Consider the following 144,179-nt stretch of genomic DNA (forward strand, 5'->3'; position numbering starts at 1 on the left):
CTGAAAGTTTTCCAGTACTGATGATAATTCTATAATGTATGACTCCTATTATGCACTTTGAGAGGTTTTATGGTTCTGTGATTTATTTACTTACGGAAGTGTTGATGAGATTAATTTCTTGGCCTGTACTGATATAGCAGACAGCATAAGATCAGTGGAGGTTTGGTCACCAGCAAAGATTTTCAAAGTTTATATGTGACATTTTTCAGAAAGACGTTATTTAGTCCACAAATATACATAGAAGCAAAGTACTACATTTCTTGATTTGAGAGCAAGTATATTTATTTTATGATAACATAAGAATGTAAGACAGGTCACTTTACAGTTATTTTTTATAATAAGAACAATAGACTACAACTTAAATTAAATGAAATTCTTAGTATGAAATGATTTTTAGAAGACCATAAACCTTTTATCATATAGTCTCCTGTAAACAGTATGATACTAAAATTTTATGAATAGCTTCATCTTTCCAAAGAATAATTTGTAGAAGATACTGAGAATTGCATACATATACTTAGTACAGTACTATTTTCAAAGCATTTAAAATTTTTAAAATTGATGTAAACAATAGTCCAGTGAGATATTTTTACCTCCCATTTTATAGATGATAAAGTTCAAGAGTGATAACATGGAGAATCACCATAATTTACTACTCTTTCCCATTTTAATTGATCAGAATACTTTATTTATTTGCCGTTTAATATTATGCTACAGTTTTAGATGAATATCATTCTGATAAGCAATAAAGAGTAAAGTTTGCATAGGTAGTATTCCTTGGGAGAATGGCAGAATTATTAATAATCATTAATAATCTTAATGAGCTAATTCAGTTTTAATCTTTATTGATAGGACTGTTTTAAATATCAATTTTTCCATGTATGCAAGGTAACTTAGGTTATAATCAAAGATAAAAATAGGTTGCATTATTTCCATTATTATAATTTTCCATTAGTTCCATAAATTCTTTGCATATTTTCCATTATTTTAGATAGTAAATAATATTAAGGACATTCAACGTAAGGTAAAATAAAGCTGGGCATGTTAAATGAGAAGGTATTTTCATTTAGTCAATCACAACCTTCAAAGCAGGTGAAATTAAATTATACTATATGAAATCCTAAAACTTATGAGTCACATATATTTATATCAATATAATAAATAAGTCAGATAAAGAATGTAAAAAGTCTACCAAATGCACTGTCAATGCTAACAGCATTTTCTTGGAAATAATAATACCTTCATAAATAGGCTGATGCAGAACTATCAATTTCACATTTAATAACTTACAAAACCAAAGTAAGTATTTCCTATTTTCCTGTGCAAAGCAAGGTAATAGTTGGAGTGTGTGCAATTTATATTTAATACATCCTAGAAAAGAAGATAAATTAACCTATCTTCCACATACAGTATATAAATTAAATCCATTGTTCTATTTTTGTATAGTATCCTTTTATAAACTACACTTTTTAAATTGAACAGATTTCCAATAAATGGTATTGAGTTATTTTCTCCATGTGAAATTGAATTTTGTTGTTTTTCAAAAGAAAGTTTTTCTTTTCTTTTTAAAGACATTTTAAAATATAAATTTTATTTAAATTATTCATCATTACTGGCTGTTGGGGTCACTTTTCCATATGGTCCTTTCACAAGAAACAAAACATTAACTTCTACCTAATATATACATTAGTCTTCTAAACCATTTTACATTAGTCTTTATAATATTCATTTTGACACTACAGACATATAATAACAATATGCAATAAGTTACAGTGCCATAAGATACTAATCTTATTAGTGTTATTAACATGTACCATCTGCTGTCAGGAGCTGCACCATGTTTAAAACAATAATGGCAAAAAAAATAAAAATAAAAAATAAAACAATAATGGCAATAACAGTGACTACTGCTACAAAAACTACCACTGTTTCCACCATCAATGTACGACTTTTTTTGAGGAAAAAAATCTACATTTTAAATTTCTTTTCTGTACACATAAAAGAATACCAGATATTCTGTTGACCCTGGTAAATGAACAAAAACTTAAAACTTTATATGATTCAAACAATAATGCTAATTAAGTACTTTTAAAAGTTAAAAGTACAATGTAAACTATCATATTGTACAGTAACTTAATTTCTACTTGTGTTTCACAATTACTTCAGTGTAATTAAAAACCTGGTAAGTAATGGAGATCTATTAATGATTCTAAGTCCCCTAAGATAAATCTCAAGGAATATTCACTTTCTGAAAATAAGTTCACAGTCCAAAACCAAAGGGAATATGTTGCTGTTCATTTTTAAGTTATCTAGTTTCCAGGAGTCATACATTATTCAAAAATGAGACAAGTGTCTAATAAATTAAAAAAAATTTAAAATACATTCTTACATAGTCACTGGAAGAATCTATACACTTCTGAAGGGAATGAAAAAGTGCAGAGTTCAGTAAATCAACACAAAAGCTCAACATAACACACAACATCTGTAATTAGTAAGAAGATGCATCTTATCTGTCTTATGTTCAAGAATTCAGCTCAAGAAAAAATTATAATTAGCGTTTCACCTTTTCCTTCATTTCTATGAGTTCTGATTTCAGGCCTGCTTCCGCCCTCTGAAATGTCTGCTTCTTGCATTTTCAAGTAGATAATAATCCTTTAAACTCTGCTTTAGCAGTACCTAATTAAAAAAAATATGTAATAACATAAAAGTAACATTTATTTAGGATGAAATTCGGACCTGATGGCATTAATCAGTTAATATGATAATGACAAGAAACAGTAAGGAGCATAATAAAAACACCCAACAGGTAATACAAGAATCAGACTTATAAACTATTTCCTTTAACTTAAAAGTTGAATGTTTTACTAATTTATCTAATCCTCAGTCTTACAAAGTTCTAGAATCTATGTAGTCATTTTTAGCTATGCTTCTATATTCTACTACATAGAATCAATGATGTTAATGTGACACTATTTTAAGTTGGTTAGATACACTATCTATAGGAACATATAAATAGTACAATCCTACTGCTTTTTAAAAAAAATGTTTAGTTTAACTTTTTATAATAATGGCGATATAAGGTTCCCAGAGATTAGGAAGACCTGACTTCTATTAGCTCAATCATGACAGTTACCACCTTAGCTAAGTAAATAAGCCTACTTATCACTAAACATTTTAGACCAGCAATCCCCTTATTGAGTTCCATAAAACATTAGGCTTCAAAGCTTTGCAAAATATTGAATACTACTGTTTTCTTTTAGGGAGACAAATCAATAGTGGCATGTTAAGATCTTAGTCCTATTTAAGTAATGTATTTAATCATGTTTATTATGGTTGTTTATGTTTCTCATAGTTATTTCTAAATAGCTTTTGGTCTTTTAAGTAACATACACTGATATCCTATGCGTATGGACCTCGTTGGTAATGATGCTATAGACAATATAAACGCTTTAAGCTTGAGAAAAATAGAAAAAAACATATTTGCAAGCATGTAAATGAGCAAAACTTTCGTTTCTGAGAACTAATCAGCACTCGCAACTGATCAAAATTTTATAGTTGACTTTTTAAAGAAAAAAGAAAAAAATGAAGAAAAAAGGAAAAACAAATCTCTCATTTTGGAGATCATCAACAAGTTTAAGGTATTTCTTTGGGTTGATACAAACTGAACAAATCTCCTGTATCTTCCTCAACTATTTCATTTTCTGGTGATAGTGCAGTAAATAATAGCTAAGATGGTTTTGTCATCACATAGAATGAGGTTCAAATCCCATTTTGCAGTTGAGTAGCAAGTTATCTTGGGTAATTGACTCACCAAGTCTCTATTTTCTCTGCTGTTAAATGGGATTTCTATCTGGAAGGATTAAATGAGATACTACATGTAGAAGAACACCTAGTATAGCGCCAGGCTCCCAAAATAACTCTAAAAAAAGTTAGTTGTTATTATTGTCACAGATGTTTGGACTCATGATTCTAAAAAACAGTAAAAGATATCCCTTAGAGTCTGATGATCCTTGATTATACAAATGCAATCTGGATTCATTCTACTGTACCTGCTCAGATATAAAACTGCAGGTTAAACAAAAAATTTTTCAGCCAAGACACTCCATGAGAATTTCAGCTGGATGAGTATTCCAGTTCATTTTTAGATCACAACTTAATAGTAGCAAACTAATGCTTTGTTATAACAACTATTCTTGAATTATAGTCCAAAATGAAATCCTTAAAAGACTGACTCTGAAATTTAGTGACCTAAGATTTAAAAAGAAATTATAATTCTATTTCTTTTAGTTATTACCTAAATATTATAATAGAAAAATAAATGACCCCTTTCTTTTATTGTTACTGAGCAAATTTTGACAAATAGAGGTGTTAACATACTTATCTACTATGAAGTTCCTTCTTCAGACAGGATTTGAAAGTGGGATACTTCTGAACTGTTTTATAACCCTGTGGAACAGAGGATTAAAAGTAAAATATAAATAAAATATTATGAGGTCATAGATATGCAATAAATAAAGCAAAAATAAAAATGCATAACACCTGAGAGAGGAAGACAGTGTCAGGGGTTTATAGCATATACATAATTTATGTGTTAATTTGATCTTGCTACTCTAAAATATTTGAGGAAAAAAATGATTTTCACTTGACTTGTGCCACCAATGCAAATGCTAACAACTAACCACTAGGTGGCAGTTAAATACACAGTATCTTTATCAAGACAGTTTGGATTAAAACATTGTCTATGATGAATCTTGATTTTTTGTACATATATGTTTTCTTTTTTAAAATGTATAATACTCAGAGCTATTCTTACCAAAGAAGGAAGACTGAATATTCTAGCTGAATAGAAAACAGTTTTTTTTTTCTTTTTCTATTTGTGGCATATCAAAATAAATTAAATGTGTAAACATGCACTGATTTATGCACCATTTCACTCTTTAAAATGTATTTTTGAGATAAAAATCATTGAACTTCTTGAAATTACTTTGCAGTGTGAGATGTGAACAGGAACGAACAGTTCAACAAACAAAAAAACACTTTTTACCTGATTTTCCATATAAAAAGTACTGAAAATGCAGTGACTTAAGAACCTCATGTTGCCTAGTGGAAATCTGCATCATATAAAATGAGAAATGGTGATATTTCTTTGTATACTAAAAAGTCTTGAACAACCAGTGTTCAGACTGAAGTAATAAAAATGTTTGGCAACATCTCCCCCCCACCCCAAAGTGGGATAAATAAATTAAACTAAATGAATATGAAAACAAGTTTTTGAAATTCAAAAACTGATTTTATATTTAAAAAAGCATGACCTTTTATAACATCAAATTATTTTTGAAAGTAGGTAGGACTTTATGTTTTACTTTTCAAATATATATCATTTCATGTTTATATACTTAAATATTCATATAAAACTATGTCTGAAACTTAGATGGATTTTTTTCCCCCAGTTTTTAAAAGGAGAGTAATAGGCTTGAAATGTATAGGTTTACCCGGAATCCTCTATGGAGTCTGTCTTTCATAATTCCAATAAATTCTTTATAGCTTAATTGATCATCTTTGTCAACGTCAAAAATCTTGAAGACCGTGTTTACTAAATGTGGTGAAAGTTTGAGGCCAGTGGCTACATAGACAGCACGCTTAAATTCATCTAGATAAATGACACAGAAAAGGAGTAAACCGTTAATATTATTTTTATAATATGTGTTAGTTACTAGCAAAGTTAAAATGGAAGTTCCCCTGCCCCCCCAAAAAAACATGGATCATGATCTTATGTTAAGTAATTCTTTTCATTAATCATCCTATCTTTTAGGGAACAAAAAATTTTTGTGGTTTTGGTTAAAAGAGCCTGGTATCAACCACAGATACTTTAGAGGTTATTAAAGTGAATAAGTTCTCAAGGAACTTACAGTTCAGGTGGGAAATGAGACACCTGCCCAAATAATCACTGCACAGGACCATGCAGAAAGCAGCAACAGAGCACCATGGGTATGTGGAAATGTACAGTGAGTGTCCTGTAGTGTGGAGCGGGGGAAGCATAGAGAAGACAGCCAGCAGGGAAGCCTGCTGGTTTGTACATGAGCTGAGCCCGGAATAGACGACTTCATCTGGCAGAGATGAGAGGAAATGGCAGATGACAACATGGAAGAACAAAGGCGGGGGCGGGGCTGTGGGGATGGACAGGAGCATGATGCACGTTCAGAGCATGCGCAGGCTGGACACCCAGAGGCTGGGACGCTTTGACTTTGAGGCTCTGACTTTGAAGAACCTGTGTGTTGTTCAACAGGCAACTGGGGAACTGAAGAGTTTTCGGTGTGTCAGGAGTTGACAAATCTGTTTTTATAGGACAGCTATTCTGTGTGTTGTCCAGGAAACATGGCAGAGGAGAGTGGATAATGGCGGGGATACCACTGATTTGGCTACAGCAGTAGTTCTTTTTAAGTGGTAATAAACCTGAATTAAGGTGCTAGAAGTTGCAACAGAAAAAGAAAGGGGGGGAAAAATGCAGATCTATTCCTAGCTAGCATCTGCCAAGAATGTTTTTCATTCCACAAAGAGCAGCCTTCCATTCTGAACCAGGTAAGCAGGTACTGACTCTTTTTCTCTTTTTAAGGTTGACTCTCTTCCCTTTTTAAGGGTGATTAGTAGATTTATTGGGCTTCCCTGGTGCCTCAGATGATAATCTGCCTACAATGCAAGAGACCCGGGTTCGACCCCTGGGGTGGGAAGACCCCCTGGAGAAGGGAAAGGCTGCCCACTTCAGTATTGTTGCCTGGAGAATTCCATGGACAGAGAAGCCTGATGGACTACTCGTCCAGATTTATCATGGCAATAAAACACTGGTGTGTTAAGGCAGGGCTCTCAAAGGTTTTGGTTTTAATTTTTGAAAAAAAGGTTTTTTGACTGCACTGCATGTGAGATCCTAGTTCCCCAATCGTGGATCAAACCCATGTCCCCTGCAGTGAAAGCATGGAGCTTAACCACTGGACTGCCAGGGAAGTTCCAAGTTTGTTTTTTTTGTTTTTTTTTTTTCAGAATTCATTTAACTTTTGTCTTCTTTTTTTTTTTATTTTTCAGTGGGTTTTGTCATACATTGATATGAATCAGCCATAGAGTTACACGTATTCCCCATCCCGGTCCCCCGTCCCACCTCCCTCTCCACCCGATTCCTCTGGGTCTTCCCAGCCCACCAGGCCCGAGCACTTGACTCATGCATCCCACCTGGGCTGGTGGTCTGTTTCACCACAGATAATATACATGCTGTTCTTTCGAAACATCCCACCCTCACCTTCTCCCACAGACTTCAAAAGTCTGTTCTGTACTTCTGTGTCTCTTCTTCTGCCCTACATATAGGGCCATCGTTACCATCTTTCTAAATTCCATATATATGTGTTAGTATACTGTAATGTTCTTTATCTTTCTGGCTTACTTCACTCTGTATAATGGGCTCCAGTTTCATCCATCTCATTAGAACTGATTCAAATGAATTCTTTTTAATGGCTGAGTAATATTCCATGGTGTATATGTACCACAGCTTCCTTATCCATTCATCTGCTGATGGGCATCTAGGTTGCTTCCATGTCCTGGCTATTATAAACAGTGCTGTGATGAACATTGGGGTGCACGTGTTTCTTTCAGATCTGGTTTCCTCAGTGTGTATGCCCAGAAGTGGTATTGCTGGGTCATATGGCATTTCTATTTCCAGTTTTTTAAGAAATCTCCACACTGTTTTCCATAGTGGCTGTACTAGTTTGCATTCCCACCAACAGTGTAAGAGGGTTCCCTTTTCTCCACACCCTCTCCAGCATTTATTGCTTGTAGACTTTTGCATAGCAGCCATCCTGACTGGCGTGTAATGGTACCTCGTTGTGGTTTTGATTTGCATTTCTCTGATAATGAGTGATGTTGAGCATCTTTTCATGTGTTTGTTAGCCATCTGTATGTCTTCTTTGGAGAAATGTCTGTTTAGTTCTTTAGCCCATTTTTTGATTGGGACATTTATTTTTCTGGAATTGAGCTTCAGGAGTTGTTTGTATATTTTTGAGATTAATCCTTTGTCTGTTTCCTCATTTGCTATTATTTTCTCCCAATCTGAGGGCTATCTTTTCACCTTGCTTATAGTTTCCTTTGTTGTGCAAAAGCTTTTAATTTTCATTAGGTCCCATTTGTTTATTTTTGCTTTTATTTCCTATATTTCCTATATATGCTGTCTACAAGAGACCCACCTCAAAACCAGAGACACATACAGACTAAAAGTGAAGGGCTGGAAAAAAATATTTCACGCAAACGGAGACCAAAAGAAAGCATGAGTCGCAATACTCATATCAGATAAAATAGACTTTCAAATAAAGGATGTGAAAAGAGACAAAGAAGGACACTACATAATGATCAAAGGATCAATCCAAGAAGAAGATATAACAATTATAAATATATATGCACCCAACATAGGAGCACCGCAATATGTACGGCTAACACTAACGAGTATGAAAGAGGAAATTAATAGCAACACAATAATAGTGGGAGACTTTAATACCCCACTCACAACTATGGATAGATCAACTAAACAGAAAATCAATAAGGAAACACAAACCTTAAATGATACAATGGACCAGCTAGACCTAATTGATATCTATAGGACATTTCACCCCAAAACAATCAACTTCACCTTTTTCTCAAGTGCACATGGAACCTTCTCCAGAATAGATCACATCCTGGGCCATAAATCTGGTCTTGGAAAATTCAAAAAAATTGAAATCATTCCAGTCATCTTTTCTGACCACAGTGCAGTAAGATTAGATCTCAATTACAGGAAAAAAATTGTTAAAAATTCAAACATATGGAGGCTAAATAACACGCTTCTGAATAACCAACAAATCATAGAAGAAATCAAAAAAGAAATCAAAATATGTATAGAAATGAATGAAAATGAAAACACAACAACCCAAAACCTATGGGACACTGTAAAAGCAGTGCTAAGGGGAAGGTTCATAGCATTACAGGCTTACATCAAGAAACAAGAAAAAAGCCAAATAAATAACCTAACTCTACACCTAAAGCAATTAGAGAAGGAAGAAATGAAGAACCCCAGGGTTAGCAGAAGGAAAGAAATCTTAAAAATTAGGGCAGAAATAAATGCAAAAGAAACTAAAGAGACCATAGCAAAAATCAACAAAGTTAAAAGCTGGTTTTTTGAAAAAATAAACAAAATTGACAAACCATTAGCAAGATTCATTAAGAAACAAAGAGAGAAGAACCAAATTAACAAAATAAGAACTGAAAAGGGTGAGATCACAACAGACAACACTGAAATCCAAAGGATCATAAGAGACTACTACCAGCAGCTCTATGCCAATAAAATGGACAACTTGGATGAAATGGACAAATTCTTAGAAAAGTATAACTTTCCAAAACTGAACCAGGAAGAAATAGAAGATCTTAACAGAACCATCACAAGCAAGGAAATCGAAACTGTAATCAAAAATCTTCCAGCAAACAAAAGCCCAGGACCAGATGGCTTCACAGCTGAATTCTACCAAAAATTTAGAGAAGAGCTAACACCTATCTTACTCAAACTCTTCCAGAAAATTGCAGAAGAAGGTAAGCTTCCAAACTCATTCTATGAGGCCACCATCACCCTAATTCCAAAACCAGACAAAGATGCCACAAAAAAAGAAAACTACAGGCCAATATCACTGATGAACATAGATGCAAAAATCCTTAACAAAATTCTAGCAAACAGAATCCAACAACATATTAAAAAAATACACCATGACCAAGTGGGCTTTATCCCAGGAATGCAAGGATTCTTTAATATCCACAAATCAATCAACGTAATACACCACATTAACAAATTGGAAGATAAAAACCATATGATTATCTCAATAGATGCAGAGAAAGCCTTTGGTTTTAAAACACTAAAATGCGTTAAGAACATCGAGATCAGTCAAAGGGTGAAATATGAAAAATTTTCAGGTTTCTTTTACTCAGTGAAAAAGTGAATAAAGCTATGGAAGGGATTCATTGTGTTTTGGAGAGAGAATTGTCATGTAGGTGCTCCAGTGTGCCTTCTCCCTAGAACTTGGTAATAAAATAATGAGACTGTCCTCTGAAATTAAACTGGGGGATTAGCACTTACTAGATATGGCATACATAAAATCACTGTAAAGATATAACCAACAAGTCCTTATATGGCAAGAATATTTAAAAATGATATGACCACAAGGGAAGGGAAAATGGTCACAGAATCCTGGGAAAGGACTTGGCTTGTAAAGCCTCCCCACAGGGAATGAAGGAGCTGGCCCTGAGGGCAACAGCATTCTGAATTCTAGGGCAGCTGTAGTTTTTGGTAAATTAAGTAAAACTGTCATTTTTATATAACATTCTTAAAACTCGGTTAATTTAAGTCCATCTCTAAGAGGTGGTTTTGCTGACAAAATTCGGGTTTCTGAGCCAGCAGAGAGTACGGGTCAAGTCAGTAATATAAACAAATAATATGAATGTCAACCTGTGATGATGTGTGTGGCATGGCTGGCTGGCCCTTCTATAGGGAGACACATACCCCTCTACGTTACTGAACGGCCATGAGGTTTTTTCCTCTTTGAACCTTTACAAACATCATTAGCTTTTCCCCATAATATGCGATGAAAGGCAATAATAAGTTTAATACCAAAATTTAGAATATTTCCCTAAACTGTGCTTAGGGAAAATGAATTTCTCATTGAAGTATACACCAAACTTTCAGGCAAATGGATGATGAATGTGACAGACATATCTAGTTAATTTGCTGTCAAAGGTTGCTAAAGAATTATGGTTTGCTTTTAATTTTTGAAAGTTTATTACTTACCTTGTCCTATAGAACGACTTGCAAAATTATACATATTCAAAGCTATTGCAAAGTCTTCTAGGTTGTTCAAAAACTGGAAAAATGACCTGAATTCATCAAATGTAATGCCCTATATTGGGAAAATACATGTAAATATATTTAGCATTATCAAATTAATTAAAATAAATATCCACACTTACTAGAAATAAATACACTAAGCCTCAGCAATATATCTTCTAAGTAAATATTTCCAGGGTACTTTCTGAAACCTTCTTTCTCCAAATGGAATGTAAAATTCCACTCAGTTTTTTCCCATGGGTAATGTTGCTACTATTAGCAATGATAGGTGAAAACACTGTCATATCAGCACAGTTTTAAAAAATGCTACAATAAAAATAAACTTAAAGTCTCAATTTTATTTCAAGCCTGGATTTTTTAAGCCTTAAAAGTAAATATGATGGTTAAGAAAAAAAATTTACAAACTTTCTACATGTATTCTTTAAATATATTTTGGCATTAGGTCATTAATGCTTTTATAATGACAATGCAAAATAAAAATGTCCAAAACCCCACAGCACTGTGTTTTTACTTGTTCCTGCTATGATAAGGTGGCCAGCACAGCGGAAGGAGGTGCAATGTACATAGAGCTCGGGAGGCCCAGTACCGGACTTGGGATAGAATCATAGACAGGACTCAGTAATGTTATTTACATAAAATGAAATCAGTGCCACTGTTAAAGCTGCAGTTCAACAGGAGAGTTACTTAAAGTAAGCACAGTGTATCTCTGACAATACAGATTTGGACACGAAGAGCTGTATTTAATTAATGTGTTCTTCTTAGCAAAATGAACAAAACTGAGAGAGAAAAATAAACTGAGGAAGGAGCAGAAGGCCAAGAGCTCAGGCTTAACAAATTCTGACCTGCTGGAGCAGCAGCAGAGGGGAAAATTATTATATAAATAACATTTATATAATAGGTAAGTATGTATTAGGTTGGAAGGATAGACCTCATTGAGAAGTCATGTAGTGAGCCATGTGTATATCATACTGAGAGAAGAGCTTCAGGGACTGTCTATCTCCTTTTCTAGTCCTCATGACCTTTGGTCCTTTTCATAATATTTACCATTATCTGAAAAGATATCATTTACTATTTTTCCTTTACTTGTTTGTTGTATCTCTCCAATGAAATGTATTTCCATGAGAGAAGGATTTTGTTATCTTATCACATTATCCACAGTGGCTAGAAAAAGGCCTAGTAAACAGCAGACTGCTGTTGCTGCTGCTAAGTCACTTCAGTCGTGTTCGACTCTGTGCGACCCCATAGACGGCAGCCCACCAGGCTCCTCTGTCCACAGGATTCTCTAGGCAAGAATACTGGAGTGGGTTGCCATTTCCTTCTCCAAAACAGTAGAATAAAACCTAGTAAATACTATAAATAATAACTTAATATCTCCTAGAAAAATGAGTGGAAATGAAAAAGCATTTTAGAAATGTAAACTGCTACTGAAATACAATTAGTTGTTTTTCTTTTGGAGGGATGGAAATGACAGGAGAAAGGAAAGGTAGAAGTAAGATGTGGTAGGAACAACACTGGCTAGAGTTTTGGGTTTGAATCCTTGGCAAGTGTCTTAAGTGCCTGAGAGCTTCAGGTTTCCATTTTCTAAAAGAAAGTTGTCAATATCTGGAAGATTGCTCTAACGATTGATGAGATAATGCAGAAAAAAAAGAAAAGAAAAAATCAGTGAGAATCAGTGCTGGTTCACTTGCCATATTTTCCTTTCTCATTGTAATCATTTATTACATTTAAGATGTGCTATGCTTAGTCACTCAGTCATGTCTTGACTCTTTGTGACTCCCTGGACTGTAACCCCCCAGGCTCCTCTGTCCATGGGATTCTCCAGGCAAAAATACTGGAGTGGGTTGCCTTGCCTTCCTCCAGGGGATCTTCCTGATCCAGAGATTGAACCCAGGTCTGCACTGAAGGTGGATTCCTTACTGTCTGAGCCTCCAGGGAAGGCCAAGAAAACTGTATGTTTAAGATATCTCTATCAATTAAAAGTTTTCAGAAGCTGAATTTAACTTAAAAGGAAACTTTCTATTTTTTATTTTTTTGGCTACCCCACGTAGCTTGCAAGATCAGAGTTCCTGGACCAGGCCATGGCAGTGAAAGCACACAGTCCTAACCACTGGAATGCCAGGGAATTTACCCAAAGAAAATTTCTTATTTTGAAATAATTTTGTGTAAAAAAATAGTTACAAAGAGTTCAAATGTAAAAATGTATATGTAGAAAACAGTACAGAGAGTTCCCTACACACTTCACCTTAGAACTGAATTTTTTGAATTATGTGTTTTTATAATTTTCCACTGGATAAAAGAGAAAAAGTAGATACCTCAGGCCCTAAATAATACACCAGTAGCTTGAGAAAGTAGTACAATTTCCAATATTCATTCTTAGGGAAGTGTCTATGAATTGGGAGAAATTTAGTTCAACATGTAAAACAGATTAAAAAAAAAAACAAACCCTAAGAGATTATATAAACTAATAGTCAAAAACATCAAGTCCTTTTTTCCTCATTCCATGGGGACCTGCAGAATTGTTAGCACCGGTCACAGTGTATCCATTTTAAACAAAGTCAAACTGTTTGCAAGTTTTCCTTGGATAGATTAACTTGATCCTTCTACAAACACAAATAGAAGGCAATACATCCCAAACATCCCCTGCTTTAAGAGGTGCTTGTAACACCAGTTCTATTCGGTTGCAGTGATGCATTCAAATACCACTAGATAATGTAACTGCTCAGAACTGCTGACAAAATATGTGCTACTAAACAAACAGACAATCAGTTGTCCCAGGTTCTTAACCATTCATGCCGTCCAAACTCTTTGAAAAACCTCACTTCAACTACTGATAAAATCATTCACTCATCAATAGCTGTCTTCCAGTGACCTTTTATTAAGGGTATTAGGGAAATGAATAAAGTGTGACTGAAATGATGTCAATATAAACTATTTTATATGAGGTGATGTTTACATAGTAGCCAAAGCATATAGCTCAGCAGAATTCTCTTGAAAAATTATATTCATAATGTGAATAAAACAACTGTTGATAACATTAAAGGTAACATTTTCAACATGTCTAAGAAAAACAAGGGTAAAAATAAATTTAAAAATTAATTAAAAAAAAATAAGGATATGTACCCAGAATTTTAAATTCATCAATTTTTAAAATTTAGCAGAGCACTTAAGACATATAGGAACAAAGAGTGGAATATATTCAAAGTATGTATGAATCCACAGGGGAGCAGAACTAACAGGACAATGTATTTTACAGACCTATAGAATTACAAGCTAATAACATACTGTTAACAAAATAAAAACGAGGATCAGATACCTTTTCTTCAGGTATACTGTAACGCACATTTTCCAAAAATACTGATGTATTTTCCACATTTGTATATCGTAAAAGAATATGAGCAAAGTCTTCTTCACTGATAGTATTCATCCCATTAGAGTAGGAAAGGAATTCTATTTCTAAAACTTCTGTTTGGAGGTTATCCATGAACCTATGACAAAAAATATGTAAGCAATGAATAGGATAAGTGAAGAGTGATAGTAACAGATGGTACTTGGCCTCTGAAGATTTTTGCTTCTTACTCTGTAAAATGGGTATAACAACAATGCCTTGCAGGGTAGTGATCAGACTTAAAGGAGTTAATGTGTCCTGAGTGGTATTTACTATCGTAAACACTGTATACATGCTTATTATTACTTATTGTCACTGTGGCTTACTAAGACTAAGACCAAGGAATTGGTAATATTCTTTCTTCTGAACACATAGGAAATAATCCAGATATCTAGACTTTTTTTTTTTTTTTTTAATCATTCAGTGACTTCCTATTATATTTATCAATATGACTACTAGTACACAGGCACTGATGGAAGTGGATATTTGTTATAGAGAGTATCTTCAGCTAAAATGAAAGCAGCAAAGAGTGAGTGTCACTGCATTAGACGACTCCTTTCTCACGTTAGCATGTTAACATTTTTCAATACGAGTATAAAAATTTAGCTCACCTATAAAAATCTTCAAAGTTGAGCTCAGCTTTTCCTTTCTTCCCAAAAAAGTGTACAAGAAGTGTAGTATCTGTTACTAAGTTTGTAATGTCATCAGCACGCTTAAAAAAAAAAATTACAATTTGAAAGTTAGTTACAGCAAAACAGAATAGGAATATCCAATATCCCCCAAAGAATGTAAATATATTAACATTAGAGTAAAAAGCATAAAGATGTATCAACACATGCCATTACAGTTAACAAGAAGTTCAAAATGTGAAAGCAGAATTATAGATGAAATTGATGTTTATCTTCAAAAAGCTTAAAGCTCTGGTTATATAAGAAGTATTCAACCTCACATTGTGGTTTGAGTCTTTCAAGGCCCTTTATGTGACAATAAAGGTACTAAAGTGTTAGTTACTCAGTTGTGTCTGACTGTTTGCAACCCCATGGACTGTAGCCCACCAGACTCCTCAGTCCATGGGATTCTCCAGGGCAAGAAGACTGGAGTGGGTTGCCATGTGTTCCTCCAGAGGATCTTCTTGACCCAAGGATCGAACCCAGGTCTCCAGCATTGCAGGCAGATTCTTTACTGTCTGTCACCAGGGAAGCCCCTATGTGACACTAGATTAGTATAATTTTTGAGTAGTGCTTAAAAGGCACTACTACTTTTACCAGTAACTTTAGGTTGAGGAGGTAGACTGATGTAATGGAAAGAAGACAGGATTTGAAATCAGAAGACCTGAGCTTACTGACTTTTTTGATCATCGGCTTCCTTACCTGTAAAATGGGAAAAACCCTATCTGTGATAACCATTTTGAGGATAAAACTAGAATGTGAGTGTAAATGAAATATACAAATGTCCTTATTGGTAGTCATAAGATGTTTTGGACAAAAGCATTAAAACCTTTGGAGGGGGAGAAGATATCTCCTGTTAATTACAGACATTCTTCTGTGATTGTGCATAATCAACTCTAGTCAGTTTATTATCCAAGGAACAGCTTAACTTAGTAGGGGGAGGAAATATCAAGATATTGAGAAGCATGCCTAAATGGAGCATAAGAGTAGAGGCTCAAGCTGATCAGAAGTCTGCAAGAAGGACTGGAGTATCCATCTGCAGGCCAGAGGGATGGGATGTGGAAGGGGTCAGGATGGCTAAGAAGAGGAGCAGGGTACAGGTTTTAGAACAAGTTGCTACTTCACAAATACGCAGTAGTGTGATGAGCAAACAGGAATAATGAACTCAAGAGTCAGATTTCTGAATTTTAAATCCTGACTTTTTCCCTCATTGGTTAAGTGGCCTTGAGGAAGTTAATCTCACTGAGGATATTATTATCTTCAGGAATAACAACAGTACTTACCCTAAAGGGTTGTCGTGAGGATTAGATAACCCGTGTTAGTCGGCACTATCACTGGCATATTGTAAATGCTCAATAAATGTTAGCTATTATTATTCATTTCTGTCAAATATGTATATTCCAAGAAGTTGAAAAAGGACTAGACAAGACAGGAAATAATGTTGGAACTTAATGCAAAAAAATAATTTTACATGGTACACTCTTACTTCTTTTGTGTTATTGAAACCACATATATTATACAGATCTAACAAAATGCCTTACAATGAGAGGATATAGGAACACTAAAAGTTAGTGAACTCAGATAACATAATTACGAATGTTTTCCTCTGGTGTTGTCATGTTCCTGACCTCGAGACATAATACACTGAAATGAGATGGCTTTGTTTCACACAGCTTTTAAATAATGACCTCATTCGGCCAGTTTTTCTCATGCCCACTGAGCAGAGCAAATCTTCATTTACAGTCTTTCATCATCAAAATCTTATTAGACTTAGGTTGCACTTAACCAGATAATCCAGATCCACAGAGGCATAAATAACAGTTGGACATTAGAGAGAAAAACTAGAAAATGGAAATGGTGAAAACCTTTTCCCCTCATTCAGTGAAACACAGTACTGTTGGCAGTCATTGAAAACTATACCAGTGTCCTTGGTATCCTAACAGTGTTATATAACTTAAATCACAGGAGCACTGAGACAAAAATAGAGACTTTATCCCTTTGATTCTTGTGCTTATTGTTAAAATAAAATGAATTCAGGTGTTTTCATAACAAAGCAAAAAAAGAACCCCATGGGCCATTTACATGAAAAGCCATTATCTAACTCTGTTTTGACTAAAAATTACTTTAAATGACTTCATCAAAAATGAAATACATTAAAAAACCTGCATAAAATAAAAATATGTCAAATTATTAAAGAGCTTTAAGAAATTCTTTCAGTATATTTTTATTGTTTATTATATGATAGTTAATCTTATCAAGCTCTATTCAAGGGCTGGAGGAAACCTTCAAACTCTTGATATGTTAGTGAAGGTTTTAAATAACCTACTAAAACTTATTAGAGTTAGTAATGTTTAAAGCAAATAAGAAAAAAATCTAAATTTCATCTGTAAAGCTCAAAACAGTTTGTATAATTCCGGTACTCACAGACTGTTTTCAACAGTTGCACAATAGACATACTGTACTATGAATTTATTATATATCTATTATTTTGGTTACAAAGTGGTATAATTTTTCTGAAATTGGCATACTCAAATTTTCATTATCACAGGGTTTTACTATCATTGAAAAAATTTATGGTTAGAAACAGCTCTGAAAAAAAAAAAAAGAAACAGCTCTGAAATAAGTGTATGAGAGGCTAATCTCAAGTTTACCTACATTATATAAAGAGACCTGCTTTACTCTCAATATTTACATTTTTAAATATAAAAGAAACAAAGAAATACAAATATATATAGATCTAAGCTTTCTTTCTGAACTAATTTGAATCCTGAAATACTATTAACAATTCAATGTTACACTGGCATCAGTAATAACTGATAAGGAATTATAATGAGTTGGAATTTACAGCTAATTCTCAGTTTTCATTCCAATCCCAAAGAATGTTCAAACTACCACACAACTGCACTCATCTCATATGCTAGTAAAGTACTACTCAAAATTCTCCAAGCTAGGCTTCAGCTATATGTAAATTGTGAACTTCCAGATGTTCAAGTTGGTTTTAGAAAAGGCAGAGGAACCAGAGATCAAATTGCCAACATCTGCTGGATCATTGAAAAAGCAAGAGAGTTCCAGAAAAACATCTACTTCTGCTTTATTGACTATGCCAAAGCCTTTGACAGTGTGGATCACAATAAACTGTGGAAAATTCTGAAAGAGATGGGCATACCACACCACCTGACCTGCCTCTTGAGAAACCTATATGCAGGTCAGGAAGCAACAGTTAGAACTGGACACGGAACAATAGACTGGTTCCAAATAGGAAAAGGAGTACGTCAAGGCTGTATATTGTCACCCTGTTTTTTTAACTTATATGCAGAGTACATCATGAGAAACGCTGGGCTGGAAGAAGCAAAAGCTGGAATCAAGACTGCTGGGAGAAATATCAATAACCTCAGATATGCAGATGACACCACCCTTATGGCAGAAAGTGAAGAGGAACTAAAAAGCCTCTTGATGAAAGCGAAAGAGGAGAGTGAAAAAGTTGGCTTAAAACTCAACATTCAGAAAACTAAGATCATGGCATCTGGTCCCATCACTTCATGGGAAAGAGATGGGGAGACAGTGGAAGCAGTGTCAGACTTTATTTTGGGGGGCACCAAAATCATTGAAGATGGTGACTGCAGCCATGAAATTAAAAGATGCTTACTCTTTGGAAGGAAGTTATGATCAACCTAGATAGCATATTAAAAAGCAGAGACTTACTTTGCCAACAAAGGTCCATCTAGTCAAGGCTATGGTTTTTCCAGTAGTCATGTATGGATGTGAGAGTTGGACTGTGAAGAAAGCTGAGTGCTGAAAAATTGATGCTTTTGAACTGTGATGTTGGAGAAGACTCTTGAGAGTCCCTTGGACTGCAGGGAGATCCAACCAGTTCATCCTAAAGGAGATCAGTCCTGGGTGTCCATTGAAAGGACTGATGCTGAGGCTGAAGCTCCAATACTTTGGCCACCTCATGCGAAGAGTTTACTCATTGGAAAAGACCTGATGCTGGGAGGGATTGGGGGCAGTAGGAGAAGGGGGCGAGAGAGGATGAGATGGCTGGATAGCATCACTGACTCAATGGACATGAGTTTGAGTAAACTCCGGGAGTTGGTGATGGACAGGGAGGTCTGGTGTGCTGTGATTTATGGGGTCGCAAAGAGTGAGACATGACTGAGCAACTGAACTGATTGAACTGAATGTTAGGAAGGTAGTAACAGAGATAATCCCTCAATAATTATTTTACCTGAAAACACAAGTTTTGTTTTCTTTTCATTTTTCTTTGTACTTCCCTCCATCCAATTTATTTTCATGATGTTTTAATTAAATTAGCCGGCTTATAGCTGTGGATTGATTACAGTCAATGGTGTGCTAGTAAACTAGCTTGCAAAGGGGGGAAAAAAGTCAGATTTGTGGTGTTTGCCAATGTCTAATACACTCCTATCACAGCCACTTTGAAGGTACCAATGGGGTGTCACAGAATGCTGGGTTGGGAAGAGATGTGCTGTAAAAGCCAGCCCCAGCACATGTCTGAAAGAGCGATAAACATCTTCAAGAGAGCCTATGCGAATCTTATATATAATATCTTTGAGTATGTGTACGAGCCAACTGGTCTTCTGATATTAAACCTCCCAAGATTTAAATTAAAGCAGATTGTGTCTAACTGCAAGAATTTCTTTCTAGCAGAGTTAAATGAGATTAAAGACAGGCTGGAGGCTGAGAGGCGAACAGTCCGTGGTGGCAAGAGAGCAAGACAGAACTGCAAATTTGAAGCTGGGCATAGCTGGCTTGTAGGGGCTCTAATGTCCCCAGTTGCTCTTATTTTTAGGCACTGACTACTCTGTGCCTACATAAATGATTACAGAATTAAGCACTTCTAAAATATGTGTAAGTGGAATATCCATTAGCACTTTATGCCACCAAATAGCTAGAATTTAAAAAGGTGATTTTTAAACATTAATAATTACTAGCCATAATCATCATATTTATATATCACATACAGACTAAATATAGGGCAAATGCTTTATTCCACTTGTTTTAGGATTTTAAAATTGAGCACAAGTGGCAAAATTAGCATTTCTAAGTGTCTACCATGCTCTCGAGATGTCAGTTGAGTAACACTGTATATATGGGTAACAGAAGTCATATCTGATCCAGTTTACTTCTCTAGATATTTTTAATTGTAATTTTTAAAAACAAAACTTTAGAAAAAGAAATGAGAAGCCAACTTTAAAGACAAAAAGACAATGAAAAAATACATTTCTTGGTATTTACTGAAAAAGTCCTTTATGATAAGCCAGCCAGTCATCTCTAATAAAGTTCTTAAAAATTCTTAATAGGAAACATAGAACAGTATTCAATCTACAACACATAGCCCATCTTTTAAAATGACAAATTCCTATTAATGGGCAAAAAGAGAGTGGGGTGGTGGGAGCCGTCCGCCTGAGTGCAGCAAAACGGTACATGTCTCTATGGAATTCAAAAACAATAATGAATGATGTAATGGTCGGTCTGCTTTTCATTTTCTATGCACTGGCAATCCTAACCAATGTCAAGGAAAAATGTTCCTCCCTTCCTGGACCGGCTGCTCTTAGCACAATGCCCCCATGCCCACCCTTGGTAAGCTGCTCACTGTGAATAGTGGGAAATTGGATTGTTTAAATCTACTGTAACTCTAAAGCATTAGATATCTTTTACTAAGTTCATGTAACATTGAAGTTTATAAGGTTAAAAGAGTCAGTGAAACTATAAATAGTATTTTCAAATTTCCTGAAAGTGATCCTAAAGTAAAAAATAATATTTCCTTTTACTTAGGTTGGAAAGTCAAGTTTTCTACAACAAGCAGGTAGATTTAGACAATTAAAGGTGACCTTGCAGCCCCTGCCAGCACAGCTGACATATTCAAATATACCAATTTATATATAGAAGTTATTGCTTTCCTGGAGAAAAGGGAAAATACAAAATACATTTTTGGTTTCATCACTGTGACTCTAAAATGAAACAAGGACCAGATTTAGAAAGTGGCATGTGGTACCAGGACCTGGCTGAGGTTCGATTATACCTCTGCGAGGTCTGAGAAGAGTGCTTGGCTTGTGTTACGTCTCAGTGTATCCCAGTAGCTTCTGGAGACGAGTTCCTCAGCGTCTGTTTTAAGTACCTGTGGAAGTTTTTAAGAAGCACAACTGAAATCTAAAGAACAGTGCCAAACAATGATAATTTATACATCTAAATCTCTTCTAGCCAAACTTGGAAAGAAAACACATTAGCTTACCTTTTTTGTTTTCTGCTGCACACAACAGTATTGTATTACATCGCTGGTAAACCCAGGCCATTTTCAAAGCGGTAACGTACATAACCACTATTTCTAAGTACAATGTGGCTTTGTCAAAAAATCACCTCCTTCACTCCCCGGCCCATGCCCTTCTACTGAGACATACATCACTTCTAAGAAAGTGTGAAATAAAAATTTTATTCACACTTGTGTGAAGTAAATTCATTTGGAGGAGACTTTGGTAATTTTATAGCAACCTAGGAAAATTCTGCTTAACTTAAAAATGAATTGTTAGCTAGCATATGTTAGTGCATCAAAGAATCAAAATGACCACACCCATACGTTAGAGAAAATTTAGATTAATCCAAAACTTGTCAGAAAGAAGTAGTGAGTTTCAGGCAAACCACTCAGAGCTAACCAAGGATTTGGTAAGTGTGTCTATGGTAAATAGATCAGGTACTTTCTAGTTTAATCCCAAGGACACAGCACCAGCTTCTACCTCAGCACAGGCTAGTCTGAAGGTGATAATCAAGATGAAGAAGTGTTGTCTAATCTTCATATGAACTGTAGAACTTCAAGCTTAACTTGGGCTGTATAAACAAAAGTAATTAAATCTGGTTTCTGTCAGAATTTATCAGGGAAGATTTCACAGATTCTCAGGCTTGGTCTTCTTTGGGTTACTGTGAGAAAAAAATGCTGTATAATGAACTTAGGAGTGAGTGGTTGACGATGAGAGAATTCTCATTTCTTGTGTGTGTTAATTTTCAAAAGTCCAGTGCCCCTAATGAAATTACAAGCATCTGGGAATTATTTCAAAGACCTATATTTTAATTCACTATTATGAACTAGAAAACACTGCCTACTGCCCGTTTTAATAAACTCTTAATAAAATGTTAATAATAAGGTATCATTGAGCAGGAGTCACTTATATAACATAGATGTATTTACTACCGTAACAGGAAACATAGTAATATGGCAAGAGAGTGTGTGCATCACCCCCTTAGTAACTAAATAAGCTTTTACCAAGCAAAATTAGCTGAGTAGAGAGCTAACACAGTTCTTTTTCTTTTCCATAGATATAATAGAACTTTGATAAATGGTTACTAGATTAAATACTCTGCCAAGTTATCTAAATATTTTGACTGTGGATATATTTTTAAACTGTAACTAGAAAGTTAGTATACAATAAAGAAAAGGATTGTTAAACCAATGAAACTAGAAAATAAGGCTTACTGCACAATTGTTACGAGGATAACAGGAGATTTGTTTTGTGAAGCCAGGCCTCTCCCCTACTTTCAAACACTGGTCACCATCACTCCTCCCAGCCATCATACACAGACTTTGATGACATTAAAAATATTTACAACATATGAAAGGATAAAATTAGTTTGAAAACCTATATAGACATGGATCGCTATAGGAAAAAATGTATGTTCTGAGAAGAGAAAAGAGAGAGAGGAGGAAGAAAGGAAGGAAAAGAGGAAGAGAGAGAGAAAGGAAGAAGCTAAGTGTGAAGAATTCAGGTACTGGAACCCTAACCCCCAAGGCGATGGCATCAGGAGGAGGTGGGGCGCTTGGGAGGTGATTAGGTCATGAGGCCAGAGCCTGCAAGGATGGGATCGGTGCCCTTAGCAAAGAGGCCTGAAAGGCTTCCCTTCCCCTTCCACCACCTGAGGACACAGTGAGAAGGTGCCAGGAAGTAGGCCCTCAGCAACTACCACACTGAGGCTGCTGGCTTGCTGACCTTGGACTTCCATAGCTCTCAGGACTATGAAAAAATGATTATTCATCATAAGCCATCCACTTTATGGTATTTTTTATATTGCAGCTCAAACAAAGACAGTAGGAACGAAGGAAGGAAATAAAATGAGGGAGAATGGGAGGATAGAAAGAAGGAAGAAAAAAGGTGGTTAGAGGGAAAAAAAGACTGATTTAGGGATGGGAATATACCACTGTGGGAAGCAGAACAGTGGTGCCCTAAGGTTGTTCATGCCCAGATAGGCAAATAAACTATATATATAGTATATTTGAGAAAGGTTATACCCAGAGATAACACAAACTAGAGGAAAAAAAATCCCAAAATAGCAGCCTATAGAATTGGGCAGGAAACTGTCTTTGCTATTAGTGATATTTAAAAACACACACAGAAAAATATAAACAAAGAAAAGAAAATTACATCTTTATAATTTGCGCCAATACGACAACTGTGCTCTGAGACACCATAGTCTGAGAACTATAATTTAAAGTCACACGGTACTGCAGGTCTCTGCAGTGTATCACAGAAATATACCCCCACACAAGTCTTCCTGGAAAACACACACCCTTAACCCAGCCCTGCAAGAATCACCACAGACACATTCCAACAAATACATGCTCATAATATGAGACTGCATGCATGGTAAGTCGCTTCAGTCATATCGGACTCTGCAACACCATGGACGTGTAGCCTGCCAGGCTCCTCTGTCCATAGGATTCTCCAGGCAAGAATACTGGAGTGGGTTGCCATGCTCTTCCATGAAAGAACGTAAGTCATCACAAGTAGGAACTAACAGAAAAAAAGAAACAATAGAACCAGAGCTGCAGATTTCAGATACTGAAATGATTAAATATGGAACACAAAATAAGCTTAATAAATATAAAGAATATGAAGTTGCATGTGACAGGATTTTTGTTAGGAAAAACAGACTACTGAAAATTATTAGGGTGATCAGAAAAAGTAAAACTTCTAGAAATGAAAAATGAACCACTGAAATTTAACTGAACTGAACTATATACAGCTAGAGAGAAAATAATTAAAGGTAATATGAATAAACTATACAGAATGCAGTGTGAAAAGAAATAATGTGGCAAATTAAAGAGGAGTTGACAGACATAAAACATGAATATCTATGAAAGCTCTAGAAAGTCACAGTTGAGAAAATGGGAGAGAGGAAACATTCAGAGAGACACTGGCAGTGAACATTCAAGAAATAATGACAGCAAACAATCCTCATATTTGAGAAGCCCAATAAATTTCACAATAAATAAAAGCAGAAAGACTGTAAGAAAATTGTAGAATACCAAAGGCAAAGAGAACCTTAAAAGCACCCAGAAAGAAAACAGATTAACTACAAAAGAATAATTAGACCCAGAGCAGACTTTTCAATTTCAACAATAGAAGCCAGAAGACTAGAATGACATCACAATTTGCTGAGAACAAATGTCAATCTATAATATACCTAATAAAATTATCTTTCAAAATAATGGCATGTATACATATATCAAATCATTATACACCTGAAGCTAATATAATATTACATGCAAATTATGTGTCAATTAAAACAAACAAACAAATCCACAGGAATGGAAGAGACTGGTGGTTGCCAGAGGCAAGTGGCTGGAGGTGGGAGGGAACTGGGTGAAGGTGGTAAAAAGGTACAAACTACCAGGAATAAGATAAATAAGTCTTGGGGATGTAATTAACATACAGCCTGTAACTAGAGTTAACAATACTGTACAGTGTACTAGAAGCTGCTAAGACAATACATCTTAGTTTTCATCACAAGGAAAAAAAACTGTAACTATGTGATGGGACAGATGTCAGCTAGACTTACTGTGGTGATTATTTTGTGATAAATACATATATCAAATTATGTTATATACCATAAACTGATACCATGTTATATGTCAATTATATCTCAATAAACTGGAAAAAAAATAAGGGCAGAATAAAGAGATTTCCTGAGAGAGGGTTTTAAAAAAATTATCAGAAGATCATCACTTGAGGATACACTTTGTGAGTATAAGATTATAAGATTTAAGAAGGGGGAAATTAAAGAGGGAATTACTGAGAAAAGAATAGCAAATATATAAGTAATTTGAAACAAACATGGCTGATACATATTTTAGAAGTCTAACTTGGTGGATTAAAAAAGACAAGGGTAGATAGACGTTGTTTTAAGTACACATGTCAGGAGCAGAAAGAATGGTACTAAAGATATTTTAAACTCTATTTTTGAGAAAGAGAATAAAGATATGGTCCAATCTAAGACTTTATTATTTTAAGTATATTTACTAAAATTTCAAGAATAACTACATAAAGAAAAGAAATACAGTGAATGTCTTCTAAACTAAAAATAAATCCAGGTAATAAAAACAAAGGAGAAAAAAAACAGTATATAGAAAGGCTAAAGTAAACCCAAATAGGTTAGTCATCACAGTTAATATAAACTGAATTTCCAATTAAAAAGCCCATGTTATCCACCCAGAAAAAAGAAACTTATAAAGTACACAAGATACACTTAAAATAAGACGTATCCAAAATATAAGGAAAAAAATAGGTTGAAAATGATAAACCAAGCTTCTAGTAATGAGAAGCTAGAAAACAATGCCAATTTTCTCACTGAGAACAACTGAAAAAACTAGACAAAATATCATGTAGATGTATCTTAAAGCATCTTAAAGACAGTATCTGCCTTTTGTACTGTATTTTCAGATACAAAAGCAATGGTGGGTAAAATTTCTGAAGCCTTAGTACAATGACAGCAGTGAGACCAAAGACCAAAATCATTACATTCTTCAGACACTGTCACATTCTTCAGTTTCATATACTCACATTAAAATAAAATTCACTTAAGAATATACTTGCTAAAGAATAGAAATCATAATTTTGTTAAATTGATCTTTGAGCACACATCTTTTTAACATTCAGTGTGAAGGGAAGCAAGCATAAAGCACTTCTGCTAATGAAGTACTATGGCTGTCTGAGAAAAAACATCCAGGTTGTGATCTGTGTTGCAAGGTAAATTAGTCACTTTTTTCACGATCCTTCATTTTTACTTGAAAGAACAACTGATAAGACAAACTATGGTTATTTAGACGTTGGTATATAGCAGACATCTTTTTGGAAAATGAACCCAGTAAGCCTGTGCTTCAAGGGAAACAACTGATAGTATTTGTTGCCAAAACAATATACTGTAACAGACTGAATACAGAAGCATGTAAGAGAAACCAGCTGTCTTCTATTAAGTCAGATGTTAAAGAGATTTGAAATGACTGTAAAAATACTACTTTCCTCATTACATTTTTAAAGTTATTTTTCATAAAAACTGTTTATGATAACAAGTGAGTTTTTATTATTTTTAAATATATGAATAATTATTTTAAAATTTCTGTGTTTTAATTTCTAATATGGTAAATATAAATATATCCAAAATATGAAAAAACTTCTTTGGATTCTCAATAATCTTCAACAATGTAAAGGGGTCCTGAGACCAAAACATTTGGGCACTGTTGCTTATAGTAATAAAAATGAATGAACCAGGACCATTCATTAGATTCAATAACGTAGATGAAGCTGACAATCATGATAATGAGTCATAGAAGCAAGACACAGAACTCATATAATACGATCTCATTTAATTGAAGATCAAAAGTGGGCAAAACCAAACTATCACTTAAGATACATAAAAAGGTTGTAAAATGACAAAGCAGTGACTGACATGAAGGTCATGCTTGTGATTATCTTTTCCAGGAGAAGAAGGATTATGACTGGAGATATATGAAGGGGCTTCTTGGGGCATAGTGAAGGTAATGTTTAATTTCTTGATCTATATTATATAGTAAACTTCTATTATTTTTTGTTTCATATTTACATTCTATCAGAAGTAAATTTCCAAACTAAAATATATATTTTAAAAAAATCAAGGAAAACTTCATCATTACTAGAGGTAAAAATAGACAGTAAAAAACACAAAAAGGGAAAAGTCATATGTTAACAAAAATAAAGGTAGTATATTTGACAATTAAAATAGATTTTTAACACAAACACATTTCTAGAGATCGAGGGATAGTATTTAATCAAAGATTTAATTTGCTAAGATGATTTAAGTGATCTAAATATATTCCTATAGAGGCAATAACAAGGCTTAGAAATATATGAAATAAAACTGGAATTACAGGTAGAAAATAATAAGTCTATCATAGGAATGTGTAATTTAACACACTATTTGACCAAACAAGTGGACAAAAAATTAGTAATGATAGAGATTTAAAACCCATACTTAATATGTTTGATCATGCATATATTACATCCCTGTACCCCAAATTGGAGAATACACATTATTTTCAAACAAAGATCATTTATGAATATTGGCATTGTTTTAGTCCATAAAATGAGTTCAATGCATGTTAAAAAATTATATAATAACGGGTACATTTTTGGACTCCAATGAAATTTGGATAATAATCTTTAAAAATTTGTCAAATATAAGGCATGTCAAAGTCATGCCTTGACTTTGCATTAGTGACCTCATGTTTGCATTATTTATTCTTCTGGATGTTTTACATTTCTTTTCATTACCATAGTAAGATAATCAAGAGTTGACTATATGAGAAATATGAAAAGAATTAGGGTTGTTTGGAACAAAAAAGGCTATAATGTAACTATCTTCCAGAATAACAAAGGAGCATGTTCAATCTTACACTGTAGAAAGGGATAATCTGACAGTGTAGAGGCAAAATCTACCATAGGAATGATTAAATTTTGGAACTGGCTACTACAGACACCACAGAACCTTCATGTATAATAGTAAAATCCAGAGGTACTGCATTTTCTGAAGGAACTTATTCCTAAAGGTAGAATCTGAGGTTATAATTAGTTCCATGAACTATACTCAAATTAGATACTTTATCACTCCAGTTGATCTACAGTTCTGGAAACTAGCAGATAATTGCCAGCTAATTCATAACATTATACTATTATATTTGTATGACATATATCACTGATATTTCATATAAATGTTCAGGCTTTTTTCTAATTTAAATCAGTTTTCCTTGCTTGGTTTGATTGTTTTTCAAAATAATCATTCCTTTCTGAGCAAAAATTTCCTATTAGTTTATACAACTTGAAAAACCATGTAAACCAGTGAAGATTGGATAATAAAATGACATCATGTTACATCACTTTATATGTATTTTATATTCTTACATGGAAAAAAAGACGTTTTAAATAAAGAAATATATATATATATATAACCACAATAAAATGTAAATTACCTTCTTATTAAATAAGCAAGCATAATATAAATGAAACATGTAATTTAAATCTGCTTCTCAATATTATTCTCTTAATGTCTAAGTAACTATAATTTGTATATGTGGCTTAAACTAGAACCATATTAGTACCTATTTCCTTTTAACAATACTACTCTGAAATGTATCATTTTTAAAAAATGCTTGTCTCTTAAATGAAAATTATTTATGAGTTTAAAGGAAATATATAAATTGCCACAGTTGGAAAAATGGCTCATGCAATGACATATTAGATTAGAAAAATAAATAACAAAGTCATAATTATTATTAACATTTATTAAGCTTCACAGGGCATGTGGCATTAGAATCTCTGAGATTTCCATCTTTCAAATTCTTATATATTTTTGAAATAATTAACAGAGAAATCTTTTTAAAATTTTAAGAGAACAGTAGGCTTTATTTCATGGAAAACAGTGAATTTTGCAGAAAAATTTTAAAGTATCTTGTAAGGAATCAAAACAACTAGTCAGTCATAAGATTCCCATGGACTTGGCTTGTTTTCCAACCCATTCTAGGTCCATTCCTTGTGACTTAGCTATTTTAGGTTTATTTTATGCTGCATCAGTCTTTAGTGTATACTTGAGTCTCAAAGAGAATTAGTTTTTATAGTATGGAATTTTTATTAAATATCAATTTCAGGAGGCACACAGCTAGTCTACAGTATAGTGGAACCTTTCAGTAGGACAATACTTAGCAGGTCACTGTAAATTTGAGAGTGGTGGATTTGTATAATTCTCTCAGGTGGATTTGTATAATTTGAGGGATCTGTCTAAGTGACTTAAGGACGCCAGGGAAAATCAAATGGACTGTGCCTTTTACATTCAGAAGAGACCATGGCCTATTCTCAGTTGTGTAGCAACTGGGCTAATCCATAAGCTATGACTTTCTGGGAGAAAGAAAAGAACAAAAGCGTAGCATGAGAAGAGTACATCTGGAAGATCATTTGCAAGAACTCCCAGCTTTTTCAGGAAAAGACGAGTTTGAAGATCATAATCCTCTTTGAGAAACAACATGATACAGTGATATATTGAACATATAAAGTGCCATCTTATACAAGACTTTTGTAGAGACTAAAGGCAGTAGGCAGGCATCAAAAGTTTTAGAAAAAAAAAAATGGGGAGAAATACTGAGAACTAGCAAAAGTTTATCCATTAATATCTTTGGTTAAAATTAAGAAAAGACCGTACATCAGATGGAGAGATCTAGCTCTCAGAATACCTGTGTCCTGTAGGAGCAGAGCCTGAGAATCTGCTCCATAAACTGTACTTAACTCTTCAAACACCACTGAAAAATACAAAAGGTCAATCACTCTACCAGAGTTTTGGGTTCTTCTTCACTCACCTTCACCCTATTTTAATCTAAAGCTAAAGAGAAAAAATTGCTCTGTAAGTTTATAGTTTTCTTATAAATCCAGGAAGGAAATAAAAACTGGGGGCTTGGTTTCACATTATTATATTCAATAAATTCCTAAACAGTCTCGATAGTAGATCTGGCTTTATAAAAGAAATAGCATTGTCAAGTATAACAGGTGAGGGCTATTTACATAAAGAACATTTAAAGGGTTGTACATACACTATTAGTAGGAGAATGGTATCCATAAAGTTGAAGACGCTGACATAGAGCACAAAGGGCCAAATGAAGTGTCACATTTCAGAATGAACCCAAGTATAGCAAAAGAAAAAAAAGAAAAAGACGACAAAATAATCAATTAGGAAGGGCAAATCATTATGCTACATTCTCTATAGAGCACGCACACAGTACAAGTGGGATAAATGTTAAAGATGAGTAGCAAAGTTTTTTAAATCTCGTATAATTAAACATTAAGTGAACCTGTGCTCATTTCAACCACTTTCACTATAACTTTTTGATGGAACTATTGCTTTGAATTAAACATGGTTCTCCGAAGTACGCAGTTTTCCTGAGACATGCTTCAGCAATTCCATGTGCGATGAGGGGGCAGACCTTGATGCAGCAGCATGGCAGTGGGGATGGCATGAGACCTATGCTGGAATCCTGCTCAGCGCCTGTTAGTGCCATGGGCCCAGGCAACTTAATGAACCTCTCTGAGATGGTTTTCTCTTCTGTGCAAAGGTGTGAAGACTTACCTGAGAGAAATGCAATGAGGACTAAATGAGAGTAACATGTATAATGGAGATAGTACAGACCTTAGCACATAGTAAGTGTCCCAAGAAATATTATGCTCATTTATCTCTTCTGAAGTATAATTCATTTTGATATGTAAATATTTTAAAATTTAGTCTTGCCTAATTTTTGATTTGGGGAGGTACTATTCAGTTTAAAATATTCTACTAATTAAAAGAGAATTTCATGTTTCACAATTAGCTAATCTTTTTGAGTATTTATTATATTTCATATCCTGTTAAGTGGCTACACGGTTTAACTCATTTAACCCCCATAATCATCATATATGCTCATTACTCCTATTCTAGTACAAATGAAGAAACTGAGGCACAGAAAAATTTAAGGACCTGGTTCAAGGTCACAGAAGTAATGAATGGCAGAGCTAATAGTCAAAACTTGAAAACCTGACTCCATACAATGTCTAACATAATCTATATATTTTCACCATAAGCTAAATTTCAGTTGCTCCAAAACTCAAAAATCTCATCAGTTCAGATACACATTGTTTAAAATGTGACAGCTATTAACAATGTTACCACTAATTATTACTATTATTGTAAAACACAATAAAAAAATATTTGAAGAGAGCTGTACTGTCCTAGAGTGTTGCTTAGTTCAGAAGCTGAACTAAAGATTACTTCTGGATTGTTTTTAAGAAATAGTTCAGATAGCTAAATTCTATAAGTGAGATTCCAGGAGCATTAATTGAACTCTAAGACAAATATCTCTGGGATACCTATGGAAGTCAGTGTGTCTTTAGCAAGCATTCGTTTCCATGTAAGTAAGTGATAGAATACTTATAAGTTATTTTTATCTGTTCTTTAAAACAAGTCTCCTTCCCCATATATTTGCTAGATAATGTTTCACTGATCTACATATGTTCATATAAAATAACACAATTTAGGGTATACTGATATAATTTAGATTTCATAATTCAGATAGACTTTCCCTAAATAATCCAAGTTAATAAAGTTTTACTGTATTACTGTTATGAACTTATTTGCATTATATCATCAGTATTAAATTTACTTCACCTGGGATGCAATGAAGCTTTTGTGCTGACATGGTAGCTTTTCCCAATGTGGGTTGTCTGCTATTATTATTCCCTTTCCTCTCTCCCTTTGTTAATCACTTAGGTATTTTAGTAAAGGTTACTGATTAGAATAGGATTGTTACTTTACTGGAAGATCCATAAGTCTTTTCTGGAATTAGTATAAATAAACAAACAATTAAGTCTGTATCCACTGAAACACTATCTACTTTATCACTGAGGTATACCAAAAGATTCATTAACAGAATTCAACCTCCTAAATGATATTTTATCAACAACTTGCCTATCCAGTCAATCACTGGCAATCCATCAAAGTTAAAATAATTGTTTACTCTTTTAGTATATTATCAATAGAGAGTGTCTCTACAAGTGTCTTCTATAATTTAGTTTATCGGGGAGGTTAAAAAAATACTGATAAATATACCATAGTCAAATATTCTGAGAAATAATAAACATTCATAATCCTGATAATCTGCTTTTATTAATATAAATACATACTTTGTAAATCTACTGGGATGAAAATGACACTCATCTGCTACAGATAACCCATGTTTAAAAAAACCTAATATATATGCTTGTAACAGTGAGAAAAATAAAAAGTGTTGCAACTCTTTGAAGTTAATTATTTGAATTCCAGATAAACAAATTAAACTATTTCACAGGGCCACTAATTTGCAAATGAAACAATTATCATTTACATACTAACAAAATTCACCATGTTTCTGCTATCTAAGTACCAGAGGAAGAAATATGATACAGTGGGTAAAAGTATAGGTTTTGGAGCTGGCCAGCCATGGGTTCAAATCTTGGCTTTGCCATTTAATAGTTATGGAATTTTGGACAAGATACTAACCTTTCCAAGTGTCAGTTTTCTCATCTATAACTATAGATAATAAGGGAACTGTTTGGTAGATTAAAAGAGAAAATGTATGCAAAGCATCTAATATAATGCCTCATACTAAAGTCTTAGTACCTGTCTGTTATTTTTATTAAGTGAACCTGAGATGTTGTCAGGATGAAATATTTACTTGGGACAAGCAAAAAGAAAACTAGAAGGAAAATGGAGGGAAATGTTGCTTAACTCTACCTTCAAAATAAAATGAAACAATACTCTTCCCAGAAGAAGAATCTATAATACGTATTTCTATGAATGCAAAGAAACATATTATTTCCTTGTTTTTGCTTCAACATTCATATTATTATAGTACCACTAAATTTACTCACATGTATAATTAAATCTTTGCAATTCACCTTTAAATTTTTACATGCATAATGATCTGTATTAACCTATTATATGATATACCCTTCAAATCTCATGGATAACAACAATATGGATGAAAATGATTTAATGAATATGGTTATGGATACAGATGTTTAATATCAATACTTGATATAAATATTGATATCAAAGCATATAAATACTGAAGTTTTTCTACATAAGAACTTTAGAAAGTTTTCAAGAAACAGACAGATCCAAAGTTAAGGCTTTAATTACTATGCCTCAACATGAATAAAACAATTCTTACCTAGAAAACCCACCTGAAACCATTATAAATTATTCTTACCAGCATTGCACGCTTTTCTTCATCTCCTTTAGTTTCTCTCTTTTCATTTTTTTTCCTGAATATTTCCTGAAGCTGAAAAGAAAACCAATCAAAAATCAAACACCTGATAAGGGTTTCTGGGAACCTATCTAACACCCCATGCTAGATAAATTCTAAGAACAAAGAAAATAATGAGCTTCATTATACCAGGAACATTAAAACTAGTATGAATACATTTTCTGATACCAGTTTTTTCCCTAAGAAAAAGGAAATAGAGCCTTTGGTCCCATATAGTTTTACTTTATGATAGTATCTCCTATAGTTTAACTTTATTGCTAAGACACAAAGACATGGAGCCTGTGGCATATACATAAAACGAGATGAAGCCTACTGAGGAATCAAGGACACTGGACCAGAAGTCAGGGGTCTAGGCTTGAGCCCATCTTCTGTCATAAACCAATTTTATGGATGGGGACAGGTCCTCACTGGGCTTCAATTTGCTCATACATGAAATGAAGATGGACTGAATGACCTCTAAGGTCTCTTTCAGGTAATGGTAGGAACATGGGCTCTGCATGTCTAACCTTTTGAGCAAGTTATTCCAATCATTTAAGGCCTGTTTTCCATATGGGGAATATGAGTAATTTCTTACCTTAGGGCAATATTTTTTTTCTCTAGCTTTACTGAGATATAATTGATAGGTCTTATAAAAATAATGTTGTGCAGAGTAAACATTACAAGCAATTACTCAGTACATTGCCTGTCACACAGTAACTTCTCAAGAAATGTTAGCTACTATTACACATGGGCTTCCCAGGTAGCTCAGTGGTAAAGAACCTGCCTGCCAATGCAGGAGACCCAGGAGACATGGGTTCAATCCCTGGGTTGGGAAGATCCCCTAGAGGAGGACGTGGCAACCCATTCCAGTATTCCTGCCTGGGAAATTTCATGAACAGAGCCTGGTGGGCTACAGTTCATGGGGTCACAAAAGAGTCAGACACAGCAACTGAGCACACATACCCTATTATACATGGCATTATTTCCTGTTTAAAATCCTCTTTTACACATGGAAGCTTAATCCTATCTTTATCTCAGTTTTCTGGTGAGGTCACTATTCTTGTCTGTGTAATTTGAACAGCTATCTCAATTCTTTTACTTCGCTTAGTATGGCTAGAGCTGAAATCCAAAATGTATTCCAAGATATATAATAACAATTTAAAAATACAGTACAAACTGTAAATTATTTTATTAACACATATATTCCATACTTTATCTTAGTGAAAAAGTTTTTCTCTTTAGCAAGCATTATTAATATTCACTTTATAAACAGGCAGGAGGATCATAGATTTTACAAATCTATTTTACAAATCTACAAATAACTCTGCCCAACTCCACCTCTGCTTTTAGGAAGTCTTAGCTGTTTATGTGCATGCGTGCTAAGTCACTTCAGTCGTGTGTGACTCTGTCCGATGCTATGGACTGCAACCTGCCAGACTCCTATGTCCATTGGATTCTACAGGCAAGAATACTGGAGTGGGTTGCCATTTCCTCCTCCAGGGGATCTCCCCAACCCAGAGATTGAACCCGAGTCTCTTACATCTCCTGCACTGGCAGGCAGGTTCTTTACCACTAGCACCACCTTGGAAGCCCTTAGCCATTTACAAACAACAACAAACAATAAAACGTTAGTATGGCCACTGCAGAGTAGACCACTGCTTTAAAGGAAGAGCAACTTTTATAAGAGTGTAGAGTGGAAACAAATTGAAGTTTTACAAGAATGTTTTACCTCCCACCTCCACAAACAGACAAGAGTCCCAAAGACATCTACACAAGCGGCTTCCGAGGCACTGAGTTCCAAAAGGTAACCTTTAAGACTGTGGGGTGGAACTTAGCGGCTTCCGAGGCACTGAGTTCCAAAAGGTAACCTTTAAGACTGTGGGGTGGAACTTGGCCCTGTTGCCATAGAAAGTCTGTTGAATACTGTTTCGATTATAAGGCCCATTCTGAAAGTCCTAAAGTACAGCTGTACACTATCATGACAGAGCTCCAGTGAACTAAGTCTGCCCATCTTAGGATGTTAGCAACATCCCTCTCTCCACTGCAAGGAAACTCCCCACCTCCCCACCATCACAAGCAGCACTGCAGTGAGGGACCCTTTGTGGGTCCAGCTCCCCAGACTTGCTCAGGGGCTATACTCGGCCAAGGGCTCCGTGGAAGCCTTTTGACAGATCCCAGTAATTAGTTCCCTGCTTCCTTTTGAGCAGCTGCTAATTTGTTCTGGTGAGGATTTCCCTCTCGCCTCTTTCCTACCATGGAAAAGAACGGTTTCATAATTTCCCTTCTGTGCTCCAGCCTCTGAAGAAAACAGTAAGCTATCTAAGAGGCTTTCCAAGGGATTTGTATTAGCTTGTTACAAAGGAAAAACAGAAAATGAAATGGCTATTTATGCTATTTTCCTCTTCTCTTTTTGCTAAGCAAGTAGAGGTAAATATTGAGTTGCACATAAAGGCTAAAGGAAGACCCTGTTACTGGGAGGAGTAAACTGATGTTAATCTCTGTTTTGGAGAAAATCAGAAAAGGCATTTTGCCACAGACATAGATACAGGATACATGGGTAAAAAGAGAAAAATTCTGGAAGGAGAGGGTGGTTAAGATGAGTGAGTAGCTGATGATGCTGCCAGACCAGCACCAACATGGGACCAGGCAGTTAAGAAAGACTGGAAGACAAATACCAAGAACATGCTTATCAGCCCTTGGTCAAAGACAAGGGAAGGCAATGGGAGAATGGGCTAAGACTGGAATACAAGGCAGCAACGAATGGAAGAGAAAAAAAATAATGTAAATCTTTAAAAGAGAAGGAAGGGACGTTTCATGGCAAAGAGCTGCCTGTGGCTGGGTGGCTGATATGACAGGGTCTGGGCGTGTACAACAGCCCAGGCTTGCCTGTCACTCACTCTGTGGAAAATATACATTTCAAACCTCCAGAATATGAGTAAACAATTATAATCATCTTCATGTGTGTGTGCTCAGTCACTCAGTCATGCCTGACTCTCTTGAGACCCCATGGACTGTAACCCACCAGGTTCCTCTGTCCATGAGATTTTTCAGGCAAGAATACCACAGTGAGTTGCCATTTCCTTCTCCGGGGGGTTCTTCCCACCCAGAGATCAAACCTGTGTCTCCTGCATTGGCAGATGGATTCTTTATTACTGAGCCACCTCAGAAGCCCTATCATCATCTTTATACACTGAATAAATTTATATTTTTATAGTGTAAAAATAATTCAAAATAAAGTACATGAGTATAATACACTTCATTAAAGTAAAAGCACAATACTTTTACTCTTTTTTCAACAATGTGCTGTGCTTAGTCACTCAGTCGTGTCTGACTCTTTGCGACCCCATGGGCTGTAGCCTGCCAGGCTCCTCTGTCCATGGGGATTCTCTAGGCAAGAATACTAGAGTGGGTTGCCATGCCCTCCTGCAGGGGATCTTCCCAACCCAGGGATCAGACCCAAGTCTCTGGCATTACAGGTGGATTCTTTACTGTTTGGGCCACCAGGGAAGCCATTTTTCTACAACAATTCTACAACAATTTCTACAACAATTCTAAGTAATGCAAAAACATAAAAAATATAAGTAAGCAATATATGTATAGATAAAATGTAACCAATAATATACATACCACCAAAAACTCCTTTTTATCCACCATCTCATTGCCATCTGTGTCAAACATGTTGAAAGCTATTCTAAAACCTGCATGTGGCTCTGCCAGACAAAAACAGGAAAGTATTTGTGAAATGGAAAAATGTTTTCAAAGTTCAAAATCCACATTAGTTGTAAACAATTCATATTCTGTGCAGAAATACTTTAACCAAGAAATTAAAAGCAACATGTTACTATTAGTTAAATATAATAAAAACTATAGGTAAGTATATATACTTCTGCTTCATATATTAGCACACTTAGTAACACAGTTGATAATATACTTGAAATTTACTTGTGTGAATCTTGCTGCATATCATTGACAGTAAAATCTGATTACCTTCCTTCCAAAAATAACTATTTCTTTCTTATCCAAAGTCTGTCAGTTTGTTTGAAAGGAAAATATCATCTCAGTATATTTGAAATATTATTAATATGTCAGCTAGTTAGAGCAGAAGAAAAAAAAAATACAACACAATGGACCAGCCTAAAATCCTGGGGAAATTATAACTGAAAAAACCTACAAAGAAAAAAAAAAGTCAGGTATGAGAGATTACATACTTGGGGTTGAACTTCCAGAGGCTTCAAATACAGAAACATAAAATAAAAAGGACTTGAATAATTAATTCCTTATTTCCCCCCAATATAAGGAAAAACTGCTTTTCTGAGAAAGACTTTCATACACTATGAATTGCTGTAGTTGTATGAAACTTTAAGATTCAATACCTCTTCTCTTTTCACTTCTAAAGCAGAAAGAAGAATGCTTGGACAGAAGAAAACTTGAACACATCCTTCAAAGCGGATCTCAGTGTACATGCTTTTTTCAAAACATTTGACCTCTTTTGAGATGACTGGCAAAAAGTTTAAAAAGGGGCCTCCCACAGGTACACTTGCCACTACGTGTTTTGAAATTGTGAACCCAGCAAAAGCGAAGTACATAGACTTTCTTTCTTAACCAGTAATAGCTGTCTCTGAAAATCATGGAAATGAAAGCCTTTTATGCAAGTTCATGTTTTGCATGTATGTATTTTAGGAATCTAGACTAACTTTCATTCTTTCATTCTCACTCACTTGAGGAAGAAATAAAAAGTTACACCATCTCTGATGAACAAGTCTTAAGCTTTAAAAAGATCTTGAAGATACATACAGAAAGAAGTCCTCACAAGTACTGTCCGGAAGGGAAAACAAAGTCAAAGTAATAAAGGGGGGAACTATGGACAGCTAACATGGATTACCTAGCTCACTTCCTGTGCTCTTAGTGGTTCAGTCGTGCCCCACTCTTTTCGACCCCGTGGACTATAACCCGCCAGGCTCCTCTGCCCATGGGGATTCTCCAGGCAAGAATGCGGGAGTGGGTTGCCATGCCCTCACACAGGGGATCTTCCTGACCCAGGAATTGAACTGGGGTCTCCTGCATTGCAAGCTGACTCTTTACCCACTGAGCTACCAGGAAGTCCCAAACAACACTCATAATTACAGAAAAGTTAGGATCTTTGAGTGCTGTGACTCTTCATTTGGAATTCAGAACTCATCTTAGAAAAAAAGTTTAAATTGAAAAATTATAATTAAATAACACCCATAATGTTTTTTGGTTTGTTTTTTTTTTTTTTTTTGTGAAGAGTCACAGCACTCAAATATCCTAACTTTTCTGTAGCAAGCAAAAATCACTATATGGGATTTTTTCTAACATGCTAAAACCAATCCTGTCGAAACTCAACATGTCGTTTTCCTCACCAGTTTTGTTTTACTTGTACCTACCACTCTGCTGGTTCAGAGATTTACAGCTTCTAATTTTGCATCCAAAGTTGTTCTAGCTAACTAGATTACTTTTGAACAAGTCTCTGAGACACTCCTTGGCACCTACTCCCCTAATTTCCATGGTGGCATTCATCCTTGACCAGACTCGAACCATCAGAAAGGCTTTCCAGTCTGGAACGTCCTCAGGCAGTACTATTACTAACTGCACAATACTTAACTTTTCTTCAGTCATTTTAAATGATTTTGAGCCAGAAGAAAAAAAGTAAGGGTAAAAAAAAAGGCAGTGACTTTTGAAACACATGTGTGCGCACACGTACACACACATTTCCCAAACTTTCTGTGTGACAGAACTCCAACATAACATCATCCATCACTAAATTCAGAATAAAACAGTGGCTGTGTTATCTTCCAATCGTAGAAGTACAGGAATTTTAAGACTGGTTTCTAATGATGCAGTTTTATTGATGTTCTTTTTTCCCATAAATATCCATAAACATCTCCACAAATGTCCATAATTGGAAATCCCACTAGTCACTTTCTTGCATTCATTTGCCAGTTATTTTTTGAGAGGCTACCATGCGCCTGACACTGTTCTTGATACAGAAATGAACAAAAAAGATAAAATCTCTGCTACTGTGGACCCACACAGACAAAAACATGTAAACCAATAAATAAATACTTTCAAATAGTTTCCATGCTATGAAGAAAATACAACACTGGACAGGGAGAAAAAGGGAGAGATGGAAGAGGGAGTTATATTAAGGAGGGTGGTTAAGTAGGGCTTCCCTAAGCTTTCATGTTTCAAAGAAAACCTGAATTATTTTTATTATCTGGAGAATCTTGAGGAAGAGCATTGACGGTAGAAGGAACAGAAAGTATAAATGAGACTTCAGGGATTTAAAATGTCAGATAAATGGTTGGAGCACAGTGAACTACAGGGTGTAAGTTCCCCATTAAATGCAATGACATTTAACTGAACAATTTAGTAAACTCTTCATATATTTCAAAAGAATTGCTGTATATGAAAAGAAGAGAATAATGAAGCTGTTGGAGGATGTATGATGTGTCTCCTGATAGACTCAGTAGTTAAAAGACACATTCTTTCACATTAGTCTTGCAGAAAATGTGATTTGAATGAGTGTAGCAGAAAATTTACAAATTATTACCTGTCCTTACCTTTAGGCTCCCACATAGGTTAAACCACAAGGATTGATGTAGGATATTAAATTCTTAATTTATGAGCATTTTATTACTATACCATAAGCCGTAATCATATTTATGGTTTTGACACTTGATAGTACTATGCTTAGCATTTTCCACTGGCATTTAGATATGAATTTTGCAAGGCAGCATGGATAGAACTAAACTGATTTTCAAAGTAAGAGAATCTAAAAAAAGATTTATTTCCCAAGGTTATGCTTGAGAAAAGAAAACTGCATCCAGAAATAGATTTAAGGAGTACACTTACTTGTTAAAATACATAAAAGAAAAAGATACTCTGTGTAAGAAATCACACCTAGAAGAAAAATAGTATTAGTTATGCTATATATAAAATATTTCTTTCATATTTATCAAGTAAAATATTATTCTTATAATATCAGTAAGTAATATTACCAAAAAATTCAGACTTTAAAGATGCTAAATATTGTTTTAAATGAGACCAAACTATTAGCATAAGATCAGAGCAAAAGAAGAAATAAATTTTACTTTGTTTCATATGCCCTCTTAGAAACAAAATTCACATTAATGCTTCCAGATATACTGACACAAAAGCAAAATTAATAATGTTTATATATAGCTCTAAGTTTTAAATGTGTTGCTAGAGCTTTCAATATATGAAGCTAATTAAAGATGAGAAGGTTGAAAATGGTTAACTCTGTGAAGTGCTTAACGACTTCTTAGAAATCCTGAATAAAACATTTAGATATTCTTGCTTAGAGATTTGACTGCTGTATTGCATTCAAAAAATACAACTCTATAGTTACTACTTTTCTGCCTTTAAGTTATCATTCATTTTTCTTGACACACTTCATGCTTCTAATAAGTCTAAGAAATTTTAATTTTAATTAAATGGCTTACACTTTCTGCATATTGCATCCTGAGTTCTCTGTAATCTCATAATAAACTTTAAAAGGAGTTTGTTTAAAGTAAAGAAAAATATATATTCTGTTACTCAAATTCTTGCTTTTGAATGATAACACCCAAAACTAGAATTAATGCCTTAATTGATTTTCCAAGCAGATCCTGAGAATATTAAAATCAGGAATAAGCCAATAATACTTATCCAGATACTAGACAGTCCTCATGTTTGGTAAAACAGTATAAAAATTCTTAAATGATCAGATCGTGAACCTTAAAACTCCACTTTACCTGATGTTCTTTGAGGCTATCCTCTTTGTTACAGAACAAAGAGAAGAGGAGGCACTGTCAGGCAGTCTGTCAGAAGAGCTAGGAGGCCTGAAAGCATTCCCGTCTTTTGTTTATACTAGAATATTGTGACCTATGGACATAGTTCTGGTTGATTGCCATGAATGTTATGGGAGAAAGATTCTGGAATGGTCAATGTGTATAAAGATACAATACCTAGATTCCATAGGGATCCCTCAAAAAAAAAGAAAAAAAAAAAAGAATTGGAAGTGGGCTCTGTATCTCCACAATCCAGTCTCACTGACTGTTGTTCCAACTGATGTGGTGAATACACAAGAGATGCCGGTTAGTGAAAAGAAGTTTAATATCTGCTGTACATCTTTTACTTGGTAATCAACTCAAGAGTCCCCTCAGTAAAGGATTACTTAACAGTAGGTGTCCTGATCATGAGTACTGCAGTAGACACTTGGAAATACAGAGTTTTTGGGGTGTTTTGAGTTTTTGGTTCTTGAGGTGGTGTCATCCACAGCAGAGAAAAACAAAGTGAAAGCTCATGATAAAATTTAATAAAAATGGTCAAGGAGAAGAGAAAATACTACTAAACATGACCTGCAGATTCATAATGATTTTAATTACAAAAATGGAGAATCATTAGACTAACCTTTCAATTTGTTTTAAGGTCACCCAGAGTCAAAAATAAAATAACAGTAAATGCTAAGCATATAGTAAACTTGTGATCTTTAGAAAAACAGGATAAGAAAGATGCCAACTAGGTTTCTTTTGAAAGTCAATTTAAAAAAATTCTAAGGGAAGTTCCTTTAAAAGCACCACACTGTTTAGTTCCTATATCCTGAACATTACAGCTGCCTATTATAACTAAGTCTGTGTAAGTCATATTTTCATAAATGTTACATACCAATTAAATTTTTGTAAAACTGTCTAACATTTTCTTGCTGGGTTGTATTTTAAGCTGATAGAATTCTTTTGTAAGTTAGTCTTCAACAGTTCTAAAAAATTAGCTTTAAGATTCCTCTTCCACCTAATCTCTTTATTAAAAAACAACTCTCTACTTAACCTACCCAGTGGTTCTAAAACTTGGGTACATGGATTACCTTGATAGTCCCATCACTATGACATAGATCTGCACTGTTCTACAGGGTAGCCACTGACCACATAGGGCTGCTTAAATTTAGAAATAATTAAAAGTAAATAAAATTAAAAACTCAATTCCTCAGGTACAGTAGCCCCATTTCAGGTTCTTCATAGCCACAAGTGACTCCAGGCTATGGACACTAGGGATATGGACATTCCGGTCACTGTAGACAGTTCTATTCAATAGCATTGAATACATCATCTTCCCTGAGAAAAATATACAAATCTGCATACAATTTAAGAAAGATTCAGTTCAGTTCAGTCACTCAGTCGTGTCCGACTCTTTGCGACCCCATGAATGGCAGCACGCCAGGCCTCCCTGTCCATCACCAACTCCCGGAGTTTACTCAAACTCATGCCCATCGAGTCGGTAATGCCATCCAGCCATCTCATCGTCTGTCGTCCCCTTCTCCTCCTGCCCCCAATCCCTCCCAGTATCAGGGTCTTTTCCAATGAGTCAACTCTTCGCATGAGGTGGCCAAAGTTTTGGAGTTTCAGCTTCAGCATCAGTCCTTCCAATGAACACCCAGGGCTGATCTCCTTTAGGATGGACTGGTTGGATCTCCTTGCAGTTCAAGGGACTCTCAAGAGTCTTCTCCAACACCATAGTTCAAAACCATCAATTTTTTGGCACTCAGCTCTCCTCACAGTCCAACTCTCTCATCCATACATGACCACTGGAAAAACCATAGCCTTGACCAGATGGACCTTTGTTGGCAAAGTAATGTCTCTGCTTTTTAATATGCTATCTAGGTTGGTCATAACTTTCCTTTCAAGGAGTAAGCGGCTTTTAATTTCATGGCTGCAGTCACTACCTGCAGTGATTTTGGAGCCCCAAAAAATAAAGTCTGACACTGTTTCCACTGTCTCCCCATCTATTTCCCATGAAGTGATGGGACCGGATGATATGATCTTAGTTTTCTGAATGTTGAGCTTTAAGCCAACTTTTTCACTCTCCTCTTTCACTTTCATCAAGAGGCTTTTTAGTTCCTCTTCACTTTCTGCCATAAGGGCGGTGTCATCTGCATATCTGAGGTTATTGATATTTCTCCCAGCAATCTTGATTCCAGCTTGTGCTTCTTCCAGCCCAGCGTTTCTCATGATGTACTCTGCATATAAGTTAAATAAGCAGGGTGACAATATACAGCCTTGACGTACTCCTTTTCCTATTTGGAACCAATCTGTCGTTCCATGTCCAGTTCTAACTGTTGCTTCCTGACCTGCATACAGATTTCTCAAGAGGCAGGTCAGGTGGTCTGGTATGCCCATCTCTTTCAGAATTTTCCACAGTTTATTGCGATCCACATAGTTGAAGGCTTTGGCATAGTCAATAAAGCAGAAATAGATGTTTTTCTGGAACTCTCTTGCTTTTCCGATAATCCAGCGGATGTTGGCAGTTTGATCTCTGGTTCCTCTGCCTTTTCTAAAACCAGCTTGAACATCATGGTTCACGTATTGCTGAAGCCTGGCTTGGAGAATTTTGAGCATTCCTTTACTAGCGTGTGAGATGAGTGCAATTGTGCAGTAGTTTGAGCATTCTTTGGCATTGCCTTTCTTAGGGATTGGAATGAAAACTGACCTTTTCCAGTCCTGTGGCCACTGCTGAGTTTTTTCCAAATTTGCTGACATATTGAGTGCAGCACTTTCACAGCATCATCTTTCAGGATTTGAAATAGCTCAACTGGAATTCCATCACGTCCACTAGCTCTGTTTGTAGTGATGCTTCCTAAGGCCCATTTGACTTCATAGTTCAGGATGTCTGGCTCTAGATGAGTGATCACACCATTGTGCTTATCTGGGTCGTGAAGATCTTTTTTGTACAGTTCTTCTGTGTATTCTTGCCACCTCTTCTTAATATCTTCTGCTTCTGTTAGGTCCATACCATTTCTGTTCTTTATCAAACCCATCTTTGCCTGAAATGTTCCCTTGGTATCTGTAATTTTCTTGAAGAGATCTCTAGTTTTTCCCATTCTGTTGTTTTCCTCTATTTCTTTGCATTGATCGCTGAGGAAGGGATTCTCCTGCTGGCTATTCTTTGGAACACTGCATTCAAATGGGAATATCTTTCCTTTTCTCCTTTGTTTTTCGCTTCTCTTCTTTTCACAGCTATTTGTAAGGCCTTCTTAGACAACCATTTTGCCTTTTTGCATTTCTTTTCCATGGGGATGGTCTTGATCCCTGTCTCCTGTACAATGTCACGAACCTCCATCCATAGTTCATCAGGCTCTCTATCAGATCTAGTCCCTTAAATCTATTTCTCACTTCCACTGTATAGTCATAAGGGATTTGATTTAGGTCATACCTGAATGGTCTAGTGGTTTCCCTACTTTCTTCAGTTTAAGTCTGAATTTGGCAATAAGGAGATCATGATTTGAGCCACAGTCAGCTCCCGGTCTTGTTTTTGCTGACTGTATAGAGCTTCTCCATCTTTGGCTGCAAAGAATATAGTCAATCTGATTTCAGTGTCAACCATCTGGTGATGTTCATGTGTAGAGTCTTCTCTTGTGGTGCTGGAAGAGGGTGTTTGCTGTGACCAGTGCGTTCTCTTGGCAAAACTCTATTAGCCTTTGCCCTGCTTCATTCCGTACTCCAACGCCAAATTTGCCTGTTACTCCAGGTGTATTCTTGACTTCCTACTTTTGCATTCCAGTCCCCTGTAATGAAAAGGACATCTGTTTTGGGTGTTAGTTCTAAAAGGTCTTGTATGTCTTCATAGAACCGTTCAACTTCAGCTCCTTCAGCATTACTGATTGGGGCATAGGCCTGGATTACCGTGATACTGAATGGTTTGCCTTGGAAAAGAAGAGAGCATTCTGTCGTTTTTGAGATTGCATTCAAGACTGCATTTTGGACTCTTTTGTTGACCATGATGGCTACTCTATTTCTTCTAAGGGATTCCAGCCCACAGTAGTAGATATATGGTCATCTGAATTAAATTCACCCATTCCAGTCCATTTTAGTTCGCTGATTCCTAGATTATGACTTGCCTAAACCTATAGCTTCCAAATTTAAGCCTCCCTTTAACTAAAAAGAATTTCCTTCTTCCATCCATTGATCTTTCTTAGATTATATTTGATCCAATTTTATTTTCTCATGAGAGGTATTAAGGAAATACTTTTTACATTCACCAATTTACCCCATTCTTCTGAGCTTTGAACTTTCTTGATCCTATCATTCCACTCTAAAATTTGAATGGCAATCTTAACACAACTTCCAGAAAAAAATTTCTAAGAACTTTAGATATCATAGCCCAGACTTCACAAAGATATATAAACCCTAGTTATGAAAAGCCTACAATTAAAGAAAGGTGTCTCCTCCATCCAGAGTCCATGAGATCTAGTTATAAGCAATTTGAAGTTCTAATTCTACTTAGATAAACATATATGAATTATAACTATTCTTTTAAAGTATTTATCTTCATGTTAAATATATTATTTTCAAACCAATATTGGTTAAAAGTGATAAAAAAGAAAAAGGTAAGTTTATACAATTGCTTTATATTTTTATTTTGTATATTCTTATATTTGAATATAAAAATATGTATTTCTAAGAAACATTCCTTTCTAAGATGAAAGAGATTACATTGATCAGTTTCTACTATAAATATTTATAAAAAGTTCACTGTAAAAGAAAATTGCAGTAACAGCTATATAATTTGACTGCAAGGATATACATGAATTAACGAGTTAAGATATATATAGATGTGGGTAATACAGCAAGTTGAAACAACTGGATTTTGCTGTGAGTTTTGTCTTAAAAAAATGCTCAAATTATACAGCCAAAAGATATATCCAATAAGCTTTTCATACTGATTAAATTTAAGAAAATCTGGAAGTAAATGGAAAGAAGAAAAAATAGATATTTGGAAATCAGTATTTCTGAAAAATGCTTTCATTAGGTAAATATAATGTATACTTCTCAATATGGTTAAAAAGGTTTTTTTTAAACTGTCAAAGTTCACTTTGTTGGAAGATATGAATAATGTATCATAAATAAAGTAACATAAAAACCACCCTTAACCTCACTACCAAGAAACATTCATTATTAACATTTTGGTGGTTTTCTTTTTAGTTTTTTTCTCTCTGTACACAGACACATATATAACTGCAAAATTATTTAAGCATGAGGAAAATGTGCATGTATAAATAGTATAAACAATACAGTGTCAGTATTAAAATACATAAATACTAAAGTTAACTTACCTTTTTCTTTAAGATTTCGAAATAGCTTTGATGATCCTTTCCAAACTGGTGGTGTTTCTGATAGCATTTGATTTAATTCCTGTTACATAAAGTATCATTATACTGATTAACAGGTAAGCCACTTATTTATAAAATAGTCCAAAACTATTTAAATGCCTATGCAAAAAAAATTTTCTGCTTAGAAGACCTCAGATAATGGGTGTATTTATACTACTTTCTCTGTGGTCCATTCAACAGTAAAACCCAATATTTGACCAAAAGTGCAAAAGTAAAAATGAGTGATAAAGATGCTACATTAAATTCAATTAGAGCTACCAAAATTTTCAGATAAATGTATTAATTGGAGATATATAGGGCTTCCTAGGTGGCGCCAGTGGTAATGAATCCACCTGCCAATGCAGGAGATGTAAAAGATGCAGGTTTGATTGCTGGGTAGGGAAGTTGCCCTGGAGTAGGGAATGGCAATGCACTTCTTGCCTGGAAAATCCCATGGACAGAGGAGCCTGGCTGGCTACAGTCCATGGGGTTGCAAAGAGTTGGACACGACTGAGCACCAGCACCACCACATATACATATTATATGTGTGTATATATGATAATCTAATTAAGATAAAACAGTGAATTTAAGTTCTGGGGCCAGTTAGAAAAGGATGGTTCCATGGAAGCCATAAGAAATGGTGTACGCCTAATGCAGGTCAGATAGGATCAGCAGGTTTCACATACTGTCTTTTCTGTAGCCCATTTGGATTTAGGCAATTCTGGGGTTGATGAAGCAACTGGGCAACAGATTATACTGGGAAAGAATGAAGAGTATTTTATAGTGACTTAAAGAATGACATCAGATGAAGTGGGAAAACAGGCTATTGAGTTATTACGGTCACTGTTGCAATTTTTTCCTAATTTTAACCTAAATATTCAGTAAAGAATACACACTCCAATAGCTGATTAGTCAGTTTTGTTTTTTTTTTTAAACCAAGCAGAAGTGGGACTATTTTGGAACATTTAAACATTTGACTCATTGCTCAGATACCAAAACAATCTTGTATTTGTTGTGCTTACTTGTGTTAAGAGCAACTAAGTGAAAATTATAAATAGGTTAATTGTGAAAAATTATTAAAGGATTTGGTGAGATAACTTGAAATAATTTGAAATTAAAAAAAAAATTAGTCTGCTAAGTAACACACTGAAAAAAAACAAACAACACTAGGAAGTGCTTCTTTTCCAGATCTGATTTTTGCTACTCAAAAGTGTGGTTCCCTAAAGGCCCTGGCATCATTACCTTGCCAGACAGCTTGTTAGAAATGCACAATCTCAGATCCCATCCCAGACCTACCGAACAAGAATCTACTTTTAACAAGATCTATGAATGACTTTTATGCACACTCAAGTTTGAGAAGTACTTTAGATCAATCCTTTCCGATGTGTGTGCTAAGTCACTTCAGTCATGTCCAATTCTTTGTGACCCTGTGCACCATAGCCCATGTATATCAAAATGCTGTCCATGGGATTCTCAGGCAAGAATACGGGAGTGGGTTGCTGTGCCCTCCTCCAAGGGATCTTCCCCCCTTTCCCGACGTAGTTGTACCTTAAAAAGCCCTGTGACATTTATAAACCATCTTTTTCATTACAGAGCTGAGTTAGCAGACAAATAGGCAATCTCTGGGATGCCAAAAGCAGGAGAGGTATTTTTAGGGGATTTGCAGAGGCCCTGAAGTCCATCTGTGAGCCCTTGCTCTCACTTCCTTCATACTGTTATTCCGCATGGCAGGTGACAGATGCCACCAGAGCTGAGCACTGCTGACTAGGACAGGAGTGGCACGGAGGTCAGGATTCACAATGACTAATGATGTTTAATGTTTAAGCAACAGTCAATTCATAAAGATTTCTGTTAAAACAGGAGATTAAAAAGTATTTTGAGTACACTTTTTACACTTTCATTTATACTGTCTCTATTATATTGATATTACCTCTCTTTCTCCCTTTTAACTCTTTTCATGTATTAAACTCCATTTCTTCTACTCAGCAAAAATTTAAGACCAAAAATTCAGAGCCACCTTCTATTTGAGTTCCCTCTATGTGCGTAGCATTGGGCTAATACACACTTCGTTTAATTCTAAAAATTAATTCTCATTATGCATATATTACTGAGTCTTAAAGAAGATAAGTAACTCACTCAGGATCACACAATTAGTCAATGACTGGCCAGATCCTTACTCACTCTAAGCAGTTTATTTTTGTAATAATTTAGTTCTGTCTGGTCTAGATCATCCAACTGACACACGGATCTTTCATGTCAATTTTAGGGACTTTTAAATTTTATTAAAATTTGTATTTCCACTCAGGCTCAGACTCTCTCTCCCCACTCCCAGTGCCTATCTTAGTCTCTTAAAGGCAGTAGTATTGAAGACAGAGAATTTGATTGGCTTTTGTCCCTGGTTTCTGGGGGCTCCACATCCTTAGACCACACCAAAGTTTATGCCAAGAAGAATCAGGATGGGGGCTGACTTTCAAAAAAAACCTTGTGACTCAAGGGTTGGGGGTGTGAGCTAGCCTGACCTTTGGGGAGGGGGCAGGGGAGAAGGAACAGAGATCGAATTCATTTGTGTGGTCAGTGATTTGATCAATCACAGCTATGCAATGAAACTCCCAATAAAAACTCTGGACACCAAGCTCAGCAGAGCTTTCAGGTTTGTAATCACATGGATCTTCCCAGGATGGGGCCATACCCTGATCCCTCAGGGAGAGGGCACAGAAGCTGTGTTCACAACCCTTCTATACCTTGCTGCATGTGTCTCTCTATTTGGCTGGCCTTGATTTGTTCCCTTATAATGATAATTATAAATTGGAAATCTAAGTGTAGAATGTTTCTGAGTTCTATGAGCCTGTCTAACAAATTATTAAATTTGAGGGAAGTTGTGGGAACTATCTGAATTTGTAGCCACTTGGTCAGAAGTGTGGGTGGTCTGGGATCCCTTGAAATGCAGCTGGCATCTGAAATGAGGGCAGTCTTTTGGGGGATTGGGTCCTTAAAATCTGTGGGGTCTGATGCTAACTCTGGATGGTCAGTATCAGAATGAAATTGCAGTACTGCAAGTAGGGACTAAATAAATATTTGCTGGATTGAATTCATTTACCTAGAATTATAGATGCCTTTTAAAGGATTTATACAATTTTCCTGAGTACAATTTTTTAAAGTAAATACTTAATATATATGTTATCGGAAAATTAGGAAGTGCAAAAAATAAAAACAGATTGTGACCCAGTGATTAACCACAATTAAAATTTTTATTTAATCTCATCTTAATTTCATTCTTTATTTTTGTCATTCTTGTAAATACTGAATAATTTTCTATGTAAAGTTTTGTAACTTACTCTTTGCACTTAATGATCATATTTTCCTGCCAAACATTCTTCATTTTCATTTTAATGGGTACACAGCAGTTCTGAAATGTAACTCTTTTATATTCTTAAAAACTGTGAACCCAGAAGAGATATTGCTTATGTGAATTATATTTAATGCGTGTGGAAATAGAAATGATACTTTTCTTATTGGTCACACCCCATAGCTTGTGGAATCTTAGTTTCCTAACCAGGGATTGAACCTGTGACCTCAGCAATGAAAGTGCTGAGTCCTAACCACTTTGGTGGTTTCGACACTAAGTTATGTCCAATTCTTTGTGAGCCCATGGATTTAGCCTGCCAGGCTCATCTGTCCATTGGGTTTCCCAGGCAAGAATATCACAGTGGGTTGCCATTTCCTCCTCCAGGAAATCTTCCTGACCCAGGGATCAAACCTGGGTCTCCTGCATTGCAGGTGGGTTCTTTACCAACTGAGTCCCCAAGAAGCCCCCTAACCACTGTGCCACCAGGGAATTCCCAAGAAATGATATATTTTTAAAACGCAAAAATACATAAGCAGATATTCTATTATCTCTCAGAGTGATGATGTCATCACTCATCAGGAAGCCTCTGGGAAACTCCACTGTATCCTTGTGAGAGAATGAGAGTAACAGAACAAATAACTTCTCAGTATTATTATGAAAATAGTCTTGACTTTATGGATGCCCCCAAAAGGTCTTTGCATGTTAAGAAAAATCAGTTTATATTACTTTGCAATGTGCTGTTTTATTCAACCCTATGTTTTTCAGGCCTATTCATGTTGATAAACATAGGTCTTAAGTATTACTCATTTTAGCTCTTCTTTGTCTTTCATATGCCTACTTCACATTCTTTTATTAATCTTCTACTAATTGACATTTATATTGTTTCTAATTTTTTCAGGACTCCTGGTATAAGCATGCAAATGTTTCTCTTATAAACATATCTAGAAGTAGAGTTTTTGATATGCATAAGATATTGCCAAATTTCTCTCAAAAGAGAAAATACCAACTTACATTCTCACCTGGTTCCTCCTTTCTATCCTTGATAATTACTGGTATTGTTAGATTTCTGGAAGCTGACTACCTGATGGGTGTAAAACAGTATCATATAATTGGTTTAATTTGCATATCCCTGATTACTAGTGAGATGTGCATATCCCTGGTTACATACATTTATTGGCCTCTCTGGCTATGTCCATTCATTATTTTCTTATTGATTATCTTTCTTATATTGATTTACAGGAGTTCTATATAAGATACTTAGCCTTTTCTGCTAATAGGTTGCAAGCATATTCTCCCACATGTCATACCTCTTTTAAGATTGTTGACATTGTCTTTTGTGTGCCAAAATTTTTAATATTTAATTTAGCAAAATTTGCCAATAATCTCCTTTGAGTTTAGCTTTATGTATATTTATATATGTACATATCACAATGTAGGTATGCATCATAAATATATATACACATATATATATATACACATTTAATTGTGTGCATGAATATGTATACCAAGAACTTTAACTTACCTGTTTGGAAAGTGACTTCCATGTTTTAGCAACTATAAAAAACAAACATAAAAAAGTGGATAATAAATACTTCATGTAATGTACACAAAAATCTATAACTCATGACACTGACTTTTATATCTAAAAGGCAAAGTTTTTTTTAACCTCAAGATGTGGACCTGTGTAAGTTATATATTTTGTATTTGTCTCATGTACTATAAACTATTCATAATAAATAATATCAGTGGAGTAGAAAACATATTTTCCATAATCATCATCTCACTTTGGGGATTTCTGAATTTACAAAGTAAATTAACTTACCCCAAGTTAAATGTCCTAGGGCTAAAAACACAAATAATGATATTCATTAAATGTTGTTAGATGATGTTAGAATATAAAATAATAGAGAAATTATAATTTTAAGGTGTTACCCGTGATCTCCACTGTGTTAGTATCTCGGATTATAATTCGAAGGTTGGGTTTCTCTACAGTGAATGGGAAGGACAGGGCAAAGATAAAAAGAGATGAAGGAGAGAACAGGCGATGTTCTAGGAAGACTTGGCCTAAATTTTTCACTCTTCTCCTCTAAGAATGTTACAGTTGAATAAAATACCAGAGGTCATTTTCTCTTTCTGATTTCTCCTCACATCCCTGAAGACCTCAAACACTATAAATCTCATAGTATTAAAACAAGTGCAGTCAACAGTGCTGTTTCTTTGCTCAGATTTGAATACTGTGACTATACAATGCCTGTCCAAGAATTATCTCCAGGTTTGGATGTGATTAAGCCCTATAATACAGCTGTATTCAATTTAGTTCAGTTCAGTCGCTCAGTCGTGTCCGACTCTTTGCGACCCCATGAATTGGGGCATGCCAGGCCTCCCTGTCCATCACCAACTCCCGGAGTTTACTCAAACTCATGCCCATCGAGTCGGTGATGCCATCCAGCCATCTCATCCTCTGTCGTCCCCTTCTCCTCCTGCCCCCAATCCCTCCTAGCATCAGGGTCTTTTCAAATGAGTCAACTCTTCGCATGAGGTGGCCAAAGTATTGGAATTTCAGCTTCAGCATCAGTCCTTCCAATGAACACCCAGGACTGATCTCCTTTAGGATGGACTGGTTGGATCTTCTTGCAGTCCAAGGGACTCTCAAGAGTCTTCTCCAACACCACAGTTCAAAACCATCAATTTTTCAGCGCTCAGCTTTCTTCACACTCCAACTCTCACATCCATACATGACCACTGGAAAAACCATAGCCTTGACTAGATGGACCTTTGTTGGCAAAGTAATGTCTCTGCTTTTTAATATGCTATCTAGGTTGGTCATAACTTTCCTTCCAAGGAGTAAGCATCTTTTAATTTCAAGGCTGCAGTCACCATCTGCAGTGATTTTGGAGCCCAAAAAAATGAAGTCTGACACTGCTTCCACTGTCTCCCCATCTATTTCCCATGAAATGATGGGATCAGATGCCATGATCTTAATTTTCTGAATGTTGAGCTTAGTAAATATTAACTATTTCAGCTACAGCACAATAATGACAAGCAATAATTTTTCTCCATGGTCATGTGTGTTTTTCTATTTTCTATTTCTATTACACTAACCATTGTTAATGTAAATAATATATCAAATTCAAGATTATAAGATAGACATTTCTTGCTATGCAATTTTCTCTTTTAAGCAATGTAATAAGTCATTTTAAGATCACGAGGGAAGAACTATACTCTAAAATTTAGCAAACTGATTTCTATGAAGATAGTTTTCTTCTCTATGTAGTAACAACATCCTTTCTTTACCTGAGATAGTTAATATGGAATGCTGTAATCAAGTGATTAAAATCACAGGTCTATAAGTCTATAAGACTTCAGCATTCAACCTTAATTATAATACTTTATACATTCATTTGATAGACATCTTCCTTTATATAGTGAACATAACAATGCAAATAATTTTATTATTCTGTTGCTTTTGAAATATAGCAGTAAAAAAGGAAGAAAAATAAATGGTACAAAAGTACATGCATATGCTCTTATGCAATGTTCAGAAGGCATTTATCAAAGAGGAAGTTAGACACTCTTGAGTTTTGTAGGGTTTATGAGATTTCCAGGGTAAATTATTCACAAAAGACATATTCATTCTGCCGGATATGTCACCATGTTCAGTATTACTGACTTTTTAAAAAATAAAACTAAAGAGCCTTTAAGATTGTTCTTCAAAGGATTTTCTGATTTTCTAAATTCTTTATTTCAAATGAAGTTACTGCATATATAAGGTAAAGAGAGACTTCATTCTTTTGGATATATTTTATTCCTTAGGCTATAGGTTCATTATATTTTTAATACATTTAGGTAAGTCTGAACTTTTTAAACAATTAATTCTTTAAAATTAAAACATACTTGAAGCTACATGAAAATAATTACTTATTTTAGTTCTAGATGGAAAATTTACCTTTCAGGTTCTTTTAAGTAGGTAAAATAAGAAATTTTCTTGACTTCAAACACAAAGTTATAATCAGTGATCTGATGTATATCTCAATTAACATTTATTTGAATTACAATTATTAAGCAAATGTTTATATGGCATAGCATTTTCCTGTTGATATTGCCATAAAGTTAAGGATTTTAAAAAATAATGGTTCTGAATTCAAGTGATAATGATGATGATAACAATGACACCTAGCAAAGCTTATTAAGTGCCTACTGTATATTGGTATTACACTAAACATAACTGATATCATTCATCCTCAAAAAACCTCCCAAGACTTTTTGTTACTTTCACTTTTATAAATGAAGAAACAGAAGACTAAATAACTTACTCAGGATCTCAAAGCTCATAAAAATTGCCAAGGTCTAAATACAAGTTTGTCTAATTTTAATATGCTACTTTGATATATATATGATTTAATATTCCATCTCTGAAGCATATTTTCTTTTTTGAGGTAAATATTTCTTTTTAAAGCCCTATACTTTAAAAAAAGTTTTTGCAAATATCTTGATCTTCAGTTATCATTTTTAATTACATCTCAGAAGTACTGATTAGATATTAACTGAAGGTGACAGAGAAGGAAAAATATCGTATGATATATGACATGTCTTATACGTGGATCTTCACAGTTGATCTTCACAGTTATCATTCTTAATTACATCTCAGAAGTACTGATTGGATATTAACTGAAGTTGACAGAGAAGGAAAAATATCATATGATATATGACATGTCTTATACGTGGAATCTAAAAAGAAATGATACAAATGAACTACTTACAAAACTAAAAGAGAGTCACAGACTTAGGGAATGAACTTATGGTTGTCAATACACACTGTTGTTCTGCTTAAAATGGATAATCAACAAGGTCCTATGTATAGCACATGGAACTCTGTTCAATGTTATATGTCAGCCTGGATGGGAGGGGAGTTTGGGGGAGAATGGATACATGTCTATGTATGGCTGAGGCCCTTTACTGTCCATCCCATCACAACATTGTGAATCGGTTATACCCCAATACAAAATACAAAATTAATTAATTAATTAAATTAAAAAAATAAACTAATGTTAATTTGAGTTTCCTGCTTAAAGAAAACAACTGACAATATTTGTTGTCAATAATAACATCTGAGATTTCAAGTGAAAATTAAAATTTTGGAAAGCTTGTATACACCGTGCATCTGACAGCTTCCAACAAGCAAAGACTTTTCTGATAAGATTCTGATGGTATTAGTGAGTGTGATTTTTAAAAAATATTATACAATGAAATATGGCAACATTTGAAAGATCGGTGTATATGTACCACGGCTTTGGAATATTACTCAGCCGTTAAAAAGAATTCATTTGAATCAGTTCTAATGAGATGGATGAAACTGGAACCCATTATACAGAGTGAAGTAAGCCAGAAAGATAAAGAACATTACAGTATACTAACACATATATACGGAATTTAGATAGATGGTGGCGATAACCCTATATGCAAAACAGAAAAAGAGACACAGAAGTACAGAACAGACTTTTGAACTCTGGGGGAGAACGTGAGGGTGGGATGTTTTGAAAGAACAGCATGTATACTATCTATGGTGAAACGGACCACCAGCCCAGGTGGGATGCATGAGTCAGGTGCTCTTGCCTGGTGCACTGGGAGGACCCTGAGGAGTCGGGTGGGGAGGGAGGTGGGAGGGGGGATCGGGATGGGGAATACGTGTAACTATATGGCTGATTCATGTCAATGTATGACAAAACCCACTGAAATGTTATAAAGTGATTGGCCTCCAACTAATAAAATAATATTAAAAAAAAAAAAAAAAAAAAAGAAAGATCGGTGTAATTTAATGAACCGATATTTTCCAGCTGATAGTACAAAATTATATCAATATAAAGCAAAATGAGCCATTCAAAAATGCAGTGTAGGTCAATGGATTTTAACAAAACAGATGACAAAAATGTCAGAGTCCACATTGCAAGTAAACTTTAAGAAACTACCAGCAGCCAAGTATTGATATAATACCAAAGAAGAATATCTATGATTATTTGAAAAGGCTTTTGTAATACCCTTCCCTTTTCCTCCTTCTATATCTGTTAGGCAGATTTTGTCCATATGTCAATACTTTCTGAAAACAAACAGTGCAACAAATTGAACACAAAGGCAGATATAAGAATCCAGGTGTCTTCTATTAAGTCAGACATTAAAGTGATTTTGTAAGAAAGTACATAATGCCAAAAAGTTTGAGAACCACTGCCCTGACACATGGAAGGGTGAGAAACAATCAATCTACATTTACACTGCAGGAGCCATGACAATATTCAGAAGAGATACAGGAAGAATTCTTGTCCAAGTCTAACTGCAAAATCAGTCCTCTGAGTTTTTCTGTCCAGGTTGGATATAAGAACTGATTTGGCAGAATAAGAACCTTTATCAAGAATATTAAAAATAAGGTGGGTGTTTATTCTGATGTACTGAGAAAGAGGGAACAAATGAAAATTTCTGAAAAGAGAAAAGATACCAGTAGGGGTTTATAAGAAGTATTAGTCTGGTAACATCGTGTCTTTTGATATACAGTATCAAAACATCAAAGCATAGTATTGTTTGAAGTACCACATTACTTGGTTAGCTGTTTTGAAAAACTTACACTGCTCCACAATTTTAAAAAATAGAGATAAGAAAAAATGTTATAACATATGTTGAGATAAACTTGAGAAATATACTTACTTTTGGGCTCGTCTGTTGTAACAGCCAAAATAAAATCATACGGAGTCATGAACAACTGCCCTTCACATTCTATAGAAGCAAACAAACGAAATCGCCTTTCCCGAGATGTAGCATAGAGGTCCAGGTCTTCGACTTCCGTTCTGCCAACAGCAACCTGAAGTTAAGAAACCAAATTAAGTCTGGACTGTGTGAAGTGACACCTCCTTCTAGAAGGTACATGTCTTCAATTATGTTGATAGGGAATTAACAGAGCAAAAGAAAAAAGGTGAAAATACATAACCATAAACAAATATCCACATGAATAAAATGAATTAATGTTCAAAAGATCTTACTATGATTGTCATTCAGATTCTGAAGACTTTACGCTGGCTCTTTGAAGGACTTGTGATTTCTTTCTTTAGCTTCAGTCTTGGAGAACGTTAAATTTGAGCTAGTAGTTTCTTCAGAAGGAACACCAACACTTGCTGAATGCCTACTATGTACTCTCTATATAGGTCTACTTATTTAATTAGAACTCTTTTTACTGTAGTCTATTAATTTTCTAAAAGAAGAAAAGGAAACCCTGATAGGCTGTTCATGGCAACCATTAAGGAAACCATTTAGTGGTAGAGTTTAGATTTGTGCTGAAGTTGCTAACTCTAGATCACTATGGTAGAGTTACCACCAATGATCACTCTGAATTCTGCCCAAGGTTAAGATAAGCAGAATGAGGAGTGTGTATGGGGAGAAGGGAATCTCTTTTGTTTTCCTTAATTTTAAATCTTTCCTTGTAGATAAATAATTTCTATTATTTATTTTCTTTGGACTGTAACAAAATTTTTAATGCTTTTTTTCCTGATTCCAAAAGCAATGCATAGGTACTGTATATAATTCAGAAGACAGAATTGAAAAACTTATAGATATAATTGTTTATGGTTTTTTTGCCAAAAAATCAGGGTTATACTATACTGTCTGGTTATCTGATTCTTTTTACTAATTAATATATCATTTTTCCATGTGACTAAATAGTCTAGTAGACCATTTTTAGTAACTATGCAATATTTCATAGTAAATGTTTGTTGCCTAACTTAATTAATTAACTAATTAATTCCACATGGTTGAATATTTAGGTAATTCATAGAACTTCACTACTATAAAACAATGTTATTAATATAATGGCCAGCCTTGAAAATATTTAGGTATATCTATAAATAGTTCCTTGGGATTAATTCCTGGGAGTAAACTTGATTGGTCAAACATAGTCATTTCATACACATTATCAAGATGCTTCCAGGAAGCTTATGGCAATTTACATGGCTAATAACAATAAAAAATTATACCTTTGCACATTTCACACAAAACATTTTATATCAGAAAAAATTCTTATTTAGGATGACAAACTTAATCTCCTTATTGCCTCTTCTAAGTCATTATGCAAACTGTGTACAAACTTAAAATTATTTAAACATCCACTATTTTGAGAAGTTGTATCAAAAGAGACCATAAGAACTTTCAGTAAGAAAACTACATTTTATATTTCTAAGTTACACCTTATTAAATGAAAAGCCAGGCAAATTATTACTCTTTTTTCTACTACTCTGAAGACTAAGACTTTTTAAAACATAATGGAAATAATCAAATAAAAATTTTTAGTGCCTTTTTTAAATGGCCTGTATAACAGGTAGAATCTAGTCTCAGCCCTTAAAGAATACATGATCTACATAGGTGGACAAAATGCCAGCTGGAGGGACAAAAGGTACAAACATGGAAAAGAGTAACTCAGAGTAAAGAGAAGAAAAGCACAATAGATTGAGGTTATTAAGAAGGCTTTAAGAAGACTTCCCTAGTGGCTTAGATGGTAAAGAGTCTGCCTGCAATGCGGGAGACCAGGATTTGATCCCTGAGTTGGGAAGATCGCATGGAGAGCATAGCAACCCACTCCAGTAGTCTTGCCTGGAGAATCCCACGGACAGAGGAGCCTGGCAGGCTACAGTCTATGGGGTCGCAAGAGCAGGACACGACTGAGCAACTAAGTGCACACGGGTAAGGAGGCACTCAATCACTCAGGGTCAATAATGAGCAATAATTTTCCTGAATGCTACTCAGGGGTCCATCTATCATCTCAAGTCCCCTTCTACACCTATATCTCAGGGGCTTTCTCTTCCTCTCTGGGCAGGGAAACCAATCTTGTCTGTGACCATAGTTTACTCTCCTGTTTTCTTCTTGCTAAGCCATTTCCTTGGGCCAAGGTGGCCCCTGTCAACCATGACTCATCTCCAGTGAATTTCCTGGAGGACCACTTGATGTGGGGCACTCACTGCTTCTGCACCATAATCTGAAGTCATGCTTCGCTCTAACACCCAGAACCACAATTTTTGCCTACTTCCTGTGACCTAATATGCACTTTATGTGTGACTTCTGCCCTTACCTGCTACCATTACTGCTCACAGGGTGCCTGTTGCTTTCTCATCAAACTATCCCTCCTTAGACCTGGTCCCAGCACACCAAGCCTGCTTGACTGCTGCAGCTGGCAATTTGATCTACCTATGAACTAGTGCTGACGACTCCTCCTTTTCCTTAACTTCTACCAACAATCAATTAACAAAGCCTGTTGTTCTCCCTCTAATTTCTCACATCCACCCACTGCTGCTACCTTTGTTTAAGCAATCACTGCTGCTGCTGCTGCTAAGTCACTTCAGTCGTGTCGAACTCTGTGCGACCCCATAGACAGCAGCCCACCAGGCTCTGCTGTCCCTGGGATTCTCTAGGCAAGAACACTGAAGTGGGTTGCCATTTCCTTCTTCAACGCACAAAAGTGAAAAGTGAAAGTGAAGTCGCTCAGTCGTGTCCGACTCTTCGCGACTCCATGGACTGCAGCCTACCAGGTTCCTCCATCCATGGGATTTTCCAGGCAAGAGTGCTGGAGTGGGTGCCACTGCCTTCTACAAAGCAATCACTACTTCCCTAAAATTTTAGTCATGGCCTGTGGTTTTCGTCTCTTTTCCATCCTATGTTGAAAGAAAGAAAAAAAAACACGCAGAACTGTGGAACAATTTGTATTCTTTAAACACAAGAAACAGTTTCAGAAGAAATCTGAGTTAAAGGTTTTCATTAAAACATCACTGTATGTATGAGTTCTACCTCTTGTTGCCTTAGCAAAAGTACCTGTCATTTTTTATAATGGCACTAGGTGCCTACTGGTCTATTTATCACCTTAAAAGAAGGTGTGGGGAGGAGTCTGGGAATGGTTTGTGCCCCAGACAAATACATATATTTATAAATATATATTTACATCCCTAACAGGGCTATATCTATATATACACACATATATTTGGTATACATATATATGGCATATATATATATATATATCCTAAAGGGGGAGAATATGATTTACATATAAAAAAGATAACCAGAGCCTGAGTGCTTAAAAGGGCCTCCAGTTGTATAGGTTCCTCCATCACCTCTGCTCAATTTAGTGTGATAAATCACATGGTGTAAAGATACACATTGTTGTTCAGTCACTAAGTCGTGTCCAACTCTTTGCCACCCCATGGACTGCAGTACGACAGGGTTCCCTGTCCTTCACCATCTCCTGGCACTTGCTCCAAACTCATGTCCATTGAGTCGGTGATGCCATCCAACCATCTCATCCTCTGTCGTCCCCTTCTCCTCCTGCCCTCAATCTTTCCCAGCATCAGGATCTTTTCCAATGAGTCAGTTCTTGGCATCAGGTGGCCAAAGTATTAGAGTTTCAGCTTCAGCATCAGTCCTTCCAATGAATATTCAGAGTTGATTTCCTCTAGGATTGCCTGGTTGGATCTCCTTGCAGTCCAAGGGACTCTCAAGAGTCTTCTCCAACACCACAATTTAAAAGCAACAATTATTTGTCATTCAGCCTTCCTTATGGTCCAACTCTCACATCTGTACATGACTACTGGAAAAACCACAGCTTTGACTAGATGGACCTTCGATGGCAAAGTGATGTCTCTGCTTTTTAATACTCTGTCTAGGTTTGTCATAGCTTTTCTTCCAAAGAGCAAATGTCTTTTAATTTCATGGCTGCAGTCACCATCTGCAGTGATTTTGGAGCCCAATAAAATAAAATCTGTCACTGTTTTCACTTTTCCCCCACCTTTTTGCCGTGAAGTTGGCACTGCTCAAATGTACCACAGATTGGTAGTAAGTAAAAGACAATTTTCTCATGTGATCACAGTAAACCGGCCTGATCCTAGAGCATTCTAGTTATCATTAGCTGGTAGGACTGGGCTCATCTGGCTGGAGGATCTGATGGGACAGAGAGTAAAACAGAAAGTCAATACTTGGGTCGGTTTTTATACTGTCTGTTCATTTCCACTGACTGATTTGTCTCTTCATACTCAAATACCATAATGCTTTAATTGCTATAGCTTTTGATTATGTTTTTGACTTTAGGTAAAGCAAAGCTCCATATGACTGTCAATCTTTTAAAAATATTTTTGCTGACTGCTATGCAATTTCTTCTTCTATGTGAGCTTTGAAATTAATCTATCAGGTTCTATTTTTAAAATTCCATCGATACTTTGGGAGTACACTGAGTTCTGGTGCAATTTAGGATGACTTGACTATAACAAAAAAGAAGCAGATTCACAGATATAGGGAACAAACTAGTGGTTACCAGAGGGGAGAGAGAGGGAAGGCACAGTATAGAGGCAGTGGAGTGTGAGATACAAACTCTTGGATGTAAGATAAGTTACAAGGATGCACAATACAATACAACATAGGGAATACAGCCAATATTTTGCTATAACAGTAAATGGAGTGTAACCTTTAAAAATTGTATAAAAACTTTAAATTTTTTTTCAAAATTGCCTTTTCATTTTACAGCTGCTAGGAAATTGCATTTTACACTTTTTACGAAATTATTTCATGGGATTTGCTTAACATTCTTTTCAAGTTTGCTGAAAATGTTTAGGGAATCTTCTTTCTAGCTCTAAAAAAACATGCTATCTTTTATTTTACTGACAAATTGTAAAACATTCTACATTCGAGTTCTATAATCTCAGTGTTGTTACTTACAACAATAGAATATATACATGTGTGTATATATATATATATATATATATGCGGAAATAAAATAAGTCATAATTTAGTCATAAAAATAAATAATGATCATTTTCAGGTAACTGTGGATCCTCTAAGTCATGCCAACATAAGACAAGTAGTTTAAGAAATGGTAGAAATGATAAAAGTTACATTTTAAAATTACCTCATCTTCCCAAAAGAAATAAAAAAATACTGTGTTAATGCAATTATTTTCTCTGGAATTTGCAAGGTCAGACCTTTGCAACTAGTACCTGGATGTTACTTCTTAAGGTACTGAAACAAGGGCCTTCAGGCCACATCATTATCCTTCCTGTGAATAACAGAAAGCAAAGGTTCACTGCCAAGGCACCGGCTCATGTTACTTCAGGTCAGCAATTCGAAAATTTACTCTGTAGTAAGGTCTGGTTTTCCCAGGGAGGCAAGATTAAATGCCAGATAAAGGATTCACTACTTAACAGTTAGAGAAAATGATGCCTACAAGCTGATAATACCCTAAAGAGGTAACTTGAAACAATTATATCAATTATCCAAACACCACATAATGCATTACCTTTTAGCAGCTGAGAAAAGGAGACACGAGAACAAAGGATGGAAGAAGGAAAAATAAAAACCATTTGTACTGAGCAAAATTATTTCAATTACTCATGCTTAGTAGTTTACTTTTTAAATGTTTTATTAAATAGAATCACTACTAATTTTTTAAAGTAAACAATGATTAAAACATGCATTTGACTTCACACAGGATGCTGATCATTTGGTATGAGGCCCTACCTGATATTGGCAACTGTACCAACATTTCTATAAAACGTTAAAGAGCAAATACCATTTGAATTTAGATCTTTATTTTATATTTTCTGGGCAAGAATCTTATGAGATGTGCATGAGATTCTATTCACGTTTATTTTTATTCTAGCTAAAAGGATGTTCATGGAAGTACTACATTTGGCTTTCTCAAATGGCTTCAGGCTGATTTAAAAGCTTCTAAGAAGATAAAAGGGGTAACATTTTCTTTGCTTGTTGGGTGGTTGAAAGGTTAAACATCAAATTCTCAGTGTGGGAAAATCCCAAAGTCCTCTAAGAGAAATGTTTTGATGATTGGTAAACGTGTCCATTTGGAAATACACAGAACTGAAGATCAATCAAGAAGCACTTCCCTGGCAGAGATCACATTGGGAAAAAAAAGTAACTGACCACTTATTTTAAAGTTTCCACTTGCACTGTTACGTTAGCTTATATATTACAGGATTCTTTACAAGTTTACAAAGTACCTTCGTATATATCATCTCATTATTTGATAGGACGGTAGGTGAACGTATCTCTGGGGTGGCAGTAAATCACGGTAGTTTGATACAGACACCTCACCTCCTCCTGCTATTCTAGGGCCCTGCTCCAGCAGTGGCCTCCCCTGCCTTTCCTGCTTCACTGTTTTCCCCTCTTCCATGCCCACTGAGTGCTTCCCTTCAGCACACACACATTTCTCCCATCTTGGAAGCTTTCTGACCCACCTCTCCATCCAGTTTGTTATACTGGGTTTCCTCTGTTTCAGCAAGTTCTCCGCTTCACCACTCCGCTAAAGCTGCTTGTCAAGGTCACTGATGACCTCCATGTTGCTAAATCCAGAGGTCAATTCTCAGTCTTCATCTTACAGCGTCTGACCCAGTTGATAACTCTCTTTTCCTTGCAATAATTTTTCCTGTCCAAGTCCACCCATTCCTCATCTCCCTCCTATTACCCAGGCAGTTCCTTCTTGGTACTTTTGTTGATACTGCCCTAGGCCAGTCCTTGGACTTCCTCTCTTTGAATCTATACTCACCTCCTTAATCATCTCATCTAGCCTTTACAGATTATAAATATACTGACAAATCCAAAATTTCCATCTCCAGCTTTCTGTGATAATATAAATTCCATGAAGGCAGGAATTTTTGTCTGAGTGGTATACTTCTGCTTCCCCAGTGCCTAGAAGAGTCTCTGGCTTGGAGCAAGCTCTCAAATATTTGTTGAATAAATGAATGAATGAATATGGTTATAAAGCTTACTGTAATTGGTAAATAAGGATTCCCTTAAAAATTAACACATAATATTAAAAAACCAATAATTACCTGGTGCAAACAGTGTAGCTGACCTCAGAAAATGTGGAATGGGGAAGGTGATACAGAAAAACATGTTCAATGATGTGTCTTTTTTTGGAATGGTAAATTTTCTGATACCAATTTATATGAAATTGCAGATGTATGTATTAAAATATACAGTTTGTTTAAGTGATATGTAACCACTTGGAGACTAGAAATAGGATGTATAACTTTCAAACCACCAGAGGAAGAGAAAAGATAAAGGAAGAAAAGACCAATCTAATGCCGGGTGATAAGGGGAAAGAGAGAATAACACATACACATAATACAGCAAAAACACATGCAAACATGTCTACAATTATAATAAAAAAAAGATTGGGTTAAACTCCTCCATTAAAATGAGCAATTCTCATATTGTGTTTCTTAAAAAAACTATTAAATGTTCCTTACAAGAGTAAAACATTACCAAGAGTGTTTGAAAATACATAGAATTAAGAACCAAAAGCGGTAAATGGGACAAAGAAAGATTCACCAAGAAGGTACCACACACATGAACAAAACAGCTTAAAATTATATGGTGAAAAAACTGCTAAAAGAATGCAATCTGATCAACTCACAATCATGGCTGAGATATCAACATTTCTTTACTAGAAATGGATAGGTCAAGTGGAGAAACAAGAAAAAGGATCTGAGTAACAAAACAAAGAAGGTGCCCATTAACTTTGATTTTAGTAAACAGAGAATATATAAACTGTTTATTAGTCATCATGAAAACATCAATAAGGTAAAACTGTGAAAGTTATATAGGTTTAATGAAATATTCATACAGTAGAGCATTATACAGGAATGGAAATGAACTAGGAGTACATGTGTCAAGATGGATAAACTTCTTAAACATTAACTTAAAGGACTAATTATAAAAAGGTAGGTACTGTTTACATAAAATGTTTTAATTGCAAAATAAGTGTATACTATTCAGAGATACATCCATTTGCAATAAAACTATGAAAACTTATGGGAATGCTAATTATCTCTGTGGGGAAGAGAGGATCATGACAAGAGAAGGTACATATGCTGGTAGTTTATTCTGTAAACTGCTAGTACATACACAGCTAATATGCACTATAGTATTACTGTCTATTTAAAAGTTGGACATGTTCCATTTTAAAAAACAAATTCTTTCAAGGGTTATTCCCTGATGCATATGGGAAAATGCTAAAAGACTAAAAGGAAAAAGGCCACTTCAGAAAATTTAAGATACGCTGTTATGTAAACAATAATTGGATTAAAAAAAGAAATAAAAACTGAGACTATAAGCTTTTTGAAAATAAATGACACTTAGGAATTTACAACGAGCCCCCTGTATAATTTGGTCAATGCCATTATTGACATAAAAAAATTCATCTATGTATTTACTATAAGAATAATTAAGAATTTAAAATAAATGAACTAAGTATTTATTTACATAGAAGCTAAAAAAGAGGGTAAGAACTCAAGAAGTTAAAAAAGAAGATAAGACAAATTTGATAAAAATAGAAGGGACTAGACGATAAAGATAAAAGAAATAAACTCCCCCAATGAAACAGTAAACACAAAAAGTGGCATTTAAAAAGACGTAATAAAACACAAACCTTTATCAAGTCTGATTTTTAGAAAGAACTGAAAATGGAATAAACATTAAACTTGAATTATGACACATCCACAGTTTGGAAGAGCATCCAAATATAAGAAGAAGAGACCTATAATATATTGATCGCTCAATATAATATCAATTTAAAAGGCAAGAACAATATGTACAGTATGGTCACATTTGTGCTAAAAAGGAAATGATATGTGTTTAGTTTACAGGCCTGTGAAATACATTTTTAAAAGCACTGAGGGCAGAAAAGCATTTGTGATCTATGAAGTAGAAACAGGATTTAATAGTTTGGCATATCCTAAAAATCAGTCAATAAAAAATAAAAGTTGGCAAGGGATATTAATGTGTAATCCCCAGGAAACTATAAACAAACAAAAAATTCTCCACCTCACTAATAACTAGAGAAGTGGAAATTATAACAATCATGGTAAATCATTTTTCATACTCAAACTGGGAAAGCAGTTAAATTTGACAAAGTGAAAGGGGACACTGGAAGCCCATTATTTATTGCTGGCAAAAGTATATTTTAGTATAACCATTTTGAAGAACAACTCGATAGAATCTATTAAAATATAATAGCTATGGATCCAGCAACTTAACATTTGCATCTACAAAGAACCCTGGATATTCACTATAGCACAGTTAACAGTGAAAAAATAGAAACAATCAAAATTCCCATCAGTAGAACAATGGTTAAATAAACAATGGCACATCACTGGAGTGGTCTGTGGTCATTTAAAAAGGATTCGATTTGGTAGGCCTAGAGGTGGTTTTATGGTAAGAGCCGCAAGACACAAAGCAGAGTGAGAAAAAGCAAGTTACAGAAGAATGGGTAAAAAATAAAAAGATAAAATCAAAGAAAGCTCACTCTTAAAAGAAACATAAATCATTTATATATGACATATATTATAGATACATACACATATACACACACATACATAGACATATTCTTATAGAAAGAAAAACTGTGGAATGGTGTATTATTTTTTAAAAAGCAAACAGAACATATATTAGCTCCAAAAGAGTTAGCTTAGTCCAGCATCTAGGGAGGATTTAGTCAAGGCCACACAGGCAGGAAATAGTCTGAGACCAAAACTCAGGTGTTAGGACACCCAACTGAGTATTCTTCCACATTACACAACTTGGTACACTGAAATACAAGGGCACAGATTTTACAATCCTCCAGGCCTATGTTCTAATGCCAGTTTCAACACTTTCTAATTAGGTAAACGTGGGAAAAAGAGATTTCTAAACTTTAGCATTTTCACTGTAAAATGGACAAATTAAGACTAACTCTGCTGCCTTCCCTGGTGGCTCAGTCGGTAAAAAGTCCATCTGCAATGCAGGAGACCCAGGTTCGATCCCTGGATTGGGAAGATTCCCTGGAGAAGGAAATGGCAACCCACTCCAGTATTCTTGGTTGAAGAATCTCATGGACAGAGGAGCTTGGCGGGCTACAGTCCATGGGGTAGCAAAGAATCAGACATGACTGAGCAACTAAACAGCAAACATTAACCACAAAGTGTAAACATTACACGAAAATTAAATGACACTTCCATCTCCTCTGGTCAATAAAATCAGTTTATGAAGAGTATCCTGTTAATCAGCAGGGTCCAGAAATAGTCGTTGACACCTCAGCTCCACACATATACTTGCCATCTCGGTACCTTCCTGTCACTCTAAGTTGGGAGTTCTCTAAATACGTCCATGGTGACCAAACAATTCCAATTGCCTGACATTTCCTTGTGGCTCCCACCTGCTTCATGTGCTATGACCTTTCTCTCAATCATCCTGACTCAGCTCCAAACATCTAGATTACGCAATATGTGCATATTGCCTATGTGGTATTTATGCAATACCACATATTCTACTGATTTCTTGAGAGTGATAGCTGACCCTCAATGACAAAACCTCTGGCTATGCAGACAGCCATTGTCTTTGGGGCCTGATTACATTATCACTCTAGTTTTTCTAGATTACAGCTGAAAGAAACAAACACACCATACCATTAATAGTAGGCTATTTTTCCTTAAATAAGTCACCTTGAACTTACCTGCAGCTATAACAAAATAGCAGAGACTGGATGGCTTAGTGACAGAATTTATTTTGTCACAGTTCTGGAAGCCAGAAGTCCAAGATCAAGGTGCCAGGACAGACGTGGCATGATCTCTCTCTCTGGCTTGTAGATTGCCGAGTTCTTTCTACGTCCCCACTTGGCCCTTCTGCAGGGTGTGGGCACAGAGAGAGAGGGAAGCTCTCTGTGCCTCTGCTTACACTAATCCTATCAGATCAGGAGTCCACTCTCCTGACCTCATTTAACCTTAATTGCTCCTTTGGAGGTCCCACTTCCTAATACAGCCCTAATAGAGGGGTTATGGCTTCAGCATATGAATTTTGGGGAGATACATACCATTCAGTCCAGAACACCAACCCCAGAGCAACCCTTCTGCGTTGTCCTTTACTCAGGTATATAGTCCTTAAAAATGTTCCTTTAAAGGCCATTCCCACCAAGTTGGCAATTTACTCTCTGGAAGAACTTGAATATTTGGAGATTCAACTATGTTCCCTCTCTTTTGGATAATTTATAAACAACCAAACAAAAAACATTAAATAAAATCAGTCTCAGACTCCTCAACCTACCTGTACCCCAGTGGGGGTGAGGGTGGGGGTATCCCTGCTTGCTAGTTACAACTTGAGATTCCTGGCCCAACTAGCCTTGGCCTGTATGCATCCCAGTTGGGGGTGGGGGTGGGGGGTAGGGGGTGGGGGCAGGCATTTCCAATCCAAGATTCCCTGTCTGCCAACACTGGCCCAGTGGTACCCCAGCAGGAGGCTTCCAGGCTGCCAGTCCCAGCTTGTGGTTCTTTCTCTGCCAGCCTCGGCCCAGGAACTTGGACAAACTTTAGCAGTGAACACAGCTCTTCCAACGAGGCCTGATTCCCACCGAGGGAGGGGGCTGCTGCTGCCCTTCTAACTGTGTTCCTTCCTTGGGTACCCTCTCAGCCCAAGGGTATTCTTTATAATCCCGATTCCTTCTTAGTAGCTAATCCCCTATAAATGGTTAATATTTTTTATACTGAACCTTAACTGTTCAAGTTAGCATGTGGCTTTTGTTTCTGACTGTTGAAATTATTATTGAAAAGGATAAACAAGTTTTAAAATGATGTAGTTTGGGTAGTTTATTCCCATTACACTGGCATTCAATTTTTTGGAAGAACTTAAATGCTACCTGAATTTAACAGAAAGGAAAGCTGAAAAGGCATTATCTGGGACAAAGTTTATAAAACTACTGCCTTCATTATAAAACATTTAAAAATTAAGTTTGGAGAGGATTAAGGGATGGGAACAAAATTAAAGCAACTACTAATAATAACCCAATACAGTATTCAGTTCAGTTCAGTTGCTCAGTCATGTCCGACTCTTTGTGACCCATGGACTGCAGCATGCCAGGCTTTCCTATCCATCACCAACTCCCAAAGCCTGCTCAAACTCACGTCCATTGAATCAGTGATGCCATCCAACCATTTCATTCTCTATCATCTCCTTCCTCCTCCTGCCTTCAATCTTCCCCAGCATCAGGGTCTTTTCAAATGAGTCAGTTCTTCATATCAGGTGGCCAAAGTTTTAGAGTTTCAGCTTCAGCATCAGTCCTTCCAATGAATATTCAGGACTGATTTTCTTTAGGATGGACTAGTTGGATCTCCTTGCAGTCCAAGGGACTCTCAAGAGTCTTCTCCAACACCACAGTTCAAAAGCATCAATTCTTCGGTGCTCAGCTTTCTTTATAGTTCAACTCTCACATCCATACATGACTACTGGAAAAACCATAGCTTTGGCTAGACAGACCTTTGCGGGCAAAGTAATGTCTCTGCTTTTTAAAATGCTGTTTAGGTTGGTCACAGCTTTCCTTCCAAGGAGTAAGTGTCTTTTAATTTCATGAGTGCAGTCACCATCTGCAGTGATCTTGGAGCCCAAGAAAATAAAGTTTCTCACCGTTTCCATTTTTTCCCTATCTATTTCCCATGAAGTGATGGAACTGGATGCCATGATCTTAGTTTTCTGAATGTGGAGTTTTAAGCCAACTTTTTCACTCTCCTCTTTTGCTTTCATCAAGAGGTTCTTTAGTTCTTCTTTGCTTTCTGCCATAAGGGTGGTGTCATCTGCATATCTGAGGTTATTGATATTTCTCCTGGCAATCTTGATTCCAGCTTGTGTTTCATCCAGCCTGGCATGTTGCATGACGTACTCTGCATGTAAGTTAAACAAGCAGGGTGACAATATACAGCCTTGACGTACTCCTTTCCCAGTTTGGAACCAGTCTGTTGTTCCATGTCCAGTTCTAACTTTCTAATAAAGTATTAGAAAGAGTAAAATGATTTTGAGATTAAAAAACTATATAAGTGAAACAAACCTTACAGATTCAAATCAACCATCCCTACACCTAATCGGTACAGTATGTTTCACTGTGGTTTTATTTCCCTATTGCTAGTGATATTAAGCATCTTTTCATGTATTTATTGGCCTTTTGAATATCTTACTCTTGAATGGCCTATTCAGACCTCCTGCCCATTTTTCTATTGTGCTATTGTTTTTCTTATTAATCTGTAGATCATCACTATATATTCCGGATACTTACTTCATGGGAGTGCTATGTATCTTAAGTATCCTCTTCCATTCCAAGACTTCTTTGTATTTTCGTAGATATTTTTGTTTTAATGAAGTGAAATGAGGCAGTATTTTCCATCCGAAATTGTGTTCTTTGCCTTATTTTGAAAATCCTCCTCCCCCTAGGGTCAAAATTTCATTTTCAGATATTTTTCTCTACATATCTTAAAGTTTCTCTTATCACCTTTAAGGCTGTAATCCACCTGGGTTATTACAGCAATGGGGTAGGCATCTAATTTTACTTTTGCTTCCCACACAGAACACGTCAACTCTAATCAAGTCCTACTCTTTTGTATGTCACTGTTATCCAATATGTGAGATCCAGTTTGATTTAGCTTTCAAGATAATAATAATTATTGTTGTAATATGTAGTCAATATTTAAGATTTACTTCATCTTTACCAATTTCTTTATTTACTTTGCTTCTTAAATTTCACCCTTTTTTCATGTTCATTTCTTCGTGATAGTCACTCTTTAATAGTTCCTTCAATGATGATCAGAGATTGGTAGGCAATCTCAGACTTACAAAAAATGAATTTATCCTCATTCCTAAATGATAATTTATCTAGGTAAATATATCTAATGGTAGTTATTTTCTCTTACCTCTTTGAAAATACAGTCTAGTATCTCCTGACTTCTATCCATTATCAGAAATTAGTTTTCAGTCAGGCCAACAGCCATGCCTTTCTAGGAAACTGGTTCTATCTTCCTTTATTTTTGATTTTCAGTTTCACTATAATCTGACCATTTTTATTTATTCTGCTCAGGACTGTTTATGCTTCCTGAATCTGAGGATTAATGTTTGTGTTCCTTCTAAGAATTGTTCAGGTATTCTCTCTTAAAATACTGCCTCTCATTCTCTCTGTTCTCTAAGCCTGTAATCCCTAATTGAGGAATTTTAGACCCTTTCAGGCTATCTTCCACATCTCTAAAACACGCCTTAGTATTTGCCATGTCTTTTGTGTTGTTGTTTGTTTTTGGCTGTGATGGGTCTTGGTCACTGCACGGGCTTTTCTCTAGTTGAGACAAGTGGGGGCTAGTGTCTAGTTGTGACCTCAAAGGCTTCTAACTGTGATGGCTTCTCCTGCTGCAGAGCATGGACCCTAAGGTACTCAGGCTTCAGTAGTTGTGGCTTACAGCTGTGGAACACAGGCTCAGTAGTTGTGGCACATGGGCTTAGTTGCCCCACAGCATGTGGGATCTTCCCAGACCAGGGATCTAATCCATTTCTCCTGCATTGGCAGGTGGATTCTTTACCACTGGACCACCAGGGAAGTTCTGCCATTTCTTTAAAAGTGTGTTACATTCTGTGTAGTTCCTCAAAATTATCTTCCAGATTACTAATTGCCTCTTCAGTTATGTTTTATATGCTGCCTAATCTATCCAACCTCAAAGACCATATTTTACATTGTGAGAAGTTCTATTTGATTCTTTATTATAATCTACCATTCTTCTTCATATTGATTTTTCACTATGTCGTTAATCACTCTGAATATCCTTAACTGACAGACTCAACCAAATGATCCTATTATTAAACTGTGAGGAATAGAATCACTCAGTTTACTGAGTTTATGAGTTTATCCTCCTGGAGGCCTTCTCTGTAGAAATTACAGGTGGCCGGTGTTTGAGGCATCTCCCTCAAAGAAGCTTTGCATTTTATTCTGCCGGCTTTATCAGTTTTTGTTTTTTTTTCCAACCGGGGTAATAGAAGTGCTAACTCTAAACCCATATGAGGCAGTGTTGTTGTTGATTTGCTAAGTCATGCCCAACTCTTCTGCAACCCTGTAGCTCACCAGGCTCCTCTGTTCAGGGATTTCCCAGGCAAGAATACTGGAGTGGGTTGCCATTTCCTTCTCACAGGGATCTTCCCAACCCAGGGATAGAACCCGCATCTCCTCCATTCGCAGGCAGGTTCTTTACTGCTGAACCACCTGGGAAACCCCGTGAGGTAGTGTGAGACCATTTTTAAACACTCTCGGGAGAGACCTTTTTTCCACTTAGAGCCCACGCAGACATCCTCAGGCTTCCCTGTCACTGCCTCTCATTGTACCTGGAGGGAGGGGAGGGGTCTGGGGAATCATTCTTTCGTCATTTGTTCTGTTGCTATTGGCTCTGGCTTCAGGGAGATGGAATTTGAGCACCAACTTTCCAAGGTCTTGTCTCCTGTCCCCATGAAGGTCTTAAAATCCAAACCCCCAGGATTCCATGAATAACGACTCACTGCTCTCTCACTGAAGCCACAGCTCACACTATTCTAGCTCCTAGTTTCCTCTTTACTTCTGCCCTGGCAATTTCCTTTAGTTTCTTAAAAGGATGGAATGGTATTTAAAAGGATGTTTAAAATATTTTGATGACAGATTTTGAAGCATGCTGTATGGATAAAACCAGAAGTCTAAACCATTTATTTTATTAAGTGAACATCCCATAATTTATTTAGGAGCATTTTCTTTTCACTTAAAAGCTATTCTCCCAACACAATATATTTCACAACCGACCAAGACCAATATATACCTACTGCTCATTCTCTAGTTTTTCCTTAGAAAGAGGACTCGTGCTTAGCTGGGCCCAAGAGCACACAGAACAAGGTCATATCTCTCAGGCTTTGTTGCAGTTGGATAGGCTGTTTGATTAAGTTTTGGCTAATGTAAATAAAACTGTTTTTTGAGACTTCCTGGAAAGTCAACTTAAAGGCTGCTGACTCAGCCAGACAGGGCACAGGAGAGTAAAGGCAAGGTTATCATCTTGACTTCTTTCTCCTGACCTCAAGCCAACTGCTCCTCATGGCACTTTGCTTTTACTTATTTCAATCTATGTTATTTCCATAATCACTTTAATCCTTGAGTTTAAAGCTGTGGCACATGACAACCAGTAGTCATGTACAGATGTGAGAGCTGGACCATGAAGAAGGCTGAGTGGCCAAGAATTGATGCTTTTGAATTGTGGTGCTGGAGAAGACTCTTGAGAGTCCCTTGGACAGAAAGGAGATCAAACCAGTCAATCCTAAAGGAAATCAACTGTGAATATTCATTGGAAGGACTGATGCTAAGCTCCAATACTTTGGCCACCTGATGTGAAGAGTCAACACACTGGAAAAGACCTTGTTGCTGGGAAAGACTGAAGGCGAAAGGAGAAGAGGGTGATAGAGGATGAGATGGTTGGATGGCATCACCAATTCAACTGACATGAGTTTGGGCAGACTGTGGGAGATAGTGAAGGGCAGGGAAGCCCACCGTGCTGCAGTCCATGAGGCTGCAAAGAGTCAGACACCACTTAGTAACTGAATGACTACAACAGGGCAATCACAAGCAGCCTTGGGCAGAGATCACTGTAGAGGGAGGGCAGGAGGGAAAGAAAGGGGAGGAAGATCTGTACTTTTCCAGGCAGAAGCTAAACATTAAGCGAAGATCAAATTGCTTCTGACTAGTATGTGGTACTGTGAGTGAATCAGAAGTTACACGGAGTGACTACATCCATTTTTCTAGGTCAGGTAACTGTCCCATTTGTCCCCCAGTACCTTGTTTTTTCAAAGGAATTAAACTTCTAGGGAGTCACTGTACTCGCCTACAATTAAGAGAGCACAGCTGCAGGTACCTGATTTACATATGCATTGAAGAATGCCACTTTCTTTACAGATTCTAAGAGAATCTAAGTCCTAAATAAAACATATTACCAAAACATGGAAGAGTCGTGTTTCTAGAATTTTTCTATCAGCCGATCATCAAACAATGCACCCCCTATAACCCTAGCAACTTCTGCCCTTATAAATCTTGACATTTAGATCACTCCACTCTGGTTCACTTTTCCATATCCTCCTGGTTTTCACCATTCTGTTGAAGATCAATGTTCAACTCGATCCATGGCTTCAGCCAAGTTTCAAATTCTGAGAGATGAGGGGTGTGGGGAGAAGACACAGTGCTATTCTCTTCCAGTTTGCCAGCAGGTGGCATGAACCTTGAGAAGTTTGCCTCCTTGCCTACAGTTTTATAAAACCTTTTAAGTAACTACCATAATGACTCAGGATAAGTTCTAGATTTTAATCATTTGGTGATATATAGGTGCAATATTCTTGATAGTTAAATATTTAGTTCATGATAACACTTTTGAGTAATAAACTTTAGAATATTTGAACTGCAATCTTTTGTTGGCTTCCACGACCTTCCTGGCTTTCTTTAATCTGTCTGGGTCTCAGCTTTCTGCAGAGTTCCATTTCTCTGTTGGTGTTGTAAATTGCTGATGCTCACCAGGGCTCTCTCCTTAAGTGCTTTTCTCTTGCTCTGTGTATCCTGAATAATGTCATACATTCTTATGACTTTCAACACTTGACGACTCCCAAATCAGTATCTATAGAACAGATTTCTCTCCAGTGCTTCTGACCTATGTATTGAGCTGGAAACATCCCTTCATCTGTACAAAGATCCTTTGATCCACTGTGCAAGTTAGAAATTCATCATCCATGTACACTACCCCTAACCCGTCTTTTTGTTATTTCTCCTGAGGACCTAGTGTCAGTGACCTGCTGTACTACCCTCCCAAGTCACCCAAAACAAAAACTTGAATCTCATCCTAGACACTTCCATCTCTCTCATTCCTGAAAACCAATCAACTGCCAATCCTGTTGACCTCCTAATCTCTCTCCAATCCAGCAACTTCTAAGTGCCTCACTGTCATTTTCCTAGTAAAGCCACAACCATCTCTTGCCTAAAGAAATACCACTGTTAAAAACTGCTTGTCATGCAAATTCCTTGGTGGTCCAACAGTTAGATCCCATGCTCTCACCACTGAGGGCCTCGGTCAGAGAACTACCATCCTACAAGCCTCAAAGCACAGCAAAAATGAAACAACATAAACTGCTTGATGTGTATTTTCTTTTTAACCAAGAATGTGGAGAACCATACCCTCTAGCATTCTCTCCTAAGAGGCCATAGCATCTCACCTGGCCACCCTGTGACAAATAAATCTACCAGATTCTGAAAGCGAAAAAGTGAAGGTGTTAGTCGACTCTTTGTGACCCTATGGATTGTGTGTAGCCCATCAGGCCTCTCTGTCCAAGGAAGTCTCCAGGCAAGGTACTAGAGTGGGTTGCCATACCCTTCTCTAGCGGATCTTCCCAACAGGGATCAAACCCAGGTCTCCTGCATTGCAGGCAGATTCTTTACCATCTGAGCCACCTGGGAAGCCCAGATTCTACCAGGAAAACAAAAGAGGGGATAACCTAGTTTAGCTTCCTATACAACTAGGTTAGTCTATACAGAATTTACCTATCTTCAGTTTCCCACCTATGTGACTCCTCTCATAAAATTCTTCTGCATTTATACATCTGGCAAGTTCTTCAATATTCTGAGAAAGCAGCAGCATTACTTCAAGTATCAAAATGTGTTGCCTTAAAAAGAGGATGGAAAAGGTATTCAGCGAAAGAAACTTAAAAATACATGATCACTGGCCATTATTATAGAAATACACAAAAGAGATAAAAAATTAAAAAATATTGTTCTCTTTTCTTCTTAAGATGAACAAATCATAAAATAGGTCATGCGTTACAAATAATATACAAAATAGTAGGTTAAGGTACATTAAGCAACCTAGCAGATTTTAAAAATTCTGACCCTGAAAGAGAAAGGCAGTTTTAGAACAAAAATTTTTCCACTGATAAAAATAGTGCTTTAAGGTTAACTGTAGGGTTCTAAACAAAATCTTGTCAACATCTCTCTATAACATTAATAACATTCAAGTCCATATTTACAGAAAAATTTTGGCAAGTCAAGCTTGCACAATTAAAATAAATACAATGTCACGTGATCTTGTCTCCCAAAGCCTGGAATTTTGACCTTGGCTGAAGTCTTCCCAATTCTAACGCTATAAATAACTACTTAAGTTGAGCAAAATATGAAACTATTAATTCTCACAGAATGGGGTTGTGTCTTTTCAATGTGTATGTCCTGGGCAAATATTTAGCATGGGTTTATTTGCTCAACAAATATTTACTGTGTGCCTACTAGGACTAGAGGGCTTCCCTGCCGGCTCGGTGGTAAAGAATCCACCTGCCAATGCAGCAGACACAAGAGATGCAGGTTCAGTCCCTGAGTCAGGAAGATCCCTGTAGAAGAAATGGCAACCCACTCCAGTACTCTTGCCTGGAGAATCCCACGGACAGAGGAGCCTGGCAGGCTACAGTTCATGGGGTGGCAGAGTCGGACACGACTTAGCGGCTAAACAACAACAAACCAGGACTAACTCCATACCAGGCAATGAAGATATAAAGGTGATCAAGACCAACACTATGCTGCTCCTTAAAAGACTAAGACAGCAGAGAAGACAGTTAACAAAAAACTGCAAAAAGTCATCATCTGGGAATTTAGGATAAGCAGGGGTATTTGAACAAATCTATCAGGGAAGGCGTTCTGGAGGAAGTTCAGAGGCAGTGTCTTTAAAACAAACATCTTCAAGGTAACAGAACTGTATGTCTGTAGGTTATTGCTGTTCACTCCCATCAGTTATATTATTCTCATAACAGTTACAGGTTAATTTATATGCTAGGTTTATGTTCAATACAAAATGAAGCTTAAAAGAGGCTTTATAAATCAAAGTTTCTTAGCTATAGTACGAAACATCAAAAGGAATCACTTCTACCACTTCAGGGAAATCAAATATAAGCATAAAAAACGAAGAGGCAACACGAGTTGAAACTATTTCTGACACATGGCAGACTGAGCTCATGACTTTCAGCCCCTTCCTTCTCTAACCACATTAAGATCACAATAAATGAATCTCTCAAAAGGTGTAAACACACAAGGACTAAAAAAGCAAAAAAGGAAAGGAGACTTAAACACTCAAGAGAATTCATTAGACTTATAAAATTGAAGACCTGTAGGAGTGATAATTGACCTAGAGAAGCAGAGGCACTCCCTGGGTACCGTGGAGGAGGAGCCAAATAGAAGTTAGCTGATTTTCAGCACAGACCCGGGAAAGGATGAATGAGGCCCAGGGAACACACATCGTGGAAGCAGAGCAAGCAGTGGGGCTGAAAAGACAGAATGAGATAACAGCATGGAAGCCCATCCCTGGACACTCCCACAGCACACATGGCCTCACACGAACGTGACCCTGTGCCTGAATCCAGAAGACAACTGCTCCTCCCAACTCACCTATTCTTTACAGAAGTGCAATGACACCAGAGAAAAAGACTTTAAAAATACTGACATTTGGATGCCACCCTAATGAAAAGCTCAGATCACCAAACGAAAAGTCATGCTCATGTACAAAGAGCTTCTCAAATTCAGACAGACAACAACCACAGATAAGTAAGGAAAACCTCCAAAAAGGAAGTGAGAGCTTAGGGAAAAAAAAAAAAAATCTGGAAGAAACAACACAATGCATGGAGTAATAGACAATTTTTAAAAACCCTATAATTAATATCCTTATGATACAAAGAGAACTTTATCAGCCAAAAAACAAAACAGAATGCTGAAACACATGAATAGCAGAGAACACAAAATAGTTCTTCAAATTAAAAAGTTAGGATAGTTAGAATAAAACATTTAAAAGGCAGGTTGGAAGATAAAGTCAAAGATATCGCTCACAAAAAAAAAACAAACTAGAATTTAAGTAAGATTAGAATTTGAATTAGATTAGGATCTGTCAGAAAGTGTAACTTCAGACTGACACAGATTCCAAAAAAGAAAATAGAGAAGAAACTGTCCAAGAAATAATACAAGAAAAGTACAAAGAACTTCCAGATGTGAATTTCTTTACTGAAAGGATCTTTAAATATAAGACAATAAATGAAAAAATGCTCATATCAAAGCTCATTATCCTGAAATTTTCAAACACCAGGGATATAAAAGTTTTCAGAGGGGGTAAAAATAAAATACAAAAGGAATAAGGATAAGACACAACTTCAGTATTATTTGATTTTTAAAACAATGTACAGGAATTTTTATAAACACCAAGCAATAATAATGTAGGTAAATAAATACAGACACTAAATGAATAAACAAATGAATAAAATAAAAATGCAAATTTGCTGAATGCTCACTACATGCTAGGAGTGCCATTCTAACTCCTTTAAATATATTAACTCATTTAACTGTCACAACTCTATGAGACAGACTCTATTAACCTCATTTCACAGATGAGGAAACAGGCACTGAGTTTCAGTAATGACACAACTAGGAAGTGATAAAACCAGAGTCCCAGCTTTCTGAGTATGGGCTTTCAAAAACTGCATGACACTCTCTCAACTTTAAAAGTAAAATTGATTTTTTAGAAAGAAGAAAATACCATTTGAATCTTCAATGTTCCCAGGTAACTGTGGTTGATTAAAAGGCTTCCCTTGTGGCTCAACTGGTAAAGAACCCGCCTGCAATGTGGGAGACCTGGGTTCAATCCCTGGGTTGGGAAGATCTCCTGGAGAAGGGAAAGGCTACCCACTCCAGTATTCTGGCCTGGAGAATTCCATGGACTGTATAGTCCATGGGGTCGCAAGGCCTCGACACGACTGAGCACCTTTCACTTTCACTTGGTCAAACAGGACACAAGCTTAACATGTGTTTGTGGTGGGCAGACAGGGCGGGTGGTAGGGGTGGTGGGGTGGGGGGAGGTGGGTATTTGCTAGTATTTTAAGTATTCACTGTATAAATATACTTTGCACTATGTATTTGTGATTTGCTACTACAAGGTTCTTAATATAGATTCCCTGCTCTAGATACATCAACAATCTCCACCAAAAGAACTGATGAACATACATCAGATCACCATCACCTATTTGGGCAAAGAATAAAGGGTATATAAATTATATTAAACTTAAAGACAGAATAGTTGTCTCTTTCCCCAGTTATTGTCATCTAAGCCCTTCACACTCTCCCTGTCTTGCAAGAATTTTCCTAGATGACTTCCTAGTCATGCATGACTCTTAATACACTAATAAGACAAAAGCTTCTTGCCCCTCTTCTCACTCTTGCTTTATACTCACCTTTACCTTATATTGTCAGCTACATGATGATTACTTTATATTGTCAACTACATGATGATACCTGAACAGTTTCCTCTGAAGTTCCTCTACCAGAGTTAATCCTCTTTCAGTTTCCTACTTCCACTGTCCTATCCATCTTCTCGCTTATTGACCGTACTTAAGAGTATCTGGCTTTACTGGGGGAGGAGGGAGGGAGAGAAATATACTTCTTGAATAATTGTTGTTGTTGTTGTTGCTGTTGTTTAAATCTGGTGACATCTTCACTCGTTCTTTCTGACCTATGATAAGGACGATACACAGTTTTGGCAATTCCGCTCTTGAGACTCATAAACCTCCAAACAATAATGCAGTGGCTTTTGGGATCTCACACCACGCCTTTGATGCGCTCCTACAGCACTGAACCTCCTTGATCATGCGCTGAGGCCCAGCTCTGCCTGGGATTATATTCTCTCGAGTATGCAGCCCTTGTTTCTGCCATGACTTTCAGCCTGTCTTGCCCTTGGCTTCTGCTGTGTCGGTTTTTGTTTGTTTGTTTGTTTTATTTTGTCGTGGGTCTGGGCTTTGGTGGCTAGGTGGCGGCTGCAGCAACCTAAAGGTCCTGATGTGATGCGTCAAGACATGTGATGCACCAGATGTGTCTTCCCCACGCTGGGTGAACAGACTCGGGGCTGCCCGGCCTAGAAGGTTTCGGTCTCGCTCACAGAACGTCTCCGATCGGCGGCCCCAGAGTCACACTGCGACAACCCCCAACGTCCGGTCTCAGGCGCGCCCCGCGCGGCCGTCACCCCGTCTCTCCCGGCGCTCAGGTGTTAACTCCTGACGGTCCTCACCCCGAGAGTCACCTGCCAGCCCGCCCAGGCGCGCGCAGGCGCTCCCACGCACGTACCGTCTCCTTGGCAGCGGCGACCGGGATGGGAAGCAGCCCCCCGCCGCCGGGCGGGTCCTCGGGCTCGGCGGCCGCGCTCTCCGAGGGGAGCCAGGGACCCGGCGCCCGCGCGGAGTCGGCTCTGGGGTCCCCGTACAGCTGGTAGCACACCAGGCCGACCAGACCCCCGCCGGCCGCGGCCGCGAAGCTCAGCTCCCGCCAGCGCCGCCGCCGCCTCCAAGCCGCCTCCGCCACAGCCCCCTCGTCCTCCTCCCGGCAGGAGAAGGGCCGGCCCGGAGGGCCCGGGGCTGTCCCCGCAGGCCGCCCCCACGGCCCAGGGGCGGGATGATGAGGCGAGCACGGAGGCGGCAGCCGAGGCGGCGGCCACAGGAGCCTCCGCAGCGCAGCCATAGCGGGAGCTGCCGGCGCCTCAGCCAGGAGGGGGCGGGTGAGGGGGCGGAGGGGGGCCCGAAACCTCGCGAGAAGTCGGTGCGACGAGCTTCGCCGCTGTCCGAGAGCGACCCCTACGATTGCCGCCCCTCACTGGAGTCACCTGTCGGAGCGCCTTCGGCTGAGGAGGGTCGAGGGGGGCGTCTCTGGCTGTGGAGAAGCCTGGGGAGGACGGGGCACAACCGGCTGCTCTTCGGCCCCGCATTCCCCGCCCAACCCCGCGGTCATAAATAACTTGCGCCTGCCTCCGGAGACACCTGACTGCGCGAGAACCCAACACCGCAGGCGACAGCCGGGTCGGCAGGGCTGGGACGAGCCCTCGGTTGCCAGGGTGTCCCGACGCCCCTCCGCGGACTGGGTCCTCCGCCTCTGCTTCGCGGGGGTGGGTCTCCGTCAGCCTAGCGCCCCGCTAAGAAAGTCACATCCCCTAATGCTATCCTGATCTTCAGATATACCGTGAATAATTTGCAACTGTGTCTTCAGGTGTTGCGACAAAAATGGCACATAAAAATTTGGTTCAAGTCATAAAACTAGCAAATTAAGTCAAAGAATTTTTTTATTACGTGACAGTTTCTGATAGTTTGATGGGAGAAGACTAATTTTTTTTTTTTTTTTTTTTTTGAAGCGGGGGTACAACTGCTTTACACTGTTGTTAGTTTCGGCTGCGCGAGGAGGTCAATCAGCTATACTTAAACATATATCCCTTTTGAGCTTCCCTCCCAGCCACCCCTTCCCATCCCACCCATCTAGGTGATCAGATCACAGAGCTGAACTACCTATGCTGTCAGCAGCTTCCCACTAGCTATGTGGATGGTCTTAAGTCTTGTCACTCAAGAGTTAAGTAAGTCAGGGAGAGAAAAACAAATAGAGCATATTAACCAGTATATGTGGAGTTTAGAAAAATGGTACAGATGAACCCATTTCCAGGGCAGGCATAGAGAAGCAGAGTAGAGAACAGACACGTGGGAGGCGTGGAGAAGGGGAGAAGGATAATCTGGGAGATTAGGATTGGCATACCTGCTGTTTTTTAGTTATCCTCCATGTGTTTAAAAAACATTGCCATACCTGCAGTGACTTCATTCAATAAAACAGAGTTGTCTTGAAAGATACTTTCGGGAGGAAGCTGTTAATATAAATAATGGGTAAGCACATTGTGTCATTTTGGTTATTTCTGTACTTGTTTGCTACACTTCATGAGAACGTTTTTATGATATTTTTATCAGTTTCCTACTCCTGAATGCGGTTTTGGTAACTTGGTTACCTAGCTCTGATATTTATATTCTGGAATGTTTAGAGGAGCCCTTCAAATACTCTGGATTTAGGGATATGAACAATTAAATTCAGTAATCTCAATTGAGCTGTGGTCACAAGGGGTTTGAGTGCGTGCTGTCACTTCAGTCGTGTCTGACTCTTTGTGACCCTATGGACTGTAGCCAGCCTGGCTCCTCTGTCCATAGTATTCTCCAGGCGAGAATACTGAAGTCAGTTGCCATGCCCTTCTCCAGGAAATCTTTCCAATCCAAGGATCGAACACCCAGTTCTCCTACAGCTCCTGCATTGCAGATGGATTCTTCACCACTGAGCCACCAGGGAAACACTCACAAAGGGTTTAGATCCTGGCAATTCTTATGAAGAATAAGGGTTTCTAGAGGCAAACAAAATGATATTTTTCTGGCCCAGATTCTGAAATTACCATTCCTAACAAAGCCGTTGCCTGTAAGTAATCTATCAGATACACCTCAATTACTTCTTATTTTAATATAGGCTAATTGCCAACATCTGTTGGATCATCCAAAAAGCAGGAGAGTTCCCGAAAAACATCTGCTTTATTGACTACGCCAAAGCCTTTGATTGTGTGGATCACAACAAACTGTAGAAAATTCTTAGAGATGGGAATACCAGACCACCTGACCTGCTTCCTGAGAAATCTGTATACAGGTCAAGAAGCAACAGTTAGAACTGGACATGGAACAACAGACTGTTTCCAAACTGGGAAAGGAGTACATCAAGGCTGTATATTGTCACCCTGCTTATTTAACTTATATGGAGAATACATCATGTGAAATGCCGGGTTGGATGAAGCACAAGCTGGAATCAAGATTGCCAGGAGAAATATCAATAACCTCAGATATGCAGATGACACCACCCTTATAGCAGAAAGTGAAGAGGAACTAAAGAACCTCTCGATGAAAGTAAAAGAGGAGAGTGACAAAGTTGGTTTAGGACTCCACATTCAGAAAACTAAGATCATGGCATCCAGTCCCATCACTTCATGGCAAATAGATGGGGAAACAATGGAAACAATGATGGACTTGATTTGGGGGGGCTCCAAAATCACTGTAGATGGTGACTGCAGCCATGAAATTAAAAGACGCTTGTTCCTTGGAAGAAAAGCTATGACCAACCTAGACAGTATATTAAAAAGCAGAGACATTGCTTTGCCAACAAGGGTCTGTCTAGTCAAAGATACGGTTTCTCCAGTAGTCATGTATGGATGTGAGAGTTGGACCATAAAGAAGGCTGAGCACAAAAGAATTGATGCTTTTGAACTGTGGTGTTGGAGAAGACTCTTGAGAGTCCCTTGGACTGCAAGGAGATCCAACCAGTCCATCCTAAAGGAGATAAGTCCTGAATATTTCATTGGAAGGACTGATGCTGAAACTGAAACTCCAAAACTTTGGCCACTTGATGCGAAGAACTGACTCATTAGAAAAGACCCTGATGCTGGGAAAGATTGAAAGCAGGAGGAGAAGGTGATGAAAGAGGATGAGATGGTTGGATGGCAAACTCAATGGACGTGAGTTTGAGTAAGCTCCGGGAGTTGGTGATGGACAGAGAAGCCTGGAGTGCTGCAGTTCATGGGGTCACAAAGAGTCTCACAGGACTGAGCAACTGAACTGAACTGAATGGAATTTTTCTTTCTTAAAGCCACTAAAAGTGATAAACAGAAAAGTTCTCTATTACAAGAAACAAATGTATCTGTTTCAGGATGCCATCTCTGTGTTTCTTTTACTTTCAGCCTGTTGGTTTTATGTATTCAGTATTATAAGGAAAACTCTGTGATGGCTCCTTGTTTTATCACCAGGATTCCTTCAATTTCTGCTTCCTCTGAATTCTGAAAATTTCCACAGAAGCATTTATTCTCTGGATATATAATGCAGTTCTTCTTCTGGCATTGTTTACTTTGAGCGAAATACAACTTGTGGATTTTCTCATAAATTTCTCACATGGCCTAATAGCAGAGTTCTTGGACAGACTGATGAATTTTTATTAGATGCATATTAAAAGCCAGGTAGCTATAAAGAGAATTAGGGAGGTAATAAAATAAGGTATTACAGATAAGGAACATGACAGAAATTCTCTACATAACATGATTTCAGATATATATCTAACTCTATATAATTTCTCTCTAGTTTAAAAAAAATTTTATAGAGTTCCTGCAAGACATTTCTTTGGCTCAAAATCAAGTTCTGCTGTGAGAGTTGCTGGATTTAGTAGGTTCTCCAAATACTCAGAAGGCTTTGGGTAAAAGGTCTCTCTGAATGCAGAAGTTATTCTAATTATAACTTTCCTTCGTACCTCCCTCCTAAAGGCTGTAGTGGTGCTGATTTAGTCACTAAGTTGTGTCCGACTCTTTGTGACCCCATGGACGGTAGCCCACCAGGCTCCTCTGTCCATGGGGATTCTCCAGGCAAGAATGCTGGAGTGGGTTGCCATTTCTGCCTGCAGGGGACTTTCCCAGCCCAGGAATGGAACCTGCATCTCCTATGGCTCCTGCATTGGCAAGCAGATTCTTTATCACCCAGCCACCTGGGAAGCCTGCTTTGCAGACTCGTTTCCTATAAAATAAAAGAATATAGGTGATCACCTTCTGAACCCATGAGCCTAATTAACCAAAATGCGCCAAGCTTATTAGTAAACCAAATAAAAATACTTTCTTCATAGCATTTTTCATGTCATTTCCCTTCTCGGAATCCGTGCCACTGTGCTGTTCGCTCAGTCATGTCAGACTCTTTTTGACCCCATGAACCGTAGCCCACCAGGCTCCTCTGACTATGGGGATTCTCCAGGCAAGAATACTGGAGTGGGTTGCTATGTCCTCCCTCAGGGGGTCTTCCCAACCCAGAGATGGAACCCAAGTTTCCCGCATTTTAGGCGATTCTTTTACCATCTGAGCCACCAGGGAAGCCCTTCAAAACCCATAATTGCCCTACAGTTGCTTTTTTCTTTCCAATTACAATTTCACCCCACGACCCAATTATTTTCACTTTTTAATACTTTTAAAATTGCAAACAAAATGAGTGACTTTTAAATTTCGAAAAGTTGAAATTTAAGTGTAATATGTGTCATGCCTAGGCAGAAATGTCCTGTTTAACAAAAACTCCTATTGAAAAAATCCTGCTTGTCTAGTTTTATCCATTCTGGGCACTAGAATCTTGACTCCCTGGAAGAGGAGCAATTATATCTGAGATCCTACATCAGGGCAGATGAGCCCTGCCCCCATCCTCAGGCCTACTCAATTCTGACAGAGGGAGGCCACCAGCCAAAGACCGCAGCAAGCCACTGCTCTCTTGGGAAAGTGGTCCTCATCTTCAGTGCTGTTTTCCTTGGGGTAATAATTGGCAAAGTCAAAAGAGAAAGTGATGGGAAAGTATGTTCTATGGAGTTGCAGCCTTTTCTTGGTCATTTGTCTTCAGAGAGCCAGCCTCTAGGAGCCTGGAACTTTATTCCCCAGCACCCAGAGCCATGGAAACCCATTTATGGAAGGTGCTAAGGATTCTTTTTCTATTTTAACCAGCTTCCACTGCCAAAGACAGGTTGATAATGGTTTGCACTCTGACCTCTCCCCTTGGTCAAAGTAAAACCTCCTGGCTCCATGAAGCCAGATCATCTACTTAGTCCAACTGCTTGCACATAGTAGGACTTCAACAAATGTTTATTAAATGAAGAAGGGAATTTATCATTGTTGTGAGGGGCAGGGGGAGAGGCTAAGATAAGGAGGTAAATTAGGAGACAAGAAAATAAAGTAGGTCATCTGATGCTAAAGAAGTTGATAAAGTAAGCAACACATCGTAAAATGCAATTAATGCAAATTGAAGGATAAAAGGAGAAAGCAAGAGGTTGGCATGGAAAGGTTGTGGTCATGACATGACGAAGGGCAGATTCAGAAACAAATTTTTTGTGATTTGAAGCCATCCTCTTACATACTATAGTTTGGCATAATCTAGCAACATTTAGTGGAGAAGGCAATGGCACCCCACTCCACTACTCTTGCCTGGAAAATCCTGTGGATGGAGGAACCTGGTGGGCTGCAGTCCACGGGGTCGCTAAGAGTTGAACACGACTGAGCGACTTCACTTTCCCTTTTCACTTTTCTGCATTGGAGAAGGAAATGGCAACCCACTCCAGTATTCTTGCCTGGAGAATCCCAGGGACAGCAGAGCCTGGTGGGCTGCTGTCTATGGGGTCGCACAGAGTCGGACACAACTGAAGCAACTTGGCAGCAGCAACATTTACAGCCTTAAAGCAATAGGTTTCTGCCTGGTTCTTTTTGTGCTCTGAGAAATTCCAGCCTGCTCCATGGACAAAGTTCAGTGACTTGACCTTGATACTTTCCTTTTGTTCTTACATGTCTCACTGGTGACACCACCACGCTGTCAGTGGTATACATTTAAATACCTAACATCAAGACCAGTGATAATATTACTTTGACCATTACATCTGACCTATCTGATTTATGTAACTTCTGGTTTTATATAAGTTCCATGATCTTTGCTGATAGTGTATCACCGTTCAATTCTTATTGTCTTTATCCTCCATTTGGTGGCAGGGACATCTTTTTTAATGTCTTTTGGAAACAAGGAACAGTAAAGCTGGCTGCCTGAAACATGTGAGCCCTTTCTCAATTGTCTTGTTCTCATGCCTATTAGTAATTAAAGTTTCCAAGCCCACAAAAAGCTGTCTTCTAGTGAAGAATGGCCTCTGAGTAATATATCCATCATCCATTATGCAAGCATGACACTTGGGTAAGAAAACAAATACCATCTTTTTAAAGTATTGGCTGTAACTACCAGAGTTTAGCATATGCATACCCTATGACCCATTAATTTCACTCCTAGATGAAATATTCAACAGCAATGAGTATTTATGTACATCAAAAGATGTATAGAGGAATATTTGTAATTGGCCAGAAACTAGAAAGTATTCATAAATTCGTCAATAATGCCCTGGATTTTTTAAAATTGTGATAGAGTCACAAAATTGACTGCAGTATAGCAGTGAAAATTAAAATTACTAAAATGCAGCTCTGTGTAATTACATGGTTCAAAGAAGACAGGCCCAACAGAACTGTGTTATTCTATTTATAATGTTCAAACACAACAACATATATACATATACCTGTGGTGTCAGAAATCATGATGGTGGTTTCTTTGGGCACAGGGTGGTGACTGACAGTGGGAGAAGGGGGGTCCTAGAGTTCTGTTCATGTTCTATTTCTTGATGTGGGTGCTGGTTAAACAAGGATATTCCCTCTGTGAAAATTCCTAGAACTATCCAGTTACAATGGCTATTTGTATATCATTTTAATGCATATAATACTTCAGCAAAAAGTTTATATATTAAGTCAGTGCAAACTTAACTGTGGTTTTGAACCGTGAATTTTAAATCATTACAACCAGGCTCAAACACACCTTTATTAATCAAAACAGGAATCATTACAATCAACACACTTTTGCCAATGAGGAAATGAGTTAGTTTATTCCTGCAGTGTAAAAATCCATGCTTTGAGATTCGACAAACTCTTGGAATATTTCTGCCTCCTGCTGGTTGTGGAAGCAATTCTTCTGCAAAAAGTTGTTGAGATGCTTGAAAAAGTGGCAGTAGGTTGGCAAGAGGTCAGGTGAATATGGCAGATGGGGCAAAATTTCATAGCCCAATTTGTTCAACTTTTGAAGCTCTGGTTGTGCAATGTGTGGTCAGTCATTGTTGTGGAGAAGATTGGGCCCTTTCTATTGATAAATGTTGGCTGTAGGTGTTGCAGTTTCCAGTGCAGCTCATCAATTTGCTGAGCATACTTCTCAGATGTAATGGTTTCATGGGGATTCAAAAAGTTCTAGTGGATCAGATGGGCAGCAGACAACGAAACAGTGACCATGACCATTTTTTGGTGCGAGTTTGGCTTTAGAAAGTGCTTTGGAGCTTCTTCTTGGTCCAACCACTGAACTGGCCGCCACCGGTCATCCACTTTTCATTGCGTGTCACAATCGATCGAGAAACAATTTGTTGTTGCTATGTAGACTAAGCAAAGACAATACTTCAAAATGATGATTTTTTTATCTTCAGTCAGCTCATGAGGCACCCACTTACTGAGCTTGATCTTTCCAATTTGCTCCGAATGCTAAATAACTGTAAAATGGTTGTCGTTGAGTTCTTTGGCAACCTCTTGTGTAGTTTTAAGAGGATCAGTTTCAATGATCCTCTCAATTGGTTGTTGTCAACTTCCCATGGCCCACCACTAGGCTCCTCATCTTCAAGGCTCTTGTCTCCTTTGCAAAACTTCTTGAACCACCACTGCACTGTATGTTCATTGGCAGTTCTTGGGTCAAATGTGTCGTTAATGTTGTGAGTTTTCTCTGATGCTTTACAACCCATTTTGAACTCAAATTAAAAAAAATTGCTCAAATTTGCCTTTTGTATAACATCATTTCCACAGTTTAAAATAAATATAAAATACACAGCAAGTAGTAAGTCATTAGCAAAAAAGCATAAAGTGAGAAATGCACATTAAAATGATGTGCACTTTAATAACCATATTTATTTAAGAATATATTCCAATATCAAATGCAAAGTTTAACAAAAACTGCAATTACTTTGCACCAATCTAATAAAAAAAAATAGATTTTCTTCCTAATGCTCTTGAATGATTTGCTACTTACTATAGTGTGTTTAAACGTGCTTAGTTATGTACTATGTGACTTAAAAGAAATTGAGCTTATAAAGCATTAGGAGGAAAAATTGATTGAAGAATTGGAAACTAACAGAAAAGTTGGATAATCTCAATACAGATTAAAGAGTTTTTTTTTAGCATCTATAATGATATCTTCTGTTTAATTGTTTTAAACTTTTCATATTGTAATGAAGTAGAGCCAAATAACAGTGTTGTGACAGTTTCAGGTGTATGGCAGAGTGACTCAGCTATACATATGCATGTATCCATTCTTCCCCAAACTTCCATCCCATCCATAGCCTAAAGAGATTGAATGAAGGAGCATCTTAAAAAGTGTGCTAATAAAAACAAAAAGTGTTTTAGTACCTGAAAATCCTTAAGAAGCTGCTCATGAACGATTTTCCTTTTTTAGTAAAGAAAGGTATTTTAAGAAACAAACTAGTGTTTTATCTTCTTTGACTTCCAGCACTTTCTCCTGTGAAATGTCCATATGGACAGACTCAGTAGGTATCTGGTGGTAGGGCCTAGTGCAACCAGTATATACCCTCATCTCTGGCTTGAACCCCAGACTGTCAGGTGTTGGATGGGAAATTGTTTTAAGGGCAGATAACCAAACATAAGGGCAGCCTTCAGAACAGATGGAAAGCTCAGCACCAAAGGGAACCATTAGAGAAATCAAGCATAGCATAAGGTAAGTCTGTTTATGTACGTGCAGAAGCTTAGCGGGACAGCAAACCAGTCTCATTTCTTGCTAGCTCCAGTTGATTTTTACATGTTACCCAGAGCACTGTGCTGAGCAATGTTTTCACATCAGGTTCAGAATGTCCAGTAAACAACACCAGAATGTCTCTAGTTGAAAACAGGAGGACATCTGGATCCTGCCCACTTAAAGTTCTCTTTAAACACCCACAGTCAGGCCTGAAGCATCTTGGTACAATCTTCGGACTTAAAAACCATGAAAATGTGCATGCGTTTAATTTTTTTCTGATGAGTGAAAGAAATAAAGGATTTTCTGTGGGTCATGGAACCAGAACTTGAGCCTTCATATTCTGCCCTCCATCTACGTAGTTTCTATATTGCAATCAGAAACTAAGAATTTAAGACAATTTCTCTTAAGACACATTTATTTGTGAACAGTAGAATAGAAATTGCATTAGTTCAAATAGGAGATATGCTTTATGGATAAAATCCACATCAAATTGGGGGAAAGTGGTACCATGAGATAAAAGTGGTACTGTAAGTATGTACACAAACGTGTTGCTCAGTCGTGTCTGACTCTTTGCGACCCCATGGACTGTAGCCTACCAGGCTCCTCCATTCATAGGATTTTCCAGGCAAGAGTATTGGAATGGGTTGCTATTTCCTTCTCCAGGGGATCTTCCCCACCCAGGGATCGAACCCGGGCCTCCCACATTGCAGGCAGACACTTTACCCTCTAAGCCACCAGAGAAGTCATAAGAATGTAAGTAAGTGTGGTAATCAGGTAGGCTCTACAAACCCACATAGGAAGAGTTCAAGGACATTTGTTCTAACATACTGCTGTGACCATGTCACAGTCTAATTTCATCAGTCTCTATGAATCTTAGTTCAGAGCCTAAAGAGAAAGTATTGGTTTGGTCTAGCCTAGAGAGGCTTTCTATTTTTGTCAGTTCCTTACTCTAAGACTGATCTGCTGTGCCTGGGATGAAAGAGGTGGAGTCACATGTAGGAACAGTTTTTGGAAAATGCAGGGGTTGCTTTTCTTAGACAGCTCAGTGTGCAGACCCCAGTGGTGAACTGGGAAAATTTAACAGCTGGTTCTGGGGTAGAAGGCAGGAGAGTCCTGATTTGTAGTGTTTACAGATTTCCACAGTATAAATACTCCCACCATGGCTGATGTCAAGCTACCAACATATTACCAGTGATAAGTGATAGAGTTGTAAAAAGATGCACAGTAGCACCACATTATATAGAATTTGCATGATACACATATCAAAGAGGTAATAGGAATAGTAAAACAATTGGGGGGTGATGAGTTTTTGGCACTTATTACTTTTGATTTAAATCTAATTTATCTACTTGTAAATTTATATAACATTTTAAAATAATGCCTCTTACAACTTGGCTCACTAAGTGCCTGAAAATTTGACAGTCAGTTCTATTGAGCTTGAGCGAGCAGCCTGCAGAACACTGCTACCAGGTATTTAAAGATTACTATATCCATTATGGAATCTGGGAGATCTTGAAGATCAGTGTTTGACACCAGAAATAAACAGAACAAGAAGGATGTATTGTGTAGCACAGGGAACTCTACTCAATGCACTGAAGTGACTCGAATGGGAAAGAAATCCAAAAGGGAGGGGATATATGTACGTATGGCTGATTCATTTTGCTATACAGTAGAAACTAACACACCATTGTAAAGCAACTATACTCCAATAGAAATTAATTAAAATACTTTGAAGGATTTAAATAAAAATATGAACACAGTATGGGGAAAAATAGGACACAAAACTAACCCCAAAAAAATCAGGATTAAGAATTTGCCTTTATCCACAAATGGCAAGTGAATTTACCCATCCTTTAATCAAGAAGAGGGTTAGAGACTTCCCTGGCAACCCAGCAGTTAAGATTCCACACTTCCACATGCAGAGGCCATGGGTTCAATCCCTGGTTCCTGCCTGCTGTGAGGTGCAGCCAAAAAATAAAACTAAAATTTAAAAAAAAAAAAAAAGAGGGTTAACAACCTTCTCTTACTTCTTGGGGTTGTTAATTGTTTTCAAGCAACCTGCATATAGATATTACTATGGAATTATTTTTATTCTTTCCTGTTAATTCTATTTGTTTTTCCAAAGAGTTGAAGTTAAAGAATCATCTCAGGTTTGGATGAATACAACTGACTACCCAGAACCAGATAAAGACTATTTTTGTTTTGAGTTTGCAGCTACCTAGATGAAAAGCATTGCATTAACAGGTGATACCAAATAGGGACCAACTTCATTTGATATTGACAGGTTGTTAGGTCTTGCTGTATGCTAATATTAATCTTTAGGTTTGAATAAAATATGTTATTTCAAATTTAAAACACAGAAAGATAATATACCTAAACAATACTTGAATTTATTATGTTTTAAATTCAGGGGTTTTGTTCACAAGAAGGTATTCACTCTTAAACCAAAGTAATAATAAAGTGGCTTTGGTCACTATGTAGTATCTTTTTATGTTAGAATAAATCAGTTTGCCTCAAACACTAGATATTAATCTAAAAGCAAAATGTCTTAAAATATGGGTGTTCATAAATTTCTTGGCAACTGAAGCATATCAAAATTCTTGTGCTTTGAAAATGATTGTTATTTTTTTTTTCAGGATTGTCTCAAATCTTGTGTTCAGGAACCTGTAAACCTCAAACCACCACATCAAGGGAAATAAAGTGAACCTTTCACTTGGTGACAAGACTTTATAGAACATCACTACACAAGTTGCTCTAAAATCATCATGCAGGTGCAGGGGGCTCCTTGAACAAATTATTCAAGAATAAGGAGGTCTGTTCCTTCATCTTTCCAGTGTTATAGAAGAAAACAATGTCTGATTAGAATTTTATTGTGTGCAGTATTTGTTTCAGGGCATATGCTTTGATCAAAATCTATGTAATGGAAGCCTGTGTTCTATGATATCCAGAATTAATCATTGAACTCTTGACTATAGTTAAATATAATAATTACACTCACTTACTTATTAAACACCTATGAGCCTGTGAAGAGTTTGTCCCTAAAGTGAATTTTAAATAAAGAGGAACATCAAACAGCGATAAAACCAACATATGAAACTCAAGGTCACTATACAAACCAGGTGCTTTCTCAAAGTGAGAATGAATCAAATTAAGAAAGAGAAAGAGCTAGAAGTTTAACAGATGTAGTAATTAATCATTTTTAATCTCTTAAAAGTAGAAACAAATGAGAAATAAATTTCAGAACACGGTGTGAAGATTCCTTTTTTCTCATTTCCAGTCTGTAGGTTAACATTAAATTTCCTTCTAATCTTTCTCTGATAAATTGTGTTTGATTGATATAACATCCAACTGGAAGAGGCCACCAGGCAGTCAGAGATGGGAAACTAGAGAGAGATCGTAAAGGTGGTACCATTATGCAGCTTTGTGTTGAAACTTAGTAGAGTTTTAAATGTGATTTTAATTAAAAATAACATACCTTGAAAGAAAGCTTATATATACTGTAAGTGGATTATGAGTCAAAAATTATAAAAATTATGTGACATTTACATAATAATGGTAGCTTGCAGATACATCTAAAGAAATACTGTATTGTGTTTAAGAGCACTTCAGAAGTTGGAAGTACATGTATAAATATCTTTATGTACACATTTGTTTTGCTAACATATCACTATTTGACTCTCTTAATTAGAACCACTCATCTTCTTTACTCTCTAGTTTTAAGGGATGAAGAATTGAAGTAATTTGAAAAAATAGGTTTGTGAAAATCAGTTTATAAAGCAAAGTTCCTGAATTCTATCTTCCAGTTAAATTTTACCTTGAAATTTGGATAGAGAGTCATAAAATGTTAGGTTGAATGGGGTCACGGGGATAATCTAGCCCAAGACCTGTGTTTTATTTATTTTTTTTTTTTTTTAATATTATTTTATTAGTTGGAGGCCAATCACTTTACAACATTTCAGTGGGTTTTGTCATACATTGACATGAATCAGCCATATAGTTACATGTATTCCCCATCCCGATCCCCCCTCCCACCTCCCTCCCCACCCGACTCCTCAGGGTCCTCCCAGTGCACCAGGCCCGAGCACCTGACTCATGTATCCCACCTGGGCTGGTGGTCCGTTTCACCATAGATAATATACATGCTGTTCTTTCAAAACATCCCACCCTCACGTTCTCCCCCAGAGTTCAAAAGTCTGTTCTGTATTTCTGTGTCTCTTTTTCTGTTTTGCATATAGGGTTATCGCCACCATCTATCTAAATTCCGTATATATGTGTTAGTATACTGTAATGTTCTTTATCTTTCTGACTTACTTCACTCTGTATAATGGGCTCCAGTTTCATCCATCTCATTAGAACTGATTCAAATGAATTCTTTTTAACGGCTGAGTAATATTCCATGGTGTATATGTACCACAGCTTCCTTATCCATTCATCTGCTGATGGGCATCTAGGTTGCTTCCATGTCCTGGCTATTATAAACAGTGCTGCGATGAACATTGGGGTCCACGTGTCTCTTTCAGATCTGGATTCCTCAGTGTGTATGCCCAGAAGTGGTATTGCTGGGTCATATGGCAGTTCTATTTCCAGTTTTTTAAGAAATCTCCACACTGTTTTCCATAGTGGCTGTACTAGTTTGCATTCCCACCAACAGTGTAAGAGGGTTCCCTTTTCTCCACACCCTCTCCAGCATTTATTGCTTGTAGACTTTTGGATAGCAGCCATCCTGACTGGCGTGTAATGGTACCTCATTGTGGTTTTGATTTGCATTTCTCTGATGATGAGTGATGTTGAGCATCTTTTCATGTGTTTGTTAGCCATCTGTATGTCTTCTTTGGAGAAATGTCTGTTTAGTTCTTTGGCCCATTTTTTGATTGGGTCGTTTATTTTTCTGGAATTGAGCTTCAGGAGTTGCTTGTATATTTTTGAGATTAATCCTTTGTCTGTTTCCTCATTTGTTATTATTTTCTCCCAATCTGAGGGCTGTCTTTTCACCTTACTTATAGTTTCCTTTGTTGTGCAAAAGCTTTTAATTTTCATTAAGTCCCATTTGTTTATTTTTGCTTTTATTTCCAATATTCTGGGAGGTGGGTCATAGAAGATCTTGCTGTGATTTATGTCGGAGAGTGTTTTGCCTATGTTCTCCTCTAGGAGTTTTATAGTTTCTGGTCTTACATTTAGATCTTTAATCCATTTTGAGTTTATTTTTGTGTATGGTGTTAGGAAGTGTTCTAGTTTCATTCTTTTACAAGTGGTTAACCAGTTTTCCCAGCACCACTTGTTAAAGAGATTGTCTTTTTTCCATTGTATATCCTTGCCTCCTTTGTCAAAGATAAGCTGTCCATAGGTTCGTGGATTTATCTCTGGGCTTTCTATTCTGTTCCATTGATCTATATTTCTGTCTTTGTGCCAGTACCATACTGTCTTGATGACTGTGGCTTTGTAGTAGAGTCTGAAGTCAGGCAGGTTGATTCCTCCAGTTCCATTCTTCTTTCTCAAGATTACTTTGGCTATTCGAGGTTTTTTGTATTTCCATACAAATTGTGAAATTATTTGTTCTAATTCTGTGAAAAATACCGTTGGTAGCTTGATAGGGATTGCATTGAATCTATAGATTGCTTTGGGTAGAATAGCCATTTTGACAATATTGATTCTTCCAATCCATGAACACGGTATGTTTCTCCAACTGTTTGTGTCCTCTTTGATTTCTTTCATCAGTGTTTTATAGTTTTCTATGTATAGGTCTTTTGTTTCTTTAGGTAGATATACTCCTAAGTATTTTATTCTTTTTGTTGCAATGGTGAATGGTATTGTTTCCTTAATTTCTCTTTCTGTTTTTTCATTGTTAGTGTATAGGAATGCAAGGGATTTCTGTGTGTTAATTTTATATCCTGCAACTTTACTATATTCATTAATTAGCTCTAGTAATTTTCTGGTAGAGTCTTTAGGGTTTTCTATGTAGAGGATCATGTCATCTGCAAACAGCGAGAGTTTCACTTCTTCTTTTCCTATCTGGATTCCTTTTATGTCTTTTTCTGCTCTGATTGCTGTGGCCAAAACTTCCAACACTATGTTGAATAGTAGTGGTGAGAGTGGGCATCCTTGTCTTGTTCCTGATTTCAGAGGAAATGCTTTCAATTTTTCACCATTGAGGGTGATGCTTGCTGTGGGTTTGTCATATATAGCTTTTATTATGTTGAGGTATGTTCCTTCTATTCCTGCTTTCTGGAGAGTTTTAATCATAAATGAGTGTTGAATTTTGTCAAAGGCTTTCTCTGCATCTATTGAGATAATCATATGTTTTTTATCTTTCAATTTGTTAATGTGGTGTATTACGTTGATCGATTTGCGGATATTAAAGAATCCTTGCATTCCTGGGATAAAGCCCACTTGGTCATGGTGTATGATTTTTTTAATATGTTGTTGGATTCTGTTTGCTAGAATTTTGTTAAGGATTTTTGCATCTATGTTCATCAGTGATATTGGCCTGTAGTTTTCTTTTTTTGTGGCATCTTTGTCTGGTTTTGGAATTAGGGTGATGGTGGCCTCATAGAATGAGTTTGGAAGTTTACCTTCTTCTGCAATTTTCTGGAAGAGTTTGAGTAAGATAGGTGTTAGCTCTTCTCTAAATTTTTGGTAGAATTCAGCTGTGAAGCCATCTGGTCCTGGGCTTTTGTTTGCTGGAAGATTTCTGATTACAGTTTCGATTTCCTTGCTTGTGATGGCTCTGTTAAGATCTTCTATTTCTTCCTGGTTCAGTTTTGGAAAGTTATACTTTTCTAAGAATTTGTCCATTTCATCCAAGTTGTCCATTTTATTGGCATAGAGCTGCTGGTAGTAGTCTCTTATGATCCTTTGTATTTCAGTGTTGTCTGTTGTGATCTCACCCTTTTCATTTCTTATTTTGTTAATTTGGTTCTTCTCTCTTTGTTTCTTAATGAGTCTTGCTAATGGTTTGTCAATTTTGTTTATTTTTTCAAAAAACCAGCTTTTAGCTTTGTTGATTTTTGCTATGGTCTCTTTAGTTTCTTTTGCATTTATTTCTGCCCTAATTTTTAAGATTTCTTTCCTTCTGCTAACCCTGGGGTTCTTCATTTCTTCCTTCTCTAATTGTTTTAGGTGTAGAGTTAGGTTATTTATTTGGCTTTTTTCTTGTTTCTTGATGTGTGCCTGTAATGCTATGAACCTTCCCCTTAGCACTGCTTTTACAGTGTCCCATAGGTTTTGGGTTGTTGTGTTTTCATTTTCATTTATTTCTATACATACTTTGATTTCTTTTTTGATTTCTTCTATGATTTGTTGGTTATTCAGAAGCGTGTTATTTAGCCTCCATATGTTGGAATTTTTAACAATTTTTTTCCTGTAATTGAGATCTAATCTTACTGCACTGTGGTCAGAAAAGATGACTGGAATGATTTCAATTTTTTTGAATTTTCCAAGACCAGATTTATGGCCCAGGATGTGATCTATTCTGGAGAAGGTTCCGTGTGCACTTGAGAAAAAGGTGAAGTTGATTGTTTTGGGGTGAAATGTCCTATAGATATCAATTAGGTCTAGCTGGTCCATTGTATCATTTAAGGTTTGTGTTTCCTTGTTGATTTTCTGTTTAGTTGATCTATCCATGGTTGTGAGTGGGGTATTAAAGTCTCCCACTATTATTGTGTTACTATTAATTTCCTCTTTCATACTCGTTAGTGTTTGCCGTACATATTGCGGTGCTCCTATGTTGGGTGCATATATATTTATAATTGTTATATCTTCTTCTTGGATTGATCCTTTGATCATTATGTAGTGACCTTCTTTGTCTCTTTTCACATCCTTTATTTGAAAGTCTATTTTATCTGATATGAGTATTGCGACTCCTGCTTTCTTTTGGTCTCCGTTTGCGTGAAATATTTTTTTCCAGCCCTTCACTTTGAGTCTGTATGTGTCCCTTGTTTTGAGGTGGGTCTCTTGTAGACAGCATATATAGGGGTCTTGTTTTTGTATCCATTCAGCCAATCTTTGTCTTTTGGTTGGGGCATTCAACCCATTTACATTTAAGGTAATTATTGATAGGTGTGGTCCCGTTGTCATTTACTTTGTTGTTTTGGGTTCACGTTTATACAACCTTTCTGCATTTCCTGTCTAGAGAAGATCCTTTAGCATTTGTTGAAGAGCTGGTTTGGTGGTGCTGAATTCTCTCAGCTTTTGCTTGTCTGTAAAGCTTTTGAATTCTCCTTCATATCTGAATGAGATCCTTGCTGGGTACAGTAATCTAGGTTGTAGGTTATTCTCTTTCATTACTTTCAGTATGTCCTGCCATTCCCTTCTGGCCTGGAGGGTTTCTATTGATAGATCAGCTGTTATCCTTATAGGAATCCCTTTGTGTGTTATTTGTTGTTTCTCCCTTGCTGCTTTTAGTATTTGTTCTTTGTGTTTGATCTTTGTTAATTTGATTAATATGTGTCTTGGGGTGTTTCGCCTTGGGTTTATCCTGTTTGGGACTCTCTGGGTTTCTTGGACTTGGGTGGCTATTTCCTTCCCCATTTTAGGGAAGTTTTCAGCTATTATCTCCTCGAGTATTTTCTCATGGCCTTTCTTTTTGTCTTCTTCTTCTGGAACTCCTATGATTCGAATGTTGGGGCGTTTCACATTGTCCCAGAGGTCCCTGAGGTTGTCCTCATTTCTTTTGATCCTTTTTTCTTTTTTCCTCTCTGCTTCATTTATTTCCACCATTTTATCTTCTACCTCACTTATTCTATCTTCTGTCTCCGTTATTCTACTCTTGGTTCCCTCCAGGTGTTTTTGATCTCATTCATTGCATTATTCATTTTCAATTGACTCTTTTTTATTTCTTCTAGATCTTTATTAAACATTTCTTGCATCTTTTCAATCTTTGTCTCCAGGCTATTTATCTGTACCTCCATTTTGCTTTCAAGATTTTGGATCATTTTTATTATCATTATTCTAAATTCTTTTTCAGGTAGATTCCCTATCTCCTCCTCTTTTGTTTGACTTGGTGGGCCCTTTTCATGTTCCTTTACCTGTTGGGTATTTCTCTGCCTTTTCATCTTGTTTAGATTGCTGTGTCTGGAGTGGGCTTTCTGTATTCTGGAGGTCTGTGGTTCCTTTTTATTGTGGAGGTTTTACCCAGTGGGTGGGGTTAGACGATTGGCTTGTCAAGGTTTCCTGATTAGCGAAGCTTGCGTCAGTGTTCTGGTGTGCGGATCTTGATTTCTTCTCTTTGGATAGCAATGGAGTGCCCAGTAATGAGTTTTGAGATGGGTCTATGTGTTAGGTGTGACCTTGGGCAGTCTGTATGTTGACGTTCAGGGCAATGTTCCTGCGTTGCTGGAGAATTTGCGTGGTATGTCGTGCTCTAGAACTTATTGGCTCTTGGGTGGTGGTTGGTTTCGTTGCAGGTATGGAGGCTTTTGTAGGGTCACTTATTACTTAAAGATTCATGTAGTCAGGAGTTTTCTGGTGTTCTCAGGTTTTGGGCTTAAGTCTCCTGCTTCTGGATTTCAGTTTTATTCTTCCTATAGTCTCAGGACTTCTCCAACTATACAGCACTGATAATAAAACTTCTATGTTAATGGTGGAAAGTTTCTCCCCCGTTAGGGATACCCAGAGAGGTTCACCGAGTTACATGGAGAAGAGGAGAGGGAGGAGGGAGATAGAGATGGGCAGGAGGAGAAAGAGGGGGACTCAAGAGGAGAGAGACAGATCTACGAAGTTGTCTGATCCCAGAGTGTTCTCCGTAGCCCAGACACCCACAAAGATTCACAGAATTGGATTGGGAAGAGAAGGGGGAAGGAGGAAATAGAGGTGTTCTGAGGTAGAAAACAGAGTCAAGATTGGGAGAGAATAATCAACACACTCGTGAATAAAAATGGGAGCTGAATATTGGATTCTTAAATGTTCACAATTTATATCATATACTGAAAAACAAAAATTAAAAATCTAGAGTAGAGGTTAGACTCTTAAAAATACTATATTATAAACAAAAACCAAAACACACAAAAGAAATTTTAGAAATATATATGAAGTTTGGTATAAAAATAGGGCTTCTCTTCTTTTTTTTTTTTTTTTTTCTTCCCTTTCTCTTTCTTCTGTAAGGTTATAGTGGATTGAAAATGAAAATTAAGGCGTAGTAAAAGGAGTGCTAGAGGGCTTTAAAAGAAATAAGAGAAAAAGAAAAAGAAAATAGAAGAGAAGAAAAAAGAAAAGAAAAAAAGAAGAAAAAAAAAAAAAGAAAAAAGAATGAGAAAAAAAATTGTTTTGCGTAATTAAAAAAAATCGTAAAAATCTATGAAAATGAAAGTTAAGGAGTAATGGGGGAGTAATAAGGAATTTTTAAAGGAAAATAAAAGAGAACCAAGAAAAAAGAAAGAAAAAAAAATTTTTTTTTTCCTTACTTAAAAAAAAAAAGAAAAAAAGAAAAAAAAAAAAAAAAGAAAAAGAAAAAATATATCTAGGAGTTTCCCTGGAGCTGTTGCGGTCAGTGTGGGTTCGGCTCAGCTTCAGATAGCTCCTCGTTCCAGCTTACACTTCTCGATATCTACAGGCCCTTCCGGTGTAGTCAGTCCGTGGTTTCTTCAGGGATTTTAATCTGTTACACCGGTCCCTTTGTTTATTTGGGTTCTGTTGCCGGTCTCTCTTCCGCGCCTAATTTCCGCCCTGACACACGGGGCGGAGGTGGATTCTTATTCAGGTAGCTAGTTCCGTCGCGCTGCGGCGAGGGGCTGTGCGGGGAGGGACCGGCGCTCCCGGGAGAGGCTTGCGCTCTTTTCTCGATCTGCGCTGCTCAGGCTCCGGGCTGCTCCGTCTGAAGCGCGCGCCACGCTGCGCGCGGCTCCAGCCCTTGGGCGATTCACAAAAGCGCGGCACACAAAGCCGGGCCCGCGCTCCGTCCCCACGCCGCCCGAGCGGCCCAGGCAGCCAGGCGCTTGACGGGCGCTCTCTCCCCGGGTGCGGCGCGTCCTCTGCCCCGCGCGGTCCCAGTCTCAGTCCCCGCCGGCGCCAGTCGGGAGCGCGCGCCCTCTGCCCTCCGTGTCCCCAGCCGCAGTTCCCGCCCGCGCCGGTCAGGCGCCCGCGCCCTCCGTCTCGCCACGACCCTCCCGGCGGGCTTCGGCCGCCCAGAATCTCGGTCCCTTTGTTCTGCGAACGGCCGGCAGTGTGTTCGGGCCGGTTAATTTTCTGTCTCTTTTGCTGTCCCACAGTTCAAGTTGGCAACTCACAAAAGCTCCCTCTGATTGTCCTCAGGGTGCTCAGGCCCGGATCCAGCCCCAAGTAATGCCGCCCGCTCCTCTCCGTTCCGTCCCCACTTGCTGGTGGCGGATGCGGGCGTCTGGGGTACTTTTCTGCTGGGAGTTGCTTTTAGGCTCTTAATCTGTGGGTTTTATTTATTGTATCCCTCCCAGTCAGATTCAAACTCTTGAGATTCCAACACTTCCCCCAGGCCCGCCAGAGCGAGGGTTTCCCGGTGTCTGGGAACGTCCTCTATTAAGTCCCTTCCCGGGACGGATCTCCGTCCTTAGCTCTTTTGTTTCGCTTTTTATCTTTTATATTTTGTCCTACCTCCTTTCGAAGACAATGGGCTGCTTTTCTGGGCGCCTGATGACCTCAGCTAGCGATCAGAAGTTGTTTTGTGAAGTTTGCTCTGCGTTCAGTTATTTTTTTGATGAATTTCTAGGAGAGAAAGTGGTCTCTCCGTCCTACTCCTCCGCCATCTTGGCTCCTCCCCCAAGACCTGTGTTTTAGAGAAGGAAACTGAATGGATCGTGCCTTACCAGGGGGAATGTTATTGTCTAAATTCTGTCTGCTTCCCCTCTTTAACAGGACTCTGCTGGATTCAACTTCTTCCTGAATGCTTCTCCTATTCCAAGACTGGTTTAGTCTATCCTGCCAACTGCTTTCAATGAAATACCTTGAAACTTACCCATCATAACCGACCCCCTCCACACACACACACTGTAATGTTCTTCTCTACTTGTTTGTTTATCAGCCAATTAGACTGTAAGGTACAGGAAAATGGTGTGGAGATGGTGTTTTGCCATTTAACAAACACAGACAGTGCTTATTACATAGTGAGAACGTATGCGTTTTTTGAATGAAAGGCAAATAATTGTTTTTATAAAATTATGTAGAAGGCATGCAAATTTAACATAAACAGACATTCCTCAGGATATTAAAGATATACATTAAATGATTCAAAGTTCAGAAACCCGCTAATGAACTGCTAGGTTAAAATGATTCCCCTGAAAAACACATTACAATCCTAACAGCTCATTGAAATACAATATGTTATATTGATAACTCTGAGAAACTTGCAGTGGGTCTGAGTTTACTGAAGTCAGTCATGAAAGGCTGTTGTCTGAACCTTTCATCTCTTATTTTTTAAAAAATATTCATAAAGTTTATTTGCTGTTGTGATTGTGTCTTTTTTCTTGTGTATTTTGGTTCATGCAGTTTTATGGGTAATACAATTCTCAAAGAAGAACTGCTCTTTGAAATTTCCTGGCCATCCAATGGTTGGGGCTTTGCGCTTCCACTTCAGGGGCTCAGGTTCGACCTCTGGTGGGTGAGTTTAGATCTGGCCTGCCCAGGGACTAGGTCAAAAAAGTCAAATAAAAAAGGAGTGCTCAGACTACTCTAGAATCCAGTTCCTTGCTGTTTCACTTACTTGACTCAGCTCTTTGTCCTTGAACTCGTTTCACAATTTCATTGCCAGAGAGAATCGTACAGCCTTGTTCATAGGAACGGCTTCAGTCAAACACTCTCAGTGTCAACATTTTTGTGATGTCCTGACAGCTGCACCGAATCGCCTGAAGCTCCGTTTTATTCCCCATCAGGATTATTGACATTTTCACAACTTGGCCTGGATTTTTTTTTTTCTTTGCCAAGGATCTCCTCAGAATGGTGATGTGTTTTCTGTTTTCATATTTGGAAATGAGATTTCCATGAGGAATTTACCAACAGCAAGCCAGGAGCTGGAGAAGTGAAACTTGGCAGAATCCCTTCCTCTCTACCAAGGTCCCTCTGGGCCTTATCAAGGGTCTGGCAGTGACTGCCCACACCGTCCCCTAGTGGCCGGCCCCGCTGCGGGCCCCTCAGGGCCGGGCATCTCCTGTGTCCTGGGGACTCACAGCTCTTTCTCTCAGAACATGGCTTTTACGCCCGGGGGCGATCTTTCAAGGATGTATTATCTCTTGTGCGCAAGAGGAAATATATATATTTCTCTTGTGTTTTCTGATAGTTTTACATCTTTGAATAAACATTCTATGACTTAGAACCTTACTTAAGGAAAATAGAAAAAATAAGTTCAAACATCGTAGCGTGTACTTCAGGTTCCTGAAAAAGGCTTAGAGTGCGTGTCAATCAACCAACAGATATTTCTCAAGCACAAAAAGTACACCAGACACTGTTGTGGGCGCTTGTTACACATTCATGAACAAAACAAAGACCCCTGCCCGATGGAGTATATGTTCTAGTATCAGAAAGTATAAGAAGAGCACTAATAATGTACTTTTCCTTAAAGTAACATTCAAACCAGTTTACTTGTAAACGTGATGTATTCAATAACTGTACTATTGTGAGCTGTGTTTTTGCATCCAATGATGTAGTTGATATTTGTTTCCCCTTCTCTAACTTGCAGTCAGGGTAAGCTGTGGGTGACCACAAGGTGTTACTCATATAGCTGGTACCTGCCCCAGTCATGCCTTGCCATACAAATGTGTTATTCGGCTCCCACATGCTAATTTTCTCACTCTAGGGTAGCCATTATGAAGAGATTGGTATATCTTCCTAAGTTCAGTTCAGTTGCTCAGTCATGTCCAACTCTTTGTGACCCCATGGAGCAGCACGCCAGGCTTCCTTGTCCATCACCAACTCCTGGAGCTTACTCAAATTCATGTCCATCACGTTGGTGATGCCATCCAACCATCTCATCCTCTGTCATCCCCTTCTCCTCCTGCATTCAATCTTTCCCAGCATCAGGGTCTTTTCAAATGAGTCGATTCTTCACATCAGGTGGCCAAGTATTGCAGCTTCAGCTTTAGCATCAGTCCTTCCAATGAATATTCAAGACTGATTTCTTTTAGGATTGACTGGTTGGATCTCCTTGCAGTCCAAGGGACTCTCAAGAGTCTTCTCCAACACCACAGTTCAAAAGCATCAGTTCTTCGGTGCTCAACTTTCTTTATAGTTCAACTCTAACATCATACACAACCACTGGAAAAACCATAGCCTTGACTAGACGGACCTTTGTTGGCAAAGTAATGTCTCTGCTTTTTAATATGCAGTCTAGGTTGGTCATAGCTTTTCTTCTAAGGAGTAAGTGTCTTTTAATTTCATGACTGTAGTCACCATCTGCAGTAATTTTGGAGCCCAAGAAAATCAAGTCTCTCACTGTTTCTCCATTGTTTCCCCATCTATTTCCCATGAAGTGATGGGACCAGATGCCACGATCTTAGTTTTCTGAATGTTGAGATTTAGGCCAACTTTTTCATTCTCGTCTTTCAGTTTCATCAAGAGGCTTCTCAGTTCCTCTTTGCTTTCTGCCATAAGGATGGTGTCATCTGCATATCTGAGGCTATTGATATTTCTTCTGGCAATCTTGATTCCAGCTTGTGCTTCATCCAGCCCGGCATTTCTCATGATGTACTCTGCATATAAGTTAAATAAACAAGGTGACAATATACAGCCTTGATGTACTCCTTTCCCGATTTGGAACCAGTCTGTTATTCCATGTCCAGTTCTAACTGTTACTTCTTGACCTGCATGCAGATTTCTCAGGAGTCAGGTCAGGCGGTCTGGTATTCCCATCTCTTTAAAGGCAAATGGTGTGTCTTCCTAAACTCTGTGCCAAAATGTAAGTGGTGCCCTTCCAGTCTTCCCTCCTGGCCACTTTTCCCAGTACTCCACCCTCCAGGGGTGGACACTCACAGCCCCTCTCCTTCAGCATCACTTGCCTCAAGAACTCCTGGGCAAGCGTTGCCTGGGGCCAGGCTCTGGTTCACATCAACAGGCTTAGTTATCTCAGGCCTCTAATGGTTTAAAAATGGGTAAATAAAGCTTTAGTACTCTTATCTCATTACTGTGCTTAAAAGACATGAAATTGCAAAGTAATTTAATAAATTACTTTTTAATTTTCTGACTTTTAAAGGAAATATGTGCATGTGTGCCTGCTCAGTCATGTCCAATTCTGCGACCCTGTGGACTGCAGCCTGCTAGGCTCCTATGTCTATGGGATTCTCCTGGCAAGAATACTGGAGTGGGTTCCCATTACCTTCTCCCCTGGATCTTCTTGACCTAGACCTAGGGACTGAACCTGTATCTCCTCCATTGGCAGGTGGGTTCTCTACTACTGAGCCACCTAGGAAGCCCAAAGGAAATATAATAATTTATACTATTAATCTTGTAAAAGATTAAACACTTGTACCTCCATTCTTGTAATGATGTCTTTTATTTCTAACTAATTCTAGGGAGAGACAATGAACAAGCTCATTAATTGTTTAAATTTATTGATTTCCTAAATTTTATAAATAGATTTTCTTATTTGGAAAGGTGTCATTCAAAAAAATCAGATGTCAGTTCCATGCCCTCCAATAATGTAATTTATTTTTAATATTGATGGTTTAATTTTATTTATTATAATAAAATACCCTTTAGTGTTTATATGGCATTATATTTCAGTAGGCTGAAGCACATTTATATAATTTAAAATAATGCTTCTTTATTTGTTTTTTAGAAAAGTATTTATTTTTATTTATTTATTTGGCTGTGCCTTAGTTGTGGCATGTGGGACTTTTGTTGTGGCATTTGAACTCTGAGTTGCAGATTGAGAACTCTTAGTTGCTAGGATTCAGTTCCCTGACCAGGAATCGAACCCAGGACCCATCCATTGGTTGTGCAGAGTCTTAGCCACAGGGCCACTAGGGAAGCTCCTTGTTTCTTTACTTTGAAAATGGAGAAAGGAAAACAAACAGGTTTAATGGCATTTGTGGATACATTCATAGTAGTTCAGTTCAGTTTAGTCACTTAGTCATGCCTGACTCTCTGCGAACGCATGGACTGCAGGGCGTCCCTGGTTCCACGCCAGGCCTCCCTGTCCATCGCCAACTGCCGGAGCTTGCTCAACTCATGTCCATCGAGTTGGTGATGACATGCACCCGTCTCATCCTCTGTCATCCTGTTCTCCTCCTGCCTTCAATCTAGCCCAGCATCAGGGGCTTTTCCAATGAGTTAGTTATTCATATCAGGTGGCCAGAGTACTGGAGTTTCAGCTTCAGAACCAGTCCTTTTGATGGATATTCAGGACTGACTTCCTTTAGGATGGACTGGTTGGATCTCCTTATAATCCAAGGGACTCTAAAGAATCTTCTCCAACACTACAGTTCAAAACCATCAATTCTTTTGTGCTCAGCCTTCTTTATGGTCCAACACTCACATCCATACATGACTACTGAAAAAACCATAGCTTTTACTAGACAGAACTTTATTGGCAAAGTAATGTCTCTGCTTTTTAGTAGGCTGTCTAGGTTTGTCACAGCTTTTCTTCCAAGGAGCAAGTAGCATCTTTTAATTTTGTGGCTGCAGTCACCATCTGCAGTGATTTTGGACCTCAAGAAAATAAACTCTCTCACTGCTTCCATTGTTTCCCTATCTATTTGCCATGAAGTAATGGGACCAGATGCCAAGATCTTCAATTTTTGAATGTTGAATTTTAAGTCATCTTTTTCACTCTCCTCTTTCACTTTAATTGAGAGGCTCTTTAGTTCCTCTTGGTTTTCTGCCATAAAGGTGGCGTCATCTGTATATCTGAGGTTATTGATATTTCTCCCGGCAATCTTGATTCCAGCTGTGATTCATACAGCCCGGGATTTTGCATGATGTACAACCAGTCTATCCTAAAGGAGATCAGTCCTGGGTGTTCATTGGAAGGACTGATGTTGAAGCTGAAACTCCAATACTTTGGGCACCTGATGTGAAGAGCTGACTCATTTGGAAAGACCCTGATGCTGGGAAAGATTGAGGGCAGGAGGAGAAGGGGACGACAGAGGATGAGATGCTTGGATGGCATCACCAATTCAATGGACATGGGTTTGAGTAGACTCAGGCAGTGGTGATGGACAGGGAGGCCTGGCGTGCTGTGGTTCATGGGGTTGCAAAGAGTCGGACATGACTGAGTGACTGAACTGAACTGAACTGAACTCTCCATAGAAGTTAAATAAACAGGGCAACAATATACAGCTTTGACATACTCCTTTCCCATTTTGGAACCAGTCCATTGTTCCATGTCCGGTTCTAACTGTTGCTTCTAACTGTTGCATACAGGTTTCTCAGGAGGCAGGTCAAGTGGTCTGGTATTTCCATCTCTTTCAGAATTTTCCACAGTTTGTTGTGAGCCACCCAGTCAAAGGCTTTAGTGTAGTCAATGAAACAGAAGTAGATATTTTTCTGGAATTCTCTTGCTTTTTCTATAATCCAAAGGATGTTGGCAATTTGATCTCTGGTTCCTCTGCCTTTTCTAAATCCAGCTTGAACATCTCGAATTTCTTGGTTCACATACTGTTGAAGCCTAGCTTGGAGAATTTTGAGCATTACTTTACTAGTGTGTGAGATGAGTGCAATTGTATGGTAGTTTGAACATTCTTTGGCATTGCCTTTCTTTGGGATTGAAATGAAACTGACCTCTGCCAGTCCTCTGGCTACTGTTGAGTTTTCCAAACTTGCTGACATATTGAGTGCAGCACTTTCACAGCATCATCATTTAGGATTTGAAATGTCTCAGCTGTAATCCCATCACCTCCACTTGCTCTGTTTGTAGTGATGCTTCCTAAGGCCCACCTGACTTTGCATTCCAAGATGTCTGTCTGTGAGTTGTCACACCATTGTGGTTATCTGGGTCATTAACATCTTTTTTGTATAATTCTTTGTATTCTTGCCACCTCTTCTTAATAATCTTCTACTTCTGTTAGGTCCATACCGTTTCTGTCCTTTATCGAACCCATCTTTGCGTGAAATGTCCCCTTGGTATCTCTAATTTTCTTGAAGAGATCTCTAGTCTTTCCCATTGTATTGTTTCCTCTATTTCTTTGCATTGATCACTGAGGAAGGCTTTCTTATCTCTCCTTGCTGTTCTTTGGAACTCTGCATTCAGATGGATATATCTTTTCTTTTCTCCTTCGACCTTTCACTTCTCTTCTTTTCTTAGCTATTTTTAGGGCCTCCTCAGACAACCATTTTGCCTTTTTGCCTTTCTTCTTTTTAGGGAAGGTTTTGATCACTGCCTCCTTGATGTCCATGTGTAGAGTCGTCTCTTGTGTTGTTGGAAGAGAGTGTTTGCTGTGACCTGTGCGTTCTCTTGGCAAAACTCTGTTAGCCTTTGTCCTGCTTCATTTTGTACTCCAAGGCCAAACTTGCCTGTTACTCTGGGTACCTCTTGACTTCCTACTTTTGCATTCCAGTCCCCTCTGATGTAAAGGATGTCGCTTTTTTGTGTTAGTTCTAGAAGGTCTTGTAGGTCTTCATACACCCATTCAACTTCAGCTTTTTCAGCATTACTAGTTGACACATTGGAGAAGGCAATGGCACCCTACTCCAGTACTCTCGCCCGGAGAATCCCACAGACGGAGGAGCCTGGTAGGCTGCAGTCCATGGGATCGAGAAGAGTTGGACACGACTGAGCGACTTCATTTTCACTTTTCATTTTCATGCATTGGAGAAGGAAATGGCAACCCACTCCAGTGTTCTTGCCTGGAGAATCCCAGGGACAGCAGAGCCTGGTGGGCTGCCGTCTATGGGTCGCACGGAGTCGGACACGACTGAAGTGACTTAGCAGCAGCAGCAGCAGTTGGTACATAGACTTGAATTACTGTGGTATTGAATGGTTTGCCTTGGAAATGAACAGTGGTCATTCTGTTGTTTTTGAGATTGCACCTAAGTACTACATTTTGGACTCTTTTATTTACTATAAACACTACTCCATTTCGTCTAACATTCATAGTAAGGAGGTAATAAAGCAATGAAAAAAAAATAACCATAACTGTTCTTCCTAATCCACTATTTAGTTGCTGCTCCTGGGAGTAACCAAATAAAGTATTGTATATGAGCAATGATATCAATTTTTTGGAAAAAGGTATGTACTTCAGTTTTGCTAGAAAATCAACTTCTATTACTCTTTGGGTATTTGAAGCATTATTTGGTGGTGTTGGAAATGGATGTGAAATATTTAATTAAAAATTATGATGTTTTCCCATTAACTAGGTGACATTTGCAAGAATAAGATGGTCGGTTGAGGTAATTTGGCAAATTCCTTGCGAAAGAAGAAAAATATAAATTACTTTCATACTGTAATTTGGTGGTATATTCAAATGATGACTGAAGACCTTATCAAAGACAAATAAATGATGCAGAGTCATCCAGATGCTGTGGCTACTTCCAAAACATCTTGTATTAGAAGCATATTTCCTTCCAACTCCTCTCAAAATACTATTGGTTAAAACTTTCATTGATGGAAGCATAAATATCATTTTTTCTTTGCTCCAAATAAGGAGCACTGTAAATCCCATAAGTCTTCTCTTCCTGCAACTTTGAGCAGAACATGGAATTTCAACTGGCCCCAAGCCCAGGGAAAATAGACACTGATTATCTTCATTCACATAATTACTTAGATGTTGTGTAACTAATGGAACTTCATATGCATTTATCCACATAGTTCCTATAATACTTCTTCACGCTAGACACAATATACTTTATCTTAATTTTATAGAGGAAAAACTGAGCTCCAGGGAGGTAATGTCATTTTCCCAGGGTCCTGTAACTATCGAGAGGCAAATATCTTGCCTGCATCTAGCCAGGTGAACAGGGGAAAAAAAAATACAAGGCCAAAATCAAACTATATTTGTTGTTTATTACTCTTGCTCTTTGTGGTGGGGAAATTGAGAAATGAGTTTGGATTACAATAATTGACATTCCTGAACTAAGGAGGCAATAACAAAGATATTCAATTTGTGTCAAATTTTTGTTCTGCCTAAATTTGATCCCCCAAATTATATGACTTCATGGTGAGTTAATACTCCTTTTTCCGTGCATGTTCAATACTATGCACAAGAAGATATCCAACCCCGTTCTGCTCAAGATTTGAAATTCTGTGCAGACTGAGACCCTTCTATACACATAGCTCAAATTCAGGAATTCTGATTTATCTCAATTACTTTACATAATAGCTGTTGAATTTATATATTCTCTCCTACAACCAAAGTACTTCTAATATCTGTTATGAACTTTCAAATTTTACCTTAATAATAATGTCATACTTACAGAAAAGTTACAAGAGTACTGCAAAGAATTCTGCATACCCTATACTCACTTTCTCTGTTAACATTTCACTCACCTGCTTTATCATCTATTTTCTCTTTTTTTGTATATAGTTGTATATACACTTTCCCTGAACTATTTGAGAATAATTTTGCAGCTATCATGTCTTTTTATCCAAAAAGTTTTATTTTGTATTTTGTAAGACTTTTTTTTTTTATATTCACAGTAAAACTGTCAAAGTTAGGAAAATTAGCCTTGATACAATACTATTGTTTCATTCACAGTTCATAGTAACCATTGTCTCAATAAAGTCCCTTATGTTGGTTTATTTGTTTTTCTGTTTTAGGCTCCGTATCAGGATTATCATTAGGTTCAGTTTTCACATTTCTTTAGTCTCCTTTCATCTGGAGCAGGTTCTCGACATTTGTCTTCTTAACAAAGCATTTTGGAGGAGTATAGATCAGTTGTTTTGTAGACTGTTCCTTATTTGGGGTTTAGCTTATGTCTCTTCATGATAAGATTCAGGATGCATTTTTTACACTGACATCAAATAAGTGACAATGTATTCTTCCCAGGATGTCAAGAAGCACATAGTGTTGGTTTGTCCCATTATTGTTGTTTACATTTATTATATGGTAAAAATAGTTGTTGTTTAGTCACTCAGTTGTGTCCAACTCTTTTGTGATTCCATACACTGTAGCTCACCAGGCTCCTCTGTCCATGGGATTTCCCAGGCAAGAATACTGGAGTGGATTGCCTTTTCCTCCTCCAGGGGATCTTCCCAACCCAGGGGTTGAGCATCTCCTGCATTGGAGGCAGATTCTTCACTGCTGAGCCACTGGAGAAGTCCCGGTTAAGACAGGGTTTACTACATTAATCCATATAATGTTATTATTTTCTCTTTATGGTCAAGAAACAATTTGTAAGAGGATGTTTAAGACTATGTAGGTAGACTTTTCTTCATCAAGCTTATAATACACTAGTCTAACTCCAAACACTGAGAAAAGCAATCTTTTATAACTTAAATTCAGTATCAATGCATATCTTCAGTTTTAGACTTTGATTGTACAGCACAAGAATTGTATTTGAAAGTTACTTAGTTTTTTAAAAATCATTATCATTACCTTCATTGTGGTTAATGTTATTCACTTGAATTTAGTTAGGTTCATTTGTTCCTGGTTTTAACCCATCCTCCCTCCCTCCATTCTTATTTATTTATTTAAGAAGATCTAAAACATTAACATTTTTCTAAAAGTCTAAACTCTATAAAAAGTTTTCAAAGATAGGTCATTCTCCATTTCTTTTGCTCCGTTCATATCCAACTCAGGTAAACAATTAACAACATGATCAATTTCATTATCTTCTGATTTATCCAACCTGTATTTATTTTGGGGAGAAAAAAGCATATATAAAAAGCTTTTTATTTTCCTTCTTTATGGGCTTCCCTGGTGGTTCAGTGGTTAAAGCGTCTGCCTGCAATGTGGGAGACCTGGATTCGATCCCTGGGTCAGGAAGATCCCCTGGAGAAGGAAATGGCAACCCATTCCAGTATTCTTGCCTGGAGAATCCCGTTGGGGGAGGAGCCTGGTGGGCTACAGTCCACGGAGTCACAAAGAGTTGGACATGACTGAGTTACTTCACTAATTTTTAGAGAAAAGATAGCACATTATATATAAAGCATGCTAAAATTTTGCTCTTTTACAAATAATATTACTTTCTGGGCCCATTCTATGTTAGTTTATAGAGGTCTATCTCGTCTTTTTTGATCACCAAGGAAGGCTTTCTTACCTCTCCTTTCTATTCTTTGGAACTCTGCATTCAAATAGGTATATCTTTTCTTTTCTCCTTTGCTTTTTGCTTCCCTTCTTTCATCATGAGAAACCCTGGGCTGAAGGAAGCACAAGCTGGTATCAAGATTGCCGGGAGAAATATCAATAACCTCAGATATGCAGATGACAACATCCTTATGGCAAAAAGTAAAGAAGAACTAAAGAGCCTCTTGATGAAAGTGAAAGAAGAGAGTGAAAAAGTTGACTTAAAGCTCAACATTCAGAAAACTAAGATCATGGCATCCAGTCCCATCACTTCATGGGAAATAGATGGGGAAACAGTGGAAACAGTGGTTGACTTTATTTTTTGGGTTCCAAAATCACTGCAGATGGTGATTGCAGTCATGAAATTAAAAGATGCTTACTCCTTGGAAGGAAAGCTATGACCAACCTAGATAGTATATTAAAAAGCAGAGACATTACTTTGTCAACAAAGGTTCATCTAGTCAAAGCTATGGTTTTTCCTGTAGTCATGTATGGATGTGAGAGTTGGGCTATAAAGAAAGCTGAGCGCCAAAGAATTGAAGCTTTTGAACTGTGGTGTTGGAGAAGACTCTTGAGAGTCCGTTGGACTGCAAGGAGATTCAACCAGTCCATCCTAAAGGAGATCAGTCCTGGGTGTTCATTGGAGGGACTGACGTTGAAGCTGAAACTCCAATACTTTGGCCACCTGATGTGAAGAGCTGATGCATTTGAAAAGGCCCTGGTGTTGGCAAAGATTGAGGGCAGGAGGAGAAGGGTATGACAAAGGATGAGATGGTTGGATGGCATCACCGACTCAATGGGGATGGGTTTGGGCGGACTCCGGGAGTTGGTGATGGACAGGGAGGCCTGGCACGTGGGGGTTCATGGGGTCGCAAAGAGTCAGACACAACTGAGTGACTGAACTGAACTGATCTCATTCTTTTATTCCAGCTATATAATGCTCCATTGTGTGAGTGTACCATAATTTATCCATTCAGTTTCCCATGTGTAGAAATTTATATTGCTGCCAATAACTTGTAATTACAAATAATAAACAATGTTGGGTGAATGTACTTGTAATTTATTGAGAGTATAAACCATGATTTATACTGTTAAATCAGCTCTTTTCTTTTTCTCAAGTTGACACATGTAGAATTATTGAAAGACATTAATTCCTTTTTCATGTGCAAAAAATTCCTTTTTCATTGATTCATAACACTGTGCTTGCTGCAAAACTACTTCAGAATCATATAACCTGGAAAACTGTAACGACATTTTGTGGAAGTAGAAATTGTACCACATATTTGTATAACAGCAAGGCAAGTGTGGTCTCTAGGAAGTATAGGTAAAGTTGATTAGATTGCAGTGTATACTTAAAAGCTGAATAATGCACTCTTGTAAAACACTCTTCAAAATTATTTAACTTCCCATGATATCATCACAGCATGTGCAAAAAAAATCTTTAGTCTTATCTTTTCCTGTCACATGACTAGAGCAAACAAAAGAAATCCTTATCTTTTTGTTTCTATTCTGGCCCTTCATAAAATGGCATTAAGCACCATTCAAAATTTACACAGTAAGGACTTAGCTTGAGGAAAAAAGATTTATTTTGTATTTCAAACAAATTATACTTGCTAAATTGTAAAGCAAAAATTTTCTCAACAACTGTAGGTTTCTAGCATTTTACATGTGCAGAAAATATTTTAGTTTTAAAACCACTTTCCTAGATATTTTTACATGTAAGTCTCATTGCAAACCTTGGCATAGAGAACTAGGCAGGAGTTCTTATTGTACAATAAGAGTTCTATAAGTACAATATATTATACTTATTTTGCAAAAGAGGAAAAACGGACATTTAGAGAGTTTAAGGAAATTTCTGTGGGATATAAGAATCTGAACTAAACCCTGAACCAGAATCCAGGACATTTTTTTTTCTTTAAAAAGTGGAATGTGCCTATTTCATAGCATTATTGTGGTGACCAAATAGCGCCATGGACTTGAAAATGTTAAAGTTGTACAGAGGTAGTAATTTTATTATTAAAGTTTTGGGGTTTTTGCAACTATGGGTAAAATTTCTCTATGTTTTACTATTTTATATACATATATATTTGTATACATATATGTAGTACAAGATTTAACAGTTGGAGAGAGATAAACTTAACAGCAAGACTCAAAGTGTTCATGTGGGGAAATATTTTATAGATTGAACTGGTACCTCTAGGAGCAAATGATGATGTTATATATCCACTGTGGAATAATTAACAGCATTATATATTGTATAGAAGTTAGACCTTGAAACAGACCTCATTAAAGGTACTTGATCTTAGTTTTAAACCTTTAAGTATCTGCTTTAAAAGTGATCAATGTACGTACTGGCTACTTTAGTTATCCTGCTATGAGATTCATATAACTTTGATCTAACTTTCTTTGATTTAACTCTGCAATTAAGAAGATTTGGTTCAAAGTAAAAGCTCATTGGTTGATGTTTTCCACTGATGTGATAATGTTTACACAGATGTGCTTTGAAATCTTGATTATGGTGGATTTGGGGGTCCTACCACAAGACAGGTTGCTGTTATTTGAAAGGTGAAATAATATGACACTTACCTGGTACAACCTTTAAAACAGACTTAGCTGTGTACATTTCTAAAGTGATTTATTTGTTTATTGTTTTAAGTCAGTGTTTTTGTTTTATTTAATATCTATCAACAGTAAATCACTTGCTTTAAGGACCCTTTTATAACTTGGTTGCACAAGGGTCAGTATTTAGGGCCGTAGTGATGAAAAGGTATAACTTTACCTACTTTAAAGCACCTGCCAATTAATTAGCAAAAATCCCATCAGAGCAAATAAAATAAAAAAAATCCCATCCATCCGCACTCCCAAGTCGAGGCCTTTGTTAAGCAGACCGTGAAATGGGGCTGAAAAACTCATTTTCAGTGAGTCCCTAGAACTTTTTTGCTTAGAGGAAGCATAAAAACCTGCCAAATGATTCTCAGCTCTTCGGACACTGAAAAACTGTAACTTAAAGACCTTAAATTTAACTCGTTGTACAAAACCAAAGTTTGACGTGTACCCAGCTCCTTCACCTCAATGACTTTGGATCTGACAAATATGTACTGGGCAGTTCCACATGTTACCAGCAATTTTCTGGGTCTCAAAAACACACCAAGAAACACCACCATTTTCCATTTATTTGTTTTTATAATTCAAATGTGAACAATCAAAAAAATTTAGTCTGAAAGCAAATGCAACTAAGAATAGGGAGGTACTCTTAGATTGGATAAGGACCCCAGAGGTCACCTATCATTTATGACCCTACCATAGATATTCATTTTCTATTTGTGGCATCCATGAAATATGGAATATCCCTTTTCAGCCTACTTGGATTTACTCTTAATCCCGAGACTCACAATTAGATTATGTTATTATATTAAGTTGCTTAAAAGTTCACAAACTTAGCACAAAATTTTAACTTTCCAGGCAGATAGGTTATATCATGTGTTATCTGAGTAAAGATAAACATTAAAGAGAACCTGGGAAGGGGGTGGTGGTGGTGTGTGTTCCTAACCTAACCTTGATTATGTAAAGAAAATCCCCCATCTAAATGATAAAAGAAACGAGTAATGCTTGTACATTTTATTAGTGTTTTAAAATTAGTGAGTTAAACTGTCAAAGCTTTGATTTTCCTTTCATGTGTGTCTGGGCAGGTCTAAGCCTCGGGTAACGCCCTTTTTCCTTCTCCCTCTGTTACCTTTTTTTTTTTGCACCTGTCCACTGCAGGCTCCGAGCAGCTCCCAAGGGGTCCAATTCTCTCCTTTCCTTTTCCTCCTCCTACCCATCCCCTCCTCCCTGCCTCCCCGCTCCCAGATTCCTCCCCCCACCTCCTTTCCCTTCTTCAATCTACCTGCCAAGTTGTGCTCCTTTCAGCAGCGATCTATCACTGCAAAGGAGCTCACATCAAAGGCGATTGCACGGCCGCAGCCGCACGGCATCACGGTTGTTCCACAGACGACCGCAAAGAGGGGCCTTGACTGCGCCTCCCCGAAGTTGCTGGCCAGCTCTGGCCAATGGTGGGAATGAATTTTTTTTTTTTTTTTTTTTTTTTTTGCGACTGCACTGATACAGAGCCGTCAAGGGCTCCTTCTGGTCACTTCCGAAGAGCAAAAACGTGTTGAGAGGAGGCAGGTTTAAGATTTCAAACGGAAACCTCCCCAGCGCGCATGAAAGGACTTGATTAGCATATGTCAAGAGGACCCGCATATATACTGTGTGTATGTACACAGGACTCTGATCTGATCAGTTTGCGGAGTTGAAGCCCCAGCCCCCAGCCCCAGCCCCCGTATTGGCAGCGGCAGCTTATAGGTGTTTCTGCAAGGCCAGCAGCCGGCTCCCACCTACCCCGGGAGAGAAGACCGCTCCAAGACAGTGAAAGCGTCCCTGCTCTGAGTGCAAAGTCCATCCTGCGACCTCACGGGAGTAACCGGGCCTTAACTTTTTTTTTTTTTTTTTTGGCGCTTGCTTGGCCATCATTTTTTCTCATCCACCTCCCCATCCTCGCTACCGTTTTGCTTGTAGGGTGGGGGTGTCTTTTGTTTTCCGGATCGGCCGCCTCGCCCTCTGGCCGTTCCATGGCTCCCTTAGCCGAGGTCGGGGGCTTCCTGGGCGGCCTGGAGGGCCTGGGCCCGCAGGTGGGCCCGCACTTCCTGCTGCCTCCTGCCGGGGAGCGGCCGCCTCTGCTGGGCGAGCGCCGGGGCGCGGCGGAGCGCGGCGCCCGCGGGGGCCCCGGGGCGGCGGAGCTGGCGCACCTGCACGGCTTCCTGCGCCGCCGGCAGCTCTACTGCCGCACCGGCTTCCACCTGCAGATCCTGCCCGACGGCAGCGTGCAGGGCACCCGGCAGGACCACAGCCTCTTCGGTACGTACGGCCGCCCGCATCCCGCGCTCCTCCCTGCTCGCCTGCTGAGCGGCTCCGGCTTGCGCGCGGCCGGAAGCCCCAGAGACCCTTTGGGTGCCAAGTGCGGGCTGGGACTTAAGGGACCCCAGGACTTTGCCTGTCCGCCGGCCTCTGCGATCGCCGGCTGGCCTGCTGCTCCGGACGCTGGAGGGGGCGGGAGGGGAGAGAGGGGCGCTCCGCCCGCACCTGGCTGCCTGGGACGCAGAGCCCTGGACTCGGAGCCACATCTTTCCCGCACTCCTTACCTCACAGGCAGTATTTTTTTTTTTTAATCCCTATTATTTTCTCCTGCGCCCCCCACGTTTCCCCCAGTAACTGTCCACTTAACAAAAGTTGACAACAGAAAGCCTGCCGCTTCTTTCGACCTGCCCTACAGCCAGGCAGTTGATGATGCTTTTGTGGTTACTGCTCAAAAATAGGAAGCGAGCTTTTACTTGTCTACCTAGAGCACCACACGTGTTGAGCAGGTAACAGATTAACTCTCCGTGGGCACCATCGCTCCTGTCAGACTCACCTGCCTGCAGTTCTCTGCGCTGTTAAAGTTTGGTGAGAAAAAAAAAAAAAACAAAAACAGACAAAAAGCTTATTGGGCTACAGAGCATGCCTAGTCCTTTAACCAAGATCCTCTTTAGAAATTATGAAATCCTGAAGCAAAGATCTTGGTATTGACCATAGGTAAGAGGAAGTAGGGAAGCGAAAGACGATACGAGCGGGAACACAAAGAGACATGTTTCAGAATACCCCCAACGGTGCCTGGGAGCAGAAGGAGTTAAAAGAAAAGAAAAAACAAAACAAAACAAAACAAAACAAAAACCCCAAAACCGGAATGATTGTTAAGGCAAATTGCTAAGAAACTAGATTGGCAAACCATAAAGTCTCTGCTGTTAATTCCTCCTTACCTAGCTGCGTGACTAGCATGTGCTTTCACCAGTGAGCCTGAGTTTTCTTTTCTTGTCTGTACAATGATGGAGTTAAATCAGGTGATCCTTTTAAGATGCTCTCCTGTTCTAACAGCCCAGGATCTTTCCTCTACTGTGGACGTGTTCATCATATTTGAGTTAACTGGCTAACACTCCTGAAGGATTTTGATCATCAAACTTGGAACTTCACTAGATAGAATCAGTGTATCTCTTTTTAAAGACTCCGATTACCTGTCAGCAGCAATGTGAAAGGACCTACCTAACATAGGTCAGTTTTCCTTCTCCCTTCCTTGGTAGTGGAATTCTTTGAGAGTCTTATCTCTGAAGGGCTCTCTCTTGTCCTCATCCCTTGTTCTTATTTGGCTTTCTCTTTTTGACTTGAAGTCCTCATTAAAACTTTGGAAAAGTGTAAATCTCAGTTTGAGGGGGCATTTGTAACCCTAGATGTGGAAATGAGCATGTGGTGGTCATTTGGTAGCACTTAAAGGCTTAGAAAATTAACTTTTTAAACCCCACATGTTTGCAACTTCCACTGATCTCTTCCAAATTCCCATTGACTATGAGTCCAGAGTGTCATGACCTAGTGGCCAACCTTGGGGTCACTTTCAGAAAGTGGTTTCTAAATTGAAGAGGCTGAGATTCCATGTCTAAAGAACTTTGCTGACACCAGGTGGCTCAGTTCCTTTGCCTTGAGTAATTACTGCACTTCACTTGTTACAGAAAAACCCTCCAGCTACCGGAAAGATTTAGAAATGAAGGTGAATGTGTTAATGCCTGTAAGTAGAAGAGGTAGAAGTTAAACTTAGGTAATAGTCAGACTCCCCCACACCCCCACCCCCTCTGATACATAGTGGTGGTGGTGGTGGTGAGGTTACTAAGTTCAACTCTTGCGACCCCATGGACTGTAGCCTTCGAGACTCCTCTTTTCCAGGCAAGAACACTGGAGTGGGTTACCATTTCCTTTTCCAGGGCATCTTCCTGACCCAGGGATAGAACCCATGTCTCTTGCTTGGCAGGAGGATTCTTTACTGCTGAGCCATCAGGGAGATCCATGTGATACATGGTGTAACTTTGGAAATTCTACTTTTAAAATATTTATAATTCAACTGTGATCTCCCCAAAGTCAAGTAGTTGCTTCTTCTACTCTGTGTCTTTTTATAAGAATGACTCTATGGGAAGAGATTAGTAAATATTTGTAGACTTGATAACATTCATTAAACTGGTATTTTATTCCATTCTTTAAGATGTGAATGTTGCCTATCATAATGACCATCTTAGTAGAAAATTTTTTTTTTTGCTAAAATTTTGTATGCTTATTTAGTTATTGCAAAAATATAACTTGGACTGATTTTTGTACTGGGTTAAGTCACTCTATGGTGCAGGGGTACCTATAGGAACAAAATATTTACTGTTACACAAAGGAGAGATAACCCAGATTAGTCTGGTAGCTTAAATGAGTAACAACCTCTAGAGTGCATTACAGTGCATCCTAGTGGCATTTGATAGCTAAAGCATCATAATTTACTACAAGGAAGTGTAGGTGAGAAGAAAGTATATATTCAGCATGCATGTGTAACATTAAATGGACTTCCCAGGAGGCTCAGTGGTAGAGTCCACCTGCTAATGCAGAAGTGAGTTCTATCCCTGGGTCAGGAAGATCTTCTGGAAAAGAAAATGGCAATCCACTCCAGTATTTTCACCTGGGAAATCCCATGCACAGAGGAGACTGGCAGGCTGCAGGCCATGGGGTCACAAAAGAGTCAGGCATGACTTAGCAACCAAACAGCAACAACAACACCAACAACAACAACAGCATTATATGATTCTCTTTATATTTGCCTTCTTTTCTTAGTTCTTCAATGATTGACTATGAAATTATTTTCTCTCTAAAATTTATTTCTATGTCATCAAAGTAAGAATTCTGAAAATGCTTAAGATGTACTATTTGAGATGTTAAAGTAGATAACATTTTTGATAATTTATACTAATTTGACCATGATTAAATAAAAAATTCAGAATACTGTTTTAAAATTTCAAAACCACATCAATAGAATTAAAAACAAAAGGTCCCAGTGAGGCTTAAAAAATTCCCTGAGTTAGTTCTGTATTTATAATAATTTTTCTGCACAGTAGTATCAGAGAAAGATTTTACCTAATACGTAAACATGGAATCATTACTTTAAAAAAAAGGTTAGCCTGAGATCAAACATATTCCTTTAAAGGCTTTTCCTTTCTTCTCCCCTATTCTCGATAGATTTGTCTGATGTGGTTGCATTGTGGGTTGACTCACCTGTTTATTATGATTTTTTAAAAGGCTGGCTTTGAAAATGATACCAGAAAGACAAAGTACCTCCAAGTCTTTTTATGGGACACTGGGCATTAGAAAATCTATCTAAAATCTGTGATTACCTCTAAAGGAAAGTTTTTCATGTCTACTCTTTGTTAAGGAATTAGCTTAGTTGCCACCTCATATTATAAATAAGAAAGACTTGTCAAATCTCATTTAAGAATCAAATGATTACAAATTACTGTGTGGTATACTATTTCCTTGTGGAGAAAAAGGATCAGAATTTAAAAGTGTGGCTAAAATCTTTAAGAGGAACATGAAAAGCACATAACCTTTTTCCCATCAGCTCGCAGGAGCCACCACAGAATCATTTTGACCTTGTTATATGTATATGAGGCTTTGCATATCATTTAGTGAAGTTGAAGCTATTGAATATAATTATTCTAAGATATATATGTAATTGTCTTTCTACAATTAACATGCTTTTTGACAAAATAGCATTACTTTAAGATTAGAATTTAACTGCAGGTGGTTTACGATTTAGTTGTGAGAAAAATGAATACCTTATAAGATCTGTTTTATAACTAATTTATATGGAAATGAAACTTTTATTGTACTTGAAAACTAGTTCTACTATGCAGTCTAATCAGTTAATCAGTTCCTGTTCTTTGAAAGACAAGAGCGTCTTAATGTAAATCAGATACCTAAAGAGAGTTAAGTTACCAGTGAGCCACAGTACACTTTTCAATTTGAATGTAACATTCATTACAACTTCAAGTAATTTATAGACTGTAAGTATATCCTGAATGAAATTCCATCAATGTGTCTTCTTCTACCAGTCATATTTTGGGTCTTTATTTTTGTTTCTAATAGGGATCGCTGATGAGCTTGGCAGTAAGTTTAATTTTCCTCTAATTCCTACCTCTCTATCAGTTATTATAATGGCTATCCTCTGGGGTCTGTGTCTTCCTACTATAGCTTTTCTCCGCTCAACCTTGGGCAAGTCACTTACAGGAAGTTTGGCAGTATATTGTTGCTGTTAGATCCTTGTTAGGTCTAGTGTTATACGTGATCTCCTAATAGTTTGAAAGAGCTCCTTTGAGCTCTTAAGAATCTATGTTTAGAGCTTAAGCATCTATGTTTCTGCCAATGAATGAATTAGGATCTGGGCAGAACAGAGCCCTTCATACAAGCAAATAGCCAGATTTTGTACTTTCCCTTGGCCTTGGTAATATCATGTGTCCAAACAGGAACTTGTAGTACAATAAATCAAGAAATGACTTAAGAGCAAGAGTTAGGCTAAATGGTACACATTTATACTGTTGTGGATCTTAAAACAAGGTGAAGGGGTAAAGGTAGAAAGCTATTGAGGAAGGCAGTTCCAAGCATAGAAAGTCTGTCGATATACTTTTTCAGCAAAGAGTCTAAAGAGAAGAACAAGACAAAGACAGCATCCGAAGGTTAGTGCAGTGAAAAAGAATGATGCAGAGGGAAGTAGTAAGGGTTTTTATTTGTTGTTGTTTTTGTTTAACTATAGTGTATTAGTAGTGTTGAGTGGAGAGTTTTTGGTACTAATTTACCTATTTGTTGCTGTTTAGTTTAGTTGCTCAATTCTAGAAAGTTTCTGAAAGTGAAACCTACTTACATGTTAAATTCTTGGTGTTTGGCTATCACATTTTATGAATTATAAAGTTATTTAACTTTTTCAACCATAAAATTTATCTTTAAGAATTATGGGATGGGAACCAGCATATTATATACTCTGTAAATTTTGAAACTACTTTCTTGTCTTCAAGAAGCAGTGTTCCAAAGTATAAACATTGGATTAGGGCTCAGAAGATATGACTCCAAGTATCTGTTCTGTTAATTACAAATGTCATTATCTTTAGGCAGACCTCAGTTTCTTTTTATGCAAAATGGGATAATAGTATCTTCCACACATATTTTAGGAGGTTGTTTTTGAGGACCAGATGGGAAAGTAAAAGTAGAACCCTTTATAAACTACCAAATACTAATGCATCCATATAAAATATATTGGCTGCTGCTAGAAAAAAATGTACTTAGTTCATACTAAGCAAAAACAAAGCAAAACAATTAACAGGACATGGTTATAATTGGTGGGATCAAGGAGAACTAAGAACATCTCTATTATATTCTAATTTATGGTAATAATAGCTTCCATTTGTTGGATGCCTAGAAATGTTAGCCCTACCACTCTCCTGTAAGGAAGCATTTCACCCTTCCATGTATGAAGATATTGAAGTTCAAAAAAGACAAATGACTTATGTACTCAAGACTAATCAGTAAGTTACCAAACTAGATTCAAACCCAGGTTAATTTTGTCTAAGGTTTTATACCCTTAATGTTATATCACAATGAACAATTTTTTCTTTTTATCTATAAAATGGGAGCCTCATCATAATGACAATTGTACAGCACTTTTCAGTTTATGAAGGACTTCCGCATACAGTATTATATTTAGCAATTTGATCTACTACTCTGGAAGATTTTCATTAGTTGTATGTTCTTTAATAAATGCAAATCATTGTTTTGTTTATAAATTCAGGTATCCTGGAATTCATCAGTGTGGCAGTGGGACTTGTCAGTATTAGAGGTGTGGACAGTGGTCTTTACCTTGGAATGAATGACAAAGGAGAACTATATGGATCAGTACGTATTTTTAAAACAATTACTGTAATTCATTAAATAATGACTATCCATTTTTTAAGTAGAATAGCTACCAATAATGCATTTCAGAAGAAATATATAAATATACATACTTAAGTAGAAATGAAAAATCTTTCTCTTGATAAATTTCCATATATCTGGACTGTAGTATAGCATTAATAACTCACTTCTACTTCTTAAACCCTAAACCTTTATTGCTTTTAGTTCACTAATTGTTTCTGCCCATTATCCTGGGACAAGAGATATGAAACAGAGCAGTTTCTTCTTGCCTTGTTGAATTCTTTACATTCATTTAACATAAGTTTTCTCTACCCATTACTACCTTTGTAGGTAGGTAAGTATACATCACTGACTTGCTGACCTTTACAATATAGAAAATGATTTAATGAACTCTTAGGATACTGTGAACAACAACAGACAATGGCAACATACTAGCTGGGCCATATCTGAGGTCTGGATAAGTATAGTAGCTGTGCTGTTACAGTTGGATTGGGAAGTTTTTAAGCTCATCACTGGGGATATGTGCACACATTTGTAGGTCTACCATAAATATTTTAAATATGGAAATACTTTAAAAAATTTAAACTTTTCAGGTTAATAGTTCATCAGTGTAAGATTTTTTCTTTTCTTTTTTAAATGAGAAAACAGCAACAACACAAGAAATAGAAAAACAGGAAAATATAAAACTCAATCTGCAGTATGATGTAGATCTTTATCTTTCACTGGTGACACTATTTATTTCCTCACAGTTGCTTATGTTGGTACAATTTTAAGAAAATTGTTAGTGTAACTGTGTGCCACTCCCTCCCATCATCTCACATGAAATTCCTTCTTAAAGTGTAAGTCTCTGTAGCTATTTCCAAAGAGAATTTAGCTTTTATGGTTTATCAGATGACACTATTGGGTACCTTCTTTTTTCTTAAAATCTCAACTGAGACCACAATGTACAGTTAGAATCTTAATATACACTGAGGAAAATTGGTTATCATATTTCAGTAAATGGTATTCCACTTAATATCTGTCCTTTTAAAGGTAAAACTTGCCCTTTTTGGGCTTTCTGTCAGCTCAGAAGAAAGAAAAAGAATGCACTTTGTAATCTCATAAAAGTAGAATCACAACTGAAAGAGAAAAACATCACATGTGGCTCAAATGATAAAGAATCTGCCTGCAATGCAGGAGACATGAGTTCAATCCCTGGGTCAGGAAGATCTCCTGGAGAAGAGAATGGTTAGCCACTCCAGGAAGATCTCCTGGAGAAGACAATACAGAATTCTCCAGTATTCTTGCCTGGAGAATTCCATGGACATAGGAGTCTGGTGGGTTACAGTCCATGGGATTGCAAAGAGTCGGACACAACTGAGCAACTAACATTTTCACTTCAGTCTTCCCTCTTCATGTATATGTCAGATTGAAAAAAAGCAACTGTAGTCAATGTCTTGGGATAATATGCAGTCCATCTTGAAATGACAAGAAATTACTGGGCTTTTACTACATTTGGTGCATTTACCAAATAGTAATATCCAGACACAAGTTAATCATGGGTATTGTATAATTAGATAATTAATTCACAAAGGGAGGATATATGATTTGGAGTGGTGATCTTGAATTAGGAATTTGAATGTTAGCAAGGTCTTGAAATGTTTCAAGATGTTAGTAGAGATTTGCTGTGTAGAAATTTGGCATCTAATGATGGAACAAGATAAACTACAAGTCTATTTGGTGGTTATGGTGTGGGAATTGAGATAAAATGGAGCATGGGCAAATTTAGAATATTTATTAAGTACTGGGTTGGCCAAAAAGTTCATTCAAGTTTTCTGTAACAGCTTATAGAAAAAACCAAATGCACTTTTTGGCCAATCCAATATTTGGAAATAAAATTGAAAATGGACATTCAACTTAAAGTTCTTTGAGCTAAATAAACTGCTGGATGGAGTCACTTGGGAGAAAGAATTCCAGGTAACATGAGGACTAAAACAGAACAAAGCAGAAACAGTTTATCCTTTCTCCTTCTTTGACAAGGATATAGTTATAAACAAAAACATAAAAGTTGAGATTTTTCTAAGGAAATGTTCTTAAAGATGTCATTTTTAATGGTAGCTATCTTCTCTCCTGTAGGAGAAGCTGACTTCTGAATGCATCTTTAGGGAGCAATTTGAAGAGAACTGGTATAATACCTATTCATCGAACATATATAAACATGGAGACACTGGCCGCAGGTATTTTGTGGCACTTAACAAAGATGGAACTCCAAGAGATGGTGCCAGGTCCAAAAGACATCAGAAATTTACACATTTCCTGCCCAGACCAGTGGATCCAGAAAGAGTTCCTGAACTGTACAAGGAGCTACTTATGTACAGTTGAAGGGGGTTGGTGTCTTTACTGAAGAACCAAGCTACATCTCTTCTTTCTTGTTTCAGTTCTCATCATAAAACAGGAACCCAGGACAACATTCAGAATGTTATGGTGTCTGTTTCCCACTGGGATACTGACTTTGGAAAGAATATTGAGAACAAGAAACATTTTCACTTGAAGTAGGTCAAGATCTCTTTTTACAAGTGGATTTAGTTTCCTCGGGTACACTGGCTCAGTCCTCACTCATAGATTGAAGCCGAAAATCTGCTCAACTGTGATCCTGGGAACTCAACCTAGTTTGCTGCTGGTGCCTCACCTCTCTGGAGTATGTTTCCTTTGAAGGTTACATTACAAATAGATACTTCATGTTGAAGAGATGGATTGACATAGTTGGCCAAGATTATTGCTATATACATTCTAAGAACCTTCTAGGATTTTGCAGGTGATGACGTTATATGTAAAAAGTTGGGGTGAAACATGGACTAGGAAACATGCCACACCAAGATGGACCATTTTTTTAAAGGATGGACCTATTTATACATTTTCAGTTGGCAAATATTTATTATATATATTTATTTATTACAGAGTTTATTTTTTACTGGTATATGAAGATAATACGAAGAGGAAAAAAAAAACAACCAAAATTTCTTTATTGTGCCATTCCTTTGTTGTGATGTCTTTGGCTGTCAAGAAGACTTCGTGATTGCTACACATTAAGCATAGAATAAGATCCTGAATTTCTTTTTAAAAAATGAAGTAGAGCATAGATTATATATTTTTTGCAATCAGTTGCCTTCTAAATGTAACATTGGTTTCTTTGGCCTAGAAAAATTCTGTATCAATTTGTATTGAATTCAACACACATTCAAAAAGGGAAATAAACACTGATATTTTAATGTTTTGGTGTCATTTCTTTTGAGGTGAAGTTATTCTACTTATATAACATATTTTTATGGTGTCATAATTCTAAGTTCCTGAGAAAAATGTAATATTTAGCAAAATTCTAATGTTGAAAATTATTGGACATTATAAGCCAGCTGTGCTTACTTATTTTCTTGACTTAGTGTGGCAAGGCTCATTTCTTTTCACTCACTATGATCATAGAAGGTGCTTTCCTGGTGGCTCAGTTGGTAAAGTATCTGTCTGCAATGTGGGAGACCCTGGTTCGATCCCTGGGTCAGGAATATTCTCTGGAGAAGGCAATGGCAATCCACTCCAGTACTCTTGCCTGGAAAATTCCACAGACAGAGCAACCTGGTAGGCCACAGTCCATGGGGTTGCAAAGAGTCAGACACAACTGAGCAACTTCACTTTCACTTGATCATGGAAAGAATGAGTCCTAGTGGAACCACGCATAATAATAGTAGGGCTCCATCTACCTATCTCAGCATGCCATCTTTTCCATTATATCTCCTAATTTGTCATTTTTCAATAGTCATTAAGACTACTATACAGAAGATACTGCTAAAAACTAAGGAAAATACAGTAATCAAGACAGAAGTGGGTCCTGCTTCATGAAGCTTGATATCTAGTAGGGGAAACTGACACAGTAATGGTGAATTGTGATGTATTCTATGAAATAAACAAGGTTCAGATACAGAAAAAAAGAGAGAATAAATTTAGATAGGATGGATCAGAGCCTTCTCTAAAGAGTTGACATTTCTTAAAGGATAAGGCTAAGATGGGGCTTCCCTGGTGGTTCAAACAGTAAAGAATCTGCCTGTAGTGCAGGAGACCTGGGTTAGATTCCAGGGTCAGGAAGATCCCCTGGAGAAGGGAATAGCTATCCACTCTAGTAATTTTGCCTGGAGAATCCCATGGACAGAGGAGCCTGGCAGGCTACATTCTACTCTGTAGAATCGCAGAGTCAGATACAACTGAGCAACTCACACTTTCACTACAGTTACTTTCAAGAGAAGATTAAAAAGCCATGATGGAAGAGGGAATGGTGAGTTTGGAGTCCTTAGAGCAAGAAAGAACTTTGTGGCTGCTGTTGAGTAACCCACTGGGAGAGTGGCACACACAAATTTCTAAAGCCACACAGATACAAATCCTGCAGGTTTTATTTGCTCCTACCCGGCAGCTGTCAGTGTTGCCGCCCTCACACATGGTGGTCATCACTGGGGATGTGGTAATAATCACAGAAGCAGCGGTCACCAGTTAGAACCCAGAAGCCTTGGTAAAACAGACTGCTGGGCTCCAGCCCCACCATTTCTGATGCATGTGTCTGAGAGGGAGCATTTTAACGTGCATTTTTAACAGGTTCCTAGGAAACATTGATGCAGTTGGTCCAGAGACCATACTTTAAGAATCACTAGTCTAGAGCAGGGTTTTTCAAACTTTAGTGTACATGCAAAATCACCTGAGGATCTTGTTAAAAGACAGATCTGTTAAACTAGGTCTGGGTTAGGGGATGGAGAGCTGAAATTTTGTATTTCTAACAATATCCCAATTGATGCTCAATATGGTCATACCACATACCATGCTTTGAATGCAAGACTGACTGTTGCTTCAATGTTCTCTGGAACATTGTTCTGGAACAATGTTCTCTCTCTCATTATTCTTATTGGTTCATCCTCTCATGACTTGAATATATTAATGGTGGTGTGTGGCTTGACAGTAGGGAATTCCTCACATACCTTTAATAAAGCTACATGGGAACGTGTGTGTTGTGTGGCTGGAAGAGTGGTGCGTGCACGTGTGTGCGTACAGTGTAAGAGGCAGCGATATAACTTAAAATCTATTGCTTTCATAAATGTAAAAAATGATAGTTTAGCAGTAATATTTTCATAATAGTCATAATAAAACAATTCTCATTTTTATTTGTCAATAAAAGTAATAAACTAATTTTGGTTCGCTGCTTGACATTTAAATTGAATGCATGTGTCCCAAAGCAAGCATTATGCAAGTATTTCAAATCAAAATGATGCCGGTGTCTAAACTTACAGCTGTGGAGGAAGTCTTATAAATTTAAAGAGAGAATCCACTGATCAAAGATGGCCCACAATGAACATCCTTACTTAATCAAAATTTCTTCTTTTTTTAGATATAACAGGAATATAAGTTTAACTTTTTTTATGGTGATAACTACCTATAGAAATTTGGGATATGAAATATGATTGAAGCAATGATTTTACAAATCTTCAGATGACTCAAAAGTCACTGTATCTTGCATTCTAATTCTACTTATATATTGGCATGTCTTCCTATGTCAGAAAAACAATTTGTATTTACTGAATTTACACTACTTGAAGAAATGATCTATTTGATATCTTAATAGGCTTCGCTTGATTTCACCTGATATCCCTAAATGGAAGTAGAGTGTGAACATATCAATTCATACATGGAAGGATAAGAATAATTTGGTTTACTATCAAATTAATATTTTCAAAATAATTTTATTCTCAGGATGCTTGGGGAAAATTTTGCCCATTAGTCACCCTCTTGCTTTTTTATTTTAAATGTTTGTGTGTGTGTGTGTCTGTGTGTGCGCTAGTCGCTCAGTCATGTCCAACGCTTTGTGACCCCATGGACTGTAGCCCATCAGGCTCCTTTATCCATGGAATGAGCCAGGCAAGAATAGTGGAGTGAACACTGGAAGAATACATTTCCTTCTCCAAAATGTTCTATTAGAAATCATTTGCTAATTTACATTTTCCATTCTTTCTTGCTTGGAATATTAATTATCATTTGCAAAATTTACCTGCAGTAATGATAAAAGAACATATGTAAATCAACTTTCATTAACATCTACTTGCTAAAATAGAACAGATTGATCTCTTTCCTGCTTGAGTATTCTCCATAGGTCCCAGCCATTGCCCTGAATGACTAGATATAACTAATACTTGAAGACCAAGGTTCTTCTCTTTAAGAACAGTGTTTTTTAGAAGAAGCAGTGTACCTTAGGCATCAGTAAAGGCACCCTTGCCATGGGATGGCTTCCAGTTGAGCAGCATACTTCTGTGAAGGGCAGTACTCCATTCTGATGCTACCACTTCCATTTAACAATGGAGATCTCATTTGCCCATCATTTCTGGAGAGTGTGTGGGTATCAGATATAATCGAATTCATGGTGGTGGCAAAAGGACTTGCTATTCTCTCTTTGGGTTGCTCTGTTTTAATGCTGCTGCTGCTAAGTCACTTCAGCTGTGTCCAACTCTGTGCGACCCCAAAGACGGCAGCCCACCAGGCTCCTCTGTCCCTGGGATTCTCCAGGAAAGAACACTGAAGTGGGTGGCCATTTCCTTCTCCAATGCATGAAAGTGAAAAGTGAAAGTGAAGTCGCTCAGTCGTGCCTGACTCTTAGCGAGCCCATGGACTGCAGCCTACCAGGCTCCTCCGTCCATGGGATTTTCCAGGCAAGAGTACTGGAGTGGGGTGCCATTGCCTTCTCTGTCTGTTTTAATGATGGAACAATAAGTGGCTGGCAACTGATTTGTACTCAGAAATGAGAAAACTATTTGACAGACATTACACATTTGTCATTTCCTTGGGGCATGCCAATAATTCCATGTCATCAGATCACTGGAGAATCCACTGGAGAGTCATGTCTGGGTTATATAGGATGAGAGGTTAGAGAGTTGCCTGTGTAATCTTTAAGAAACTTGCCTTTCAGGAGGCCATGTGATGAGTTACGACACTGCAGCATCATATCCCACTGTGTCAGTATCTGTACCTTTGCATCCTGTTTAGTGATGTGGGTTTCAAGGGCAAATATTGTGTTCCGTTCAGTGCAAAATTAATTTTTTTCAAAGCAACATTCCCAGAAAAGTTACTGCTTTGGCAGATGGTCTTTGAATTTAGTTTTTCTGTTAAATTGTTTTACCATTTTTAGTCATAAACTGATAAGGAATGGAACAGCCTCAAATAAAATTATTTCTCACTGTTATCTAGTGTGCCATCTACAAAATGAATACATTTTCTATTTGAATAAAATCAAGACAGCCGTTTAAAATTTACCGTATGAGATGATAAAACAGTGCTAAAGAATTTATGGTATCAGTTCAGTTCAGTTCAGTCGCTTAGTCATATCCGACTCTTTGTGACCCCATGAATTGCAGCACACCAGGCCTCCCTGTCCATCACCAACTCCCAGAGTTTACTCAAACTCATGCCCATCGAGTCGGTGATGCCATCCAGCCATCTCATCCTCTGTCATCCCCTTCTCCTCCTGCCCCCAATCCCTCCCAGGATCACGGTCTTTTCCAATGAGTCAACTCTTCGCATGAGGTGGCCAAAGTACCGGAGTTTCAGCTTCAGCATCAGTCCTTCCAATGAACACACAGGGCTGATCTCCTTTAGGATGGACTGGTTGGATCTCCTTGCAGTAGGATGATAAAGGTATAATTTTGGCCAAATGAATCAAATTATATTGATGATCAAAATGAACAGGGATCTAAAAGAATGCATTTGCTACATCGGTGACCATGGATTACTAAAAGGTTGATTCAATGTCCATCTCTATTTTGGACCAGTGAAACCAGGGTACAAGAGGTAAGTGGTATATGGGATTAGTCCCAATTTCTCCAACACCCTATATAGTCCCAGTTTCTCTAACACCCTATATAATTTGGTATAGACCTACTGTACTTCCATATGATTCCACACTTGCAACAGTGTTGTTCCAGAGGTTCTCTTTTGGCAGGTCCAATTTTGGGGACCCTACTCTTTAACCTTTTGAAAGCTCTTTCCATCCCTAGAACTGTAATGAATATCTTGCAATTACACACTCAGGGAGAGGAAATAGCACTCCAGGAAAACTTTTTTAGCCCCCTGTGTCCAGCTGGGCTTCCCAGGTGGCTCTGTGGGTAAAGATTTGCCTGTAAGACAGGAGATGCAGGCAATGTGGGTTCAATCACTGGGTTAGGAAGATCCCCTGGAGGAGAATATGGCAACCCAATCCAGTATTCTTGCATGGACAATCCCATGTACAGAGGAGCCTGATGAGCTATAGTCCATGGGGTTGCAAAGAGTTAGACAAGACTGAAGCATACATGTTGTGTCCAGCCATTACCACAACTCAGCAACCTCAGCTACTTTTCCTTTATACCCTTCAACAGTCAAAACAATTTCTCTTCTTGCATTCAAATTTCCAGAATTAAAGTTATCTTTGATCCTGTATCTAAATGTACCTGAGATTCTTGAATATTATCCTTTGTTCAAAATAAGTCACAGAGTTTAAAGTCTCTCCAGGTCGATCTAATGTTTTAATGGACTCGACGTTAAGGACTTTGGAGCAATTTGTCCTTTCCTTTGAGAGACTGGGCCTGATCTCCAGACTTTAGTGCCAGGGTTCTTAAATTAAGAAAGATCAGAAGAAATCAAAGGAGATGCTTCGGAAGGTGTCCTTTGTTTTTCATGTGCAGGGAGCTTATCCTCAGGATTTACGAAGTCCTTGTCTCAGTGTTCCCTCTCTTGGCTGGGCTCCCAGTGATCGTGAAGTGGCTTGTTGCTATCTGTGTGGAGGGTTTGCCAAGGTTGTTGCCATGGCTGCCGTGCCCACAAGTTTAGCTGATTCTTCTGTCCTATTGATCTCCTCTGAGTCTTAGCAACTTGCCAGCATTTCTCTTGTGAACTGGGGGATGTGACTCCAAATCTAATGGCCCTTTCTCTTAGCTCACAGGGAAATTGTTGAGCAGACAGTGGGCACAATCAAAATTCATATCTTTTCATTAGACCATTCTCCAGCAATTTCCCATGAAATTCATTTTTCCATAAAAAGCTTTTGAGTGTTAGGAATGTAATCTTCTGGGACAGACTCAAGATGCCTGTTTATTTGTATTTTGGCATAAAGATAATCATCTAGAGTTTTAGGTTCACCTTTCCTCTTGGTCAGGATAGTTCATATTTGAAGTTCTTTCCTTCTAGTCGCCTTGATCCCTTGCTTATCAGTTTTGCAAGGTGAGATTGCTCTATTATTCCTTGCAAATCACCTCATCTTGGTTTCCAAGCTTTCCCTACCCCTAGAAACAAAGCGCTAATTTCAAACAGTTGTCCACATTTTCCTCTCACATATTATATTCACCACCTCTTGAATTGTGGTAAAATGTGCATAACACTAAATTTACCTTTTTGAAAGTTAAAAAATGTACAATTCCATGACATTAAGTACATTCATATTGTTTGTGCAACCATCCCCACCATGCAACTCCAGATCAACTGAAACTCTGATTCATTGAACACCAACTCCCCATTCTCTTCTACTCTTAGCCTCTGGCAAATACCATTTTACTTTCTGCTTTTATGAACTCAACTTCTCTAAGAACCTCATATAAGTGGAATCATACATTATTCATTCTTTTGTAACTGGTTTATTTTACTTAACATTTTCAAGGTTCATCTATGTTGTACCAGGTGCCAGATTTTTAAGGCTGAATAATAATTGTATGTATATACCATAGTTAGTTTACACATTCTTCTGATCATAGACACTTGGATTATTTCCACCCTTTGTCTATCTTGCAAAACTGCTATGAATATGGTTGTACAAATATTTGTTCAAGCCCTACTTTCATATATTGATCATCCTTTAAACAATATTTACGAGTGTTCTTTAAAAATTTTTATTGCAGTATAATTTACATAGAATAATGCCAGATATTAAGCACAGCGTTTTATGGCTTTTGACAAATATATATACCTATGTAACCCCCACTACACTCATGATATGGAATATCTTCATCAGGCTAGAATGTTTCTCATTGCCCATTTGCTCAAGGAAGCCACTGATTTGCTTACTGTCAAGGAAGCCACTGATTTGCTTACTGTTACTACAGATTAGCTTTCATTTTCTAGAATTTACCATTGATGGTACCATTGATGGAGACATTCACTGTGAACTCTTGATGTTTTTGAGATTTACCCACATTGTATGTATCAAAGGTATCTTTCTCCTTATTGCCGAGTAGTACTTCATTGCAAGGCTAGCATATAGCTTTGTTTTTCTATTTGTGAGGTGATGGACATCTGGTTGTTTCCAGGTCTATTATGAATAAAACTGCTATAAACATATATTTTTAATTCTCTGGGATAAATATCTAGAGTGGAACTGCTGATTTATATTTTTAATTCAAAGCCAATCAGTGACCCAAAGTGATTGTACCATATTACATTTACAAGAGCATCATGAAAGAGTTCCAGAAGTTCTACTAGGTTGCCCAAAAAATTCATTTGGGCTTTTCCATAACCTTATGGAAAACCTGCTCATTCACACTTGTCTTCCAAGTTTTAGAAATTCCAGTGATATATCAGGTTTTCAATTTGCACATTATTTGTATCTAAATGCACTTTAATTAAATTCCATAGTAACTTATGACATGGACCATATTTTTAGCTTGTTATCTATATATCTTTTCCAGTTAAGCATTAGTTCAGATGTTTTGCCAAATTCATTGTTATTTATATTACTATTGAGTTGTAAGAGTTCCTTATATCTTCTAGCTACAAGTCCTTTTTGAATATATATTTTGCAAATATTTTCTCTCAGTCGGTGGTTTACCTTTTCTTTCATTAACAGGGTCTTTTGATGAGCAAAAGCTTTAAATTTTGATGAGCAAAGGTTTTAAATTTTAATGACCTCCAATTTATGAAAATTTTTTTGTTCATGCTATTTGTTTAGTAGCTAAGAAATCTTTCCCAGACTCAAAGTTACTAAAGGTTTCTCCTATATTCTTCTTAAAGTTTTTATAGCTTAAACTCTTACATTTAGATCTACGATCCATTTCACAGATTTTCACCTGTGAAATTTTTAGAATTGTATTCATTTTGTTCGATGAAAAACTATGTAATTCTTCAAGAATCTAAAAACAGACCAGATGTGTTTTGCTGTGAACACTTTGTAGAGACGAAGTGGAGGTGGGAGTTTAAGGAAATAAAGGGAAAAAAAAAAAGAATAAATCAGTACAGTGATGGAAGGGTAAAGCATGCAAGAATTCAGACATTCTGTGGAGGATTACTTTCCCTCATTAACAGGCCTATAAAATTAGCCTCCAACTAATAAAAATAAATGAAAAAAAAAAAAGTCAGAAAGCTTGCAAAAAAAAAAAAAAGAGGCCTATAAAAAGGAACCAACTGATATCCATTGGAGGAGTCAGCAGAAGTCATGTTTTCCCCACCCAGGTGATAGGTTTTTGCTGAGGAGCCTCTGCTAGATCCTCACTGGCTCCCTTCCTTTTAGCCTGAGATGGCAAGGCAGTACACGGGCCTTGAAGGAGCACAACTTGACTCCTCATTTACAGAACCGCCATCCACCTAACCCTCGGCTCTTCGCCCTCCTCATCTTCAGCATCACGTCGTTGTCGTAAAGTCGTCGTAAAGTCGTCGTAAAGCAAATATGACCTGCTGTCACTGGAAGGCCCGCTAGTGCTGGTGCAGGGTTCTGTCAGGGCCGCGAGGACCTTCACTCCATCCTCTTCTGCTTCCTCTTTAGTGGCTGAAACCTACTTCCTAACGATTTCAGCATATTCCTTGTTTTCTCCTTTACTGTCCTCCCTTTCTTGGACAGAACCGAAGCATCTACCTTGGTTGTGGAGAAAGTGTCGGGCTCATGAAGCAACTGGGACTACGCTTAACGGGACAGTCCTGAGAGTTTGAGGGAAGTTCTCCACTCCAGGGGGCCGTCTACAGGCGGATGAAGAGGTGAAACGTATCCATCTCCATCCTCTTAAACGCTGTGATGTCTCACTTTGGTCGAGGATCTGAAGGTAGGCGGTGACTGTGGTTAGTCCCTGGGAAGCTTACTGTGCGCCTTGAAGTAGCTGTCTTCGGAGGGGGTGTGAGGCCGTCGGAGGAGGGCAGTCTTCCAGGTATAGAGGTCGGATTCACTCCTGGGGTGATGTGGCGCCTTCCTCAGCTTTCTCCTGTGGGGATTTCCGCTCGAGCCTCAGGGCATTCTGCGAACGGGTCATCACGGCGGCGGTGGCAGCGCCGGCCCCCGGTCCTCACGCCCCGGCTGGCGGACCAGGCCTCTCCAGACCATGGGCCAGGCCGACCGGGATCCTGTCTTCACAGCCCGACGGCCGGCACCAGGCCCCAGAGGCCGCTGAGCCGGCCAGTAGGGCGGGCCGTGCCCTTCTCTTCATGCGCAGGCCGGTTGTGGGGAAGGGTGGAGAGAATTTGAGAAATTTCCTGGGGGTCCGGACTTCACCCCCACCCAGGAAGAGGCCTCAGCTTGGCGGTCGAGAGAGAGGAGGTGCAAGCGGAGGAAGGCGGCGGAAGGCCAGTGAGGAAATGCAAGGCTCACCTATCCTGTCCTGGAGTTTGATACATATCAAATCAAATACATTTTGTGTACATTTCAGGTAAAGAAAGATAGTTGAGAATTTATTTACTTGCTACTTAGCATAGACTGCGAGTATTAATCCCAGGTTCAGTTCAGTTCAGTTGCTCAGTCATGTCCGACTCTTTGCGACCCCATGATTGCAGCACTCCAGGAGTAAGTTTCAAATCCTGAAAGATGATGCTGTGAAAGTGCTGCACTCAATATGCCAGCAAATCTGGAAAACTCAGCAGTGGCCACAGGACTGGAAAAGGTCAGCTTTCATTCCAATCCCAAAGAATGCTCAAATTACCACACAGTTGCACTCATCTCACACACTAGTAAAGTAATGCTCAAAATTCTCCAAGCCATGCTTCAGCAATAAGTGAACGGTGAGCTTCCAGATGTTCAAACTGGTTTTAGAAAAGGCAGAGGAACCAGAGATCAAATTGCCAACATCCACTGGATCATCGAAAAAGCAAGAGAGTTCCAGAAAAACATCTACTTCTGCTTTATTGACTATGCCAAAGCCTTTGACTGTGTGGATCACCACAAACTCTGGAAAATTCTGAAAGAGATGGGAATACCAGACCACCTGACCTCCCTCTTGAGAAACCTGTATGCAGGTCAGGAAGTAACAGTTAGAACTGGACATGGAACAACAGACTGGTTCCAAATAGGAAAAGGAGTACGTCAAGGCTGTATATTGTCACCCTGCTTATTTAACTTATATGCAGAGTACATCATGAGAAATGCTGGGCTGGAAGAAGCACAAGCTGGAATCAAGATTGCTGGGAGAAATATCACTAACCTCAGATATGCAGATGACACCACCCTTATGACAGAAAGTGAAGAGGAACTAAAGAGCCTCTTGATGAAAGTAAAAGAGGAGAGTGAAAAAGTTGGCTTAAAGCTCAACATTCAGAAAACTAAGGTCATGGTATCTGGTCCCATCACCTCATGGGAAATAGATGGGGAAACAATGGAAACAGTGTCAGACTTTATTTTTGGGGCTCCAAAATCACTGCAGATCGTGATTGCAGCCATAAATTAAAAGACTCTTACTCCTTGGAAGGAAAGTTATGACCAACCTAGATAGCATATTAAAAAGCAGAGATATTACTTTGCCAACAAAGGTTCATCTAGTCAAGGCTATGGATTTTCCAGTGGTGACGTATGGATGTGAGAGTTGGACTGTGAAGAAAGCTGAGTGCCGAAATATTTTGATGCTTTTGAACTGTGGTGCTGGAGAAGACTCTTGAGAGTTTCTTGGACTACAAGGAAATCCAACCAGTCCATCCTAAAGGAGATCAGCCCTGGGTGTTCATTGGAAGGACTGATGCTGAAGCTGAAACTCCAATACTTTGACCACCTCATGTGAAGAGTTGACTCATTGGAGAAGACCTTGATGCTGGGAGGGATTGGGGGCAGGAGGAGAAGGGGATGACAGAGGATGAGATGGCTGGATGGCATCACTGACTTGATCGGCATGAGTCTGAGTAAACTCTGGGAGTTGGTGATGGACAGGGAGGCCTGGTGTGCTGCGATTTATGGGGTCTCGAAGAATCGGACATGACTGAGTGACTGAACTGAAGTTTCAGATGCGGACTTAACGATGGTGCATTGTGTAGATTCATAAAAATGTCCTGAGATTGTACCATGCTCTGGAGCAGCAGTCCCCAACCTTTTTGGCACCAGAGACTGGTTTCATGGAGGAAAGTTTTTTTTTGTCTTCGTGGGTGGGGGGTGGGGGGTGATTATGGGATAATTCAATTGGGGTAAATTTTTTGTGCTCTTTATTTCCATTGTTATTACATCACGTCACCAGGCATTAGATCCTGGAGGTTGGGGACCCCAACTCTGGGGTCTCCCACTCTATGCCTGAGATTCATTCAGAAAATGTAATCCAGGTGGGTTCTTTAGACTCTGAGATGGAGTTTAGAGAATAGGATGTTTATTATTAGAGAATAGGATGTTTATTAGGCATTGTTTGTGAGCCCCATGGGCTGTAACTCACAAGGCTCTTCTGTCCATGGGATTGCCCAGGCAAGCATCCTGGAGTGGGTTGCCATTTTCTTCTCCAGGGGATCTTCTGGAACCAGGGATTGAACCTGTCTCCTGTATTAGCAGGTGGATTCCTTATTGCTGAGCCACCAGGGAAGTAACAACGCAAAAATCTCAGCAGTAGTAATGTGTCCTCTGGCACAAGAAATCATTAATCTGTATAAATTCCCAGGGGAAAAAATTTTAACTAAAACCCTCACCAAACTGTAAATGACAAGCAACATTTTAATTTCATCTAACATTATTAAATGTAACATTTCTCATTGAACAATTACCAAGTGTTCTTAGTTCTTAAGACACCACAATTGCCCTTGGGTAAAACAAATGTCGGAACAAAGGAATAAGACTGGGCAGGAGATGTTGAGAATAAGTCTGAGCAGAAGTGCTGTCAGACTTGCTGTTTTGTTTGAGTGCCGAAGCTAAAATGGCCCAGACTCACTGTTGTGGATTGGCTGATGCTTTATGGTCATGCTTGGATCTGTTGCTGGATGTGGGTCACCGCAGGAAGTGGGGCTGTTTGTTTCTGAAAGGGTTGACAACACCTGGGCAGCTGGAGCCATAAATTCTTTGCAGAGTCCTGTAGAGGATGAATCTCCATTGTCCATCACAGTCTACTCTTTGTTGCTGAAATCCACATTTTCATGGAAGTGGTATGACTGGTGTATATCCGTGTCATTGGACTACCTTATGCCTGCTGTGCCGTGTGTGGGTTCCTCTGCAGGTAACACAAAGTCTTGGTTAGTGATGCTGGCTGAGACTCTGAGGGCAGGAAAGGCAAGCTATAGCAAAAAAAGGTCTGTTCCTATCTGAATCAATCACAGGTCTTTTAAAGGTGGAAGGGGCTCACTATAGGCAAATTGCCATCAAATGGACAGATGATCTCCTTAAGGAATGGTGCCATGATATGGGCTCTGTTAGTCTTTGTTGCTTGCAGATTGGACATTTATAGATGGCAATACCTCAATTCATTGTGGAAAGTGGGAGCCCCTGCTTCTGGGTGACGCCTAACCTCTGTCTCTGTCACCAGCACCACTTCCTAATTAGTACATTAATACATGTTAATATGTTATTAATATATATTAATATGTATTAATATGCTAAGACACCAGCGAGAGCTTGCTGTAACCAGTTAACTGTTATTCTATCTACTTCATTGTTTAATGCCTCTTCCATGTTGGGAACTCTTGGATTTATTTTTTCCATATGCCTTATTCTTGAAACTCTTGGACTGATGTTAACTTTTAATACCAAGATTTTCTCATTTTATGTCCACTCCCATTTACCATACACTATATTTCTTTCTGCCAGATCTATTTCTCATCTTCCAATTGTTTTTCTTCTATGATTTTGATCAGCTAGCCAGACTACCTGTGAGTCCTAGTCTCTGTAAACTTCTTTTGTCTAATGTTCTAATCTCTGAAAACTTCTTTTGTCACAGTCAGTAGGTGACCAGATGCACTGTCTCAAACTCTGCCAATTGGTAGGACCTCCTCTGAATTAGGCTATAGTGGCTTGCATCCATATACTGGGCTGACCCATCTGTAAACCAAGCTTGGGTGTTTTCATTCTCAATCAGCTCGTCCTCAGAGATCCCCTTTCTGGGCCATGGGATTATGCTGAGGAAGTGTTGCTAGTGTAACGGTGGTGGATGACCAGAGTCTGGGCTATCTGACTTGATGGCAGGGTGGGAATTTGGCTCATAAATTCTTATGTCCCATAGTCAGGCTTTGTACCATGCAGAGAATGGCATTTCAGAAGACATGTATCTATTGCAAATTGTGTGACCTTGCTCCAGCATCTCAGGGGGCAGTGCTATAATTTTCTCACTTGGCCTTCTCCTAGATTTCACATGGTGTTTTTCCCCACCACTGATACCTTTAATAAAAGAGGGTCTGTTGGCTCAAGGGGCCAGGTACAGCTTGGACCTAACTGTAGGCATTCCTGCTTACTTGGTCATTCTCTTAGTTGCTCAGTGGCATCTTTGATTTGATTTGATTTTAACTCTGTTACTTTTTAACAGCATTTTTGAAAAGCTGTGAACCAGGGTCAGAATGAAACACCCTCATAGTGCAGCATCTCTAGCTGAACCATCATGGGAGACACCTGAAATGGATTCTAGAAAGGGTTGTTTCTACTCTGTGGTTCCTGAGGTTGCTCTCTATTGCTCTCAGTAAATTAGAAATGGCCCTATCCATAATGAACATCCTGATGTGGTGTGTGTTACTGGGTGCTGAAGAGGATTGGTGTAGAAAGAGGGGTATAAAAGAGAGAGTAAAGAGATGGCAGGAAGTCCTCTGATGAGCTGTTTGATCAAGCCTGCAAATGATGATGTTTCTTTTGTATTTTCACTTCTTAGATGCATCCATGTCTTCTGGTATATTAACACATTAATAAATGTAAAGTAAAAATATAGAAATGGTGAAACATCGATGCCTTTCCTTGTAAGAAGAGGAAAATATGTACTATAGGTAGTATATTGTACTTTATGTTCTATTTATTTAATCTAAGTAAAAACATTAGAATTTTTAGAGCTTAAAGATAGCTTTCATCTAGGTCAATCTCTCCGTTTTATAAATGAGGAAAATCTTTTATCTTATTGACTCTTTTCAGTAAAGTCATGAAACTTTTCATTGTTCATAAGTTGGTAAATGTATCCATATGCTTTCATAAGGTTCTTTTGTGATTTTGCCCAGCAATGATGAAATTAGTATGTTTTGATCTTTGTGCAAGTTGTTCAGAAGGAACTTAAAAGAAGTATTTAGGAAAATCCAAGTGCTGAAACATTTAAGATATGCTTTATGGTTTCAGTTTTGTGTGATTGTCAGCCAGGAAGTTTTCTGATTAAGATGGCTTGCCAATTTCCTGCCAAATACATTATTTATTACACTAATGGGGATTTCCTATTTGAGACGTTAAAGACAAAACGCTACTAATATTATTTCCCTTAAAATAATTAACATAGATCAATTGATTTGGGCTAATAAATTAAAATGAAGAACAAGATAGTGGTCCAAAAAGATATAAGTATGTTATAGTATATACATACTGAAATAAACTAGATTTCTTTAGATTAGAGATTTTTCTTTCACTATTGATGTGAAAATTGAAGCTGGATGAATGAATTGAATGAATTGAAGCTGAATGAATTTGTATTTTTTGGATATGATTCTCTGTAAGAATAAAATAACTTTCAGCGAAGACTAAATTATGTTGGATTAAAATGGCATTAGGATTCAGAAATTATATGCACAGATTTTAGAATTTTGAGGGGCTCAGCAGTGAAGAATCTGCCTTCCAGCAGGAGATGCAGCTTCTTTGCCTAAATCAGGAAGATCCCCTGCAGAAGGAAATGGCAACCCACTCTAGTATTCTTGCCTGGGAAATCCCACGAATATGGGAGCCTGGTGGTCTGTAGTCTATACGGTCCCCAAAATACTGAACACAATTTAACAACTAAACAACAAGTTCCCTCAAAGTTATAAAGAAGCTTCTACACACTTGTGTGTGTGTGTGTTCTTGTAGTAGGACCTAAAAAAGAAGATGGGTTCCAAGCATCGAGTAAAGAATAAATACATGTAGTAAATTAGCATTCTAAATTACACCTCATTTTCGTCAGACAGCAAAAGCATGAAACAAATTTTAATAATTACACATTTGTAATTTGTTTATAAAATTAAAATACATTTTAAAATTACAGATTGGAATAACTGCTATGAAGGAAAAGAACAAGGTGTTGTAAGAAAGACCAGGGAGTATTTTCTTTAGTTGAGACAATCATAAAAGAGCTTCTGAAGGGCAAATAATTAGATGGACAAAGAATTTGTGTGTGGGAGGAAGGATGTGTGTGGACAGCAGTCCATGAAAAAGGCCTTATAACTGGGTGTGTGAGATGTTCAAGAAACTAAAAGAAGGCCATGATGACCAGAGTGCAGTTAGTGAATACAAGTTAGCATGAGATGAGATTGAAGAGTTTGGCATGGTTGGGCCACACTGAGTTGTTTGAATTGTATTTTAGTGAAATGTGGGGGAGGGTCATAAAAGGATTTTAAATAGGAGAGTGACACCATTTCATCTATATCTTTAAAAGATCCCATGGGCTAAAATATGGACATTGCATTGGATCTGACTGGGGTAAAAGAGGAAGAAGATAAACTTTTTAGGAGACAGTTGTGTTAGTCCAGGTGTGAGCTGGCATATCTTGGACTGAGGTGTTGGCAGTGCAAATGAAGAGTGATGGATGGATTCAGGGTGTTTTGAGGGTACGTATCAGTTAGGCTCAGTAATATATCGAATGTGGAGAAGAGAGAGAGATATGTCAAAATGTGCCCAGATTTGGGACTTAAGCAAATGGGTAGGGGGAGGTGTGAGTGTCATTTACTGAAATCATGTAAGTCTGGAGGAGTAACAGTTTTCAGAGAAAATAAAAAGCTCAAGTCATGTTAGTGTGAGATAAGAGATCAGCAGAAAGTTGTGTACTGACAGACACTGGTCTACCAGTGACTGTCTTCTGTGGATTGAGTGCATATTTCCTGAAGTGAAAGGTAGGCCTTTGGAGTATTCCTTTGAGGTCATCCATGATTTTGGATTGCTATGGAAACAAAGAGTCCACTTATGTCCACTAGGATTCCAATAAAAAATGGACAAGTAAATGATCTTCTTGCTGCTATTCTTTTACCTTCTGAAATTGCTGCTATCAAAATTTGAGTTTCACACTTAAAAGATTAAACTTGAGTCTTAGGGAAACACCCTGACTGACTTTCACACAAAGGCAGCAGCAATAGAATCTATAAAGGATATGAGACATGAGGATAAAGTCCAGTCTACTTGTGCAAAAAATGATCCCCTGTTACCAAACTTTTGCCATCTTGATGTCCTTGGGATATGGCACCATCCTGTTCCGGAATCAGAGAAATCACAATGGACACATACAGGTTGTAAATTCAATGAAATGTCAGGGTTACAGGAAACCCAGGATGCCTGCTTGGTTCTTCCTGGCTCCCTGGCAAACCCCGTATTTCATTCCTTTACTCACCATGGTGCAGTTAAGATAACTCAAATTATGAATAAGTATCTGTAGAGACTCTATAACATTGTGAAGACAATTTACCATAATCCTGGGAAAACTAATTTTGTTTCCTGAAGCCTCAAACCCTTGGTTCTCTCGACCCTTTGAGCATCTGCATCTGGACTTTATTCAACTGCAACCTATGGGTTATCAATACATTCTTGTTATTGTATATATGTTTTCTGGGTGAGTTGAAGCCTTCCCTTGCCACCAGAATGATGCCTTCACAGTGGCAAGAGAACTGTTAGAAACATATTTTCCACTTGAGGTATACCTTCCATGATCACCAGTGATTGGGTTTCCCATTTCACTAGGCAAATCATACAAGCCTTAACAAAAGCCTCAGAAACTTCTTGGAATTGTCACTGTCCCTGTCACCCTTGTTAGGCAAGGCAGAAGGAACTAATGAGGTCATCACACTCAAGATCTCTTGCTGACTGTTCACAGCACCCACTTCAGGAAATATGCACTCAATCCACAGGAGATAGTCACTGGTAGACCAGGGTCTGTCAGTATACAACTTTCTGCTGATCTCTTGTTATCTTACACTAATATGATCAGCTACCTAAGTCTTTAATGTCCTGCTAAAACCCACTGTAGACATGTTAAAGAAACTGTCCCAGATTCTAATTAAAAGGATCCTGTTGGTCACAGTCTGGAGCCTACGGACTGGGTGTTCTGGAAACATCACAAGAGGAAGAAAGCTTTTGAATCTTGTTGCAAAAGATCTTACTAGGTACTCCTGACCCCTGATACTGCTGCAAAACTAGAAGGCATTGTACAGTGGACACACATCTCACAGCTAAGCTTCATTTGACATCTGCTGCTGCTGCTGCTAAGTTGCTTCAGTCGTGGCTGATTCTGTGCGACCCCGTAGATGGCAGCCCACTAGGCTACCCTGTCCCCGGGATTTTCCAGGCAAGAACACTGGAGTGGTTTGCCATTTCCTTCTCCAGTGCATGAAAGTGAAAAGTGAAAGTGAAGTCGTTCAGTCGTGTCCGACTCTCTGCGACCCCATGGACTGCAGCCTAACAGGCTCCTCCGTCCATGGGATCTTCCAGGAAAAGTACTGGAGTGGGCTGCCATTGCCTTCTCCTACCTGACATCTGGTTTGGTTTAAATTCTGGAAGTCTCCAAATCAAATTGTTGAAGAAGAGAAGTAGCTATCACAAAAATAGACTGCTCCCACCTAAGACACTGAATCAAGACTCAGTTCAGTTCAGTTTAGTCACTCAGTCGTGTCCAACTCTTTGCGACCCCATGAATTGCAGCACGCCAGGCCTCCCTGTCCATCACCAACTCCCAGAGTTTACTCAAACTCATGCCCATCGAGTTGGTGATGCCATCCAGCCATCTCATCCTCTGTTGTCCCCTTCTCCTCCTGCCCCCAATCCCTCCCAGAATCAGGATCTTTTCCAATGAGTCAACTCTTTGCATGAGGTGACCAAAGTATTGGAGTTTCAGCTTCAGCATCAGTCCTTCCAATGAACACCCAGGGCTGATCTCCTTTAGGATGGACTGGTTGGATTTCCTTGCAGTCCAGGAAACTCTCAAGAGTCTTCTCCAACACCACAGTTCAAAAGCATCAATTTTTCAGCACTCAGCTTTCTTCACAGTCCAACTCTCACATCCATACATGACCACTGGAAAAACCATAGCCTTGACCAGATGGACCTTTGTTGGCAATGTAAATGTCTCTGCTTTTTAATATGCTATCTAGGTAGGTCATAACTTTCCTTCCAAAGAGTAAGTGTCTTTTAATTTCATGGCTTCAGTCACCATCTGCAGTGATTTTGGAGCCCCCCCCAAATAAAGTCTGACACTGCTTCCATTGTCTCCCCATCTATTTCCCTTGAGGTGATGGGACCAGATGCCATGATCTTAGTTTTCTGAATGTTAAGCTTTAAGCCAACTTTTTCACTCTCCTCTTTTACTTTCATCAAAAGGCTTTTTAGTTCCTCTTCACTTTCTACATACTCTTTATTCTTTTCTTTCCTTTAACTTTGCCTTGAAAGATAATACCATCATTCATATATCCCAGGACATTGCTAAGACTATGGACTTAGACTACTACCACTCTTAGACTACTGGACTTACCAAAAACTTTGAACAGGCTGGGATACTAAGTGAAAGTTGCTTAGTCATGTCCAACTCTTTGCGACCCCATGGACTGTACATTCTGTGGAATTCTCCAGGCCAGAATACTGGAGTGGGTAGCCTTTCCCTGCTCCAGGGGATCTTCCCAACCCAGGGATCAGACTCAGGTCTTCCACATTGCAGGTGGATTCTTTACCAGTTGAGCCACAAGGGATGCCCTAGGATAGTGATGCCTTTAGGATACTAAAGTTCCCCTGTAATCAATTTTTCTTCTATTTCCAATCATAGTAAACTACAGTCAGCTACCCTTAGAGGTCATTCACAGTCCAACTTTTACAGCCAGAACACCCAATGCCTTGTTTTAACTTTCTTAATTATAACTGTATTGCCCAGTTACACACAAATCCACATGCAAATCATTTGCACCCCCACATTCTTGGGATTGTTCATTGGCTAAGTCATGTCCACTTCTTTGCCACTCCATGGACTGCAGCATGCCAGGCTTCGCTGTCCTTCACTAGCTCCCAGAGTTTGCTCAAATTCATGTCCATTTTGTTGGTGATGCCATCCAACCATCTCATCCTCTGTTGCGCCCTTCTCCTTCCACCCTCAATCTTTCCCAGCATCAAGGTCTTTTCCAGTTAGTTGGCTTTTCATGTTATATGGCCAAAGTATTGGAGCTTAAGCTTCACATCAGGCCTTCCAATAAATATTCAGGATTGATTTCCTTTAGGATTGATTGGTTTGATCTTCTTGCTA

The 144,179-nt window shown here is 37.9% G+C and overlaps 2 protein-coding genes across 4 annotated transcripts; one reads left to right on the forward strand and one right to left on the reverse strand.

Annotated features, from left to right (window-relative positions):
- Positions 1-275: 275 nt before the first annotated feature.
- MICU3 (mitochondrial calcium uptake family member 3) lies at positions 276-79,957 on the reverse strand. 3 transcript variants are annotated; one of them, XM_065947090.1, is made up of 15 exons: positions 79,557-79,957; positions 56,270-56,423; positions 51,099-51,130; positions 46,195-46,273; positions 39,942-39,989; positions 36,696-36,778; positions 33,033-33,104; positions 29,847-29,885; positions 20,994-21,089; positions 14,897-14,997; positions 14,214-14,385; positions 10,844-10,952; positions 5,493-5,650; positions 4,378-4,446; positions 276-2,676 (listed from the first exon to the last, which is right to left on the reverse strand). In XM_065947090.1, exons 1-14 carry the CDS (start codon positions 79,944-79,946, stop codon positions 4,378-4,380), a joined length of 1,602 nt encoding a protein of 533 aa, XP_065803162.1. In that variant the 5' UTR covers positions 79,947-79,957; the 3' UTR covers positions 276-2,676. The 3 variants fall into 3 exon arrangements, with proteins under 3 accessions (XP_065803162.1, XP_065803163.1, XP_065803164.1); XM_065947091.1 differs by lacking the exon at positions 29,847-29,885; XM_065947092.1 differs by lacking the exons at positions 20,994-21,089; positions 29,847-29,885.
- A 35,410-nt stretch (positions 79,958-115,367) lies between these two features.
- On the forward strand, positions 115,368-123,948 carry FGF20 (fibroblast growth factor 20). Its single transcript, XM_065947571.1, has 3 exons — positions 115,368-115,653; positions 121,466-121,569; positions 123,703-123,948. The coding sequence occupies exons 1-3, from the start codon at positions 115,368-115,370 to the stop codon at positions 123,946-123,948; spliced, it is 636 nt and encodes a 211-aa protein (XP_065803643.1).
- Positions 123,949-144,179: the final 20,231 nt, after the last annotated feature.

This window comes from Muntiacus reevesi, chromosome 10 (genome assembly GCF_963930625.1).
Source record: "Muntiacus reevesi chromosome 10, mMunRee1.1, whole genome shotgun sequence".
NCBI classification, from domain to species: Eukaryota; Metazoa; Chordata; class Mammalia; order Artiodactyla; family Cervidae; genus Muntiacus; species Muntiacus reevesi.

Bases quoted from the DNA above. Each gene is read 5' to 3' on its own strand.
- MICU3 (XM_065947090.1), bottom strand. From the start codon at position 79,946: ATGGCTGCGCTGCGGAGGCTCCTGTGGCCGCCGCCTCGGCTGCCGCCT. The intron at 51,131-56,269 runs GTAAGTATATTT...TGTTTTTTATAG, and splicing joins TACAACAGACGAGCCCAAAA to TTGCTAAAACATGGAAGTCA. The intron at 33,105-36,695 runs GTATGTATATTA...TTTTCTTTTCAG, and splicing joins ATAAAAAGGAGTTTTTGGTG to CTTCAGGAAATATTCAGGAA.
- FGF20 (XM_065947571.1), top strand. From the start codon at position 115,368: ATGGCTCCCTTAGCCGAGGTCGGGGGCTTCCTGGGCGGCCTGGAGGGC. The intron at 115,654-121,465 runs GTACGTACGGCC...TTATAAATTCAG, and splicing joins GCAGGACCACAGCCTCTTCG to GTATCCTGGAATTCATCAGT. The intron at 121,570-123,702 runs GTACGTATTTTT...TCTCTCCTGTAG, and splicing joins AAGGAGAACTATATGGATCA to GAGAAGCTGACTTCTGAATG.